We start from the raw sequence: 121,896 nt of genomic DNA, 5'->3' as shown, positions 1-121,896 counted from the left end.
CCAATGAATTTTGATTTTAGACTTTTTAGTTTTAAAATGTCCATTTTTAGGAGTTTTTTCCTCCTAAAATTCCCTGTACCCTTCTTTTCCTTAGGATATATATATATATATATAGCTACACTTGACCAGAGTCCCCAACTGGCCAGCTTAGCCTTTCTCTCCAGAGCCAGGAGAGGCTCCTGGGTGAGAGGAAAAAATAAAAAAACTAGACAGTCGCTTCATGGTTATGTATGGTTATCTATAAGTAGCAGGCATGCATAGATATAGAATTAAAGAAACATGAACTTCTCAGTTGCCCAGTTGACAAATTTTTTTTCAAAGTTGTTTGGTTTCTTAAAAAAAGACAAAATGCTAGATGTGATTTCTAGTTAACAGAAAGAAGAGTGGCAGTTTCTCTCTGCCTCCTGGGACCCTTGTTGATTACTGTTCATCAGTCATCCATAGCTCCTGACAGCAGTGCCATTCACAGTTTAATAACCGAATTTCCAGGACTACTAAAAACAATCTATACCTAGAAGTTTTGGCCAACTGCCAGAAGTCCTCTGAAGTATGTATTCCTTCCTCCAGGCTTTCATTGGAAATGATTACCAGATTTCATTTACTGTAGTGAATTCTGAAGGCAAAACAAATAGATTGTAATGAATACTGATTTCAAAGGGCAGAGATTATATGTATCACCCACATATATCCATTCAATAAAAAAATCTTAAGAATGTTTCACAGTTAACTTTGTTTTCATTGCAGATTACTAGAAAATATTTAATTTTATCATAGGTAAGTTCTTAGGTAAGCAAAACAATGAGAATTGGGTTCCTATTTTTCTTTTGTATTTCTTCCTGCTCTGCTTCAGGATGAATAGTTAGAGGGGTGGGTGTTTCTTCGTAAGTGTGGGAAAATAAAATTAAATGTTCCCTATCCGTCCCCTCTGCCCTATCCCTTATGAGTGATACAAATTGTCTATTTGGACTTGGCTAAGTGAAGGAATTCTAGCCTACAGATTTCATTTGTGTTAAGAATTTGATGCCTCAGCTACTTCTTTTAATTGTTCTGCCTTTTCAAACTTTCAGACTCAGAAAGTTGGGTTATAGGCTTATATCCTATATGCAGGACATTGGATTCTTCTCTGGAAAGCTTACTACCTTAAGAGATCTAAAGATATTTGGTTAGGGGGTCCCCAGTAAAACAGCACATAGCCTAATGATGATCCTGCTTTCTTTGAGGGGACTTGGGTAGGGGGGAAGCTCTCACTGTTGCATTTGTACCCACCAGTTTTAATTTATGGAGGTGACTAATTGATGACAGAATGTAATGCTAGAGAGTTTATTACACATTTCCCAAGAGAAGGGGGCACACCATGCCACACAGGGCCACAGGGAAAACACCAGATTTTGGTAAGGAGGCAGACAGAAGCAGGAGCTGGGGTAAGGCACAGGCCAGAATCTTTATTGGGGTGTCTGTGGGAAAAGCAAGGTAGGGCAGGGGAAACAATTTAAAGACTGGCTGGTGTGAATGATTCTGGTGAGCTCTGAGACACAGGAGCTGTCCCTAGCTGTCTGTACCTAGCCCTGAGTTGACATAGGACAGGGGAAATATTGGCTTGGTGTATGAAAGTTAGATAAGGAAATAGTTGGGGTTAATGGACTCCAGATTGGTTGGTTTGCATATGAAAAAATGTACTTCCAAGTAAGTTGTTTCACTATTTTTAAGAATTAGCTAGTAATGGAAGAGGTGGTTTCTCTTAAGATCTATAAGGCCACAAATTCCAGAGCTTCAAGAATACAGAAAAAAAATATGTATCTAATATAATTGGCCCTGTGATGAATGGATGCTAAAAAGACAAATACAGAATCTAAGAAAAGTGAGAATACTCACCTTTCAGTATGTGGATTCCAGGTAATAGTTTCAGCAAGGCACCTCACTTCTGAGTCTAGAGTCTCATACAATATCTGAAGTGATCAGAGGGGAAGGAGCAGCTGTCTGGCTATGCAAGCTAGGGGGAGGGTATGTGGAAGGGGGCATGTCTAATTACTACTCATCTACACTCTCAATCAAACCTCCTATTTTATTTTCTTTTTAAGATTTTATTTATTCATGAGAGACAGAGGGAGAGAGAGAGAGAGAGAGAGAGAGAGAGAGAGAAGCAGAGGGAGAAGCAGGCTCCCAAGGAGCAGGGAGCCCGATACGGGACTCGATTCCAGGACCCTGGGATCATGACCTGAGCCGAAGGCAGACGCTTAACCATCTGAGCCACCCAGGCACCCAAACCTCCTATTTTAGTAACCTCTGAAGCACTGCACCCCCCTTCAGAGGAACTGATGCCCCAAGAATTCGAAGTGTCTTAACTTCCCTGCCTTAGAAGATGATGCCACTTCTCTTCTTTCAATCCTTACAACACTCATTGCTTTCATTACTCATTGATACCTAGGCACATGCTATGATTATCTTTTTGTGACCATGTGATATTGCCAACCTCTGTAATTTCTTTGAGATCAGAGGCCAGTTTCCATTTCTTTATATTGCCTTACTTAATCTAAGAGCCATGCACATGTTAGTTAACATCTGCTTATTTTTAAGTTAAGAATTTATTATATAAGGGGCGCCTGGGTGGCTCAGTTGTTAAGCGTCTGCCTTCGGTCATGATCCCGGGGTCCTGGGATTGAGCCCCGCATCGGGCTCCCTGCTCAGCAGGAAGCCTGCTTCTCCCTCTCCCACTCCCCCTGCTTGTGCTCCTTCTCTCGCTGTCTGTTAAATAAATAAAAAAATCTTTAAAAAAAAAGAATTTATTATATAAGTGAAATATTTATCATGGAAAACTTAAAAGAAAAAAGCATAGGAGGGAAAAATGTCACCCACAGTCACTCTTTTTAGAAGTAACCATTACAATTTTGTATTGCCAAGGTCTTTCATCTTGAATTTACTAAGTCAAATTTTTTTCCTCATTGGTGGGGGCTATACATGAGTAGGCCTCAGTCATGAGTCTTTGCTTAGATTTGTACACCTTTTATAGCACTCTGTCCTCTTCATAGAACCCTCTCCATTTATTAAAAAAAAAAAAAGCAGATGATGCCACTATCAGCTGCTTCTAATTAACCTCCCCTGGCTGTTTCAGTAAATGACTCAGCACCTGGACTTCTTAAAGCGGTCAGGTTATTTTGAATCACAACCACATAAAGTCACTTAACACTACTCTGGAAGTTCAACATCAACATTTCTTCCTGTTGCCTTGTTTCTAGAGTCCAAAATGATCATGTTAGAACCTTTGCTATTATCCTTTAAAAAATGTGCCAGAAGGTATGAGCTAGTCAGTCTAGAAAAGTGGTTCACAATAGTTTCCAGGAGAGAAGCCCTTTTTAATAGAAAAAAATTTTGAGGAACCCCAGATGATTGTGGCTGGATATTTAGTATTCATTCAGTGAATATATACACACTGTTGAGGATTTAAAATAGGAATATTAAATGGAAATGGGTGAACTATATTGGAAAATCCAATTTAAAATCCCAGATTTTCATTCAAAATAGCGTTTCACTTGCTTTTATTTTCCAGGCTAGGTTCTATTAGTTTTCCTATTAATACACCCTACCTTAGAAAGTCTTGTCTCATATATCACATAGGCAGGAATTGTTATTCTGGCTTTCATTTGCACTCCAGGGCCAAACCTGGGAGTCACATAATAAATATCAAGATGACAAGCACACCGGGGTGCCTGGGTGGCTCAGTTGGTTAAGCAACTGCCTTCGGCTCGGGTCATGATCCTGGAGTCCCGGGATTGAGTCCCGCATCAGGCTCCCTGCTCAGCAGGGAGTCTGCTTCTCCCTCTGACTCTCTTCCCTCTCATGCTCTCTATCTCTCATTCTCTCTCTCTCAAATAAATAAAAAAAATCTTTAAAAAAAAAAAGATGACAAGCACACCTTGATGTACCTGGGACCTTTTTAACCCTCTCAAGATTTCTGAATGAAATCTTCAAAAGCCACTCTTGCTGAATTGGAGAAGGGTTCATTGGCAGACGCATTCTTCCCACTACCTGTAAATGGTGTTTTGGGGGAGGAAGAGGCTGTTGGCAAAACACATGAAATCAACGTCTGCTAGAATTGTGTGGGCAAGTTTGATTTTTGGGGCTGTTTATATTATCTCAAAAACCCAGGAGATTATGGTTTCAAAGGTAAAAGAAGATTCTGATAGTGGTAATAATGAATATAATATTGAGAAACCCTTGCAATAATTCCATACTCTTCCATTTGCCATCAACATGTTGGGAAGCAACGACCCAGGGTTTTGTAAAGATTATATACACTTATGAACATATCTTAAGTTATTGTGGCAGGTGGGTGGAATGATGGGGAAAAGACGTCAAAAACACTGACAAAATCTAGAATTACTCCATGGACTTGGGGTCTAATGTATTTGTGGGTGAGTCCAGGGTGGGGTGAGACCTCTAAGCAGCTATATATATGACCATGTCCGTACTTGCTCAAAATAAAGTGCCAGGGAAGTCTTACTAGAGTTCTGTACATTTCAAGTGAGGGATACTCCCACAGATTTCTCCTAGGTACAGGCAACTGGGAGAGAAATGCCCTATCAGCTGTTCACAATAGCTTGAGGCACTAGTGTGCAACTATTGTGAGAATCAGCTCTACATAACATTTGGCAAAGTATTTTAAATTCCAGAGTCTAAACCTTAATGAAAAAAACCCACATTTTTTGGTGGTCTGAAAACCAAATGAGCTATTATACAATAATTACTATAAAATATACCCAAGTTATTTTATCTGTAATGAACACCTAGATTTCATTAATACAAGTGGAGGAAAGAACTAGCAATTAACCAAAGAAACATTAATTAAGAAAAGATCGTAGAAAGAAGTTCTTTAAAAAATAACTTCTATTGGTCTGGTTTAAACTAATGTCCACTAACAAAGTTATTTCTTACAGTTATAGTCTAAGTGAAAATGAACCAAAATGAACTAATTTGTTTAGACAGCCTCCACCTTCTTTATCACTGTGGCATAATTTATGACTAGTTGCTTCTGGCTTAGAGGTTAGTTGTCTGGGGCTTATTTCCTTTATACCCTGTCTCAAAAATAGAGATTTCCTAAAACAGCATTAGAAAGCTCTTGAGATGGTTGCAGAGATTAACCATAATTTTGGCCAGAGTCTAATCTTGTCTGGATTTGGCTCAGTAATAGGACAACAGCTGTGTTTATGAGAAAGATCAAAGTTTTGTGTTTAACCATTAGAAGCAAAGATACCAGCAGCATTTATTGTCTTTTACTATAAAGAAAGGAAACAGGCACTCAACTCAATCTAGCACTAAAAATGCAGTTGGCAGAAATGCTTATTTCATACATCTTTAAATCTTTTGAGTTACTCAGTGTTTGCAAAGGCTGAGAAACCTGGTGTCCTCTCCTTTTACTTACCATTGTTCTTAGGGATTTTATGAGCTTACATTAAGTGTTACAAGTCCCAAGGTAAGAGTATTCTGTTGAAAATTAGTTGAGAAGGCAAACAGCAATATAACAAACACATAAATTAAACAGAAATAAGCCGATCCAGAGAAATTTCCAGGCAAATATAACTTGATCCTACATACAGGCAACAATTGTTTTTACTAAGGTAGTTCAAAGAACAGCTGAAAAAGTCAGAAAGGAGATTCAGTGCTTTTGATTTCCCATGAAGTCTGTATCCATGCATGCAAAAGAAACTAGTTATGTTGAATCTGAGTAATGGATATGTCATCAAATGTGTATTTGTTTTTCCTTTTGTGAAATGAGATCTTCAAAGCTGATATCCTAATTATTTTGTTGTTACTGTGCTTAGTTAACAATGGTTGCTATAATTAAAGTCATGTTAACAACAACAAAAGACAACTTCTACCTATGTTTTAAAAGGCATATTTCTTTAAATGTATAATTAGAAATGAATGTTAGCTGTTTTGAAATTCTTTCCCAATGCCTGTTAAAATAAATGTTTTTGAATCAGCAAGGTGTTAGATTAAAGAAACAGAGTGTTCTCTCCTGTCCCTGTTACTGAGCACACCGACAGCTTGATAAAGATCTATTGGAACAGAATGTTGCTTCTGAGGACTTGACTATGCTCTCATGAGGAATATGTGGAAATGGACCATCATAATGGTGATTTTTACTTTGCACATTTTATTTGGGCTCAAAACTAAGGCTATTACTGGTATCATATAAAGTTGGGTTGAGTTTAAATTTTCGAGCTACAGAAAAACATGGGGAATAATCTGGAGCAAATACGTGTCCTCTCCTCAGAAATCAGTCTTGGGCACAATACTGTCTCATAACTTCCCAGTCAGCATTTCTGGGATAATGTCAGATTTTGGACAATTACAAAAAACCAGACACAAATGTGCAAACCAGATTTCAATTTCTTCTTCACCGACATGAGATTTAAAACAGCAACAGGAACATTTCTAGGTCAGTGTCAATATGTAGTCACAAATTACCAAAGAAACAAATTGGAGTGCATGGGTGTGTGATTTTGTGTTTTGGCATGGGAGAGACATTGAAATATTCACAGTGTACAAGCCAAATCATAAAAATAAAATGGGACTTATGATCCCATCATTTTGAAAGAGTAGGATTTAGTTCTGACATCTTGCAGATTTGTGATATCCTGACTTTTGCTTCAACAATCCTAAATAATATGAGTTTTAGAACATAACTTTTTCTTCCTTTCCACAATGTTTGTATGTGAAGCAATCCTCAGAGAAACTTATTTTCAACAGAAGAAAAACCCTCTTAGCCATACACAAACATGGAAAAACTAAAACTAACTAGGATACATATACATACACAAAAGCATAACTCATGTTATTTATCAGGAATTAGAAGTCATGACCAATAAAAACTCCCCATTAAAGATTGCTTCCTGTGTTAGTCTAATTTAAACAGTTTACTAAGAACAAAGTTTTCTAAGGAAAAAGAGTATCATTAAAGTAATTGAACATAGTAAAGTTTAACAAATGCTTACTCAGGATAGCCTGAATACCGCTCCTGAAGCTAAGAGGTAAAGATATCCCTCTCATTTCTTGAGACTTTAGTGTCACTATAGTCACCATATTAATTCACAAATGAAACAACCATTTTCTCTCTTTAAGGACAACACTTCCTGCCTCTTGTTGGCATAAATCCACCAATTTAGTACTTACATGACCACCATGGGTTATCTTCTCCCAGGACAGCTTCCCTTAACAGACAGTAGTCCTACTGGGTAATTTCTTCAGATAACTTATATTTGGATAAGGCCTCATTCCAGAGAACCCATTTCCTAAACACCCAAATACCCAAGGCCAAAATACCTTTTTAATCTCCATCCTTAATCATAACCCACTCAATTCCTAAGTCAACTTTCCTAAGCATAAGACAATTTTCAAATGCACTGGCTCAATCTGTCATCTCAATATGTATCCCTTACTTTTTTTTTTTTTAAAGATTTTATTTATTTATTTGACAGAGAGAGATAGCGACAGCAGGAACACAAGCAGGGGGAGTGGGAGAGGGAGAAGCAGGCTTCCCGCTGAGCAGGGAGCCCGATGCGGGGCTCGATCCCAGGACCCTGGGATCATGACCTGAGCCGAAGGCAGACGATTAACGACTGAGCCACCCAGGCGCCCTATCCCTTACTTTTGGGACACATCCTGAAATGATAAATTTTTACAAATTCTTTTGTCTATCCTGATGCTTTTAGGGTTCTCTGTCCCATCACAGAAATTGTTAAAAGGAAGTAAGTCCAAATTCCCTGCCCTTTGCCTCTTTAAGTTCCAATCTGCTTATGAAAGGGTAGAGGCAACTATTTCTACTATTTGGTAATAATATTTTATTGTGTCAAATAGTTGACTTGGAAATTGCTTATGCTATGCAATTTTTTCATCTGCACTATAAGCATGTAACAATTTATACCAAACATCTACATGATTATAAAATTTCATTGCATTAAAAAAAAATTACCTGCAACATTTGTCTCTTAAAGCTAATTTTCTTGATTCCATTAGATATGTATTATAAGACAACTTATGAATAAAACACGATTAAAAAATACTCATTGGCATTCTTAATTAAAAATAACACTTAAATTCCTCAAAAATAAGAACTGTACATCTCTGAAATAAATTAATAATACCTACAAATCCCTGAACTGTGAGGCAGACCCATGTTAGGTATTTTTATTCACCTTAAGTTAATACTCACAATAAATCCATGAGACAGTGATTCCTATTTCCATTCTATAAGAGGAAATGCAGTTGCAGAGGGCATTAATTCACAGGGACATGGAGTTTGTAGGAATTAATTTTCCTCTATGCTTTATGGATAAACAGAACCATAATCTTATACTTTTCTGATTACATCACAATGTGTCACAAAAACATGATATGGCTGCCTTGCATAATGATAATTTCAGTGATCTTGAGAGTCAGGTGAATACAGTTCTACTGCCACTAGGGGCCATCACAAGAACATTTCAGTTTCTTGGTAAAAATGGTGAGGATTCATAAAAGGCAGAGGCTGTCAAGATTAAATTATGATTCCTTTTTTCAAGGTAAGCTTTATCCCATACACCAGAAAGAACTTCTAAGAATGTTGAGATGTCTAGTCAAAAGAAATTGGCAGGGGCGCCTGGGTGGCTCAGTGGGTTAAGTGTCTGCCTTCAGCTCGGGTTATGATCCCAGGGTCCTGGGATCAAGCCCCACGTCGGACTCTCTGCTCAGAGGGAGACTGCTTCTCCCTCTGCCTGCGGCTCTGCCTACTTGTACGCGCTCTCTCTCGTCAAATAAATAAAATCTTAAAAAAAAAAAGATTTAAAAAACAAAACAAATTGGCATACAGTAAACAGGGTTGAGTAAATCAGTCACATTTTTAAGAAACTGAAAATCATTTTTTTTAAAGATTTTATTTATTTATTTATTTGAGAGAGAGAGAGAGAGAGAGGGAGAGGGAGCACAAGCAGAGGGAGTGGCAGGCAGAGGGAGAAGCAGGCTCCCTGCTGAGCATGGAGTCCAATGCGGGACTCAATCCCAGGACCCTGGGATCATGACCTGAGCCGAAGGCAGATGATTAACTGAGCCACCCAGGCATCCCTGAAAATCATTCTTTATATTAAACTGAATAATTTTTTATAATTACTGAGGAAGTTGTAAGACCCTTACACATACAGAATGCTAACAAAAATGGATACACCCACACATATACATTGAACCACTTCCAGAGTAACACTGAAAGAAAATACATTTTCTTCCTTTTGTAAATGTTTGTGTCTCTGAGAATTAGGAAAACAGCATATATGTGAAGTATAGAGGACAGGATATACTTTGGATAATCCTGTGATAAAATCACAAATATATATGTTTCTCTAGTCATCTCTTTTCTAGAGCTGCTGAGTCAGTTATAGCCTTAAAAGATGATTTAAAAAAATATATGTATGTGTTATGCATGTACATATACACACATATAGAACAGAGCAAGAAAATGATTTTTCAAACCATTAACATTTTATTTAACAGAAGCAACAATTGGGACATTTCTAAAGCTTACCATATATTTGATATAAAAATAAGGAATTCTCCAAAATATGTATTAAAAATACAAAGTTTATGGATCTAAAGTACACAGAAAATTTGTTTTACATTTCAGTTACCCAAAACAATAGCTTGTGGTCTCCTCCAATTGCACACAGTGGCAGAGTTCTATGCCAGGAAAGGCCAGATCCGACGGCTACAGAACCAATGAGGACAGGCTACAAAATACGTGAAGAATTAAAGAAACTTAATAAATCACCAAAGTTAATAAGTAAAAACTACCCTTCAAAAATAAGAAATGCATTGATAAATTGTCTTTGGCTAACATAGAGGGAATAGAATGAAAAATATGCTCCCTCATAGCTGGAATACACATTATTTGTCTGCAGCTGGCTAGAATGAAGGATACATATAATCTATGAGTAACTGGTTTAGCTTAGACTCACACATTTTTGTAGCCTAAACCAAGCAAGCGAGTAAAATAATTATGTTTAAATGAAGAAGGAAATAAAAAAGAAGTAAAATGCTTCTTACATGAATACTGGCAAAAAGGTCTGTTACCACTGGTGATTTAAACACCAAAAAATGCTTTCTCTTTCCAATTTAAGCAGATAAGACATTCACAAATGTCTTTAGTTACACATTACAGATTTGGGGGCTATGGGCAGAAGAGTAGAAAACACAAATTTAAAAACAACTCCAAATTACCTGAGGGTGTCCTAAATGATGAATTTGAAACTGGCTTGCAATTTTGCCAGGATAACCAGTGGTTGCAAACAAGTTCTCATTAATTGTGGACCACCTAAGAAAAGACAAAAATACCCATAGTATCCTAGAGATAACTATGAACTTTTCTAAAACAATTTATTTCTTTTTGCACAAAACCAATAATTTTATAAGTCTAACTTTGTTAATACAGCTTTACAACTGGACTGGAAATTTCAGGGAAGTTAGCTATAAATATTTTCTCATTTTGTGAATATTTATTAAATGCTCGCAATGTGCCACTTTGTTAAGTTCCAAAGTTACACAAAGTTAGCAGTTCCTTTCTTATAACCGAAGGGCTGACAGTGTGGTGGGGGATATAAACATGGCATCAGACAAATATAAAATATTTCAGTGTAATACATTAAAAAAATCAATGTTCTTATTGACATTTGTTAGAAAATTAGTGATAAATTCATGCATTTAAACACCTAGAATAGATATTTGAATATTTAAGTTTCAAGATATCCTAGACTTGAAATACCTTAAGTTAATGAAACAAAAAGTGTTAATATAGCTCCAGCGACATGCCTAGCACTATAATAAGTCAGTGGGGAAGATAAAAAAAGAAAGGATTCATTGATTAAAAAAAAAAGGCTAAAGTCTGGTTAATATTTTTATATGGGCAGACATTATTAGTTGCTGTCCAACAGCCTTTCTGCCCTTTTTCCATGCTAACTGAACCCAACTACCTTCTGACAGTGTGACTGACCAGAAGGGATGGTAGACAATGACAGCAATCCCTAATAAAAGAGGAGTGCTCCTTCTCCTCCTTACTTTGGACAAGCTCGTATGAGGCTATGACACCTGGAACTCTGGTAGTCATCTTGTGACTGTGAAGCTACAGGACCGAAGCCCTGGCACTGTGGACAGCAGAGGGAAAGGACTGAACTCCTGCTGGCACTGGTGAGCTACTGAGCCAATCCTGAGACTGCCTCCTTCAGAAGCCATCACGTCTCTATGATGTGCGCTCACATTTCTAAAATCAGAGTGCATCTTACAATCTATGGCATCTTACATTTTGTTGAATATATTATTTTCTTTTAAGATTTTATTTATTTGACAGAGAGAGACACAGTGAGAGAGAGAACACAAGCAGGGGGATATGGGAGAGGGAGAAGCAGGCTTCCTGCTGAGCAGGGAGCCCGATGCGGGGCTCGATCCCAGGACCCTGGGATCATGACCTGAGTAGAAGGCAGACGCTTAATGACTGAGCCACCCAGGCGCCCCTGAATATATTTTTTTCTAAGGTGTACAAAAAATGATGGTGTCCCCAAGTCCTGTAAGTTTATTGGGGGTATTTTAGATTTGACGAAATACAGCATATAAGAAATGTACTACTTGTTTTAGTTTTGGTTAGTAAGTTTTCATGTTACTTGAAGCTAAAAGCACCCTAATGACTACATTATACAATGGAATATTACGCAAAAGTCAGTAAGAACAACGTAGACATGTATATTAAGTAGAAAAAAAGTCAGATACATAATACAGTGTGTTCTCATCTAAAGCACAACAATGAAGTTTATATGCATAAACATGGGCCCACCTACATTTTACATCTATCAGAACAAAATATAAGGAAGCATATATTCCAAATTGTTGGAGAGGTATTAGCGGAATGGCAAGATGTTTTGTACTTTATAAAATTTTTCAAAGAAAATGAATCACTCCCTCACCCAGACAAAAAGACAAAAGCAAAGACTTAGTTAGGAAAGCAAAATAACCATTTATCAAACAATCAGTAAACAAACGCCAAAACACCCCCAACACTTCAGTGCAAAGGAGAGGACTGGGAAAGTATTCGAGATGGTGGCACAGCATGTGATGAAATAACCAAATTCAAAAAATTAAATAGAACTCCAACAAAAATGGTACATTACCTGAATAAACAGGCTTGATCCATGTGGACAGGCCTCTTATCTTGAGGATAACTAAAAGGTAACATTTTGTATTTTATGAATTTATGTGCTGGTCTCAAGTAGAGGAACTTAAATTAAGGTTTAAATGGTATTTTTTCTTTAAAGGACATGATGCCCAATGTACTTAAACTGTGACAAAATTCCAAATAAGCACTGGATTAACACAGATGAAATATGACAGAGACACAGACATGATTTAGAACTGTTATAGAACACCATCATTTAACAGAGTCAATGTTTTTCTCTTTTTTTTTTAATGTAAATAAACATTGCTCAGATCAAAGATCTTTTCCTTTGCATTGTTCTTCCCGGGTTACTCTCAAAGTAAATCTGCAAAGCATGGGCATCTATCTCTGTTATGTAAAAACCCATAGCTCTGGTCCTTTTGCAAGAGAGACTTGTTTCTGCTCTATAGTGAGGCTCAGGTATATAAGAGTGGCTCTGTGGATCATTTAGCAATAGTGACTGACTTTTTGGGTATGCAACAGATAGTTGCTAAGGAAATACCTGGATCGAGTAATATCCCAAATTAACCAATCATTTCCTGCAACAGCTCCAACTTTGAAGGTATTTTTTAAGCACCAGTGGGCTGACATTAATGGCATCTGTTCTGATTCCAGAGATAAAATAGCCTGTTGAGTCAAAAGATCATAAAACCGGATTGTTCCATTCTTCTCTGCAACCATCAGCTGTAAGACAGAAAAAAAAAATTCACCTAATTCACTAGCCAAATCTGAGGCAGTAATTCAATATTATATATAACATGTAAACATTTGCATATATTACAAATGGGACATCAAATGCAAATGAAATAGGCGAAGCCAATGTAAAAATCTCTGTCAAATATTAAAAAACTTACAGAAAACTGGTGAAAGAAAGACTCAGAAAAGTTGAATACAATTTTAAATGATGATGTATGGTTACTAGGACATAGTAAGTCCAAAGAATCATTCTGGGAAAAGTTACAGCTTTAAGTTATGTGTCTAGAAAGGATAGCTAAGTGTGTATTTCTCAACAGAGCTATATGATGTGTTACACATCCGCATGTGTTGTGAGATTGTTTCCAGAATGGAAGGCAGCATGGTGTAAGGAGCACAGACTGGCCTGGGGAGCAAGGCTGCTTCCTCCACTTAAAAGCTAAATGACTGGTCAAATTACAAGTCCTTGACTGGCAGCTTTCTCCTTTCTAAAATGTATATATAAGGATAAGAATAGCTATAGCATTGTTGTGTTGATTAAATGAGTATTATAGGGGGGCACCTGGCTGGCTCAGTTGGTAGAGCATGTGACTCTTGATCTCGGGGTTGTGAGTTTGAGCCCATATGTTGGGTGTAGAGACCACTTAAAAAAAATAAAATCTTAAAAAGATAATACATGTAAAGCACCCAGTACTATGCTTGTCACAAAGCAGCCACTCACTCAATATGTAGTAGTTACTCTTACTTCAATATTTCCTTTATTCTAAAATACTACTGATTTAAGATGTTGAATAATGAGCTTGCTTGCTTCCTTCCTTCCCTGATCCCTCTCTTCTTCCTTCCCTTATATCTAAGAAATATCAATGCAAAAATAATAAGATAAATTTCAATTTTATAAAATATTAACATGTGAAAAAATTTATTTCTTAGACTCAAAGAAGCAAGGCATTAGGATATCCATTTGTGAGAGTTAAGGTAAAGAGATTGCTATGAATAGATAAGTAGTTGTTGCCCAAATAAAATGGTTTAAAAACTCTCTACATTTTCTGTAAAGTTCTTACTTTCTAATTCTGGTTATATGAAAATATCCTGTGTGAAGTACCAGTGGCAGCCTGGAAAGAATGAGAGACTTAGTGTCAATAATCCTGGGTTCTACTAATCTGTTGAGTGACCTGGAGTTTGCTTTTTTCCTATTTGTGAAATGTGGGATAATTACATCAGACTCAAAATGTTACCATATGGCTATAATGTGATATTGTACATAACAGTATTTTCCTAAACCCATAAAACACCATTAAAGTATTGTTACTACTTCTAATAAGACAGATCATGTCTGGCTTAGGACTACTGGCAGTCATTCTATTATTCATTATCTAAGAGACCTTTACTGAGCATCTACCTCCACATTCCCGCACTGCCCACACACAGAGTTGAGTCTTATTATTCATAGTAGTTAGAGTCTATTAAATTGCTGCGAACAAGGAATTAGTGAATATTGAACACTGATCCTAGAAGAAATAAAGGGTTGGGTTCTTGTGAGTCTCTGGGCATAACATTTTTTGTCAACTGACCAATGCATAATCTGGTCTTATGTATTTTTAAAGATACCATGTTTCATATATATTGATTCATTTAGAACTCACAGCAGGGGCGCCCGGGTGGAGCAGTTGGTTAAGCACCTGACTCTTGGTTTTGGCTCAGTCTGATCTCAGGTTCTTGAGATTGAGCCCTGCATCAGGCTCTGCACTCAGTGCGGACTCTGCTTAAGTTCCTCTTTTTCTCCCTCTGCCCCTCCCTGCCCCCTCTAAAATAAAATAAATAAATCTTAAAACAAAACAAAACAAACCTCACAGCCAACAGCACTATAGCTCATGCTTGAATAAAGCTTATCTAATACCATATTATTTTCTCCATAAAGCACATCACAGCCTTCTGGCACCTAGGAACCCTAGACTGCACTTTAGCACTTGGCTTTATGCTTGGGGGCAATTTTACATGGTGAAATCACCAACAAAAAGCACAAAAATGTGGCACTAAATAGACCACAAATAGGACACTTGCTTAGAGTACGAGAGCTAAAACAAGAAGGCAGAGCACTGGCCTCATTCAGCCTTAGCTGGAAATGTGCACGTTAGCCGACTCGAATTTCTTGTTGCTCTGTGCATGTCTGCAACTGTGAAATGCCATGAGTACTGATTTTGGGGTTATAAATAAATTTCAGTGAGTAGACAAACTTGCAGATACAGAATCTGCGAATAATGAAGATCAATTATATACATATGTTTATGCAAAATACTATGCTAATTTCCACAGAAGTCAAAAGTAAAAGATGATCCTTGATATCAAGAAATTTCCCATCTAGAGAAGAGAATTATGAAAAAAAAAACAACTGACCCTAGAATATGAGTAGAATATTGGTAGTCTTTCCAATTTTGGAATTCTTTTTTTTTTTTTAAAGATTTTATTTATTTATTTGAGAGAGAGAATGAGAGAGAGAGAGAGCACATGAGAAGGGGGAGGGTCAGAGGGAGAAGCAGACTCCCTGCTGAGAAAGGAGCCTGATGAGAGACTCGATCCTGAGACTCTAGGATCATGTCCTGAGCCGAAGGCAGTTGCTTAACCAACTGAGCCACCCAGGTGCCCCAATTTTGGGATTCTTAATAGAAAAGGTAGAATTTAAAACTTTTCTCTAACAGGCAGAATGTTAAAATAATACTAATTCTACTAACAATAACATCAGGTCAGTGACATGTTATACAACAAAAACAAATGCAACACTGAGCTTTACATGCCCTGCCTTACTGAATCCTCATAACCACTGTATGAAAATATTACTATCATTAATCCCATTTTTCAGAAGAAGAGACTGAGGTGCAGAGTGACAAAAGTAATTTGTTGAAGTCTCACTGCTAGCCTGCAGCAGAGCCTGCATCTGAACTCAGGTCTTGAACCTAGGTCTGTCTGACTACAGACCACATGTATTTCTACTACAAGCTAGACTGTGAAGACCGGTGAATGGTTTGGTGTGCTAATATATAGTTGAGGAGAGGAGACCAAGGAAGCGTCACTAGGAACTAATAAAAATATTTGAGATTTTAAGCCTGACTCAAAAAATCTTAAGGATTTCAGGTATAAATTATGGATTGGGGACAGGCAAAGTCCATCTGGGTCCTAGGTCCTAAATTAGGAGGGGCAATAAGTGGGTTTAGAATGCAGCCATTGTTAAACAGACTGCTTGGGTGGTTCTTAGCTCTGCTGTATGACCTCGAGCAAATGACCTCTCTGTGCATTAAGTCCTCATCAGTAAAAATGGAACTAATAACAGTACCTATTTCATAGTATGGTATGAATTAATACATGTAAATCACTTAGAATGGTCATAGCACAAAACATTCACTATTATAGGTTGAAGTCAGATTGAAAACTGTTCTATTATTTATCTTTTTAAAACTGTGCTCAATTGTGATGATAGATGTTTTTTTATTTTTTTGGTTGAAAGCAGATAGAGTAAAAAAGTTAAATGAGTTTGGGAATTGCTGGAGCTAAAAAGTTTACAGGGGAATTTTTCCTTTAGGACTTCCCAGAACCATAAACAGAATATGCATTGAATAAGAGGGGATTTATCTTTTGTAGCACAGAACACTAGTACTTGAACCAGAGTAAGGTCAAATCTGTGACTGTGTGGCCTTGGGCAAATTACTTATTAACCTTTTGGTGCTTCAGTTTTCTTATCTATAAAATGGATAGAAAAATGTCACCAACCTCAGAGTGTTTTGTGAGAATTACATGAGAGAATGCATGTAAAATACTCAGCCCAGTCCCCGGTGCTCAGAAAGCATTCAACAAGTGTCGGTTGTTAGAGCTCATTTGATTTAGCAGCAATCTACTCTCTTAGAGTCAGAGACTCAGATGTCCTCAGTCCCAATTCTCTGATTCTGTGACATCCTAAACTCTTGGTTCTGTTATGACTACCTGGTAAAATCCTAGCTCCAATTGTGGTTAATTGGATTTAAGATCTTAATTGCTTGAGATCACTTCTGTGTCGCCTTTCTGTATTTTAGATTTTTGCGTTTAGGGGTGACATGATGAAACGGGTGTTTTAAGATTAGTTTAACTAAAGTAGGCAAGAAAAATCAGAGTGGAGAGTCAAAACCTTTGAAATAGCTAAGCCTTGACAGGAGTTACTCGTGGGAAAAGAAAGGTGAAGAATGCACCTTAATGACAGAGGAATGTGTTCTAGTAATGTGTTCCTAGGGAAGGAAAAATTAAAAACCTGGTAAAGTTTGCATATATAGAAGGAAGACATCAAAAGTAATTTCAGATTTTAAGTGTATGTGATCTACAGCAGGGACTTCCAAACATTCTGAAGTCATGGAAACAATAAAAAAAGGAGGTGGGGTGGGATGGAGTTTTAAAGATATACAGAAGTAAAACAGAAATTAACTTAAAGCATATAAAGGAAAGGGACCTGAATCACAAGCATTAAGATACAAGTTTTGGGATAGAAGTTGTAAGAAAAGTTCTCATTTCTCATCTAGGTCACAGATTTTAAAAAGTAGCCTATTTGGGGCATCTGGGTGGCTCCAGTTGGTTAAGCGTCCAACTCTTGATTTCAGCTCAGGTCATGATCTCAGGGTTGGGAAACTGAGCCCCGTGTCAGACTCCTTGCTGGGCATGGAGCCTGCTTAAGCTTCTCTCTCTCCAGGGCACCTGGGTGGCTCAGTCAGTTAAGCGTCTGCCTTCGGCTCAGGTCATGATCCTGGAGTCCCAGGATCAAGCCCCAGATTGGTCTCCCTGCTCACTGGGGGAGTCTGCTTCTCCCTCTGCCCCTTACTCTGCTTGTTTTCTCTCTCAAAAAAAAAAAAAAAAAAAAATTCTCTCTCCCTCTCCCACTGCCCCACCTTCATTTGTTCTCTCTAGAAAAAAAAAAGGTAGCCTATTGTATTTATACATGGTGATATTAACATTTAGGTAGAATCCCTGTTATACTTCACGTAGACTCACTGCTACAGGGGAGAAATCTTCCAAAGAATAAAATATAGGACCTGGCTTCAAAAACAATACTTATACATGGAACAATCCCTACATATTTAATATGAATAAATTGGAAAATTTTACTCATGCATATATACAGAGTGTACAGTTCTACTAATGAAAGATCCAACATGCCTGAAACAAGGTTTCATGGTATCCCAAGGCTCAGAGAACATACTTACATAGTCTGGGACATCTCAGCTCAGGATTACCTCCTCTGTGAAGGCTATCAGCAGATCTGATTAATCCTTTTTGCGGGACTCCAGCCCAGGACCCCAGGATCATGACCCCAGCCTAATGCAGACGCCTAACAACTGAGCCACCCCAGCGCCCTGATTAATCCTTTTTTATGTCATGGATCTACTTACTAGATTTTTTTATTCCAACACTTAAAATCTGTGTTGCTGTATTTACATGTTTTTCTTCCTTATAAGCCAGTAATTGTGTAACTTAAGGGCAGGGGCTTTATTCATTCTTTTATCCTCTCTTACACCTAAAGGGCACAGTGTAGGCGAGAACTACCTCTGCCAACAATTCACAAATACATGGTGAAAGAAAAGTTGGCAGAGAAGGAAAAAGGGAAGATACACGCAGAGATGCTCAAGAGGACTAGAATGATGCATCTTCAAAGATCAAGTGAGCAGGGTTTCAAGACAGAAGTGACAGAAATGGTTTCCTTATCTGTAAAATGAGGGTCGTCATAGCTGCTATCTCATAAGGTTGCCATGAGGATTAAGTGAGCTAACATGAAATGCTGACAATGGGCCAAGTATATTTAGTACTATGTGTTTGCTATAATTAATCAAGCTTATCTTTTTGTGCAAGTATGAGGACAGAAAAGAGTCAATGGAGAAACATGATGATGTTAGACAGCCATAAAAGCAAGATGACTAGGGAACTGGCATGAGATCTACACAGCTAAAGAATTAACTTTAACAAGATGAACACAGTAACTTCTTAGCTTCTGGGGAAAGATAAAATAGAGTGATGCTCAAGAGCAGATAGTGGCAAATGAGAGAACTCTTGTTGAATGAGTCCTATCTTCTCAATGAAATAAGAATTAAGGTCAATTGATAATAACTTGCAGTGTATTTTTAGAATTTTAGAAAGCTCTACTCTGAATAGGAGTTGAATACCACTGCAGCTAGCTCAAATTTGCCTTATGCCACAGATACTTTCTGTTTACATATTATGGCTTCAAGCATGGATTTTAATCTTTTTTTTTTTTTTTTAAATGAATACTGCTACTAGATAGTCTGGGCATCTGTTTTTAGATTGCAATCTACCAAAGGGCAGGAAAAATGTACTCTGAAAAATGTCATTTATGGTTGATGAAAATAAAAGCTTAATTACAGAGTTTTTAAGTTACAGAATTCTAGACTAGTCCAAATGCATTTATGACAATTAGAGTCGCTGAGGTGGAAAAAGTAATTGATTTTTCTCCTCTATATATGCATGTATTACACATGTATATGTCTTTTCAGCTTAATAAAAGAAAGCTAAGTTATAAATAACAACCTTAAAAGTTTCTTCAGGATGCCAGCACACACTCATTCCAGGGGAATGAAGAACAAAATGAGCTGTCTGAATTCCTTCCAAGTTCCAAATCCTAATAAAAGAATAGGAATACAATGTTAAATATTTTTGCTATATCACTACTAAGAAAATGACACTTCCATGAATTTATTCAAAGCTATTAACTAGAGATTATAATATATAGACATTTATACCTAAAGTATATGTTTAAAAAAAACCTAACAATTATTTTGAAAATGTGAAAGTAGTATGAAGAATTTAAGTTTTACCATACTCAGTCATGGAAAAACAGTCACATACATTTTCTAATTTAACAATGCAACACTGTAACACAGTAACCAAATTAAATTATTCATATAATCTTTATTTTGTGGGCAGAATCTTGAAGTTTCCAGTTCACTAAATAGGTTGCATTCCTACTTCAGTAGTCATTTCAATAACAATTTCTGCCAGGGGTGCTTAACACACACACACACACACACACACACACACCCCTACACACACACACACACACACACACACCCCTACACACACACACACACACACCCCTACACACACACACACACCCCTACACACACACACACACCCCTACACACACACACACACACACACACACACACACACACACACACACACACACACACACCCCTAATACTCTCATTTTTCAAAATAACACATAAAGAAGCTAGTATGAGGTGATGTGATCTGAATTTAGGGAGATAATTTCCATACTTGTTTATTCCTTCTGCTTTTGGCTTTCCATGCCAGGGGCTACTTCTTATCCTATACCTTCTCTGATCTGGTTCACTTCCCCAATTCTCCTTATCAAAGGTGGCCTTGATTGAAAGCTACCAGATTAAACCAGATTAAATGTTGGTTGAAGGAAAAGATACCTGGTTCCTCCTATTCTTCCTCTCCTTAATACTACAAATCCATAGTAACAAGGACCAAGCTACTCATTGACATGGCTTTCTATCTCAATTTCTTTCCCAACCTCCTAGTAGAGATCAAGACTTAGAAATCTCAATAATGGCACTCTACTGTGAGCAGTGCTGCTCCCCCACCCAGACTGCTAGTTGTCCAGTTCATCCTGCACACTCAGCCAGTTGTATTTCACTGGTCCAGAGTATGGCAGAGTTAGCATGGCAGGGGACAGATGTGGTGAGTGGTTGGCAAAGTTCCCACAGAATTCTGGTCTTTAAAAATTTAAATTAAGAATTAAGAGTTAAGACAGCTCATTAGAATGCTTAGACCTTTTCTCCTAGGGTTTATAGTTCATATCTCAGTAGGGACTATAAAACAATTTCAACAAACTTAAGGAATATATGTTTAAAGTGTAGGGAAAGATTTACTTCAAAAACAGTAGACATAGGTATTGAACAATGCTGCTATTCTGTGCCAAAGCACATTATTTCAAATATTTTCTCTCCCATGTAGAAATTATAAGGTCTCCAATCATGAAATATCAGTTACATATAAACTAACAGAAGTGTTTTTCAAAATGATTATCTACTTGATTAAATAATTTAGAAGCATACTCTTTTCTCTTGCCAAATCAACACTTTTCATCTATATTTACTATACAAGGGAAACAATTATAATTTCATTGAAGAGGGGAATCACAATTGTGCAATTGTGTTTCACTCCCTACAATGAATAAAATTATTAATTATGGCAACTGAATATTTCTTTCTTCTCTATTCCTCTTGCATAATAAAGTGTTGGGCTAGCATATATTTTACCACTATTGAAATAGTAGGAATGTCTTGCAAATTCAGTGAGTCTCATGAGAGAATGGTTTAAAGGCTCCATTCTTTTGAACTTATTCTAATATGTATTTGATTTTTGTTTGCTATTATATAAATTGAATAAATACATATCAGAATATTTTCATGACTTTTTTTCTTTCAAATGAAGAAAACCAAAGAGCTAGAAATTATGAAAAAGGATATTCTATAAAAACAGGTCAATTAATGAAGTGTATTTTAATTTGGTCCAATGAACCAAATTTTAGTCTAATTTTTAAACAGTATTTTATCCTGACAGAACCTGATGCTTAAAAAACAAAACAAAACTGACTTAAAAGTGAGGAGGGTGATCCAGACTACTTTACAGGACTAGGATAAAGTGATTTATGGTTTATATTTATATGCTTATTAAATAATTCTCAGTGGTCACATAATCTAAGTACTAAGTATGCAAAATACAACAAATTGGGCTGAAATGAGTTATCATAACTAAATAAGCTACAGATGGTACACTTTAAGTTGTTAAGTCTTATTTCCCTTTTTGATAGATTCCATAATTAAGTTCTTCTCAAATCCCTTTGTAGAGCTCAACTCATTTTTCTGTCATTACTTCATGGCTCATCTAGTTAATATTAGTTCCATCAGATAAAATCACATTCTTTTATTGTTTGGATAAATTTTTTGCAGTTCACCATACATCATAAAAACACACAAATTTTAAGCATACAGCTCAGAGAGAATAGCACCCAAATTAAGAAACAATATTTCCAGAACTCCAAAAGTCATCCTGGGCTTCCTTTTGATCATACTTCTTTGCTTTCTCACAAAAAGCACCTACTATCCTGACTTCTAATACCATAGTGTACTTTTGCCTGATTTGAACATCATAAAATGGAATCACATAGTATGTATTTTCTTGGTCTGGCACCTTCCGCTTATCATTAGATTTTGTGAGAATTACTAACATTGTTGCATGTTGTTGTACTTTGTCATTCACATTGCTATAGATAGTATTCCATTAATTAGGTACACTGTAATGTATTTACTTATACTGTTCACACTTAGGCTGTTTCCAGTTATAGTCATTAATAATGCTGTTATAAATCTTCTTGTATGTTTTTTAGTGAATACAGACACAAACCCACTCCCCCCCCACACACAAACACACCCACCCACTCCCCCTGCAGAGTATATACCTGAGCATGGAATTCATGGATTATAGCTTACAAATATGTTGAACTCTAGCAGGTATTGTCAAATAGTTTTCCAGACTGGTCGTACCTTATTTTTCTTTTTTCCTCTCATATTTCTTTTAATTACCAACAGAATAAAACCTACACTTTCTCTGACAAATTTACGACAAAAACAATTATTTGACTGGCAAAATGTGCAACTTTTCAGTTGGTCTTACTTGTAAGGCAGACTTTTCAAATCCTCCCCTTTTTCTTGCATATGTTATTTTCATGTATCTATGTATGGACTAATTTGCACAAATTTTAAAATGTTGTGAATACAATGTGTAGTCAAAGCTCTTAACTGACTTCCTTCTGACAGATTCTTCCTTTTTCCCTCTGTAGAACTGACAGGAATAAGAAGGCTATTTTCTAATAGGCTCACACGTACATTTGTGTGACTTACCAAGAAGGAAATTTTTTTTTTTTTTTGCTTAGTTAACCCCTGTAAGGGTGTAAAACCCATGCCTATTTATTAGTATAATTACACAAGTATTATGTAAGCTGACAGAATATGAATGTGAAAGAGCTATTTCAATGAAACTAAGTTGATGGCAACTAACTAAAGGTAAATTTCTAACTTAAAATTGCTCTTAAATTAGGAAGGTGTGTCAGTTACAGAAGATTAAGCAATCAAAGTAAGTCATCTAGATATATTTGAATTAAGAATACTCAGCAAATGTTTTCACTACAGACACTATTATAGGTGCAGTTCATGCAAAAAAAGGTCCAGTGCTAGTCAACAGACTCATAAATTATAGAAAAATAAAGGTCTTGATCTAAAATTAAAAAATCGGCAATTAGCACATTGGTAAATTTTCATCCATATGTTGCATATTAAAATAAGGTGGGTAGACAGTCTCTTAAAATGATTTCAAGTCACATTTTTATTTTTTTTTATATTTTATTTATTTATTTGAGAGAGAGTGAGAGAGAGAGCATGAGAGGAGAGAGGGTCAGAGGGAGAAGCAGACTCCCCGCTGAGCAGGGAGCCCGATGTGGGACTGGATCTTGGGACTCCAGGATCATGACCTGAGCCAAAGGCAGTCGCTTAACCAACTGAGCCACCCAGGTGCCCGTTAAGTCACATTTTTAGACTAGTTTAATTAATTAATTAAATTTTAATTCCAATGTAGTTAATATACAGTGTTATATTAGTTTCAGGTATACAATATAGTGATTCAATAGTTCATATATTACTCAGTGCTCATCAAGATAAGTGTACTTTTAATCTCCTTTACCTATTTCATCCATCCCCCACCCACCTCCCCTCTGGTAACTATCAGTTTGTTCTCTGTAGTTAAGGATCTGATTCTTGGTTTGTCTGTCACTTTTTACCTGCTTGGTTTATTTGTTTTGCTTCTTAAATTCCATATATGAGTGAAATCATATGGTATTCATCTTTCTCTCTTATTTTGCTTAGAACTATATTCTCTAGCTCCATGTACAAAATATATATTATACATATACACATGCACACACACAACATCTTCTTTATCCATTCATTTATTGATGGACACTTGGCCTGCTTCCATAGTTTGGCTACTGTAAAAAATGCTGCAATAAACATAGGGGTGCATATATCTTTTCAAATTAGTGCTTTTATATTCTTTGGGTAAATACCCAGTAGTGTGATTCCTAGATTGTAGGACAGTTCTATTTCTAATTTTTTGAGGAACCTCCATACTGTCTTCCACAGTGGCTGCAGCAGTTTGCATTCCTACCCACAGTACATGAGGGTTCCTTTTCCCCCACATCCTTGCCAACACTTCTTGTTTCTTGAGTTTTTGATTTTAGCTATTCTGACAGGTGTAAGGTGTTATCTCATTGTGGTCCTGATTTACATTTCCTTGATGATAAGTAATGCTGAGTATCTTTTCCTGTGTCCGTTGGCCACCTGAATGTCTTCTTTGGAGAAATGTCTCTTCATGTCTACTGCCCATTTTTAATTGGATTGTTTTTTTTGGTGCTGAGTTGTATAAATTCTTTATATATTTTGGATACTAACCCTTTATCAGATGTGTCATTTGCAAATATCTTCTCCCATTTGGTAGGTTGTCTTTTAGTTTTGTTGGTTGAGTTTACTGACTTTTTGATTATTTAATGAACTATAGGTTTAGACCATGTCAGATAAGAGAGTTTCTACTGTAACAGGAAAAAAATAATAATAAATTTGAAAATTCATATTAATATTTTCAAATTTATTGCTAATTAATTTGTTTATAATGAATAAAACTAAAGTTAATTACAACCACAGAAGCATACTTTTCAGGGAAGTGGTATGTCATAAAAAAAGAAAAGCTGTAAGGATTCATAGCCTTTTTTTTTTTAAAGATTTTATTTATTTATTCATGAGAGAGAGAGAGAGAGAGAGAGAGAGAGAGAGAGAGAGAGAGAGAGAGAGGCAGAGGGAGAAGCAGGCTCCCCACTGAGCAGAGAGCCCAATGTGGGGCTCGATCCCAGGATCCTGGGATCATGACCTGAGCTGAAGGCAGAAGCTTAACCATCGGAGCCACCCAGGCGCCCGATTCATAGCCTTCTTAATACACATAATCAAGCATATGGAAAGATAATAGACTATAAAAGTATAACATCAAATTAAATTATGTGTTTTTTTTAAAGATTTTATTTATTTATTTGACAGAGAGAGACACAGCGAGAGAAGGAACACAAGCAGGGGGAGTGGGAAAGGGAGAAGCAGGCTACCCCTGGAGTGGGGAGCCTGATGCAAGGATCATGACCTGAGCCGAAGACAGATGCTTAATGACTGAGCCACCCAGGTGCCCCCAAATTAAATTATCTTGACCAAAAATCAGGAGCTATATGAAATACACTGTATACCTATTTAAATGCTTGCAAGGGAAATTTCAAAGAAAAAGATTTAAGGTAAAATTAATTTACTGACATATTAAGTCAATACTATAGATTAAATCAAAGAGCACTGGAGTACAGATAGCATCCCTCTTCAAGTAAAATAAAATAAATGACAGTTTTGACCCAATTTGACTATAATTATAACAAACACCTCCAGCCCTCCCAACTCTGTGGTCCTAAGTTGAACTCTTAGATTTTAGCTGTAAAATGTACAGATGGAGAGCTGTCCAGATCTAAGATTATGAATTATACTTTACTTTTGGTAGTTAATTGTTAAAATTATTGCCTCATTTCAGGCTGAGTGCTTTTCAGAACATTAAGTATCCCTACCATATGGTATTTAAATGTAATTGTCCTATTCAATCAATAAAAAGGTCCCATAAATTGGGTGTTGGCATATTGGAGATATCCTAGATATTCTCAAAGGTCTTTTAAACTGACAATAGAGGGAGATGTTCCCTCTAAGGATTTGAAAGGAAATTTCCTGGGTAATACTCTGCTCTTTTTATTTGTTCTCCATTTTTTATTGGCATCTCACTGTCTGTTAAGGAGTTCACTGTAGAAGGAAATTTCTGCTACCGAATGTTTCTGACAACACAGACAAAAGAAGGAATGGATGACACTAAATGACACATCTGTATCCATTTGGCCTTCTCTAACCAGTAAAGCAAAAAATACTAACTGTAATCTTTCTAAAAAATACAAACTGTAATCATGTGACTGGATCACATGAATCACTACTGATTAATTAAATATGAAAGCAAGAAAAAAAAGGAGGGGGAGGTACTTTACAATGTTACTGGGTGCAAGAAAGGGTCTTCCAATATTCTTAGACAACAAACACTTTCTTCATTGAGTTTTGTGATAATAAAATAAAGATCTTCCCTTCCCATTTCCAAATAATTGATCACTAAGTTACTCGTTACGTCTGGATAATTTAAAAAAAAAAAAAGGGAAAACAGTATATTTCCTTAGTAAGTGAATGCAGAATTAGGAAGAAGTGAAACAAATTACAAAGTAATTTAGTGCTAAAATGTCTGGTTTTAGGTACAAAAGAAGTTCAGAGGTGGGAAACCACATTATTGAAGACACAAATCTAGGGATTGGATGGGCAAATCTTGACAGTGGGTATGACAGGTTCGTGTGGTGAATCAATAAACTTTGTCAGCTGGGCAAAAGCCTTTTACAAAATGGCATGATAGTATAAAATAAGAATTTTGTATAGGGTACTTTCAGTATGTGTCAGTATTTCAAATATATTGAGAAATAACATTAGCCTAATTTTGCTTTGTCTTTTTAAATGCTAGAGACTACTAAGCAAGTAGTATTAATGTACTACCATTAATGATAAAAGAAATGGATTACCAGAAATTTTATTGACTTGAGTGTAAGAATTATAAGGAGGAAAATGAGAGATAATTGCATTTGCTTATTATTTGGTCCTTCAATAACAAAAAATAATGAGTCAAAAATAGAGTCAATAATCAAAGGCTGTGTGTGTTTTAGAGGGGAGACAAAGGAGGCCTGTTTCAAACATAACACTAATAAACCAACTATACCACACATAAAATAATCTACTATTGTAAATCTTCACAAAACCTTAGAAGAGTTAAAAAAATCTTACAAGCTCACATGTTGTTGCTTCATTTTGTTTTCTTGAAATTATAAACAAATTCAGCAGAGACTACAAGTTTATCATCACAGAGGTGAGAAACTAGCTGAGGCTGCCCCAGGGGATAATTAACATCTTCACTTACATAGACAGATAGATTTTTGAAGGAAAGGAGTTGTGAGAAATTTTGTCATATTTAAAAATAAACCTTAAAATTAAACTCTCAACTGCAAAGAAATACCATATGGTAGTTTTCAAACAGATCATATATAATGATTTCATCTTCAAGGAATTCAGAGTAAAAGGACCTTCCCTTTAACTAACATAAACACCAGTAACACTATCCAGGAAATATTAGCATTTCATTATTTCCAAGAAAAATTTTGATATATTTTATAACCTAAAATTTGACTATTATGTTGTAAATGAGGGAAAGTAGTCCTTATTAGTGACATAAATGGGCTTTCAAAATAAACCTGAAAAATGTTTATGGATCTGATTCTCATTTATACAATTCACTTACTGCAACCACACGAGGGCCACATAAAACAAGCTTAAATTACTGCAATCACTGATACGGTAATACACTTTATGAAATACTGGTTTTGTATTTCATCTACAAGGGGACATGAGAACAAATAATTGAATATTACAGAGAGTAGTGTGACTAGCACACGATCATATAAAAGTTTAGAAAAATCTTGTATCACTTTAAAACTTTTACTCTATTATAATCTTGCATTAACATACTATTTCACTGCATTGAATTAAAAAAGGTCTGCAAATGTGATCAACGGATTTTAGTATAAGTTTTGGATAGTTCTCATAAAGACACTGAATCCTTACGTTCCATTCATTGGAGGTAAACTACAACCAAACCCAACACAAACTTTATTTATCCCATTCTTAAAGCTGTTATAACTGTGCAATAATTGATCTTGATTCAAAATGTCACAAAAATTACATGGAATTTTAGAAGATGAGCAGAGAATTTTATTTCTGCAATTATTTAACCATAACATTATAATAAAGAATATAAACTCTCCTGATTTCACTTTGTACCTGGAATTATTTAGGCACAGTTTATTGGCTCCTGAATTGGGATTAACCTCCCAAGAAACGCTTGGTTCTCAGTCCCCTTCTCTGTTTCCTGAAAGGACTATTTTTAAAATAAATCACATATTTTGTGATCCCCGTTGGGGTGGGGGTGGTATTGGAGCACTCCATCTTAGCTATGGATTTTGAAGACTATCAAATGTACATGAACAATGGTCATATGGAAAGAACTTGGCTAGCATGGGGTACAGAGAAGACATTTGATAAACATTCTTTTTCCTCTTGTACAATTTTTCAAAAAACAGTACAACTGGCTTAGTGAATGTCTTAGGTAATTTAGTATTCCCTTATCCAATGATTTGGTTATATTCCTAAAAAAAAAAACATTTTTTTATATGCTACCCCTCTCCCATTCTTTTTAAAAATGATGACAGCTAGAACATGACAGCTACTAATATCCCATGTTTTATAGACAAAATGAATAGCACATTACATGTTTCTATTATTTTAGTCTTAAACTAAGAATTCCTTGGTTTCTAGAAGCCAATTTTCCTTCACCATAAATTTTATCTAATATTTAAAAAAGACTATTGAGGGGAGTGGAGGAGGAAAGGGATTTACTTCTGACATCCTTTGTAGTTACAGTGAGTACTGGGTCTTCTATTTCTTTTATATCTCCCAAAGTACTAAATGTTGGCTATACTAAACGTGTTTAATAAATACTTGATCTGACTTGTTCTTACAGAACGGTACTGTTTTTAATATACAAGAACATCTGTTATTTGGCACTGACTGGGAATGAGATGTTCTGTATTAGTGAGTTTTTAAAATAATAAGCTTAACCCATCAAATACTTAAATACCACTTTTACCTTCTTTTGGAGGTATGGGATAATTAGTTTTTCTAAATGAATATGCCCTTATTTACTTCTCAAATATTCTAATAATTTTAACCTTCTTTTGATAATGCTGGGTCATAATTATGAACACCGGTATGGGCATTTCCCTGTGCATGCATATACATACATGTATATACATACATGTATATGCATATGTATTTGAATATGGTGGACACGATGAGGGACCACAAAAGAAATGGTATCAAACATAAGGCTGAATGGCTAGCAATGCCATGATTTACCTGAGGATTTTTCTTAAACACATCTCCTGTCAGATGCTTTGTTTGGTGGTGGCAAGATGCTGTGACAGGTACAAACTGGTATTCATTCCTTCACCCACTCACTGAGTACCTGCCACAAGGGCATCCTTCTAGATGCTATGATGACTCTAAGGCAGTAAAACAAGGCTGACACTGTAAAATACTTTATTAGTGCAAAGGCCAGAGCAGTCTCCTCTAGAATAATTTTTCTTATCCTCTACAAAAGTCTGTTTCTCTTTACTCTTCTTCCTCATCTATAAACTGGGCTAATGAAGTATGAAGAAGGAACATGACATCTTCATTTCAAGAACTGGTACTAGAATGTTTTAGCAAAGGTATCTCAAAAATTATAAATTCTTCACAAGCAAAAGATAACACTTCTGTAGAAATGACTCTATAACTACATTTCTATCCATTTTATTAAGCCCTACATGTTTGCTTTTGATCAGAACACACAGGTAATCTGAATATCTGCCTTTTCAATAATATAAAAAGACTAAAACTTAGAGTGTTAAAGTAGAAACAGCATAATGAGTAAGCTAGAATGCCTGGAATTCCCCCCTATATAAGAGGAATAACAAAAAAAACCTACCACGTAAGGTTTTTGAGGATTAAATGGATTGATTCATTAAATGAGAATGAAATTTAGAAATACCTCAAAAGGTGGGGGTGTTTCAAGATAGAAGATATACTTTTTGCAGTCTTTCTTAGTATTCTATCACATGGTACAACAGTGAATTATTCTCGTATTATCCATATAAAAACTGACTGATTTGCAAGAATGTTATCCTTCCTTAGTTTTTCAACTTGACATTCTATAGTTTGTCTTGTGTTATTTCTACTTTGAAACATTATTTCCCTCTTTAATTTTTTTCTATTACTACTGACATGAGTTTTATTCTGACAACCATAGCTTTACTCAGGGCTATGACACTGCAGAACTCTGGATGGCACTATTTACATTGTACCTTATGCAAACCATATCCCTGTAACTGCACTGGCAGCCTTGCCTCTGCCTTCCATTTTCCTGTCATCTTATATTTCTCATATTCAACTTTATTCATTGTAAAGAGGGACAAAGACTATCTCACTATGTCTTCTTATGTAGTATACATAAGTATACTGAGTATACACACACTGCAATGTTATTCTATAACAATTTGTTTTCTTTTTATAGAAATGTATAGTACAATTAAGGTACTAAAATTATTTTTGATGGTTTTATACTTTGATAGCTTATATTTTCATGAGTTTAAGACTGTATAGCTGGCATTATAAAATATTTTAAAAGGGGGATATTAGGCCTGATAAAGAACTGCTAACTTAAACGAGAACTTGATTTTCTTACAAACTTGCATAGATCACAGAATACTAAAACTACATGGAAACTTAGATAAAATTTATCATCTTCTATAACATTTCAGATTGTGAGTAACACCCTGGTTCATAGTTTGAATTAATGAAACTATATTACAGAATATAGAGAAGTAAGAAAGATCTAAAATACTTTTAGATATGAATACCATCTTCTCAGGATAAACTTGAAAATTGTCACTCAGGCAGGTGAATGCAGGTAGTAGGGCCAGACTGCCTGATATGCCTGTTCCTCTACTTAACAGCAACTCTATCCCTTTCTACAAATTACTTAGCCTCTCAGTATCCCTATCATGTAAAATGAGCATAAAACAGTACTTACCTCAGAGTTGTAAAAATTAATTAAATTTACATAGGTAAGGTAATTAGAGTGGTGGTTAACATACAGTAAAGCACTCAATAAAATGTTTAGTAATACTTTGCTTATTAATATTGTAATTCATTTGGGCACCTGGGTGGCTCAGTCGGTTAAGTGTCTGCCTTTGGCTCAGGTCATGATCCCAGGGTCCTGGGATCAAGCCCTGCATCAGGCTCCCTGCTCAGCGGGGAGTCTGCTTCTCTCCCTCCTTCCTGCTTGTGCTCTCTCTATCTCTTTTCCACTCAAATAAATATTAAAAAAATATTGTAATTCATTTATACAAAATAAAATACCTTTGTCAGTCTTGGAGAAGCCTGAAATGGTTCTGAAATGATTATTCACAGGTTTAAAACTATGTCAGTGATTCCCCCTGCCCTTCTTCTCCTCTTTCCCCTACCGTCCCAATACTCCAAAGAAAGGAAAAAAAAAAAAAAAAGTCAGTGATGACTGAGTACCTAGCACAGTGCCTGGCACACAGGAGATGTTTGATTATTTGCTGACTGAATGCACTAGTCTATAGATTAATTTATTCTCAATACATCTATTTGTTCTTTATAACGAGATAAACAAGTGACAATTTTTTAATCCATAGATTAACATACTAGTATAAGAACTATCTTCATCCTGATTTAGAATTTAGCAATTTCAATAAAATACGTAACTCTTATGAACCTGTTCAGGGGATAGATTGTTTTGAAAAGATGTCCCTAAGGCCATAAATCTAGCTAATTATAATACTGTGTCTCTCTCAGAAATGACAAAGTCAAACAGTAGAAAATATGTATAGATCAAAATATATTTATTTTAAAAATTATTTTGGGCGCCTGGGTGGCTCAGATGGTTAAGCGACTGCCTTCGGCTCAGGTCATGATCCTGGAGTCCCGGGATCGAGGCCCGCATCGGGCTCCCTGCTCGGCAGGGAGTCTGCTTCTCCCTCTGACCCTCCCCCCTCTTGTGCTCTCTCTCATTCTCTCTCTCAAATAAATAAAATCTTAAAAAAAAATTATTTTAAGTTGGCATTGAGTCAGAGAAAAATATTTCTTCTGCTCTTTCTAGTACAAAATTTTAAGAATCCATATTGTAATCCTGCTCCTATTATATAGTCTTTTTTGTTATGTATGTAATAATGTAATATTCCTTTGTACAGACTATAATATTTTACATAACAAAGCTTAGTATTTAAAAAATTTTATTGACATTTTATTCACTTATTTTACTCACCATTTTAACCATTTTACAGGGCACAATTCAGGGCCACTTAGTACATTCACAATGCTATGGAACCATCACGACTCTCTAGTTCTAGAACATTCTGATTATCTCAAAAGGGAACACTATACCCATTGAGCAGTCACTCCTATTCCCTCCCACCCCCACTGTTGCTGGCCACTAATGTTTGCTTTTGAACATTACTAATGTATTTCCTGTCTCTATGGATTTGCTTATTCTGGAGATTTTATATAAATAGAATCAGAGAATATTTTATGTCTACCTTCTTTTGCTTAGCCTAATGTTTTTTAAGTTTCATCCATGTTGTAGCATGTATCTGTACTTCATTCCTTTTTATAGCTGAATAGTATTTCAAAATATGGATATACCACATTTTGTTAATCTAGCCATCTGTTGATGGACATGTGGGTTGTTTCTACCTTTTGGCTACTGTGAAGAGTGCTGCTAGGAATATTCCTTTGTAAGTTTTTCTTTGTGCACCTGTTTTTGGTTTTTTTTTTTTTTAAGATTTTATTTATTTGACAGAGAGAGAGACCGCAAGAGAGGGAACACAAGCAGGGGGAGTGGGAGACGGAGAAGCAGGCTTCCCACTGAGCAGGGAGCCTGATGCGGGGCTCAATCCCAGCACCCTGGGATCATGACCTGAGCCGAAGGCAGACACTTAACGACTGGGCCACCCAGGTACCCCAGAACACCTGTTTTTAATTCTTTTGAATATACACCTTGGAGTAGAATTGCTGGGTCACATGTTTAACTGTTTGAGGAAATTGCCAAAATGTTTCCAGTGTCTATACCATTTTACATTCCTACCAGCAGAACATGAGGGTTCCAATTTCTTCACACTTTTCCCAGCACTTGTTACTTTCTATTTTTGTTTGTTTTTATCTATCCTTGTGAGTGTGAAGCAATATTTCATTATGCTTTTGATTTGCATCTCCTTAATGACTAATGACATTCAGCATCTTTTCATGTGCTCGTTGGTTGTATCTTTTTTTGGAGAACTGCCTATTCAAGTCCTTTGTCCATTTTGTCTTTATTTTATTGAAGCAAAATTAGCATATAGTGTTATATTAATTTTAGGTGTACAATATAATGACCCAACAATTCTATCTGGGTTGTCTTTTGTCTTTTTAATGTTTATTTTAAGAGTTCTTCATATATTTTGGATGAGACCCTTATCAGTTATGATTTGCAAATATCTTCTCCCATTCTGTGAGTTCCTTTTACTCTTTGACAGTGTCCTCTGATGCCCAAAGCTTTAAATTTTGATGAAGTCCAATTTATATCTATTTTGTTGTTATTATATTCACCTTTGGTATCATATCTAAGAAACCATTGCCAGATCCAAGGTCATAAAGATTTGCCCCTATGTTATCTTCTAAGAGCTTTCTAGTTTTAAATAGATATTGAGGATTTTTTTCATTGATATTTGTAAGGGACATTGGTTTGCAGTTCTCTTGTGATGCCTTTGGTATCAAGATAATGCTGGCATCATAGAATGACTTAGAAAACGTTTCCTCTTCTATTATCTAGAAGTATTTGAGAGATTGGTATTTATTCTTCTTTAAATGTTTGGTAGAATTCACAAGTGAAGCATTTTGTCCTGGGCTTTCTTTGTTGGGAAGTTTTTGGTTACTGACTCAATCTCTTTGTTATAGGTCTATTCAGATTTTCTTGCTTTTTCTTGAGTTTTGGGACTTTTGTGTTTCTGGGAATTTACCATTTCATCTAGGTGAATTTGTTGGTGTGTAACTGTTTATAATATGCTCTTAAAATCTTTTTTATTTCTGTAAGGTTGGTAGTAATGTCCCACTTTTTCTGATTTTACTAAACTGGAGCATTCTGTCTAGTCAAAGGTTTGCCAATTTTGTTATATGAACCAACTTTTGGTGTCATCGATTCTCTATAATTTTCTATTTCTATTTTGTTTATCTCTGCTGTAATCTTTATTTTCCTTCTTCTGCTACCTTTGGGTTTCCTTTGTTCTTTTTCTAGCTCCTTTAAGGTGTAAACTGAGGTTACTGATTTAAGTTATTCTTTTTTTCCCCCTTCTTTTTTAATGTAGGTGTTTACAGACATAATTTCCCTCTGAGCATTGTTTTGCTGCATCCTATAAATTTTGTTGTGTATTCATTTTTACTCATCTCAGAGTATTTTCTAATTTCCCTTATGATTTCTTCTTCTTTGACTGTTTATAGGTTATTTAATTTCCACATATTTGTAGATTTTTCAATTTTTCTTCTGTTACTGACTTCTATTTTATTCCACTGTGGTCAAAGAAGACACTCCGCATGATTTTAATCTGTTAAAATTTATTTAGATTTGTTTTTAGGCTTGACATACGGTTTATTCTGGAGAATGTTTCATGTGCACTTGAAAAGAATGTATATTCTGCTGATGCTGAAAGTGTTTGGAGTGTTTCGTATATGTCCGTTAGGTCTAGTTGTTTGTTGTTGTTCAAATCCGCTAGTTTCTTGTTGACCTTCAGTCTAGTTATTCTACTGATCATGTATTTTTTAAGCATGGTATCACCTGCATATAAAACTACTCCCAAGATGAAATAGCTTTTGCCTATAAATGGACAAGGATTTTATTTGTCCAAGTGAACAAGTGAAACATGCAGACCCAAACTAATTGGTAGGCATTTCTTTAGTATAGTGATAGGAATGATTCCTAGGATATAAATAGCTATTTCCATTGCTCAAACTGTAGTTGCCATTTGGGTGGTATCTTTATTAGTAACTTGGCAATTCTATACTTTGAATTAATGAAGACAGTTGTACTGAAATGTTTTTTCTTGTAGTCTTCTCAGAATTCCTTCTTTCCTTTGTTACTATGAAAGTGTATGATACCCACTATTCCTCCTTAAACTTCTTGATTTATGCTATTTCTTTTAAAAGTCTTATCTATATTGCTTTTGGCCCAAGAGGTTTGACTTTAATGGCCAATCAGAACAGTCCTTTAACTCTGATTGGCAAACTAAGCTGATGAATTCTAAATTTAGCTCCCAGCTATTGCTAAAATGATGTTATCAACCCTTATATCTCAGTGGCTTACAAAAATAAGCATAAATTTCTTGCTCATGAGTCTGTGGGAAGCTTTTTTTCATAATGCCAGATGGGTCCATATTTTTTCCATGTGTTTCTCATTGTGGGACCAGTAGCTATCTACACATGCCCATCTTAGAGAAGACAGAGGACAGTAGGTTAAGACAAACCAGGTAAATCATTTAAATATCTGCTTGCATCACAACTGCTAACATTGTGTTGGTCTAAACAAGTCACATAGCTAAGCCCAATGTGTGAGGAAAATTTCCTCCTTCCATGGGAAGGGGAAGGGAGAGTAAGTATTTGCTGAACAATAACATCATCAACTACATAGCAAAATAAGGCAATTAGGGACAACACAGTACGTTTTTTAAAAAAGTTGTATTTATTTAAAGGACTTACTTTGAAGCTAAGCCTTTCTCCTTTTTAGAGTAATAAAGTTCTTACTTTCATAAAATGATGGTAATAATAGAAGGCAGTAGACCTTTTAAAATTCTTATTACTTGACAAAATAAAAAGTTGGCAACCCTTTGTCAATCCTAAAATTTTAGGACAATTTTACTAGTCTACAAAAACTCAAAATTCTACTACAAGAAAAAAGTAATCAGACCACTGAATGTAATCCCAGGTCTCTGGCTACTGTTCACTATTCACAGGCTATTCTTTGGCTTGCAAAGACACTCATTTTCCCTCTTCTCAGGTTTCATTATTCCAAATGCTTGTGATTAGGAAAGTCCTTGAGTTAGAGAACTAAAATGTCATTATTTATATCTAGTGATCTAATCTAACTTTTACCTTAAAAACAGTCCCATTCACTCTTCAGGTCTCTATACAAACTTGGTTTTGTAACACTCGAGGCCCTAAAATCTTAATGGCATGTAAATCTTTCATGTCCTTGACATGAAAATTTTAAGAGGCAGTACATAAAGAATAATGGCCTATGACTCTATAACTTTAGAAATATGAGCTATTATGATTAAAATTTAAAAAGCAGCCAGTGGCTTTACTTCCAGTGTGAAAGGACACATATTTAATGGTTTTATATGTATACAAGTATTTATGAATACTAATGATTTTGTCATACTCTTATCAAACATTAAAATTATGTAAAATAGCAGAGCCGTGGTTTTTTTTTTCTCTCACAGTACTGTTAAAGCAAATGAAGCAATTGGCACGCCTATAGAATTCCCTCATTTCACTCCTGACTCCTCAGCTTATTTCCACTTCCTACTCTTGCTCTTCATCTTGTTCTTCACTTGTGATATTCTCCAGCTTTAGGCACTATTAAAAAATGTCATAGCTATCTCATCCATTCTAGGGGTGGGGTTGAAGAACAGGATATTGAAGTGCATTACATCTACAGAAAACCTTATATAGAGACTTCCAAATTTGTCAAAACAGGAAATTTCCTGTGAGTCTTACTTTAGCAAATGAGATTTGCAATTGATTTTTAAACATTAACTTATCAGACAGGATCTGTGAAATAACTTGACAATACGGCAACTGCCTTTTATTATCTTATTATCTATTATTATCTTATTGATCTTACCCAATATTGGAGAATTTGACACAATATATATTTAAATTTCATAAATGTACAACTTTACAATAAGAGGCAGAGAGGGAAATTTCCATTAACTGGGATGAGAACTCAAGTCACCAGTTTTGAAACTCACGTTTGTGCTACGCTTACAATTTAAATAAAGTATGTATCTTTTACAACATTTTATGGAGTATATACAGAAGTTAAATTTTCTGTGATTTTTACATAATGTAATTCTCATTAAAATAGGATGAAAATTGAAAAATGTGGTTTTAACATAAGCAACATACCTGCAGGTATGATCATCACTCACACTTGCAATTTCTTGGCCTTCTTTGGGATCAAACACCAAACCATTAATGAAATCTGAATGGCCCTCTAAAACCTGACATAAGGGGAAAAGGTAGTAAGAATACAGGAAAATTATCTATAATATTTCCACCTAATATTTTTACTTCACTGCCTTAAAAGCTTTCACTGCATGCTTCCCTTTTCTATAAATATTTCTTAAGCAATCTGCTATTTTTAAAGCACGATTTATACACAGCACGATTTATACACCCACTTTTCTGGAAGGTTTATCTTGGAAAGAAGCTGATCATTCAACACATTGCTATTAGCTTGATCTTTCTTTTCTAGCATGCATTTCTTATAAAAACACACACATACTTTTTCACTGTACCTGTCCTCATCTCACCTCCTCTTATTACATAAAGCTTAAATAAAAATTAAAGCTTGAAGAACTTTCTAGGGGCACTGCACTGAAACAGAGCCCCCTCAACTTTTTAACTCATACCTACTGCTCTGCACACTCACTGCCTAATACAGTATAGATTTCACCTTATGAGGTCTTTATTCACTTCCTCAATGTGACTGCCAGCACTGAAGACAAGTTAGTATTAGAAGCCCATAATCACAACAACCCAGAAATCCATTTTTGTTTTGTGGTGAGAACATTTAAGATCTACTCTCTTAGCAACTTTCAAATATATAACCCATACTAACCCTAACCCTAATGCACATTATGCTGCACATTAGGTTCCCAGAACTTATTTATCTTATAACTGGAAGTTTGGTACCCTTTGACCAACATCTCCCCATTTCCCCCAGCAACTACCATTTTACTCTCTGTTTCTATGAGTTTGGCTTTTTAAAATTCCACCTGTAAGTGAGATCATACAGTATTTGTCTTTCTCCTATTTTACAAGGTTATTTATTATACTAATAGAAAACATATATATAGGATTTACTATGTACAAAACATTGTTCTACCTATTTTATAGGAATTACCTCAGTCAATGCCCATAACCCTATGAGAAAGATGCTATGATTATCCCCATACAAGGAACTGAGCACAAAGAAATTGGGAACTTGACCGGTCACACCGTTAACGTGATAGACTTGGGCAGTCTGGCTCCTGTGTCTGTGCTCAAGTGCTTTATAACCCCACCCTACCTTATATGCTGTGCTGATCGTGGGTTCTCTTGAAGTTTGACTCTCAACTCTAGGTGTGTTCATGTCTATTATACTCCTACTATACCCAAATGTGAATTTCTAAATCTCCCTCATTTGCTGTGCCTAATATTTAAATAAATGATATCAGATTTATAATATGTAGTCCTTTATATACTTATTTTTTAGATATTTATTTATTTGGAAGAGAGAATGAGAGAGAGAGAGAGAGAGAGAGCATGAGAGGGGGGAGGGTCCGAGGGAGGAGCAGACTCCCTGCTGAGCAGGGAGTCAGATGCGGGACTCGATCTTGGGACTCCAGGATCAATACCTGGGCCAAAGGCAGTCGCTTAACCAACTGAGTCACGCAGGCGCCCCGAATTATATATTTTAATTAAATGTCATTTTAAATTGAGATAAATTCAATTAAAAAGGCAAAAATAATGTTTTAAAATAAAGAGTTATGAATTATATTTGTCAACATACCTTGTATTCATTTTTATCTTGAAGGTCTGAAGTAAACAATCTTATTTTCATATCGGCAGCTGAAGTACAAAATCTGGAAGTAAAAAAACAAAAACCAACACAAATCAATCACCAGAGCTACAAGCAGAAAGAAGGATGAATCTCACATACATAATGTTAAGTGAACAAAGCAGGACAAAAAAAGGATATTATTATTCCACTTATATGAAAATTCGTAAGTAGAAAAAATAAACTATATTGTTTTAGGGATGCATACATAGCTGATAAAACTATTTAAAAGGCAAGAAAATGACTGTCATAATAATCATGAGATTAATAAGGGGAAGGGAGGTTGATTAGAGAGGGGCACAGGGGGGACCCTGGGTGCTGGGAATGTTCACTTTCTTGACCTGGGTGATATCACATGGGTGTTTGTTCTACAATAGTCATGTTAAACTGTGCATGTACTTTTTTTTGCACTTTTTGGCATGTATGCTCTATTTCATAACATACAAATAAAAGGTAAGAAAACCTAAAAAGCAAAGCTTATCTACCTAATTCTTCTCCTTTGAATTTGTCCCATTACTATTTTGGTTATTCATATTTTCCATTCAGAGGAAACTTTAGAACAGACTTGCTATAACGTTACTAATGTGAGGTCTCCTAATGTAGATCTCCTCATACTTATGTCATAAGAAATCATTTAAAAATCTCTCTCCAAAATATCATTTCTAAAACAGAAAAAGGCTACTTTAGAAGGTTTTTAAAAGAAATATTTCAAGCAAAAAGCTTTATAAAGTATTAGTAGAAGAGTAAGGCCAAGTTCAGTAAAAACATCAGAGAACAAAGGACTTACGGAGTCAAAGATTATTTACTAAAAAAAAAAAATGACAGAATCTTATTAAAAGAAAAAAACACACAGACACACACAACTTTATGGCAAATCTTGTTTTGTTCCACTTTTCTCCAAACTTTGCTGCTTGAGTTTATACATGGTAAGTGTATTTACATCATCCCTTAATTAAACCATAAAGCCTCAGAGAACATAAGTAAGGTGAAAAGTTACTTTCCAGCAAGTGTGAAGAAAAGCAAGTGGGGATGAAGAGAGAGAGAGTAGAACTGAGGCAACTAAATGTTAAAGATAAAACACTACGAATGGATTCTTTCTAGCTGTAAGTTAAAAGTTAACGATGATAAGACAGAAACCAAGTTATACTTCAGTCATCTTGATAGATCAATCTTTAGTCATGAAAAAAATAGTATTTACTTTGTAATATATATATATAAAAGTAAAGTAAAATAAGAAATACAAATATAGTTTAGTCACAATGGTGTAAAATTATTTATGATAAAAATAGGATATTGAATGTAGAGACGGCCTTTAAAAATGTTTTTGTATATTCCAAATTTGATATAGTAAATATATATTGTTTTGTAATAAAATATATAATTTATTTAAAAACAAAACTGTGTGGTCAGCTTGTTCTAAAAATACTGTCTTTAAAATTGATGGCTGGTTAATATTCTGAATTTATCATATATATTTGCAGAATTCCAAAAAAAATTTGAGACTGCTTATCAAAAAGCAACAACAAAAAAGATGAAACAATACAGCATATCCATTAAAAGGACAGGAAAACAGGCACCAAGCAGAACCATGGAAGACTATACAGCTTTCAACATCTGCTAGAGAATGCAGAGACTGACTGACTCGTTTAGCTCCAGATTCTGTGAACACCTTTTTTTTTAATATAAAAGGAAATGAACAGCAAACTGGCTGTTGACAATGATATACGTATGTTAACAAGTGCTGTTGTGTGGATTATGTAAAATTCAGTTAGCTAAAACCAGTACAGCTTCTAGAAGAAAACAGAACATCTTCAATCTTGTTGTAGGCAAATATTCTTTAGATAGGAAATAGAATGCATATGAAAAACTGCTCAAAATCATGAGTCATCAGGGAAATGTCACTGTGGTCCCAACCATAATGGCTAAAATAAAGACTGACAATAAACGAAGAGTTGGTAGAGCAAGTTGAACATCTCTAGATTATTGGTGGGGATATAAAACGGTAGAACCATTATGGAAACTGGTACTTTCTCAAAATGTTAAAAAACATTCAACCACCCTCTGATTCAGCAGTTCTACTCCTAAGAGAAATGAAACCATGTATCTACTAAGAGCAGGGGTGCCCGTAGCAACTTTAGTCATAATAGCTAAAAACTGGAAACTGCCCTGGTGTCTATTTAGAGGAGAATGGATAAACAAATAGTGGTATTTTATACCTTGTAATGGAATACTTTTCAAAAATAAAAAGAATCACCAGTAGTTATAACATGAATAAATCTCAAAAACAAATGAGGCACAAAAAATACATTCTGCATGATTCCACTTATATGAAGTTCTTGAATAGGCAAAACTAATTTCTGAAAATTAGATTAATGGTTGCTTTAGCAGAAGATGGGGTAGAAGGATTGACTGGGAAGGAGCACAAAGAAACTTCTGAAGTGACAGAAATGCTATGTATTACCAGCATATGGGTTATACATGTGTATGCATGTCAACACTGATTAAATGGTACCCTCAGAAGTTGAGAATTTCACTATATGTGAATTATCCCTTAATTAAAAAAAATTAGGTTAGCTCAGTAAGGTTACTATATTGTTTACTAAAAGAAAGCATATCTTTTAGATTTGGTATCTGTGGAAGTGAGGTTAGTGTTTTGAACAAACATTAAACAACCTGACACATATTGCCTTTGTGAAGAAGCCCTCACCAGGTATTGTCAAGATTTTTCTCAAAAAGGAACTGTTCTTTTCAAATGCTTTCATAAAAACTGAAGCCCAAGGATTAGAATTATAGTTTTATGTACTGTTAAACATGAAAATGTGATATTGGTCTGTGTGTGCAGCAGTAAGGTTCATTAATGACTCAATCAAATTTACTTACTTCAACAGAGTTGTATTTTCAGTAAGTGGAGTGGTGAACTCAGTGAAGAATCTGTGTAGACTTCAAATGATTCGGGTAGAACTCAAGTAAAGAGCTCTGTAGTCAGGCCCCAACATATACTCAAGGCATCACTACCATGTTGCGTATTTCAATCACAAATTCAGATAATAAGTCTAAATTATGAAATAATGGCTGATATTAAAATATCTAATACTGAAATTGGGGAAAATGGAAGTGGAGGGAAAAAAAGTCCTTATGATCAAAGGCTTCAGATCACTTAAAACAAAGAACATTAATAGGGCACTTAATATTTTTAAACTTACTTGATTACTGGAGGCAATGAATCAAGTCTAGTTTCTGGGCTCCAAGCTATACCATCGACCCTGACTCCATGCTGAAACGTTCGTAGTGTTTTATATTGAAATCCTTCAATATCTGCTTCTTCCTCCTAAGCATACAGAGTAAATGTTTTAAGAAGTTATGAGAACAAACACTATAATATTCTGATTTTACCATAATGAAGACTTTATCAGGAGGTCATATATACTCTTTTGAGAAGATCAAAAACAGATTAGATATTGAGATTTAACTGGTTCACTGAACAATGACAACAAAAATAGCTAAAACTGTCTAAGCCTCATGGAAAACTCTCTAGGGCAACTAAAAACAAGCAGTAAACATATTTTCACATAGTATTATATATGGCACTATACATGTGTAAGATGTTACAAATTGTTCATCTGTTACAGACTATGAATAATGAATATGTTAATACAATCTGGTTAATTTAGTCTTTTGGATATAGGATTCTGGTTTAGATATTTAAAGCCAGTTTATTTACCTGCTTTGGTACTACTAAAATGATTTCAGTTTATCTTCATGGGAAGATGAGGAAAAAAATGAATTTTGAAGAGTCATTTAGGTCTGGAAATAGGGATAATCACCTGAAAAACTTTCCCATTATAAAAATAATATAATGCAGCTATCTTAAGTACTTCTGTCCACATCCAAAAACTAACAGCTTCAGTTTGCAGGGCAAAAAGACAAAGTTTAGTGCCTGCACAAGGAAGGATGACTGGAGACTTCTGCATAGATCCAGGTCTTCTAAAGGGGAAGTAGAAAAAAAAAAAAACCCAAACCAAAAGTGCCATGCAAAATATCTACCTTGGGTGAAGGCTAAGAGAGAAAAGCCACTTACGAGAAATCTCTACCATTAGCTGGCCGTAACATGAGTCTGCAGATTGAATTCACATTATGTGCTCCAGAAAATGACAATTGATTTCAAAATGGTCATATGTTGGTAGTGGCCCAGAGCACCTGACAAAGGCAAATTCTCTGGATGAACTACCCCTACCCAGGTCTCAAAAAGTTCCCACAGATTTGGTTCAATCAAATATGATCTTACACACATGCACTCAAAGGTGAAAACAAAGAACCACAAACACAACAAGTATGAGTAAGCAACAAGAGATTACCAAAAATGATTAGGCAGATTTTAAAAAGAACCAAACAAAACTTTTAGATTAAAATATCACAATGGAAAAAAAAAAAATCAATGCTTAGAGCAGCTAGGATACAGATTTGAAATTACTCAGAATGGAGCAAAGAGAAGACCCCCCCCAAAAAAAGCTAAAAGGGATTCAGTGAGAAGTTCCACCATGTATTTTATTTGGGTTGTAGAGGAGAGAATAGAGGGAATGAGAGAAAAGGCAGTATTTGAAGAGATAATGGCAAAGGACCCTCCATACTTGATGACAGACACCAATATATATATTTAGAGAGAACAATACATCCTAGACAGCTTAAATAAAAAGAAATCTGCAGGCAGATATAGTGCAACTTCAGAATACACACACAAACTCTGATACATATTTGTGTGTATGTGTATATACATATTGAGGGAGAGAGGGAGGGAGGGAGGGAGAAGAAAGCAGGGCGAGGGTGGGGATTTCAGCAACAACGGCCAGAAAAAAAAGAGGTTTCTTATACAAGAGATTTCCTATAAAAGAATTAGAACAACCATAGACTTCTTGGCACTAGACTTCTCAAAACAAATGCATAAAGATAGTGGAATAAGATCTTCAAAACAATGATAGAAAAAACTTTAGGACTATAAACACAAAACTGTTTTTCAAGAATGAAGCTGTATTAAAGATATTTTCAGAAAACCAAAACCAAAACTGAAGCATCAATAAACTCTCACTAGATCGTTTAATCTAAAGCAGAGGGTGGCAAACTACGACTGGGCCAAATTTGGCCTATGGCTTGGTTTTGTACAGCCCATGAACTGAGAATCATATATATATATATATATATATATATATATATATATATAAGATTTATTTGAGAGAGCGAGCGAGCACAAGCAGGGGGAACAGGATAGGTAGAAGCAGGCTCCCCACTGAGCAGGGAGCCCTATGTGGGGCTGGACCCCCAGGACCCTGGGATCATGACCTGAGCCGAAGGCAGGTGCTTAACCGACTCAGCCACCCAGGTGCCCCATCATTTTTATATTTTTAAGGAGTTGTAAAAAACAAAGAATAATTTGCAACAGGTACCATAAGTGGCTGGAAAAACCTAAAATATTTAGGCCATTTGGTCCTTTATATGAAAAATTTAGTAGTGAACTTTTTCTTGTAGTAAAGGATGTGCTTTCAGGTGAAGAAAAATGACCCCAGAAGGAAGGCCTGAGATATAAGAACAGTGAGTAAAAAAAATCAAAGGCAAACACATGGGTTAATCTAAACAAGTATTAGCCCTATAAAACACAATTTGTGGGTTAAAATGAAAACAATTGAGAACTAAAATATGACATTAATATAAGTCTGAAGGGGGTGATAGTAGTTCAAGAGCCAAAAATCCTTATTTTGTTCATGAAGAAGTTAAAGATATTAATTTTGACTTTGTCTAATTAAGTATGCATGTTGAAGTGTCTTTGGTAACAATTAAAAGAGAAACAGCATGCACAACCTCCAAATTATCAGGGAGGAAAACAATGAAAGGAGGTAACAAAACACAAACAGAAGACATAAGAATATGCATACTGGCAATGTTTTCAAGAGTAAAAAACTAAAAATAACCCAAATAGCCAATGGAAGAATAGACAGATTAATTATGGTATATTTGCATAATATACCATTCAACAACGAAAACAAATGAATTCTCACATGCAGGAATCTAACAAATAAAATGTTAACACTAACACACTGTAGAAGAACATAATACAGAATTTCAATGATACAAAGTTTGAGACATGAAAAATATACTCATTTGCAACACCTACATATATGGTAACTCTATAAAGAAAAACAAAGAATCACCAACACAAAATTTCACACATGGTTACCACTTGGGGGTGAGTAGGAAAGGCAGTAAGGGAAGAACACCCAGAGGGATTCAAAGGAATTGCTAATGTTCCATTTCTTAAGCTGGGTAGTAGGCATCCAGGAATCTATTTTATTGCTCTTTATACCTTATATAGATAACATATATTTTAAAATACATTTTATAAGCTTAAAATATTGTAATTTAAAAATTGTTTTGTTATTTAAATCAATACCCTAACTGGGTCTCGAGACTACAGCAAAATTTTTCATGACAAATTTTCCCAAGGAATCCTCTGTATTAAGTGACTATAATTATCTTTTACAAGTTTATAGAATTATAAAATATCACCAGGGAAAAAAAATCCAGAGCAGGTGAAACTTATTTAATGGAATACATATGTCTACATAGATAGGAATATCATCTGAAGGCCTGTTCTAAGAATTCCATTCATCCTGAATTTAAATGCAGTTTTATTTGTACCTTAATTGAATCCTATTGAATGTGTTGATTTTTCAAGGATAAAATTTTAGTCTTTGGGATCCTAGCAAAGCCATTTCACAAATACATTGCACATGGGTTTTCTCTACATAGTTCAGATGCCCCTTGAAAAACAAATTTCAAACTTAGAGTTAACAGCAAAAGGTTTTTCCATAAATGAAAACAGGAAATAGAAATGTACTTATCAAGGAAAGAAAAACACTGTCAAATTTTATTACTTCATGATCTGTTTGTATAACTGTATAGCTAACAGCCAGATATGCCAAGGCAGCAACCACTAAGCAATTTTAAAATAAGGTTAAGAGCCTACTCATAGCTGACTTCATAGTTTGGGTTACATCTATTTTTCCACAATGGACAAATCAATCTTCTAAAAATGAAGTTTTTACCATCAAAACAACCATTACTTTGCTACTGTAACAACAGTGTTGACAATTAGGTCCTGTAATTTGTTACCCGAAGTATATATCGAGTTATTGGGTGGCCATGGAGATCAAGAAATCCCAGGGACTGTATAGCTTGAGCTTTATGTATTCCCAGTGAAACCTTTTTTCCTGGCAGCAATGTCTGCCACTGAGCCAACTAAAAGGCCAGGGTGTGTGTGTGTGTGGTATAGGCAGAGACAAATGCTATTTTGGGTTTAGTTTGGGGTGTAGGCAGTATTGTATAGGCAGGAAATTAAGATACTTTGGAAAACCTGCTACAACATAAATCGTTATAGAAGGCTCTGGCTTATTTGAGGTTGGGGCAAAGCCAGGTTGATGCAAGGGCTCTTCTAAGGGTTTGAAATTGGCAGGCCCTCTCATCACACCCAGTTAAGGCCAAATACAGAATTTTAGTCAGATGAGACTAAAGTTTACCTAGTCCGCTTCTTTCACCTCACACTTGAATTTATATAACATCTGGAGAAAGTTTGCATAACTCTTCTCTGAATACTCTCAGTGACAGGAAACTAGCAACTACTTGGGGGAGCTTAATCAACTCGCGGGGGGGGGGGGGGGGGGGGGGGGATAGATAGTTGTAATTTGAAGAGCTCTCTTTAACATTAAACCCAAACCTGTTTTCATGTAAATTCTACTCATTGCTCCAAATTCTGCTCCCTGGAACCATATAGATGAAGTCTACTTCAGTGACGGCAAGTATTTGGCCACAGCTGATCTTAGGTGAACACACTCAAAGAAGATTCAGCGTCAGTGTTAAAGCACTACAAGCCACAAATTCACTCAGACAGACTTGACAAATAACACAAAATACATTTACCATTCTGAGTCTAATCCCTCTTTCACATGACAGTTTTAAACATTTTAATACCGTTCTGAAATGTCTTCAAATACATTATCGCATTTGCATCATAACATACACTGCTGAGAAATGAAGATTAAAGGATACAGAGCTATGCTGTCCAATATGGTAGCCACTAGCCACATGGGATGATTAAGCACTTGAAATACAGCTAGTTCCAACTGTGTATACTTTATAAAGTGCAAAATCCATACCAGATTTCAGACTTAGTATAAAAAATATATAAAAATCTCATTCATTTTTTGTTGGTTACACATGAAACATTTTGGATACACTGGGTAAAATAATACATTAAAATTAATTTCATCTGGTTTTTACTTCTCATAATGTGGTTACTGTAACACTTAAATTTATATTTGGGCTCACACTGTATTTCTATCAGACAGCATTGAATTAACTCCTTTTGGCAGTTTAATCATTACACTGATTCATGGTGAACATCCAGGTGACTAAAAACTGTAAGTCACAATTGTCTCTTCTAGCTTCAGTAGTGTATCATTTTAAGACTTTATTAAATTTTAGCTTGTTCAACTTGGCACATTAATCCAATCTATTAAATACTTGAATTCTAAGCACAGTGTCTGGCATACAACAGGTGCTCAATGAATACTTGTTACGTGAAGTTTATCATCCAAAGCATTAGGTATCCTTCTCAGCTTCATGTTCTATATAAATTTAATGTGCTTGCTTAAATCAAATGTTCTCGAAATTCAAGTCCCCAATTCATTATTGGTGATCCTTTGAATAGACTTAGAAACTTTCATGTTCCCTCTACCCTTTGCACATAGGACTTCTTATAGCAGTTTTCTTACTGCATTGTTTTACACTTAAACATCTTGAGGTCAGGGTCTTTGCTTTTTTAACATAGGTATTACCAGTTCCCAGCACCTGATTTGCACTTAATACTTGACAAATACATGATACCAATTAATAGTACTATCATTCAGTTCAAATTTCCATCATATTCACAAGAACACCATAGAATTATTCTGAAAAATGCTTTTGGTGAAATTTAAATCTTCTGTATTGACAGTGTTTTCCTGAGTCTTAGAATGAGGATTGCCTTTCCAACAGGAATGTGGAAAACTTTCAATTCAATTTACCTTTACTTTGTTTTTTCTCAGACAAGAGAGAAGCATGAAATTGGATGCTATGGAACTTGAAGATTCTAACATGAGAGAAGAGAAACAATGTTTAATAGTGTTTAATTAGATAACAAAATCATTTTAAAGGGAAGTGATAATTTATTATGAATCCCCAAGGGCAAATTAATTTATCATGAATCCCATTATGACTTGATTCTCCTCCAGAACTGTTTGAACTATGGTTTCAACCTATCTGAAGAGCAGCATCAAAGGAAAAGAACAGGGGTTTAGAAACAGGGTCTACAGCTTGTTTTTTCCTTTACTAGTCTCACACATCCCTGAACTTCCTTGAAGTACAACACAAACTCTATGAGGATGGGGAGAGTTGCTTAATTTTATTGCCAGTACTTGGCACAGAAACGTGCCAAGTTAATAAAATCCAATTCTTTATGTAGTTTGGCTGTAAGACCTAGACTGCCAATGTGACAGGTCTGAGGATCAACAAGGACAATGTACATGACATGACAGAGCAATACAAATGTTTTTTGCTAGTTCTTTCTTCTGTCTTTTTCTCTCTGCCACTCATCACCTCTGGCTTTCTTTTTTCCTGATTTTTTTCTCCCTTCTTGACTTTCTCATTTCTTAGCTGAACATAAATTAGAGATAAAACATATTTTTTCAGTATTTTTTAACACAATTCTGTGTTCAGTTACTAATTTTAAAAGTAATGAAGTAGAGTTAGTGTCAGCTGTAGGGAGTTGCTTTATTCTTTTGTGGGTTAGTAGCCTGCACCAGAAAAATAGTTTTCCCTCATTCTTTTTTAAGAGTGTGTTATATTATTTCTCCTAATCATGTGGACTTTTTATGATCCTAACCAAGTAGTCCAGCTAACATCAGGCTATGGGTCACTTAGCCTGAAAGCTAGCAATTCTTACTCCAACCCTAACAGACAACGTGGGGCAATGTAAGAGCTCTTGTATTCTACTCAGACACCAAAAAACCAAAGCCTTTCATACTTTCTCCTTAGGATAAATATGCATGCAGTCTAATTTTGTTTAACTTTATTTAATGCACTGTAAAATGCTAAACTGCATTTATGTCAAAACACCAAAATAAAATACTGAACTGCCTGAGTAAAAGAGGAAATAATAATGTTTATAATAGTATCACATTAGTGGTAAAGTTACTTTAAATCTTTGAAAACTGATCACTGCCAAATTACCTGATTAATCTTGAGAAATATTGTTTTATGAATAATATTCTGGTAAACAAAGGATTAGCCAAGATCTCTGCATTGTTTACACTCTTTCACATGTGGAACTAGCTTTCCTGTGAGAAAACATGGTGTGTCCTCACCACAAAGCAATCTTGCTTTGGTGATTATATATGGGCCAGTGCTGGGGGGAAACACTGACTAAATTAATGACAGTTAAAACATATATATATATATATATAAAACATGCCAGATGCCTTCCAGGAACTTCACATGATGTACTAATTACATTCTCATAAGACCCTATTAAGTATTATTTTCCTCATTTTTATAGAAGAGAGGTTAAGTACCTGTTCGAGGTCATATAGCTATTAACAGGTAAAGCCAGGCAGGAGTAAAAACCTTGGCATTTTGGGCTCCAGAGTTCACTGTCTTAATGACTATGCTAAATTGCCTGTTCAATTAATAGGGTCCCATACTTTGTATACTCTGGATGTATGCTTTAGATGTATAAAAAGTATGAGAGCATACTAATACAAAACCTGAATATCATGACAGCTGTAAAAATCTCCTGAGGATTATTTTTTAGGCTTGTTTCCTATATCACAGTGGAATGTAGAAAAACTGGATTAAGTAATTACTTAGGTCTCATTTGTTTTCTCTGTACATACCAAATGTTCAGTTAGTCACAACCTTCAATTACCAGAATATTCCATTTCTAATCACGAGGCAAAAGAGAAGCCTCATAGTCTTTTTTTTTCACTACCTATTTAATGTTTGCACAAATCTCAGGCATATATTACTGGAAATATCTTCCTCTGTAGTTCACATCATTTTTTTTCTTACATTCAAACTCAATATGCTTTCCAGGTTTAGCCAGTTTACCAAGGTTTGTCTTTTTAACCAGTGAAATAGCTTCACTGTCATTCACTGAGTTTTGTACACTAACCTGAAATGTACACATGCCAACCACCACATAATTACCGCCACCATAGGCAATTAGGTTTCCTGAATCCCCACTGTCAAAGGGATTAAATTCTACCACATGCACATAATCTTCACAATCCACAGTGTAGGCAGCATTTCTTGTGGCATCTTGCTTCATCTTGTATGTCAATACTTGAGCAGTTGTAAAAATAAAATAGCCTTCTACCGGACAAGGTCACGGAACTGTGGATTACAGCACATACATAGTTAGACAGAAACCATCAAAGTGTCAGCCACTTTCAGCAAATGAATGAAAATAAGGACATGGTATTTCATATGCCAGAGACAGCTAAAAAAAAATCAAGTACTTCTTTAAATACTTTATGAATAATACCTGTAGAATAAATCATAATATCCTGTTTAGATTAACTAAAAGATAGTACTTGAAGATGTAATCACTTTAGTAGTAAATATACTCATAAAAAATTAATGATAGTTAACATTTACAGAGCACTGACACCTAATACTTGCAAACCTAAGCGGAGGCAAATGGCTCTCATTTTACAGAAGAGGAAATCGAGGCTTTAATAGGTTAGTTAGCTGCCAAGCTAACAGCATTTGAAATACTTTACTATGTGTTGGACACCAGTGCTAGAGAAGAAAAACAGCCCTCCGCCTTGAAGATCACAATATCCGGTAATAGTTATGATTCAGTGTGAAAAGCACAATAACATAAGCAGATCCAAAATATAAGATCTGGAGAAAGGAGCGCCAAAATGCGTGATATAAAAATGATATTCATAAAACCAGGCACAAAACTTCAACCAACCTGTTATGGCCTGGTGTGCACTCTGGAAGTAGCATTCCCAGATGAGACTTAGGGATCTAAAGAGGTCTTCCCCCCCCACCCCCCCTTAATTGTATGCAGTTGTCCTGAGAATAGCTGGGCTCAGTTAACTAACACATCAAGACCTGATAAGTATTTACGGAGAATCAGTTGAATCCCACCTGAGGGAGCCTATAAACTAGTAGCCATACGAGTGGGAATCCAGGACTGGACATCTGTTAAGGGTGACCAGCAGGTGGATGCCCTTAGAGGCACAGTGGTGTGGGAAGTGGAAAAGATGCAAGGTCAGGAAACTCGGTCCCCTTATTGCTTGTTAAACTGCCCAGTCTCACTACACTTTCAGGGTTTCACTGCACACGGCGGGCTGGACTTGCCCTCTAAAACTGGAAGGGCAGAACAGGGAGGAAACAACTGAAGTGCCCGCAAAGCGCCGCAACGCCTCTCCCAGAGAGGCAAGTCCCGCGAGACCCCGCTACCACCTCCCGAAGCCCGAGGTCAGAGGGAAAAGAGGTGGGGTACGGCGCAGTAAAGAAGGAACTCGCAAGAATAGGAAGGGATCCCTGGGCGGCCAGCAGCAAAGCGGCGCGAACCCTTAGGTTCCCGCGCGATACGCACCGGGGGCGTCGGGAAGTGGCGAGAAGGAAGCCGGTCTCCGCGGGCGCCGACCGCGGCGCGCGCCGACTCTGCTTCCGGGTCAGAGGGCGGAAGAGGCGATTGGCTCCCGAGCCTTCCCGCGAGATTTAAAATATAACTCACGACGGACTTTTACAGCTTCTAGACTGCAGCCCGGTAGGACGATTCTTCAGTCCAGTCTGCACCTACTAGGTCTATCCCGAGTGAGGTGAGTCTCATCTCTTGCTTGCCCGCCTGTTACACTTTAATTTGTGATTCAGGCCGGGGCTGGTGAGAGATTTTCGGTGACAACTACGTGACTGTCTAGTGGTTTTGCTCTGGAGTCTGGTTGGGTTTGGGGGTGTTGAAGAATTCACAATATCTAGTGATGAATAGAGCTAGAAGGTCCTGAGGAATCATCTGCGCACTGGAAACCTGGGGCCCGTAGAGACCTACTTAGGTTCATTGCGTTGGCAGGAGATCAGGGTTCTAATTCCAAGACGCGCAGACTCCAGTTCCACTACTTTCGCCCTCTCCCTGTTATATTCTCCCGAAGAATGTTTAGAATCTGCACTCTGACGATGATAGCACCAACGACTGCCTTTTTTAAAAAATTGAGCACCTATTAAGTGAATGACACTAGGTGGATTTTTACTTATGTCTGATAGTTTTATGAGGTAAGATATCTTTTATATTTAAGGAAATTTATGTTCATCAGAGATTTTAAATACTGAAGGGCATACATCTTATAAATTGGGTGCCAGGATGTGGGCCCTGAATATCTGGCTCAAAAATTCTTTTACCATCTCACACTCTCCAGTGATAATTTCCTGTCTCAATTTTTGCTCCAGTGCAGTTTGGAATCCAGTTTTTTTTTTTTTTTTAACAAGTATTTATTATCATTGCCACCTTCTACTCTTTTTGTATAGGGCAGCCTGACATTGGGAGTGCTTGCATATTCATTATCTCATTGATTTCTCATAACTGGCTAGAAGATATTCCTGTTTTCTATATGATGATACTTTCACCTAGGCAGTCAGTTGTAATGCTTATTGCCTAGGCTTATACAGCCAGTTGGCTGCTGAAAGAGCTGAGACTAGACCAGAGTTGGCAAACTAGGACACTACTTCGTTTTGTGTAGCCAGTTCCTGAGCTAAGAATAGATTTTACATGTTTGAATACTTGAAACAAAAACAAAAGGATAATATTTTGTGACCTGTGAAAATTATATAAAAGTTAATTTCAGTTTCCATAAAGTTTTGTTGAAGCACAGCTATGCTCATATGTTTATGTGTTGTCTGTGGCTATTTTCACACAGCAAGGTCAAGTTGAATAGTTGTGACAGAGACTGTATGCTTTGCACTCCTTAAATATTTACTATTTGGCCCTTTCCAACAAGTGTGCTGACACTTGGATGAGACTGTTGGCTTTATTTTTTTAAGATTTCATTTATTTATATGAGAGAGAGAGAGAACGAGCAGTGGGGAGGGGCAGAGGGAGAGAGAGAGAGAAGCAGACTTCCCGCTGAGGAGGAAGCCCGATGATGTGGGGCTTGATCCCAGGACCCTGAGATTATGACCTGAGCCACCCAGGCGCCCTGAGACTGTTGGCTTTTATATGTGTCAGACACTGTGCTAAAAGCTAAACTTGTATTTATGTCATTTACTTTTCACAAAACCCTGTGAGATAGGAACTATTATTATTTTTGTTTTCAGTACAAGGAAGCTGATGCAGGGGAGGTGACATAACTTGTTATAGATCTCACAGCTAGTAAGTGGTGCAGCCAGGATTCAGAACAGTCTAATTCTTGACTAGTTTTCATTCTTAGCAATCTGAACTCATATTACTTTTAATTTTTTAAAAGATTTTATTTATTTATTATTTAGAGAGAAAGAGAGAGAGGGTGGGTGCACATGTGAGCATGGAAGAGGGGCAGAGGGGAAGGGAGAGAGAGAATCTAAAGTCAGACTATGTGATTTGGAGCTCTGGGTGGGGCTGGATCTTAGGACCCTGAGATCATGACCTGAGCTGAAATCAAGAGTGGGTCACTTAACTGAGCCACCCATGCACTCCAGAACTCTTAATACTTGTAAAGAGTACCCTAAATAATTTAGTACTAAAGATTTTTTTCAGGCAAACTGATCATATCACTGAAGCATTACTTCTTCACTTTTTTTTTTCTTTTAAGAAATGAGGGTGATATTTTGAAGAGAAATATAACTTTTAGCTATTTACTAGATTGTAAAGATGCTGAACAAAATCAGCAAAGAGACAAGCTATATGGGGAGAAGGTGCATGGGGTAAAGTCCTGGGGAGATCAGGCATAAACTTCCAAAAGTTCTCTCTTAGTGGAGTCACACAAGACATGCCTAAATCCTCCAACAACAAATTGTGACAAGTTATATGAAATGTTGTCTGTCAGGGAAGCTCTTTAGAGACTCAGTGTCCAGGGTACTGATGTAGGCATCCTCAGTCTATATTACAAAATTCCAGACTCAGAAGAAAAGCATGTGTTCAGCATAAACTATATTATTTGTATAAACAGGTTAGCTACAGTGAGCCACTCTTACTGGAAAATCTCCTGAATTCTAAGTTTCCAGGTGCAGCCAAGGGTCAACCATGTAAGCAGTCCTTTCAAAAGATAGACATCAGGCCTGCTGCTTTAACTCTTCTTGTGAGCCTTTTGAGCTCTAGGCTTGAAACCCCCATGATGTCATTCTTCCATATCAGTTGGTCAAATCAAGTTACCAGACTAACCCATATTTAAAGGGTGGAAAAATAAACCACTTCTTTTGAGACAATATAGGGATGGGAGGAAATTGGCACCCCCCCCTTTTTTTTGGCAGTCTACCACACATATTACCATCTATCTCAAAACAAATATTTTGAAAATACAGCTTTAATTAGCTATGTCTGTGTCTATAGATATAAGTTTATAGAATTTGCATATCTGTTTTGTATGCATTTTCAGATTGAAGGTTGGATTTTGTTATTTCAAAAGATTTGGCTTAAGAAAAATAAAGGAGAGGAATATATGATTGGGCAGAAATTGCATTGTTCTGTTTTCCTAAATTTAATTAAAAGGAATCTTAGTAAATATGAAATGACCTCTCGTTCACTACTTATTTTTCTCTAACTCTGCTCCCTTACACATGTTAAATATTAGTTTCCAATTAAAATAAGGTTTTTAACATTGCATTTTGTCCTACTTTCAGAGGATGGCTGAGCTTAATCAGAAGTCTATCTTGGATATGATTAAAGAGTTCAGGAGGAATTGGCACACTCTTTGTAACTCTGAGAGAACTACTGTATGTGGTGCAGACTCCATGCTCCTGGCATTGCAGCTTTCCATGGCAGAGAACAACAAACAGGTTAGTAGACTATATTTAGGTTTACTTTTTTTTAAGTGAGTTTTGGTAGCTGCTTACTTTAATTATATTTATTTTTTTGCAATATATGCCCTCCTATGATAATATCAATACACCATTTTCAAAAATGCCTCTGCATGTCTATGTCAGAATATTACAATTGGATTTGAAATGATTTGCTTCAAAATTAAGGTCTTCATATGGATAATATAATGTAGGACATACACATTCCATGTTTAATTTGAAGTCTTAAGATAAACATGCAACTGTTATTAAGGTTAAAAATATTTTTATTTATGATTTCTTTAAAAAGTTCTAGAAGGCACACATAAATAATGTTTATTTTAATATAATCAAAGTATTTTATGACTAATTTCAAACTCTGGTATAGATTGATTATTCCTAAGCCAGGCTATGAATCAGAATCTCTTGGGAGGGTTTTTTTTAAACAATACTGGCTTCTGTGCTTCGGTCTTGGAAATTCTGATTCTCCTAATCTGCACTGAGACTCTGGAAATTGTCTTTTTAAAATCTTTTCTTAATCTGATCCTTATGTAGTTGGCTTGGACCAAACTAGTTTTTGGAATGAGCTATACATAAAGGGCTTGAGGTGTTTAGATGAGAGAAGGATGAATATAGGCTGGAGTGGTAAGAAAATGACTTAAACATATTGTATTTCAGGTAGTATACTTAAAGGAGGGGAACTCTTTGGATGGGAATGTTTTAAAGAAGGGATGAGGGAAGGGAAAAATCAGTTAAGAAGCATCCAAGGGGATCAAAGTCTTGATGGTTTGAAGATAGTAAAGGAGATTGTCTTGACCAGAGAAGATATTTGAAGTGTGGAATAGTTTCAGTGGGTCTATTGGGCTAGATAGTGAAATGACATTCTGATGAATTATTTTAATCCTATATGTCAATAGTTCCCAGATTTTTATTTTATTTTTTAATAGTTCCCAGATTTTTAGATTTCATACACCAATAAAATTTCCAAAAAAAATATTAGACATTGACAGATTTGAACATTTCTCATGTTGGCAAACAAGGCCATTGAGAAAAAATAGTTACTAGAACCATCATTTTGAAAAAGGAGGAGAATTTTAATGCCTAAAAATTAGGAATTGTAAACTCTTAAAATAAGAGTTAGTTTTTACTACACATGGCAGTTGGCAGTGTTGTGTGTTTAAAACAGTATATATTAAAATAAAGTTTGAACATAGATTCTAATAAAATTCTATCTTGCATAGTCATTCTTTTAACAAATATTTGAATTTTTACTATGTACTGGACATTATTCTAAACATTCTGAGGGAAATCTCTGCTTTTATGGCATTAATCTAGTGAGAAGAGACAGATAATACTCTAATAAATAAGATATTTGGTATTTTAGGTCATAAGTACTACAGAGAAAAATAAAAAAGAGATGTAGTTAAGGATTGTATAGGGTTTGGGGTGAAAGAGTTCTTGGCAATGGGAATTTTTGTGGGAAGGGATTACGAGGCAAAGGGAACAGCCAATGCAAGGGCCCTGAGGTGGGAATATGCCTGGGCATGTTCAAGGAACAGCAAAGAGGCCTATCCAGCTGTTTATATACATGTTAAATGTTTATTTCTTCCCTTTCTCTCCCTTCTGGAGATGTATTCCTTTTCTATTTTTTTTTTTTTAAGCTCCTTTGTGCCAGGCATTGTGATAAGTGTTGGGGTTAAAATGGTGAGCAAAACCAGACATGGCTCCTGCCTAGCTTATTGCCTAGTGAGTGAGGTAGACATTTAGTAGAGAAAAATACAAATAAATGCAAAATTATAGCTGTGAGAAGAGGTATATGATGCCATGAGACCAAGGAGTTGACTTGGTTGGAGAGATCAAGTTGAACTGTAAAGGAAGGAGAAGAGTTAACTAGGCAGAGTGGGGGGCAAGATGCTAAGGATGAAGGACCAGCATATGCAGCGGCCCTGGGCAGGACACTGCAGAGAGATTTGAGAAAATGCCAAAGAACCAGTGTAGCTGAGGGTGGTGGTTGTGGTTACATGCCCCATTTGTCTGTTTGTTGTTTTTAATCAAAGTCATTGTTAAAAATCAATTTTATATAGGTATGTTGAAGAAAAAAAATGGAAGTCACACTTTTTGGCCCTTGTGTTTAAAAAAAAAAGTTACACATCTAGAAAAGTCAGAAGAATAGTATACTGAATTCCTTTATGCCCTTCACTTAATTCACCAATTAATATTTTGCCACCTTTTCATCATTCTTTTAATATTTTTGTATGTGTATATAATATAGATACATAAACATACACAGGTATATATCATACACATGCATACATATTATTCATATTACTCTGTAGGAACCATTCTATGGTAAGTAGTGGACATCCTGAGTCTTTATCCTTAGACACTCTTGGTATTGTACATTCTGTGGGTTTTGACAAATATATAAGACATGTATGCATCTTTATAGTATTTATAGAATTGTTTCACTGACGAAAATCCTCTCTGCTCCACTTATTTATCCTTCTCTCTCACCAACCCCTGGCAACTGCTGATCTTTTAACTGTCAGCATTGTTTTGCCTTTTTTGGAATATCATGTAGTTGGAATCGGGAAGTATATAGCCTTTTCAGATTGACGTCTATCACTTTCTTTCAGATGCATTTATAGTTCCTCCAGGTCTTTTCATGGCTTGATAGCTCATTTCTTTTCAGTTTTCAGCAGTGAATAATATTCCTCTGTATGAATGTAAGTATTGTAAATATTTATGTAAATTTAAATATGAATGTAAATAAATATTCATTTTCCTTTTACTTTTCTTCCAAACAATGTTCAATAAGATATTCAATATTTAATAGCTTTTTAGTTTAATAATTATTGGATAGTGTTATCTTTTTTAAAATTTTTATTGTTATGTTAATCACCATACATTACATCATTAGTTCTTGATGTAGTGTTCCATGACTCATTGTTTGTGCATAACACCCAGTGCTCCATGCAGAACGTGCCCTCTTTAATACCCATCACCAGGCTAACCCATCCCCCCACCCTCTCCCCTCTAGAACCCTCAGTTTGTTTCTCAGAGTCCATAGTCTCTCATGGTTCGTCTCCCCCTCTGATTCCCCCCTTCATTCTTTCCCTCCTGCTATCTTCTTCTTTTTTTTTTCTTAACATATATTGCATTATTTGTTTCAGAGGTACAGATTTTATTTTTACATAATCTCTACACCCAACTTGTACTTACAACCCCGAGATTAAGAGTTGCATGCTCTATTGACTAAGCCAGCCACGCGCCCCTGTTATCATCTATCCTCTTTATTTCCAAGAGCTCTTTTTTGTTCTGTCTTTTTGAAATATCATACTATTCTTGCCTCAAGCATATATTTTTCCTTTGAGACTATTAATGATATTTTTTTTGAGGTTTTATTGCATAATCTGTGTTCAAGTTTCTTGTTTTATTAGTCTTACTTAGGAAGAATTTTTATTCTTCCTATCAGAGACTTTCTTCATGATGATCCTTGACCATGCACTTATATTTAAGTGGATCACTAAAATGCTTACTGGAGACTCTGCATGGAGTGTTAGGGGTTGTCAGTCTGATCTGACTGGGCTGTTTGGCTGGGAAACATCTGATGCCTATCCCTTTTAGAACAGTTTTTTCAGAAAAGAGTCTTTACACAAATGGTGTAAAGTTGAGTTGTCAATGTGTTGGGTGCTTGAAAGAAGTATGAGTATTTAGAATATAAGTGGTCATGTGATTCCTGTTGTTTTCATTTGGGTACTCTTGTTTTCACCTGCACTCTTCAGTTCAGAGACTCTATTTTACCCTCTCCAGGGAACAAACCCCCAATTTTTTGCCAAAGTGGTTGACTGTTCTCCCCTTTCTTAGCAGAAATTAATTATTAGGCAAAAGTTTAAATGAATATACACTAACAATAAGACAGAAGAGAGAAATTAAGGAGTTGATCCCATTTACAATTGCACCAAAAGCCATAAGATACCTAGGAATAAACCTAACCAAAGAGGCAAAGGATCTGTACTCAGAAAACTATGGAATAGTTATGAAAGAAATTGAGGAAGACACAAAGAAATGGAAAAACGTTCCATACTCATGGATTGGAAGAACAAATATTGTTAAAATGTCTGTGCTACCTAGAGCAATCTATACATCCAGTACAATCCCTAACAAAATACCATCGACATTTTTCACAGAGCTGGACAAATAATCCTAAAATTTGTATGGGACGAGAAAAGACCCATAATAGCCAAAGGAATGTTAAAAAGAAATCCAAAGCCGGTAGCATCACAATTCCAGACTTCAAACTCTATTACAAAGCTGTAGTCATCAAGAAAGTATGGTAGTGGCACAAAAACGGACACGTAGATCAGTGGAACGGAATAGAGAGTCCAGAAATGGACCCTCAACTCTATGGTCAACTAATCTTTGACAAAGCAGGAAAAAATATCCAATGGAAAAAGTCTCTTCAATAAATGGTGTTGGGAAAATTGGATAGCTACATGCAGAATGAAACTGGACCATTTTCTTACACTATACACAAAGATAAACTCAAAATGGATGAAAGACCTAAACGTGAGACAGGAATCCATCAAAATCTTAGAGGAGGACACAGGCAGCAACCTCTGTCACCTCATTCGCAGTAACTTCTTGCTAGACATATCTCCAAAGGCAAGGGAAACAAAGGCAAAAATGAACTATTGGGACTTCATCAAGATAAAAGACTTTTGCACAGCAAAGGAAACAGTCCACAAAACCAAAAGACAACCGACAGAATGGGAGAAGATATTTGCAAATGACATATCAGATAAAGGGCTAGTATCCAAAATCTATAAAGAACTTATCAAACTCAACACCCAAAGAACAAATAACCCAATCAAGAAATGGGCAGAAGACATGAACAGACATTTCTGCAAAGAAGACATCCAAATGGCCAACAGACACATGAAAAAGTACTCAACATTGCTCGGCATCAGGGAAATCCAGATCAAAACCTCAGGGAGATACCACCTCACACCAGTCAGAATGGCTAAAATTAACAAGTCAGGAAATGACAGATGTTGGCGAGGATGCGGAGAAAGGGGAACCCTCCTACACTGTTGGTGGGAATGCAAGCTGGTGCAGCCACTGTGGAAAACATTATGGAGGTTCCTCAAGTAGTTAAAGCTACCCTGTGACCCAGCAATTGCACTACTAGGTATTTATGCCAAAGATACAAATGTATCTTTGTAGTAATCTGAAGGGGGCACCTGCACCCCAGTGTTTATAGCACCAATGTCCACAATAGCCAAATTATGGAAAGAGCCCAGATGTTCATTGACGGATGAATGGATAAAGAAGATGTGGCATATATATATATACATTGGAATACTACTCAGCCATTGAAAAGTTGAAATCTTGCCATTTGCAGCAACGGGAACTAGAGGGTATTATGCTAGGGAAATAAGTCAATCAGAGAAAGACAATTATATGATCTCACTCATGTGCGATTTAAGAAACAAAACAGAGGATCATAGGGGAAGGGAGGGAAAAATAAAACAAGATGAAATCAGAGAGGGAGACAAACCATAGGAAACTCTTAATCATAGGAAACAAACTGAGGGTTGTTGGAGGGGAGGAGGGCAAGGGGATCGGGTAACTGGGTGATGGACAGTAAGGATGGCACATAATGTAATGAGCACTGGGTATTACATAAGACTGATGAATCACTGAATTGTACCTCTGAAACTAATAATACACTATATGCTAATTAATTGAATTTAAATGAAAAAAAAAGGAAATGAAAAATAAAGTCTAAATGAAGATTACCCAGAGGTAAGCATAGTACCGAGGCTACTCCACAAATCTCCATCATCACCTTTTTGCTGGGCAGATTTTTTTTCTAGTGGACTTAGTAAGAGTGTTGTGTTTAGAGGCTTTGACTTCTTTGGCAGGGTGGGTAGGGGGGGGGTCTCTGATCCAACTTCCTACCTCTTATGCTTAGCCTTGTCTCCTAAACTTTGTGCTCAGGGTTCATAAAAACCAGTTTCTTTAGTGCCAGGAATGGTAGTTACCAGGGAAATACTGGTCCCACCATTTGCTTACCCCTTTATATTGGCATTTGCTCATTGTTTTTGACCTTTTGTAATTTCCCTTTCTTATGAACAATTCAGTCATGCTTAAAAAAAGTTTTCCTATTTTCTCTTATAGTTTTAGGTATTTTATACCAGGAGGGGTTTCTCTGCATATCTAGCCGGGCAGATTGCCTTGTTAATGTATCTGTTTTAAAATTATAACAGATGGTATACATTCTTTCTGCATCTTGTTTTTGTTATCCAACATTGTTTTCAAGACCTCTTTAGGTACTGATAGAAAAGTTGATCTAATTTATTCATTTTAACAATCATCCTTTGTATGACTGGTATATTTTACTCATTGATAGACTTTTTTTTTGGTATTATAATCAATTCTTCATTGAAATGAGATGTCTGTGCACAGAACAAGAGTTTCTCTAGACCCCATACACAGGTGGTCATATGATAGATACATCTTTAATTTGACTTGTTGCTACCAAATTACTCTTCAACTTGGTTATTAGAATTTACATTTATATCAACAATAGGACAGTACCATTTTCTTATCTTTCTCCATATTAGATGTTGTTGTCTAAGAACAAGAAAAGAGAGAAGAGGGTATTTCATTTGAATTTTTCTATTAACTAGAGCAATTAAACATCTTTAAAAATGCTTATTTGACTATTTAGGTATCCTCTTTTTATTGTCTGCTCATACATATCTTTTGCTTATTTTACTGTTGAGTTATTTTTATCTCTTACTCTTTAAAAGAGTTCTACATGTACTTTGGATACTCGCTTTGTAACACACTTTGTTGATAACTTCTGATGTGCTCCATTTTACCTACCTTCAACTGGTTATATTTCCTTTTACATTGTTTCACCAGTATTTATATGCCAGACTTCTCTACTGAGTCTAACTTGGTATGATCAGCTACTTACTGGACATTTTACCTTGATGTCCCAGTATGGTCTCCACATCAGTTTTTAAAAGTAGACCATATTGTTTCCTCCCTCAACTTACCTTCTTCTTCATATTCTGAGTCTTAATCTTATATACCATTGTTCACTTAGTCTGTGAAGCTAGACACCCAAAGGTCATTGTAAAGTCTCTTTCTTTTGCTTTCCATTGCAATCCACATTCAAGTCTTTCCAATTTTACTGCCTGAGCATTTAAAAAAAAAAAAATCTCTCCTTCTTTAGTAACATGAAGAAATGGTGCCAAGGTAATTAATAGAATCTGAGGATATTGTGGAAATGGAATAGACTAGCTAAAGGTTAAACTTTGGTGACCATTCACTGGAAAATGAAAAGAGAGAAATTGAAGCAATTATTAAGAATCATTATTGTACAGTAATTGAGGGCTGTTGGAATTAAGCAGACCATGTTCTAATCACCTTCTACTGTTTGTTTATGAATAATTTTTGAAACATAAATATATCAGAAAGGTAAGTGAAATGTACCCTGAAGAAAATTTAGTTTTCATTGTAAAAATTTTGATATGTTGAAATACTCAGTTCAAGTCGTTTTTTCTTCTGGGCTTGTCTGTGTAGCACTCACTCAGGATCTCTTTCTACTTTTTAATTTTCCACTTGCTAATTCACTTAATTCACTGTGAAAGTTCAGACTCTGGGTGGGAAAGAAGAGGAGGGGTGAATTGCAACTGAGCTTATCACAGTTTGTGTATGTGTGTGCACATGTGCAGTGGAGATGGTGGACTGCAGTTCTGATTGACTCCAACTCTCCATGTGGAGTTAGCTCAGGCATCCCCAGCTGTGCTCAGACTTCCATGTCACTCAGCAATATGAAACAACATACACATATGCCTGCAAGTGCATTCATAAGTAGTAGACGGTAATAAAAAGTTGGGGTTGATTGTATATATGCTTCACCTATATTTTTCACTTTGTGAGCTTTATTTAGGTTTTTAATTCTCTGAAGTTTGAGAACACGAGTCTCTAAAGTATGATCCTCCCAACTGAATTTGACTACAATAAAACTTGTGAATACCTAGTAGAGTTGTTAGTCTATCTACTGGCATGTTTGTTTTCTTCACTGCTTTAATGGGGATAAAGAAAAGGTAATTAAAATAATCTTTGAGTTTTAGGTTTTGGCATGTTTTCTGAGGGGAAGTTTTTTTTAGCTTAAATTGGATGACCTCTAGGAGTTTTATACTGCTAAAGATTTAACTTATAGATTCCTTGAGGACTACATGGCAAATATATATGACTTTTATTATTAAGTTGCAAATAGTGTTTTAGCTTTTCCTTTCCTTGGAATTGACTTCATAGTTTGACTCTGTCTGGCAATTACATTATAAATGCTATTTTTCATGAACTTAAATAGCCTTAAGAACATTACAAATGTTCCATGGGGTGAAACAAAGATATTAATTTTATAACTTCATGGAAAGCCACAGTCTGTGGTTGACTGTCAGATTTGAAAATGACCTAACATTGACATAACAAATAAGAAGAAACAGTTTTTACAATTGTATTACATTTATATAATACTCCTCCTAACAAACAATTATTTTAGTTTGAATAAGAAAAGAGAAAGAATGACATTTTTTGATCACCTGCCATTCATCAGGTGTTATTTAATCTGTATAATCTCATTTTATAATCAGGGAAAAGTATTCACAGGATTTTCATTATTTTACCCATGGTCACCTAGCTGATTAATGCCCTTAAGTAGACTTGCTATCTTTTCTGTTTTTTGATAACAACAAAAGTTCCAGTTAGTTAAAAATGTAAAGTTTAAGTTTTTGAATAATTATTAAAATAACTTCAGCAAAATATACAAAGTACAATGCTCTGAAAAAGTGTAACTTCATTTTTTTTCTCATTTTTTCTTATGAAATATAATCCTTCTTATGTCCATCAGAGAACTAAAGCATTGACCATCTTGAACTTCCTTCAGATATTAGCCAGCTGGCATGTTTTCCTAGCAAAACATTTTCTGATTTGACCACAAGCTCTCTGAATCAGTTGTTACTGGTTTGAATAATAGAATATGCTGTCACGGTGGGCACCTGATCATGAAAACTGATATCTGGAGTACATTTTTATTTGGATTTAAAATGTTTTTACAATCCCAGTATAAACACTGTTAATCTAGTCAAAACCTTTTCTCACAAGATCAAGAGCTTGCATGGTTTTACTTTAACTAGTTACAGTCAACAGAATGAGACTGAATTGTACATTTACATTAGGCAAAATTTTAATTTATTATTCATATGAAGGATGTCATATCAAAACAGTTTTAGGAATTTTTGAGATAAAACAAGTTAGTTTCAAACTCTAAATAGCTGGATTTATTTAACTTAGTTACCATTTGGAAATTTTATTGTATAATTTTTGTGGGATTGGGAAGTAAAGTACACAATTTTTGATGCAATGCTGAGAAATTACAATCTGTCTTACATTTGGGTTATGGATTCAAGATTTGAGAGTTACTTTTTTTTTGGTTTTTCATTGAATTAGTTTCATGAAATATAATTAATTTTTATAATTTTGATATAGCAGGTCCCTCCAAAGACAGTAAGGATAATTTTCTTAGTTGTCTCCATAAGGATGAGTAAAAGTTAATTATTTTTAAGGCAGTTTAAACATAATTGCCTTAAATTTGGATAGTAACTAGAAATATGCCTGATTTTTATAAAAGAAATATAGATTTAAAAGAGTCAGGTAGAAAATAGTATATTATTTGGCTCTTTTTTTTTAAGATTTTGTTTATTTATTTGAGATCGTGAAATAGCACAAGCAGGGGGAGCAGCAGAGAGAGAGGGAGAAGCAGGCTCCTTGCCGAACAGGGAGCCAGACATGGGGCTCCATCCCAGGACCCTAGGATCTGAGTCGAAAGCAGACACTTAACTGACTGAGCCACCCAGGCGCCCCTATTTGTCTCTATTTGATTCTTTTTATTATTCTTCATTGGCTAAAGATGATGTTACAATTTTAGTTCCAGTGAATTACGGTTTTATTTAAATATCCACCCATCTTTCAGTGCAAATGATGGAAAAATCTTGATGTTACCAGAAACTACTAACATATTAAGGGATCTTAACTGTGGAAGAGAGCAACATAATACATTTCACAAAATTACATATGGATACTTAAAAATATTTGTTATTCCTGCTGTATTGGAAAGGAGTAGTTAGAATTTTTTACTGAATTAGGGCTGGCATTTTTTGGAGGACACCATTTTTTTTTTTAAAGATTTTATTTATTTATTTGACAGAGACAGACACAGCAAAAGAGGGAACACAAGCAGGGCGAGTGGGAGAGGAAGAAGCAGGCTTCCTGGCCAAGCAGGGAGCCCGATGCAGGGCTCGATCCCAGGACCCTGGGATCATGACCTGAGCCAAAGGCAGATGCTTAATGACTAAGCCACCCAGGCGCCCCATGGAGGGCACCATTATTAATATCTGGGATATTAAGTGGGAGCAGAATGCAATCAATTAAAAAAAAATCCTTCAGCATGTCTACTAATACATCATGTTGATATTGAAGAAGAGAAAAAAACAATTTTACCTCAATAGGAACATCCAACAACTTATAGGAAGAAGCTGTGGGTTTTTAGCACTTGTTTATAGTTTAATGTGTCCATGAGCAGGGAAGAATCAAAATTCTTCTCTAACCCAAGGTTTTAGCAGTGATATTTTGCTTTTCCTGGAACAATAATGAAACAAAATGTGATTTTTAAAAATTTAGTGTTTATGATCATGTTTTAAGACTAACAGTTGGAATAGTGTGGTATGTGGTAATTCAGTATGGCATTGAAAGTTTTGAATAAGAGATTAAAAATACATTAGCTAGAGGAGCTAAAAGGAACTAAGTATTAACAGAATCAAATGTTTCCCCGATCAGTAGTACTTAAGAACAGATCACTGCCCACCCATTCCCTGAACTTGGGTAGAAGAAATTTAGTGAAGAATGACTATATATTTGCTAATTTTGTCATGCACAAACTTGCCAGTTATTTATATTTTATAAAACCATCAAAATCTTTTTCTTTTCTATCTGGTTTTAAAATTATTCCATAACTCAGCTTGGATGATCTCTTCAAATCCACAAGAATTCAATGTAGACTTTTCTGTAACAAAATTCAATTTGTACTTCCCATCTCAATTACTAGTTAATGAATATTCTGGTACCCAACTTTATCTTTTGATTTTTGGCATTGTCTCTTTCAGCACAGTGGAGAATTTACAGTTTCCCTCAGCGATGTCTTATTGACCTGGAAATACTTCCTACATGAGAAGTTGAACTTATCAGTTGAAAATATGGAAGTGATTGACCATTATGAGGACATTAGGAGGATTTACGATGATTTCTTAAAGAATAGTAATATGTTAGATCTGATTGATGTTTATAAAAAATGTGTTTTGATTTCTAGTTGTGAAAATAATGCCAACATATCCCCTGTAAGTATTTTTTAAAATAATTATATCTTAAATGAAAATTGGCTAGATTTATTTTTATTTTAAACTATGGTATCAGCATTTATAGTAACTTGATAATGCTTTTGCTTTTAAGATCATGTTAGAAATGGAAATTTATCTACCTGAAAGTTAGTTATTACTGGAAAGAAATATTTCAGTGGTAAATTTTACTGGAATTCTGTTATTTGGTTGAAATACAAGAACAGCTTCTTACTAGATCAAAAAGTTTTAACAAAGAGATCAGTCCCAAATGCGTGATTTCTTTTTGAATTTGTGCCAAGGATTGCTTTTCTATATTACTTTCTTGGTTTAATGTGCATCTGTTCATTTGGCATATGTTGTATAAATGATTGTTATGACTCTCTCTATGGATTAATATTGTTTTACTGAGATAGGGTATCATTTTGTGACGATAGTACGATGCAATAAACATGAGGTAATATACTGTTCCTTTTTTTTTACATACACATATTCATTGCTTTATTTTTTTATTGAATGTAAATTTTAAAACTAATGAGATGCCATCCTTTGCAGTTTGGTTTTATCTACATTAGAATTAATAAACTGTTTTAGAATATATTTGGATGTATCTAGTTGTTTTAAAGTGTTGAAATATATTTATCTTAACATTTACTGAGTATCAATAAAGTAGCAATTAAATAGTGGTAATAACAATAATTGTAGATATAATTAGAAGAAAATGTTTATTATATTGTCTAAGATATTAAAATATTTTATAAATATTTCTATCTGATACTTGGAAATCATGTTTTGGCTGCTTGTAATAGAAACCTCCAGAGTAACAGTGGTTTAAGAAAATGGAAGTTTAGTTCACTCCTTATGAAAGGAGTCTTAATGTAAGCATCTGGGACTGATGTGACAGCTCTGTGGTTATCAGATACCTAGGATTTTTCTGTCATTCTGCTCTCCCGTCGTAGTTCTTGACCTCTGCCCTCAAGATCATTTGTGGTTCAAGGTAGCTGTTGAAGCTCCAGATTCCATAGCTTTCCTTGCATCAGGAAGTAGTAAGGGAGCACAACACTCCTTTCCTTTTAAAGAGACATGGCTCTTTTGCTTCCATGTCCTTGCCCAAAGCTTAGTCACATGGCCACACCAAGATGTTAGGGAAGATGGAGAATATAGTCTTTTTTATTTTTTCTGGGTAACATGCCAGAATAAAAACAAAATCTCTGTTACTGAGGAAGAAGGGGAGAGTGGATATTGGCAGGCAGTTTGCTGTCTTGGCCTCACTGGGCTATAATGGAACCCTTTCCCCTGTTGTAACTTTTTTTAAAAATTTTATTTATTTATTTGAGAGAGAGAGAGCACGAGTGTGGGGGGAGGGGCAAAGAGAGAGGGAGAAGCAGGCTCCCCGCTGAGCATATAGCCCAACACAGGGCTCAATGCGGGCTCCACTTGGGGCTCAGTCCCAGAACCCTGGGATCATGATCTGAGCCAAAGGCAGATGCTTAACCGACTGAGCTACCGAGGTGCCCCCTTGTTGTAACTTTCTGAGACACACATGCATACCCACACTATGGTAAAGATACTTGTGAGGCAAGATAGTTTTTTTTCATTCCTCCCTACCTATATTTTATTTGCTTGTAGAGATGATTTTTGACTTCTTTTCATATAGTTAATTTAGAGAGGCTAATCAAACCTAAGTATTAGATTGTAGGAACAACAAAGAGAATCTTCTGATAAACCAATGAGAGTATAATCTGCCTGAGGTTTTTGGGCACATTGTTTTCATCTTATCCTTTGTTCCTGTCTAAGTCTTCTAATAAGCCTCTTCATTTAAGTGCATCAACTACAGTATGAGATATATAGATCTACATTGGAGGGAGTTCTGTGTCTCCAAATATCAATAATGTTCTTCTGCAGAACATCAGGAGTAGAGTGGAAGCTGCTGAGATGATAGCATGTGAAGTTGAAATTTTTCTGCACTTAAAATGGAAGATTTGATCTTTGATACTTGTTTGCTCTAGGGAAATTTCCAATGAAGAAAAAGTGAGCAGGATAACAGATCCCTAGATTGATTTCCTCAAAAATGCATTAAAATAACCCTAATTTATGCTAAAAGTGTCTTTAAAAATTATTTATTTGAGGGGGGGAGGGGTGGGAGAGAATCTTCAAGCAGACTCCCCACTGAGTACTGAGTCCTATGAGGGGTTTGATCCCACAACCCATGAGATCATAACCTGAGCTGAAACCAAGAGTGGGATGCTTAACCAACTAAGCCAACCAGGTGCCCTAAAAGTGTCTTTAAAGATACATATGCTTATGTATCTTTGTTTCTTATTTATTGTAGCCTAAATAAGGCAGAAGTTACGAGGAATTAAGATAAAGGTAAGACAGGGATGTTCTGGGAACATGGTAACTTGAACAAGTTATTTCATACATTATAATTGTATTTCATACAATTATAAATGTATAAATACATATAAATATTTCATACATTATAATTCCTCTCCTGGGGAACATGGATGCAGGGCCTGCGGACATCTGGGAGCATATAAGACCTTGAATTCTAAATGGAGTCCAAATAGAGACGATTGGTACAGAGTTTGCTTTTTCATGAATTTAACAATTATCTGAAGGACATTGGAGACCTGGGCTGAGGAGAAGAAATTGTAGATTCCAAGAAGAGCTTAGCAGCCCTCAGAAATCTGGGGACTTTCTGGGGAAGGTCAACAAATACCCTCTGTGAGTGTGCCAGGATTCTCTGACTCAGGAAGCTAAGAAGTAGCTGAATGGATGGGCATACTGTAGGTGATCCTTGAGAGACCACAAGAAGACTCTCCCTTGGCTTAAGCAGGTGACTGGCATCCTGTTTATTTTTCCACTGATGCTTCATAAAGAGTAGAGACTATTTCAACTTCTATTACTTGTAAAATTGTCATCACTTAGGGTACCTCAACAGTCTCAAGGCTGAGCCTTCAAAGAGCCAATGAAGAAAAGCAACAGGCACTTAAGGAGTCCCAGCAGCCACAGAAAGATGAGTTAACTAAGATCACATGTGACCAACAGAATAGAGCTCTTAGTGGTGAATGACAACTTGAATCCGTAAAAATAGTAAGTACTCAAGGAAATTCAAGGACTCACCTAAATGTAAGACTTTCTAGATTTAAAGAAAAGAAGAAAAAAGAGAAGTCTTCCCAATGCAACAGATGAATTCAGACACAAATTAGAGTTCTGAAAGTCAAATACAATAAATATTTAAAAAACAGGGGCACCTGGGTGGCTCAGTCGGTTCAGCATCTGTCTTCGGCTCAGGTCAAAATCTTAGGGTTCTGGGATCGAGCCCCATCTCGGGCTCCCTACTCAGTGGAAAGCCTGCTTCTCCCTCTCCCCCCTGCTTGTGATCTCTCTCGCTCTCTTTCTCTCAAATAAAATCTTTTAAAAAAAACAATCTTTTAAAAATAAAGTACAGAGAGAAAAATATGAAGATGAAGAAATCATGAAGGAAAAGTTAAGAAACTTGGAGGTTGGATCTAGAGGATTTAACATAACAAATGATAGGAATTCCAGAGGAGAAAAAGGAACAGACACAGAAGAGGCCATGATTAAATAAAATATTCTAACCACATTTGTGATAATAAAATTTCCCTGAGTCTGTTAGTTAAGAGTGTTTATGAAGTTCCAGGCTGTGTTGAAGACAAAAGACACATACCTAGGCATATCCTGGTAAAATTTCTGAACTCTTAAGGATAAAGATAAATATTATAAGTTTCCTGGTGGAAAGAACAAGTTATTTAAAAGGAACAACAATGAAATAACATGTCCTGAAAGAGGAGGACAGTGACCTAAGAATCTCATCCTCAACAAGATATCACTTACCAGCTAAATTAAAGGAAGGATTTGTGAGGATATGCAAAAATTTGAAGAATGTCATCTTCATACTTCAAGTGAAGAATTTGCCTTTCAAAGACCGTAATAATTAAACAGATGAACTAGAGAGCAGATGGCTATCCAGGGGAAGATGGTAGTGAGCAATGAAACTTGGACTGTATGTGTGCCTAGTTAAAATTATAAGGGTGGACTGGGAATATGTGTGCTAAAATGGAAGGCTTATACTAAGGGAGATTCTGATAGTTTAAAATTAAAATGGCTAAATATTGGAGTTTGTTGGCATTATCACTTTTAAATAATAATAGAGAAATGGGTCTGATGCGAGTACAGGAAAGTGAAGGTAACCGTTAATTGAATGGAAAAATGTAGTTAAAAAGAGGATAAAAATAGAATGAATAACAACTTACCAAATCAGGAAAGATAGAAGTCAGTAAAATTCATAGTGTATCACAGAAAATCCATTGTGATTTTTGTGCTTACTTCAGAAAGCTTTATGCTATATCATCTAGAATCCTTGTTAAATTTTTAGTTCTAGGAACCCCTTTGCACTCTTAAAAATTATTTAGGACTACAAGGAGATTTTGTTTATATGAGTTATATCGGTTGATACTTATATTGAAGATTAAAATTGAGATATGTTTAAAGTATCAGTTATTAAAATATTGATAGCAAACCTATTATATGTTAATGTGAATAGTATTTTATGAATAAATTTTCCAAGAATAAAAAAATTGTGAGAATAGTGACACTGTTTTACATTTTTAGAAATATCCTTGATGTCACGTGTGATAGAAAATAGCTGGATTCTCATGTCTGCTTCTTTTTGATATGTTGTTTTGATTGAAGTATATCAAGAAAATTTAGATTCACAAAGGTACATCATTGGAAAAGGGAGAAACTCCTGGGTCCCCTGAATGGACCTTTGGGACTCAGGAGTCCTTGGACCATACTCACTGAACTGATCTAGAATATTGTACTTTACATGTCATTAAACATGAAAATAGTTTTAAACCAGAGGGTAATATTATTAAAAAAGATAACACTGTGTTTATGAAAGAATAAATCTTTGCTTTTAACATCTCTTCTGAAAACATAAGAACCACAAGTGTGAGGACTACCTCTATTCAAAATTAAATAGTGAATTATTTTTTTAAAAAAGAGACACATCGAGTCTCTCTTAACTAATGCTTAACAGACTCTTAACTATGGAGGACAAACTGATGGTTACCAAAGGGGGAGGTAGGTGGGGGAATGAGTGAAATAGGTGATGGGGATTGAGTGCACTTCTTGTGATGAGCACAGGGTGATGTATAGAAGTGTTGAATCACTATATTGTATACCTGAAACTAATATAATACTATATGTTAACTATACTGGAATTAAATTAAAAAAACAGTGATTGTCAAACACAAATTCTCCCAAAATGATTTTTCTATTTAAAGATAATGACCCTGAATTATTTCATAACATTAATTTTTTAAATATTGAAAATTTGCACTGTAATGTAGTCGGTGGTCATTAAATGTTTCTGGCTAGTATTTAGAAAATAGGTATCTAAGTTGTCCTTTGTAATAAAGGAGTAAAAGTCAAAAGTTGTTAAGAAAGAAGGAAATTCTTTTTTTTAGTGAACTTGAATTTTGATATTCAAGTTATGAACAACAAAATCCTAGTCTTTCTAGTTTTTTTTTCTTTCTTACTGTTAGCTCTGAGTTCCAGCTCATCATATTAGTAGAATAGTGGCAAACTCTGTTGCTTTTTAAGAAGTATATATTGGTGTTGGCTAATTGAATTTCAATTAAAAAATAGGAAAATAAAAATAAAAATGTATATATTGGTGAGTTGTTTTGGTTATAATTTTGCAATGGCTGAGAGGATAAGTGGTTTGCATTCTCATTAGGCTTTGTTAATTCAGTTTGTACCTTCCCTCCAGGTTGACTCATTAGGAATGGGGTGTGTGAATACCTATATAACCTTAGATCCCTTAGAACAAATAATATGTTTGAAATATTATGCTGTTAGGACACTAAGTTTACTTATATATAATTCCAAGATGAAGCATTTATTGTGTGCCTTAGGTAAGCCTTTTCTTTGCCATTCATTTTTTTCTATAAAAACAAAAGCCTCGGATTAAATTTCCAAGGTTATCTTTTAACTCTAAACTTGTAAACTCTTTGAGTACAGCCATTGGAAACAAGTATTTTGTTAGAAAGTTTAATTCCATGTACACTTACTGCCAACAAAGATCAGGTAATAATACTGTATACGGGAATATCAGTGACACTATATACAGTTTGGTGTGAAATGTTTTTTATAGTTGTCATAGCACCTAATTATTAGTAACCTATGTTTTCTACAGAGTCAACTACGGGATTTTCTGTCTGGGAGAGAGTGTGTAGTAGCTGGTGAAACTGATCTTTATGTACCGACATCACCAATGAGTAAACACAACCAGGATAATGAAAAGGTACTGATACATTGTGAGTAAATTAAAGCAAGATATGATTCTCTTCAAATCACCATTAATTTATACATTACAGTTATTATTTTTTTTAATTTTTAGAAGTTTTAAATTTGTTTAAATAAAGCTATATTTGCAAAGAGTAATACATTAGAGACTGCTGAGAGCCTAATAGTTTCTTCCTGGTTTTGGGCCAAGGTAACAGGCACTGTGCAAAAATAGGTATCACTCTTAAGTCTCTGAAAAGTAGTTGGAAGGTCTAGGTTGCCAGAGTTCTTTGAATCTTTGTATTTGGTGAATTTGCTTACGGTTTTAAATGAATGATTCTTGGGAGGATATGTACAATTGAAAATTCTCTTCTGTCCCCTTTGCAGTAGATAACTGATGCATCACAAATTGTGTTAATAGAGTTTGTTGTGCAAACAAACCACAGAAAACAAACCACAGGTTTGGTCTAATATAATTTACCTTCGGTTAAATGCTATGCTATTAGGTACCTAATTAAATATAGTAACCCCTTACTAACCATGGGGGTAGTGTTTATGGAAGTTTCTATGGTGAATAAAATCGCTATTGACAAGATAAAAATTTAGGAGTATTAGAAACTGCAGTAAAATTACATTCAACATATCTAAATCCATCTTCTTCATTCAGTTTGATGAATCACCTTCTTCATTTTTAAGGAAACATTGCTAAGGCAGATTCTCCCATAAGTCTCATGCCATACAGATTGCACTTTAAGAAATATATTTGTCTAATGCAGTATATGTTAAGGAAAAAAAAAAGAAGAAGATAGCAGGAGGGGAAGAATGAAGGGGAGTAAGTTGGAGGGGGAGACGAACCATTAGAGACGATGGACTCTGAAAAACAAACAGGGTTCTAGAGGGGAGGGGGGTGGAGGGATGGGTTAGCCTGGTGATAGGTATTAAAGAGGGCACATTCTGCGTGGAGCACTGGGTGTTATGCACAAACAATGAATCATGGAACACTACATCAAAAACTGATGTAATGTATGGTGATTAACATAACAATAAAAATTTATTAAAAAATATATTTGTCACTGCCCTCAATTAAATACCTGTGCATCTACTTCCTAGACTTACTAACGTGCTTGAACATCTGCATCTAATATTTTTTCTCCTGTATTTGAAAGTTAAGTTTCTGACATCATGACATTTAATCCATACAGTTCTTCAGCATATCATTTCCTGAAAATAGAGGCATGACCATAATATCATTATCATATATAAGAAAACTTAACTATTCCCTAATATCACTTACTGTCTTCCCTATTCAGATTTCTCCAGTTGTCCCACAAATGGTTTTATATCTCTTAGAAGAACTCCCCTCAGTCTTTTTCTCTTATTTATCTGTTTAATTTCTCCTGGTATTATTTATCTTGTTCCTCTATTTCCAGTAAACTGGAAGTTTTATGCAAACCTTGCTTAGATTAAAGTTTAACGTTTCATAACAAAAACTTCATAACTGATGGTGAGTATCACATTAGGAGACACAAACTTCAAGTTGTCCCAAATTGCCAGATCTTTCTAGGATAAAGATGTAGTTTTCCCTTTGCTATGAGCAGAAATCTGTGGGGTGACACCATGTAAATATCCTGTTTCCCAGCAACCTTTCACCCAGTGGTTTTACACATACATTCATGATCCTTGTCTGAATCAATTATTTCTTTAGTGTTTACAGAATGGTGAGTTTCTAACTCTGTCATGTCTTTATATTAATTAGCTGCCATTTCTCAGTAAAGCAGAGCTTGGTAAGATAAAGCTATTTAGGGAAATAGTTCCCTAAGAATGGCAGAGTCACGACTTAATTCTTTCCCTTTCATTACTAGTTTAGGAGTCAGGATGATAGTTATTTATAAGATAGGATGCAAATTAGATTTTTTTCTATTTATCTTTCTCCTTTTTTATGCGTGTATTTATTGCTATGGACTCATGAATTTTTATTTTTTCAGTTTTAAAATTAATTACCATCATTAATCTTTGATGCTAAAATGGAGGGATTCCCTTCAACCTGGCTTCTTTGTCTTTTTTACATGCCCTACTAGACTTCTGAGCACTTCTCTTTTTTCTGGCATAATAAAATATTCCAAGTCCATTTTTGAATGTTTTCTGCCCAGATATGATTCCTTTCAGTGATTTGTAACTATTTTTCTCTTGCTTGAAGTTAATTTTTCACTTGCATTGTTTTTCCCTCCTGTCTCAAATATTGATAAAATGTTTACCAAATGCCCGGTCTTTCTCATTGGTACTTAAGGGGTACATTCATATATCAAGACAGTAGATCACTTACAAATCTCTTCTCTCTGATTTATCTTACAGGCTCTATAGGGAAGAAACAATAATTGTTATTGTTTCTTTTAATTAAGAGAAATGAACTAATTTGTATGTGTAAAATACCTAGGTGTTTATAATTTTGGCTTACAGATATAAAATGTTATCTTAAACGGATATCCATGAAAAAAGAGTATAGCATATAGAAACTAATGGGTCTTCATTGCAAGCATATAGTTTTCTCATTTAAAAAAAGTCATAGTTTCATTGTGTTAATCCTCTACTTTTTTATCTCTTGCCTCCTTTTTCTAAGAGTATTCTACCTATTAGCCGATAGATTAGATTTTATGAGGACTATTAAAGTAGCAGCCATCCTCTCAACTATTTTTCTGTTACTTGCAGACTTCTAATTTTTCTTTTTGCAAAGTCTTTTTGGAAGGCAATATATTTCTATTAAAATTCCAGAGTGACTTTTTGAGCTGAAGTCTTGCAGAGATATATATTTGATCACAAAATGTACCTTACTAATGCCACACCAAAGTCATCAAGTAGATGAATTAGATAAATGGCATGAATTTGAGAAACAATATTTTTGTTTCCTTATTTTATCTTTCCTAAGGTACTAAACTGCTTTAGAAATTCTGAAGTAAAGAAGGGAAAAATAGAATAAAAGCCCTAAAAGAAAATCATCAGTTAAGGGGTTGCCTGGGTGGTGCAGTTCTTGAGCGTCTTCCTTCGGCTTAGGTCATGATCCCGGGGTCCTGGGATCGAGCCCCGGGTCATGCTCCCTGCTCCGCGGGAAGCCTGCTTCTCCCTCTCCACTCCCCCTGCTTGTGTTCCCTCTCTTGCTGTGTCTTTCTTTGTCAAATGACTAAATAAAATCTTTAAAAAAAAATCGTCAGTTAAATAAAAAATTCTACTGGTATATTAGTTCTAGGCCAACTCTTTTTTTTTTTTTTTGGTCATTATATGTAAGAATTTATGTGTTTGGCAAAGAAAGTAAAAAAAGAAAACCTATATAAATTATTAATCTCAATCTAGAAAAACTGACTTTCTTCAAATTGAGATTGAATATCTGCATTTCAGTAATAATTAAGGGATAGGAAAAGGAACTTGGAGTTGCCAGAAAGCTTAAATAAAATTGTTCAACTTCTAAACAAACATTGCAAATACTTTGTGGCATGGATTGAATCAGTGTATTAAATAAATAAACAGAACATTATCTTTATTTTTGGTATCTTGGTAAAAACTTCAATCTTGTGGATTTTTTCAATTTAGGTCCTTGCTTCTGGACATCATAACTGTATTTATGTGGAATGCTTTTCCAGAGAGCCTCTTTAAAACACACTTGCAAATACAGGAGCAGGGAAACCATAACTGCCATGTTATATGACCATAATGATAGAGATAGATTTCCAATTGCAGCCATGAGTTAAAAGAAACACTCTAACTGTGAGGACTCCAAGATGTTTTTCCCTGATGTTTGTCTAGCATCACAGATCAGAAGGGCGGAATTTGCTAGCCTTAGAGAGCAAGTTGTAGATGTGGGGGTTTAAGCCCTGGTTTGTACCCAGTAAGGATCAGATATATACATTTGGTAAATTCTCATTATTTTTGGACAGCAGAAGCACAGTGAAACAGGGATTGAATGAAATTAAATGTTGAAAGAGTAAAAAAGTTTCTGATTGCAATGTGAATGTCATTTTTTTCCCTCTCCTTTGATTTTTCACAAAATGTGTTACTTTTTTGAAATGTGAAGGGATAAGATAAAGAGATTCATGTTTTAGACTATTGTATTGTGAAGTTAAAATGGAAACTTTTGTATTATAGATTCACATGAAGTGTTATGATTTATAAAGTAAAGATAAAAGGACACTTGAAGTCTAAGCAGAAAACTATATTATGTCTTAAGTTATAAAATTTTAGGGTGGATCTTAGAGATGATTTTAATTTAGTTGTACCTTAAAGTAATTTTCTTTTTAAGGCAATGTAATACAAATATGTGAGGGCTTATTTGATCCCAAGTAAGTTTTTATCAGTTGTTTTCATTTTGAAATTTCTAAAAGGGCCAAATACATGTATTAAGTTTTTTTCATTTATCATTGAACAAAAACTAATTGAGAACCTGTTAACAAAAATGGATTGATTACCTACTATAATGCCAGTCATTCTTTTAGGCCCTAAGGATACATCATTTAGGAACCATTAAGACCTATGCAGGGTATTATAATTGACTGATATGCATAGGTAGAACAGGGTGCTAAGAAAGGGAGTACATGAATTGCTGTTCTGTACTGGGAAATCAGGGAGCCTCGCTGCAAAGGTAACATCTGTCTCATATTTTAGTACTTAAGAAAAAATTTTTAGAGGGCTAATATTTAAGCTTTTTTTCTTAAATCAATTTTGCTTAAATGTCAAGTCCATATTTAAGGTAACCTTTTCCTGTCCAATAAAGTTTTTTTAAATTGATCCTGACTGCCTCCCATGTTTCAAGAATTGTTTTTCATAAGAAATTTAAATAATCCAAAAGCATGTTACCTTTAAAAGTGCTTTTAATATGTCTATGAACTTGAGACTTCCTTAATTGTCTCAGGGACTTCCTAATAATTTGTAATTTTTTTTTGCTACCTTTTAAAGCTCTCTTTTGTGCTTTCTAATTTAAAATGTGATTAAACAGAATATGAAAGCATTTTAATTTTAATTAGGAAAATATTTTCTTAGAGTTTATAGATGATAAATTATGGGGTCTGTAGCTAAGTTGTCAGTCACTGAAGGACTTAATGAATTTCATGTTTGGAGAGTGAATTGAGTTTAGAATTTGTGGAGTCCATTTTTCTTTTTTTTCTCTTTAAAATTTTTAAAATTTATTTTTTTATTATTATATTCATTTAGCCAGCATATAGTACATCATTAGTTTTTGATGTAGTGTTCATTTTTCTAAGGGACTAGGCAAGGAGAGGATTTCAGGTAAATAGCATGGGAGTGACATTTAAGAATTAGATACAAACAAGATTCCAGAGCAAGAAGATGGGGTGGAAGTAGTTGAGAAGGTGAGAATTCCATAAAAATAATTTAATTTTGATGAAATCCAATTTGTCACTTTTTTCCTATTATAGATTGTGATTTTGGTGTCACATGTAATAACTCTGCCTAATTCCAAGTCATAAAGATTTTTTCTTATGTTTTCTTCTTGAAGTTTTACAGTTTTATATATTGTACATTTAGACTTATGATCCACTTTGAGTTAATTTTTATAAAAAGTGTGAGGTTGGGGCACCTGGGTGGCTCAGTCAGTTAAGTGACTGACTTTAGCTTGGGTTACAATCTCAGGGTTCTGGGATTGAGCCCCACATTGGGCTCTCCGCTCAGCAGGGAGTCTGCATGTCCCTCTGTCCCTCCCCCGACTCGTGCTCACTCTCTCTCTCTCGCTCTCTCTCTCTCTCAAATAAGTAAGTAAAATCTTTCAAAAAAGAAAAAAGTGTGAGGTTTCGGTGAGTTTCATTTGTTTCCCATATGGCTGACCAATTGCTCTCATACCAACTATTGAAAAGACTGTCCTTTCTCCATTGTTTCTTTTGCACCTATGTCAAAAATCAAATGGCCGTATTTGTGGACTCTGTTCTGTTTCATTGATATGAGTGTCCCTTCATAAATGCTATATTATTTTGTTGTACAGTAATATTTAAGATAATTTTCCAGCATATTTAATATGTTGTTCCAGGATCTTCTGGCTTATTTTTTGATGATCTATTATTAATTTTATCATTTTTCCTTAGTATGTAATATTTTGTTTTGTTGTGGTCACTCTCAAGATTTTTTCTCATCTTTGGCTGTCAGAGTTTAATTATAATACAGGAATAATATTCTTTGTGTTTTTCCTATTTGAGTAGTTTCTTAGATCTATAAATTAATGTTTTCCACCAAATTTGGGATGTTTTTGGCCATAATTTCATGAAATACTTTTTTCTGCTTCTTTCACTCTTCTGCAGGGTTTCTAAGTACATGTCCCACAGAGCTCTTTGGTTTTATTTTTCTTTCTTTTTTTCTTCTTTTGTTTTTCTGGTTTGGTAGTTTCTATTTATATATGTGCAAGGTCACTTATACTTTCTTCCACTTTCTCCAAGTTGTTGTTGAGCCCACCTAGCAAATTTTGTTTTGGTCATTGTACTTTCATTTCTAGAATTTACTTTCTTTGTAGTGTCCACTTTTCTGTTGTCATTTTCCCTATTAATTCATTGATAACACTTTTTTAATTCATTGAACATTTTTTTGTTTGAGTTCTTTGAATATATTTATAGCAGCGACCTGAGTGTTTTGTCTGCTAAATCTAACATCTAGGTCCACTTGGTGTTAATTTTTATTGACTGCTTTTTATCCTGAGAAGGGGGGGGTCACACATTTTTTTTCTTTTTTTTTTTTGAACTGTCTAGTAATTTTTAGATGAAAACTGGACATTAAAGATAATATTTTATAGTGATTCTGGGTTTTGTCATGTTCTTCTGAAGACAATTGAATTTTCTAGTAGGCAGTTTTCTTGCCTGGATTTCAACTTCATATTTTGTCTCCTTGGTATACAGCTTTTTGGATATCTATTCTTATGGTTTCCCTTTGCTGTTTTTTTTTAGGTTGGCTTTTGTAGATCTTTCTTCTGCCTGCCAAATGTGGCAGTAAGCCAAGGATTTGGGAAAGTATGGAGCTCATTCTTTCTGTGGATTCTTTTTTCCTAGGGATTTTCCTGTATTTTCCAGTTGTTCTGACAAGTTTTGGCTCTATACACTTAAGACTTCAAGCCTGTCCAGCTTCAGCTTTCTGTGACTTAAGCTACACACATTTATGAAATGCACTCATTTTAGCAAACCTTCCAACTCATAGCTCTGGTTCCTCATAGCTCAATCTTTCTTGAATATATTTTTTTCGATTTCTGCCTGCTTTTTTATGGGCCTCGCTGGAGTCTCCCCCATGCTTGGGTAGTTTCACTGTCAGCTATGGATTATGGCTCTTTATGTTCTCAGTTATTTCCAAGATTTCCCCCTTTAAATTTCTAGCCGCTTTCCCGGCCCTGGATTCTGAGGGCACCATTATAGTCACTTCTATCTGCTACAGCCATAGTCATAAAAGTTGGGTCAGTAAACCACAAACTTAATTCATACTTTTTTGTTTTAAAGTAGGCTCCATGCCCAGCATGGAGCCCAAAGTGGGGCTTGAACTCATGACCCTGAGATCACGAACTGCGCTGCAATCAAAAGTTGGATGCTCAATTGACTGAACCACCCATGCGCCTCTAATTCATTCCCTTCTTGCTGCAGTTCTGCTAAAATTAAATATTCCTCCAGCTCCTGTCTACCTTCTGGATACTTTCGAGTGTCTTTAAATAGTATTTAAAACTTCTTACTATTTTATGTTTGTTGTCTGAGGTTCACATGATCACTCACTTCTCCACTATTACACGAAATTTAGGACCTTGAATAACCACAAACTTGCTATTCTTAACCCTTCTTGTTGCAGTTCTTTTAAAATTAAATTCTTCTCTAGCTTGGGTCTGCTTTTTTTTTAAGATTTTATTTTATTTATTTGAGAGGGAGAATGAGAGAGAGGGCACAGGAGGATGTAGGGTCAGAGGGAGAAGCAGACTCCCCACTGAGCAGGGAGCCCGATACGGGACTCAGACCCAGGACTCTGGGATCATGACCTGAGCCAAAGGCAGTCACTTAACCCAACTGAGCCACTCAAGCGCCCCTTGGATCTGCTTTGTGTATGCTTTCCAGTGTAGTTACATTTTTGAAATTTTACTAATATTTTATAGGTACCTGTGGGAGTTCACACTATCACTTCCCCAGTACTAGAAGCTGTAAGACCTTAAATAGCTGTAAGTAGGTAATTTTAAGAAGGAGATCATTAATGCCCTGGTTTATAAAATGCCCTTGACTATAAAAGACAAGTACAGTATATATGAAAGAACAGATGCCCATATTAAATTCTCACAAATATTATTTATCTTGTGTTTGAACAGTCTATAACTCTGTTTTAGTCCAGTTAATGTCAACATCAACTACTTGTTATTATTTTCTTAACATTTGCTTGAATCTCTTCATTGTAATACTTACTTGGTTATTTGGTATTGTCACAGTCAGTATCTAATAATTACCCCGAAATTTAACTATTTAACTTTAGCCCTTATCTCCAGCCCTGCATAGGTCTAGGACCAAATAGTGCCAGTTGGCCCATTCCCTAAGCTTTAGGGGGCTGCATTACTCCTTGTTATTTAGTGACAAATGTGTGCAAGGGAATGAGATCCAGCCTTATTAGGAATGCAGACTTTGGACTTTATCTTTTATATCATTTTCTAAGAGGTATTTTTCAACAATTATGATAGTTGGTATTTGCTCATAGATACTTACTAGTGGCACATTTGTTTCATGAGCAGGGATATGTTAATTGTCCAACTCAATCTTTTGTTGTATGGCAGTTCTCTCTTTTCCCATATATTTGAGTGAGATATTGTTATTGAATGGTCATAAGTATTTTTACTGCGTATGAAGAAAGGATTATCGACTTAGAACAACTTCAATAAAGAAAATAATATTTTATTGTACAGGTGCAGTTACTAGCAAGAAAAATTATCTACTCATATTTAAGCCTGCTAGTGAATTCAAAGAATGATCTGGCTCTGGCTCATGTTCTCAATATTCCTGATAGAGGACTTGGAAGAGAAGCCTTCACTGATTTGAAACATGCTGCTCAAGAGAAAAAGATGTCTATCTTTTTGGTATGAACATGTTACATTTTCAATATGTTTTAAAGACTTATGAACAGTGGATAAATGTACCTTAATATAGAATTCTTGTAATTATGATAAAACAACATGAATACATGTTATTCCTTTGTATTTGAAAATCTATGGTATTTTTATTTATTACCATATTCTTCAAATTTGACAAGGGAAAATTTCTCTAAAGCAGTGTTTTCCTACATGTGTTCTATAGAGTGCTGTCTCTGTTCAATTCTCCTTGAATAAATATTTACAAAGGCAAAAGACCTTGTTAAATGCTTCTTGAATAAATGTTTCCAAGGGCAAACAGTTTGGAAATAGTGTCTACCTTTATTGGATATAGGTAATGAATATTTGTATATCAGAAGCTCTGAGAAGTCCTACCATTTAAGAAATTTAAGAAATCTGCTTAAATTAACCTTGTTACTTAATCTGCTGTTTCCTAAGTTATTTAACCTTGGAAGTTTCTTCTAAATTACTGAAATTTCATAGAATTTGTTTTAGGATACACTTTAGAATATTTCATCTTTGATGGAGATGCTCTTAAGTGTAGCCATCCTATATGTATTTTTATCACTGTAAGGCAAGGCCTTTTGAACTACACATGATCAAATAATCCTAAAATGTGAAAGCTAGATAGGGCTTTGTGCTTATTTAGTCTAAATGTTGAGCTTATAAATAAAGACGATAAAGCTTGGAAGAGTTGAATTAATTGCCCACCCTTGAATAAATCAACACAGTGACACTGAAAAACCCCTTTGTTTCATATTAAAAATTCCAGTTCAATTGATATGAGAATATATTCATACACTAATATTTTATAGTCAGTGATGTACTCTTATGAATATATTCTTATGCCCTTAGTTTGTCACCTGACTTGGCTCCTCAGTTTCCACTTGCATTGCCATTACCCTTGTTGGCATGAATTTTGCATGGCATCTTCTTTCTTTAATTATTTGCTTCTGAATCAAAGTGACATGAATCATAAAAAGTGCTTACTTTACCTGTATACCCAGAAATAATATAAATATACCCAGCTTCATAAAGTTTTATTTTTAACTTACTAAATCATTAAACATAACTAAATCATTTATTTTAATTCATAGGTGGCCACATCATTTATTAGAACACTAGAGCTTGGAGGGAAGGGATATGCACCCTCACCATCTGATCCTTTAAGGACACATATAAAAGGACTGTCTAATTTTATTAACTTCGTTGACAAATTAGATGAGATTCTTGGAGAAATACCAAATTCAAGGTAATGACTTTTCATAAATTACAAATGTGTGTTATTAACCTGTCTTTAAAACTTTACAGAATCAAATGTAGATGTGAATATATGAGCTGTTGAAATGACTAAGCATCAATAGTAGGGAAAAGAAACAAAATATCTAGATGAATAAATTATAATCTCATGACCTTTTCCCCTAAATTTCTGCCTATCTTTGATTCTAAAATTTTTGCCAAAGTCAAATGGCATGTTCACATGAAATTTGACTAGAGAAGAGGGCTATTTGTCTTTATCTGGAAGAAATAGTTTTGGAGGACTGGGCATGACTGAATAGGTAATTTCTTTAAAATTTGTATTTAGCACTAAAGGAAATCTATATCAAGAATGAGGAAATTGACAAAGATATGATAAAATCTATATTCTACTTCCTGCTATTTTTTTTCCTTTTTCTTGGGTGTAAATCATTGGTTCATCTGGAATTTGTTTTTATATGATATTAGAAGTAAGAGATTCTTTCTTATCTGACAGACTTCCATTTATAGTATATACATATTGGATGATTAGTAATTTTGTGATTAATTTTGGTGCAGAAGTGGGCTGTACATATTAGCAATCAAGGTAGATCACTCAATTTGGGCATACCAAACAGCTGGTATTTACTGAACACTTTTTATGGGTCAGGCTCTTTATGGGGATTATCATTTGATTTTTACAACAACCTTACATTATAGGTACCATATAAATACACAATTTAGAGCGTAAGAAACTGAAGTTCTGGGACTAAGTGATTTACCTCAGTCACATTGTTATTTAAGTAGCAGAGCTGGGATCTGAACTCAGTTATGACCCTGGAACCCATTCTCTTAATCACTATATCTTATTTCATGAAACCTCTTTTCGTTTTAAGATTCCAAGAAGAATTTGTTTCTCAGGATTTTATTCTGAATTGCATCCTTCTGTCTGTATGGATATCCATTACAAGAAAGTAAATTTGGAAGAGGGTTGAATATGTCTTATAGCCAATATCAGTGACACCTTCTGAACTTTCAAATAATGTATTGGTTGGCTATTTCTTCTGAGATAGCAGATAATTTTTAAAAATTTTTATTTTTTTATTATTTTTATTATTTTATTATTTTATTTTATTAATTTTTATTATTTATAAATTTTTGTTTATTTTTATTATCCCACTGTATAGTACATCATTAGTTTTTGATGTAGTGTTCAATGATTCATTAGTTACATATAACACCCAGGGCACATCACAACACACGCCCTCCTTAATAGCAAAGCAAATATAGGTATATTCTGTTGAAGTCAAATAGTAAAAAAGTCCTCCACAGATGGTCTTTACATTTTTTTGTGTGTTTGTTTTTATATTTACCTCATTTAAATGAAATTTTAATGCAGATATTTGTTGATTTTTTCCATTTGAGACATTATTAACTTCCTACCCTGGAAAATGGTGATTTGCTACTCATTCACCAACCTCCCAGCCTCCCTTGTCTGTCTTCCCCATCTTGTTACACACACAGAACTTCTCTTTCATCCTTCTAATATGGTTATACCACAATTTCAGGTTAAGTTATATTTTAGAATTTATATTATTATGACTCTGTAAATACTGCCTACACCTAAGTTATGTGATATGCTGTGATTGTACTTCCTTTCTTATACAAATTTTTGTTTTTTTTCCTAGATTTAATAATTATCTACTTTTTTCTTTTACTTCTTATATATTTATCATTGATTCTTTTTTGAGCTTTCCAGTAAAACCATACATATTCTTATTATTAGATAATCTGTCAGTTCTGGTTTTTGCTCTTGAAGACATTCCTTCTGGAGAGTCCTCTATCTTCTTCATTGAGTATGTACTTTTGCTTGTTAAGCCTGTTTCACAGTGGTAATGGTGAAGCTTCATTACTTTGTGAATTTTCTTTGCCTCTGCCTTGTTTTTTGGATCTTGTGACTTTATTTTTAATTGGTAAACCCCTTATTTTACTCACATGGCTTTCTGAGAAAAATAGGCAAATATCTTTATCATATTTTCACATTTGGTTGTATATGATCTTATATCATGTTTCATTTATTTAAAATTATTTAAGATTATTTTTATCTGCTTCCTGGATGGTCTTTGTTTTATCTAAGTTGAAAGTTTTTGTTTGTTTTGCCCTCTTATGTTAGAGGTATTTCTAAAATGTGTGGTGATTCTGAACAGTCCTTTTATCTTATTTAAGAATGAGACCGTAGAAAGCTGATTAGTAGCTCTATACAGTGGATTTCTTTATAGCATGGTAGCCATTTGGCTCTTTTGTTGGGGAGTCTCCAAATGTCAGTAATGATAGGTCTTTTCTTTGGGACTTACCCCAAAATTTCCAGAGTGGCATCCTTTAGTCCCTTTCAGAAAGCTGTAAATCTAGCTAGTAATATTCTGGAATTTGAGGTAAGGTAGGGGTTGATGCTGAGTCTCCCAGTTCCAGTATGTAGACTTTTACTTAATCAGTCTGTTTTCAGTCCCTGTTACCTCGAGGTCCAGAGACCATCTGGCTTAGTTTCTTCAGAGTAATCCTGCTTTCCATGCTGAGGGGAGAGAAGTGAACTGGCCTGACTGCTCAGAATAGGAGAGGAGATTTAAGTGTCTAAGTGTTTCTGATGTAGACTGTCAACCAGCTTTCTCGTTGGCAACCCTGTCTTTATTGTAGCCTTCAGTATTGAATTCGATTTCTGAGAATTTCTGGGGTTGCTTCTTACTGGTGTCTCTTTTAGCAGTTACTTATGTTTTAGCTTTCTCTGTTCTGGGTAGTCAGCTACCACATGTCCATCTGCTTTTCATTTTCCCATGCTTTCATTATATGTCTCTGCTGTGATCTGTTATTGTCTCCTCTAACATTCTCTTTCTTTGTGGATTTTAAAACACTTGCCTTTTTGTCATTTTTAGTGCAGTTTTAGGAGGGAGCAGATAAAAATGCATATATTCAATTCAATGTAGTTTGTTATAATTACGGAGGAATTTCTGGTTGGGATAAATTATCTACAGGATAGAAGTACATTTTAGAGGCATCTAGGAAGAGATAATAGACTTAGATTCCTGTAAACCTGCTTCTCCTCCTGAAGTGCCCAGCTTGATGAAGCCTCTCTTCCTCCAGCTACCTAACTAGAAATCTGGAGCATATCCTAAACTCCTTTTTCTCCTTTCTCTGTCCCTTCAGTTACCAAGATCCATGAATTCTTCTTAACATTTTTGATATTCTTTGTTCTCATCTCTATTCCTATAGCTACAATCTTTTTTCCATTTTTTAATGGGAAGTCTGTTTTCAGACTTTTATCCTTTCTTGCTTGGACTTCACTTCTCTCTGAGTCGTCCTTTCTGCCTCCAATCTTGAGTTGCCCCATCCTGTTTTCCTTACTGCTGCCAGTGGTCTTTCTAAAACAGCAGATGTTACTCTCGTGATTAAAATCCTTCAGTGATTTCATATTAGGTACAGGATAAGACTCCCAGAAGCCTCAGTATGATATAGAAATCCTATGTGCTCTAAGTCCTGCCTGTATCTTGCTCTGGCCTCTGTCTCTCAACCTTAACACTTAGAGATAAAAATGTGTTTAACTCTTATAACTGACTATAATAGGGTGGAAGTGGTAGGGAATCACAATAATCTTTGAATCAAAAGGAAGATGGGGAATAGATAGGGAAGAAATGAAAGAAATGATTCTCACATTTCCTCCCCACTGCCAACTTTCATCAAGCCATCCTAGCTGTAATTTTGTTGTATTTCTACATTTTGCCAGTAGGTGCCACCATAAAATGCATACTATACTTTCCTGAAAAATATCTTAAATTAGGGGTTTCAGGTTACATAAATTAGTTAGTTCTCTGTTGTTCAAATGTTTAAAATTATGTATTTCAAGTTTATGAAAACAACTTTTTAATGTACACTTGAATTATATTTATTGGACTAAATATTATACATTTATAGAATGTTAAATCTAGTTGAAATTATCCAGTCCAAAATCTTACTGTTACATCTTTCTCATTTAAAAATATTCTAGGGGCGCCTGAGTGGCTCAGTAGGTTAAGCGTCTGCATTTGGCTCAGGTCATGATCCCTGTGTCCTGGGATCGAGTCCTGCATCAGGCTCCCTGCTCAGCAGGGAGTTTGCTTCTCCCTCTTCCTCCATGTGTGCTCTCTCTCTCTCCCTCTCAAATAAATAAATAAATCTTTAAAAAAATATTCTAGAAGCATTTTTGATATATCTTATGGAGTACTTTTAATTATACTTAATTTTTTAAAGATATGTTTTAGCAAATAGTTATCTAATTCTTGAAGATGGTAGGGGAAAGCCAATCCATATAGTAAAGATATTCAATAATTACACTAAAGTATTACCAATCATTTGTATTATTGCTTATTGCTCTTTTTCAGTCACTACGCTTTAATACAAGCTTGGGCATTTTTTTTTTAAATTTATTTATTTATTTATTTGGCAGAGAGAGAGAGAAAAAAAGAGAGAGAGAGCACAAGCAGGGGGAGATGCAGAGGGAGAGGGAAAAGCAGACTCCCCACTGAGTGGGAGCCTGATTGGGGACTCAATCCCAGGATGCCGGGATCATGACCTGAACTGAAGGCAGACGCTTAACCAACTGAGCCACCCAGGTTCCCCCAGGCTTGGGGATTTAATTATGTTTTCATCACTAGCTCTATTTTTCTCTTTCTGCCCCAGAGATCTAATGTGATACATTTGGTAGTCAGGAGCTGCAGTTTACCTCGTTTTTCGCCTAAAAATGTTTCTATAAATGTTTATCCAGGGTACTCATAATGTATCTTCTGGGATGCCTTCCTGAATAACTCTTTTTCCCTTACCCACCCACTCAAACTCCCTCTATACCTTCAGTATCTCACTTTCTCACACGATCAGTTGTGACCTCTTAAAAATATTTTATTCATTGTATGCCAGGGTCTAGCACAAATGTTCTAGTGTCATTTGAGTTAAAACTTCAGAGATTCCAGGTTCTAGAAGCAAGAGTCTAGATTATGCCACCATGTTGCTGAGCAGATATTTGAAGAGCTAGTATTTGCCTCTAGTAGAGAATGTATAGCAATAGACTAGTTGTAGCGCTGGTGCGTGAGGTATTTTGCCAAGGGTCAAAACGTTGAGCTTGGCAATTATCTGAAACACAAATCTTTTAAATTTCTTCCTAATATAATTCAGTCAGGGAATCATATCATCTTTAATATTTAGTGTAATTGTTCTTACAGAAGGAATGAGAAAAGGAGGCAAAGGTAACTTTTACCTAATATCATTGAAAGCATTTTTTTTTTGTTCTTGTAATTGACATTATAACACTCTTTCATATTTTATTATCCTTTTGAATCTTTTCCAAAATTCTTCCATTAGATTACTTTGCAGAAAAAGCTCATAGTGTTGTGTTTTCATTCTGGCTTCATTTCATCCAATCACTTTCTGTGCTTTTGATTGAAAATCAAGGGAAAAAAACATTGAAAAAGAAAGTGCCTATATATATATATAAAAGAATTCTTAGAGTTTACTCAGACTTCTGATTACACATATATGGCAGATTAGGTCCCCTGGCTGACCCTTCCACTGAGAATAGTTAATAATGCTGGATAGCATATTTTTAAAATACTTCTTGAATGCACTGATAAGTAGGCATATGTAGTGAAAATACAGGCCAAAAACTAGGGAAGGCAAGAAAGCCAGAGAGGGAAGTCAAGAAGGGAAATGAGTTTTTATTTTGAGAGTATTTGGTGATTTGGAAGGTCTGTTCTTAGAGCCACTAAGTCTGAGTGCAAGGACAAAGCCCAAGGACTGTCCAAGGTGAAGAGTCCATTGGAACATTCCCACTCTACAGGGCTGCCCACTCTGTGTAAAATGGACTAAGAATAAGGGCTTTAACCTGATAAAGGGTTTCTGTACTTAATGGTAAAGTGTTTTAGCATTCTACTTAAGATAAAACAAGATAAGAGTTCCTACTCTTATCATTTCTTTTCAGCACAATTTCAGATGTTCTATTCAGTGTAGTAAGGCAAGAAAAAGAAATAGGAGATATAACAATTGAAAAGGAAAAAATAAAATTCTGTTTGATGATATATGATTATATGTGTAGAAAACTCCAGGAATGTAAAGGCAAATTTTTAATATTAATAATAGTGTTTATTATAATAGTGTTGCTGGACACAAGGTCAATAAACAACAAGCAATTGTATTTCTATACCATCACCAAATAGAAATTTAAAAAAAGCTTCAAGAATATAAAATACATAAAATAAATCTAATAAAAGTCATAGTAGTTCCTTCCCCGTCAGAAGGTTCAGACTCAAGGTGAAATTCTCTGCTTGCCCTCACCCACGTGGGGCTTTGTGTCCTGATAAAGTGCTATCAGAGATTTTTGTCTTCAGGAAAACCCATACATTCTGCTTGCCTCCCACTTAACAGCTCCCAGCTTTCCACTCCAGCTCTTGTTTTTTCCTTTTTTGGGGAGAGATTAGAGATTTCCCCCTATTGCTGCCAAACTTGGTGAGATATTCCCCCAGAGTATTTATTTAGTCTGCCATAGTGTAAGTGGAAAACCCCTAAGTACTTTTGTATTGCAAATAATAATATAGTAATAGTACAATATATATCTTTTGTCTTACTATTAAAAACTTTAGATGGTTGCCTGTGATAGTGGTCATTTATTCAACAAACGTAGCAATCCTTCCTTCTGTGTGCCAAGTATAAACTGGTAGTATAAAGATTAGTAAATATATTGTTCCTTTCTCAAGGAGCTTGCTTGCTTGCTTGCTTGCTTGCTTGCTTGCTTGCTTTCTTTCTTTCCTTTTTTTTGTTTTGGTGCAAAAAGGTGATTTTATTATAGAATGGGGACAGGACCCATGGGCAGAAAGAACTGCCCTGGGATTGTGAGGAGTGACTGATTATATATTTTTTAATTAGTGGTGGTTAGGGACAGTGCAAATCTCTAAGGAATTTGGAAGCAAGCCTTTTAGGACTTTGAGGGGCTAGCTGCTGTTAAGATAAGGTTACTTTTAGTCTTTGATAAAACATAAAGGCACTAAGGTGGCCATGAGTTCCTTGAGGAAGGTCACACTCTGCATGTGTCAGGTATCAGTGGGCTGCAAGCTGTAAGGAGATTTAATTTAAGCTACATTTCTCTTGACTCTGTTTCCCTCGTCATTTCCCCCCCTTGAACAACTTTGACCCTTAAATCTTTAAGGTTGTTGAAGGCAGAAGGTCTCATCTTCTGTAGCTTCTTCCTGCTGAATAGGGGCATAGAGATGTCCCTACCTATGGGTCAAGGTTGGTCAGTTGAGAATTTAGTAAGAGTTAGGAAAGGCTAAAGCAGCTGTATTTAGAGTTGATAACATATGGGAGTCTCCTTAAGTTTCTTTCCCTTTCTCTCTCTCTCTTTCTTTCTTTCTTTCTTTCTTTCTTTCTTTCTTTCTTTCTTTCTTTCTTTCTTTCTTTCTTCTTTCTTTTAATGAAATGTTTCTCAAGCTTGTGTAGTTGTCAGAATCACCTGTGGTATTTTTAAAACAGAGCAGTTGTTCAGTACCCTTCTCTGCAGTTTGTGATTCAACAGGGTGGGATCTGGAGTTGATATTTTAAACAAATGCTGAATATGATTCTGATGATCAGGTAAATTTGGGAGACACTGGTCTAATCATACATTAAGTGTTTCTGCAATTCTTCTAACTTTCCTTCTCTATTTGGAACAACTATTTGAATGTGAACAATCATATTTCCAGTGTTTGTTAGGAAACCTGGCTTCTTCTCCTAAACATAAAACCTGGTAATAAGGCAATGTGGATAAAAACTCTAATTCATAATTTCCTTTATGCCACTATAAAAGTCACAGAAAAGTTAAATAGCATACTCAAGGTAGAAGGTGGGGCAGGCGAGGGATGGGGAACTGTTATTTTGTGCTCAGGCAGTCTGACCTTACAGCCAGGCCATATCACCTTCTCATTCAGCACTGCACAGCCTTTCCAGGGATACCTCTAGGGATGGAGATCTTCTGACTTTAAAAAAGAGCTCTCTTCTTTTGTTGGATACCTCTAATTTCTTCCTTGCAATAGATCAAAATCCTTCTTCCTATATATTTCTCACATTTTTTTAGGTCAGCCTTCTAGAGCAGGAACTGCAACCTAAATTCATTCAGGTTCAGGCTTAGTGTAAAGAAGTAATTGATCTCAGGTTTTTTAAAACACTTGTCTGTTGGACATAGTTGGTCCAGTCTTTGGTTTGCTTTAGATCAATATTAACTAGCTTAATTTCCCCTTCCACATAATAACAGTTCTCATATCAGAATGCAGTGTCATGTTTCAGGTCAGTCCTCACCACCTCCTTCCTAGCCCAGAACACTTCGTGTTCTTGGACAAGCTATTTAACCTTTTTGAGACTCAATTTTCTCATCTGTGATTTAAGGATAATAATACTTATGGAAATGATTTTAAGATTAAAGTAATGTAGGATTCTAGGTATTCAATGAGAGGTAGCATTTCTGTTACCTTGTATCTAAAGGTACATATTTTAAGTATATTATGTGTGTATAACTGCCCCTGAAACTTACTATGTATCATCTATAACTAAAATATTTCCCTTCAGCTTTCAAATCAGGGAAGAAGTAACTTTGTTGAAATGACTTGCTTTAAGAAAAACTTTTTAATTTTGTTGCTCATGGTTCTCATTATTTTCTTAAATATGTTAATTTGATTTATAAGATCAAAGTCATATTTTTTGAAAAGTGTTGATTAACTTTGAGAAGTTTATTTTCAAGCTTATAAGCATATTGTCATTTCTAATACTATTATAAAGGTGATCTTATTTCTATTTTCAGCACTGCAGGGAGTCGGATACTCTCAGTGATAAAGATGCAGCTGATTAAAGGCCAGAACAGCAGGGATCCTTTTTGTAAAGCAGTAGAGGAAGTCACTCAGGATTTGGATTTGAGGATTAAAAATATTATCAATTCTCAACAAGGAGATGTAGCTGTTAGTACCACTGACATCAGTCCTGCACGGGTAATGAGCTTTTTATTTTCCATTATACTTCTATAGAAAACATTATCGCTTCTACTTGTTATAGAAATGTTTTACTATTGCTACTTAAGTCAGAAGAATGTTTTTCCTGTGTTATGAGATACTGAAAATTTAAGTGTCTCAATAGGATTATATAGGATTATGTTTGACTTGAAATAAATCATAACATCTTTGGGCCAAATTGCATTTGTTAAAGTAGCATGTTGGATAATCTGCAGTATCCCTTGTAGCACTTGAAATTTATAATTCTTGATGGTTATTAAAGTGTCTTAAAATATTTTTCAATATTTTTCCTATGAAACCATTATTTTTTGCCACTTACTCAAATATAAAATAAGAGCAAGGTTTCTCTGGTTCTGGCCCCAGTACTAGGTATTCTGTAGAACAGCCACAGAAATGGTTTCTATTCAGTTTATTTTTCTTTAATAGAATTTTTTCATCTTTATTATCTGTTGTTTTCTACCTCTATTACCAGCCTACTGCAAACATTAGGAATTTCTCCTATACTTAGAAATCTTTTAACTATATATTCCTAGAATGTTTACCTCTTCCTTTTTTTTTTGTTCAAACATTGTACAATACAATAACTATAGTATTATAGCAGAAATTGGCTACCATCTTTCCAGCTCTAAAAAAGAATTTGGCGGTATATATTATAATCCATTTGTTGCAGGTTAATTCAAGCAACAAAAGCCCCTTTTCCTTAGGTGTGATTGTGATAATCAGTGTATGAAGAAAGACTTTTGCTTATGTTTTATTATTCATCTATTATTATTATACATCTATTTTATTTATCATTATACATCTATTATTCATCTATTTTCACAGCTTTGGGAATGATTTTTAGTTATTTTTCTGTAACAATGCATGTTTTCAGATTAATTGGAAGGTGGGACATAGGGGAGATTCTGGGTTGTTGCCCCATGTGTTTCATGTGTGTTAATGCTTCCTGTGACTAGCTGGCTCAAATGACAACCAGGTTATTACTATAAGTCTAAATCAGAAACTGTCACACCTCAGGTAATTAGGAGCCCCAGTCTCTGCCATTTCCTGTCACAAGAAATAAAGATACAGACAACCTGGTTCTTAATTTTACGTTTTCAACCAAATCAGAAATCTTTGAAAAATACTATCCAATAATTCTCAGTAAGTTAATAATAAACAATATGGACTTTTTCTCTGGTACTGATAAAAGGTATATGTTAAGCACATATATTGTGATAAGCCATTACTATTGTGATAAGCGCATATAATATGGTAGCAATCATTATTGTGATAAGTAGTTTGTTAAAATTCTAGTGTAGCTCTACAGTACAGTTTGGTCAGCCCAGTAGAGAAAGGAGGCTAAGACCATGTTGGTGAAAGCTGAGGAAAGTGGCACAGCTACAACAGACGTTTTAGAAACTTCGATATTTAGGTGCAGTGTCTAACATACTGTATGGGTTGGGCACTACCATTCTATCATTACCCTTATTTTACCAGTGATTTAACTGAAGCACAGTGAGGTTAAGGAACTTTCCCAGAATTATACAGTACATACTACTGGTAAGTTGGTATCAAACTCAGCTAGAGATATCTTCAAAGTTTGTGCTTACATGTGTCTGCATATAATATTATATTATCATCTATTTTCCCTTACTCTGTCTAGTCACTAAGTTTTTCTAGCTCTCCTCCTTTAACCTGCTTTTTCTTTATCTGCACTGTTACTATTTTAGTTCACTGCGACTACCTTCTTCATTTCCAAGCTGGACTATTACAGTCTCTTAATTTGTGGTCCTGTCTCCAGACTTAATAACATTCTTACCCTGGAATATATTTTATGCATTGCCATCATTTTTTAATAATCTAAATAGGATCATTTATGTTCTTGATTAATAAAGCAAAAGACTTTAACTCCATAATAGACTGATTTATAATTTCTTGGCCAGATTTATAGAGCTTTCCCAGGTTCATCTCACATAACTCCCTCTCTGTTACCCTGTTCTTCAGCCATATCATGTTAACCTGGTCCTTAAAATGCCATGTTCCCTCCCACCCCATGTGTCTCCTCCTCCATGAAGCCATCCTTGATTTTAGAGTAAATTGATCACTACCTTTGTGTGCTCCTCTTGTACCATGTATACATTCTGTTAGAAATAACACTTAGTACTTTGTAATGCAGTTAGTTGTTGGTTATTTACTTATTTTATCAAGGGGACTGTGGGTTCCTTGAGGCAGTGGTTTTTACCTTTGTAACCTTAGCTTCAAACACTGTGCTTAGGACTTGGTATGTACTTATCAATGGATTACTGAATGAATGAATGTCAACTCATTTTTAATTATTGCATTTGAATAGATATTTTTTTAAGACTTTATTTACTAGAGAGAGAGAGAGAGAGAGCATGAGCTGGGGGAGAGGCAAGTGGAGAGGGAGAGGCAGACTCCCCACCAAGCAGGGAGCCTGATGTGGGGCTCAATCCTAGGACCCTGGGTTCATGACCCAAGCCTAAGGCAGACGCCTAACCAACCAAGCTACCCAGGTGCCCTGCATTTGAGTAGATCTTTACAACCATCTACGGGGTTGGTATTCACATCAACAGAACCCCATCTCTCTTTGGTATATAAGAAAGAAAAAATACACAGGGAGGCTAAGTAAGTCATGAGGCCAGCTAGGGTCACATAGTTAAATAGTTACTAAATTTTCTGACTTAAAGCTAGATGTTATTTGAGCAGAACCAATATCTTTCTGTGATGATACTATTTTCTGTATTTTTTTGTGCTTTGGGAAGGTGATAAGACTGATTTAGTATGACTTGAGGGAGAAATATTTCATGCCTTAAAGCCATTTCGCATGGTTGAGTTTTTATAACTTAAACAACAGGAAGAGGAGAACAGCAGCACAAGAAATGGAAAAGAATGGCTGATTGCCCCAACTTTGGTGATTGTTACATTTACTTAATAGTATTTTTTGTTCTAGCCAAAATCTTATGCCATAAACCATGGCACTGCATACTGTGGCAGAGATACTGTGAAAACTTTACTAGTTCTTTTGGATGAAGAAGCAGCCAGTATGCCTACCAAAAACAAAGCAGAGCTTTTATATGACGATGAAAACACAATTCATCATAATGGAACTTCTATTCTTACACTTTTTAGGTAAGTAATGTGGAAGTGATATGTATGTGAATGTTAACTCTAGTCTATAAAGGGAATTTTTAAAAAAAAAAAAAACCACCTCATTGATTAAAAAGAAATACATTATGGTAAGAAACTTGGAGACTACAGAAAGTGTGAAGAGAGAAAACAAAAGTTAAAGGGAGATTGAACATTTGAATGTGGGAAAGTTTTTATAAAAACAGTATTTTGTGAGAATATGACCGGTATTTTTGTTTTTATTTTTTTGTGCTTGTGTTTTGCTTTGGAAATATTTTATTTCCTTTGCTGTGTAAGTCAAAAACTTTGGTGACTGCTTTCATTTATATTATCTCAGCCCTCATGACATCTTTCAGTAATAGCCCCACTTGATAAGTAAAAAATTAGACACTTGAGAGACAGATTAAGTAATTTGCCTAAGAGAGTACAGTTAGCAAGCAGCAAAAGTGTCATGCTCCAAAGCTTAAGGTCTGTCCTCCAAGTATGGTGCTGCTCTTCATGAGAACAGGAGAGAGCATATACACCAGACTTACATTGGAATTGACATCTGTTGATTCTTCCTTTTATGAAGAAAAATACTTACCAAAGTAGTTTTAGTATTCTGTGCAAGATATTGATACGCTCCAGTTTTAACAACAACTAGGTCAAACATTGAGTAGGTTTGGTGATATTTTGCATTAATAAACATTCATTTATAGAAACATGTAAAGTTTTAGAACAGCAATTTTAAATTTTATTTAGTACATTGTGGATAAACTTTATAAAGTCATCCTACTTGTTGCTCTCTTCTATTTTTCTTTTCTCTTTAAAGAGAAACTTTGCAATGGTCTGTCATACATGTTGTCCTCCAAGTTATTTAAATCTCTTTCACCAGCTTTCATTGATTATGCTTTAATATTTGGGCATGATATAATTCACCCATGTTCTACTTCAAAAGTGTTCAATATTTTCCTAACAACGAAAACTTATTTTATCAATGATTTACGAAAAATGTGGAAAGAAATGAATCTTTGTGTTCTTCTTTTACCTTCTGTTTAAACAAAGTTTGCTTTTTAGGTAAAACATAAATGATTAAATTTCTCTCAGAGTCAATTCTACCATTTTTTAAAGAGAAAGTTATTTTGTTTATAGAATTTTATTAAAACAAAATCAATCCCTACATCCATTTTAAAGAAGTATTTTTTTTCAACCATGTGGCCAAAAATATTTCAATTGTTTACAGTTACCTTAGCATTTGCATTTGTCATTGTGGACACAAGTGCCAATTCATGGTAAATTTTTTTCGTGGTCTGCATTGAATGATAAAATTAAGGGACAATGTAGTATATGAATATAAGTCAATGTAAGGTTATAAACTAGTGGTTCTTAGAATAGACTCTCCTTTATTCTTATATAACAGTCTTTTGAGTTAAAGAGGTATGACTCTGGCCTCTGCTAAGCCAGAAAGGAATTTATTGAGGAATCCAGGTTTGTCTGGCTCCAAAGCTCCAGTGTTTCTTTCTCCATTGTACCTTCTTTGACCGTCCTATTTCTAAACTGTATTTTTCTCTTGAATTCCCCTGCTGCAGCACTTGTCCTTTTTTATTTTAAATTTTAGTTGTGTGGATATCTTACTTCCTTAGGCTTCATGATGCCTGAATTCAGGGCAGTGAATGAATCTACTTTCTATCCTTCATAATATCTTATACAGTGCCTCACATTTTTTAGAAACTCAAATATGTAGTGACTGAATTAATTAACTTAGCAAATTATTAATATTTAGAACTCTCAATAGTAATACTGACACTTTTATGCAGTATTATAAACAACTAGATTTAGTTGTCTTTTTATTTTATTACTGCTTTTGGGTAAGGGAGGGGGAAAAAACAAGTTAACAAGCTACTCTTGTTTATACATTTTTGCTTTTTTTGGACTTAGATCTCCCACACAAGTGAATAATTCATCAGTGAAACCCCTAAGAGAACGCATCCGTAAGTCAATGCAAGAGAAAAAAATTAAGGTATAGTTTACTGTCATAAAAATGATAAAAATGGTTTTATTTGTAGAAGAAATATAGAAACCTGAACTGGATATTATAAATATACATTGTATATGGAACAATAGGAATAAAATGGAAAATGAGTTATGACACTGACATATAGAAACTTTACTTTTATACAATCTTGGCTAATTAGTCTTTGGCTTATTCCATTTGCTGAACCTAAAATAAAGAAAGGAATAAGCACTTGCTATTGTAAGTGTTCAATAAATATCTATTCAGTGAATGAAGGGGAAAATAAGCCATGATTTTCACATTTACATTTCTCAATTTTAAACTGAATCTTGAGAGACTATATAAATTCCATTTTGTTCCTGTCTGAAGACATATGGCAGAATATCATTGATTGTAGATTAAGACAAAAAGAACATTTCACATTGTTGATTGACTAGAGCTATTCTTATATTTTATATCTTTATTTGATTTGAACTGATTTTCCTGTCCTCATTTCAAACATTTGTGCCTGTAAGGAGCCAATAATATGTTTTTTAAGTGTTTAAAATTTTCTTGGCCTTATTTTTCAAAAAGAAACTTGGTCTTAACTCATTCGGCATACGTTTATTGAGCATCTACTATGTGCTAGATATAGATACTCTTCTATGGTTGGAAATTCATTCATTTGTTCAACAAAATTTTCATGTAAAATTTACAATTACCTTAAATTATCAAACAGTTGTTCATCTTGATACAACTTTGAGAACTCTATTTTGTATGCTCTTTATATTCCCATTTGGAAAGTTAGCCCCAATTAGCAGAACTCTTAGTTATCATCTGTTTCATATCCAAAACCCATTTAGTTTATATTAATAAAATCTTGTCTTTCTTTTGGTTATTTTTAGTTGTCAGTACTTAATACCTGTGGAATATATCAAAGTGTTTTATACAATTTTTCTATGAGTAAAATTTGTTAATCCTTTGTTATATTACATAAGTACTTATAGTCAAGGCATAAGATCTTTTTTAAAAAAAATCCATTCTTTGGACTTTATTATAAACAGAAATGTAATGTGTAAATCCTTTAATTTTTTTTCCCCTGCTATGGATACTGACAAACTTTAATATTTTCATTTAAAGATCATTGGGATAATACCCCTCTAGTTCCACCAATGTCATTGCAAATGGCAAGATTTCATTTTTTTCTTGATGGCTGAGTAATATTCCATTGTATATATATATACACCACATCTTTATCCATTCATCTCTTGTTGGACATCTGGGCTCTTTTCATATTTTGAACTAGAGGGTCTTATGCTAAGGGAAATAAATCAATGAGAGAAAGACAATTATCATATATTTCACTCATGTATGGAATTTAAGAAACAAAACAGAGGAGCATAGAGGAAGAGAGGGAAAAATAAAACAAGATGTAATTAGAGAGGGAGACAAACCATAAGAGCTCTTAACCATAGGAAAATAAACTGAGGGTTGCTGTAGGGGAGGGGGATGGGAGAATGGGGTAACGGGGGGTGATGGGCATTAAAGAGGGCACATGATGTAATGAGCACTGGGTGTTATATGCAACTGATGGATCACTGACTCTACCTCTGAAACTAATAATACACTACATGTTAATTAATTGAATTTAAATTAAAAAGGATCATTGGGGTATTTTGTTAGAATTAAGTAAATCAAAATGAAAAAGTATTTGAAGAATAAGAAGGTTGTTTTTTTTTTTTTTTTAGAAACTGCTAAGAGTCAGCTAATTACTGTAAAATGTATAGACATATTTAGAAAGTTTTGGGAAGTAGAGGAGAGATTATCTAATACAGTCTCATTTACAGATGTGGAGACCAAAATCCTGAGAAAACACCTTATCCAAGATCTCATAACTACAATGAAATGTTTTATGCCAGTGTGCAAAGCCATGGTTAAATACTAATGAGATTATAATTACATTGCTTCCATTACCTAATAGTGGAGCTGGCTTAGTCTACTTGGCTCTGACACTAAAATGGCAATAGAGGAAGGAATCGGTGTTTATGATTGTATTTTACTGTATAGTGGTCTTTATAAAAGCAAAGTGTGAAAATAATTGGTTTAGCCAGGTAACAGCTGAGCCATAGTCAGCTAAAGTATTTTGTTGGAATAACAAAAAATATTACTAATATTTACTACTAAGTAACTATGGAAAAGTAGTTTAACAGCTTTTTGTCTTATTATCTGGTTACTTTTGATCTTTTTGCATATAGTTCTTTTTTTAGTCATGGAAAGATTATATGATCTACAGTTGAAATAGTGTCTTGGAAAGAGGACTTCAAAAATAGTAAATACTAGGGAGCCACCTGGGTGGCTCAGTCGTTAAGCGTCTGCCTTCAGTTCAGGTCATGATCTCAGGGTCCTGGGATCGAGCCCCACATCAGGCTCCCTGCTCCACGGGAAGCCTGCTTCTCCCCTCTCCCACTCCCCCTGCTTGTGTTTCCCTCTCTCGCTGTGTCTCTATCTGTCAAAAAAATAAATAAAATCTTAAAAAAAAGAAAATATTAGGGAACTTAGAATTTTGATGTTGTAAATGGTAATTGTGAAGTATCATGTCATTATTATATGGGGCAAATTAACTTTTCTTAGATTTTAGTTTCTCATTTATAAATAAAAACAGACACCCCTCTGATCACAAAATCTTGTGAAACCATATTCATTTTAAGTCCTCGAGTTTTATCTCCTACTATTATTATTAGGAAACTTGTCCATGACAGTCAAATAAAACTCCCCTGTGATAGAAATCAGAAGGTTCTTCCTGAACCTTCATGGTTTTGATAGGAACCTTTAGAGAAAGTTTACATCCCATTCCCCACGCCCCCCATTCCAAGCAGTTTATACAAGTATCCTCATACCTCTTTCTTTTTTAAAATTTTTTTAAATTAACAAATAACGTATCATTTGTTTCAGGGGTACAGGTCTGTGATTCATCAGTCTTACACAATTCACAGCCTCACCATAGCACATACCCTCCCAGTGTCCATCATCCAGCCACCCCATCCCTCCCACACCCCACCACTCAGGCAACCCTCAGTTTATTTCCTAAGATTAAGAGTCTCTTATGGTTTTGTTTCCCTCTCTGGTTCGTCTTGTTTCATTTTTCTCTCCCTTCCCCTATGATTCTCTGTCTTGTTTCTCAAATTCCTCATATCAGTGAGGTCATATGATACATGTCTTTCTCTGATTGACTTATTTCGCTTAGCATAATACTCTCTAACTCCATCACATCTTAGCAAATGTCAAGATTTCATTTTTTGATGGCTGTGTAATATTCCATTGTGTGTGTGTGTGTGTGTGTGTGTGTGTGTGTGTGTGTGTATATATATATATACCCCACATCTTCTTTATCCATTCATCTGTTGATGGACATCTAAGCTGTTTGCATAGTTTGGCTATTGTCTCATACCTCTTAAAAGATTTTCAAGAAGATACTCCTTATATCCCTGTAAATTAGTTAGTTTTATTCCTTACACTTTGGTTTAGCAGTATTTTGCACATCGGGCACAACTGAAAAGTCACATGTACAGGCCTTTTCTTTATTCTGAGTGTAATGTTTTTGCCCATATACATACAATTATACACAGAATAATCAGGATTAACTGATTAAGTAGCTTAAGTGAACTGATCAGGAAAATACTGGATCTTTAAAACATGGTGTAGCTGGGACAGTGAAAATTAGGGCTCAGGTAGTGTGAAAAATAGACTGGCTATATCTCTGGTACCTTTGTAAGCAGTCAGGCAGTCCAATGCTTATGGTATTAGAAAATTCTTAATTAGATATCCAAGTTTAACATTTAGAGTCTTAGAAAACTCTGAGTATATCCAAATTAAAATGGTAGATTGAGCTTAACTCATAGAATTTCTCTCCCCCTTAAAATGTCTATAAAGTAGTAACAAACTAGCAAAAACATTCACCAAGAACAAGCAATGAAGAATAATGCAATTAGATACAATAACTTCAAAAATGATGGCCAAGGAAAGAAACTGAAGATTTCGGAGGGAAGAGGCACAGCATGACTTAGTGACTTAATATAGCCCCAGTCCCTGGATACTCTACTAGTGAGTTGACAAATCCTGAGAATTATAACTAATACTTCCCAAACTGAGGAGCCACCTAAGTGTGTGTATTCTTTTTTTTTCCCCCTTGTCAGAGAAATAGTAGAAGTGGCAATTAGATAGTAATGTGGCTTAAATGTGAAAAATGAACCCTGGAACTTATACACTTACACAAATGAAGCCTCCAGTATCACATAATGAAATGGGGAAGTTATCCAAATGATTCCCTTCCATTTGAATGAGATATGGTGGCTAAGTAGTGGAGTAACCTTCTTATAGTACATATAATGTATAATAAACTCTTAGGAGAGAGTGTAGAACCCAGAAATATTTTCAAACTCTTTCCTTGGCTGAACGCTACTTCTGCCTCCACCACTCCTCAGGCTACTGAAAAATGAGGGTCTAACAGAAAGTATGCAGCCTTCAAAATGTAACTGAGGAGAAAATAAAATGCTCTCAGATAAGGAGGGAACAGAATCAAGAAATCACTCACAGACTTGGAGGCTTCTGTGTTGAACTAGGATATAGTAGGTCATGGCAGAATACCATTTCTGCTACAATAACAAAATAAAAAGCAGATAAATAGGTGAGAATATATTTTAAAGACATAGAAAAGCTATGTAAGCAAAGCAGTTTAAGTAAACTAAAAATCTGGGGCGGATAAAGTCCTTCTGAGGTGAGCAGCTTATTATCAGCTGCTTTCTTCCCTGGATTATTATTACCAGTTTTAGGTATGAGCCAAGGATTGCTGCTGGCCCCACGTAAAAGACCTCTACTGAGGGAAAGAGGAAACCAACAAATATTGTGGGTATCTTGAGGCACTGGCAACAATTTGGAAACTTTAGGAGCCCTGAATTCACGGTTATTTTTACCTATTGCACATATGCTGGATTTTGAAACTGAGTGGGAGGCTAAGAAGCTTCAATTTGGTAAACTAAAATCACCTATGCTCTTGAGATTGCTAGAATACAAGGCTCTGCTTGAGGAGTGGGATCTGCCCTCAACACATGGCTGTCTCCTTTCACATATTTGTCATATTCGGAAATGAAGTAAGATGGGAGGCCAAAGAGCATAGGTCCGAGACGATAGAAATCCACAAAGTTCTTGACTGAAAGCATGGGAGGGTCATTCCCAAGGAAGAGATAAGAACCAGAAGTCAAAATGTAATTGATGACATTGCAACCTAGCTCTTAGTCAGCTCAGTCCCTGGACTGCATTGAAGTTATTAGCCCTTTGCTATGTCTGCTTAATAGAAACAAAGGAAACCCTTCTAGATAGAAGAAGGTTCTTTCATCTGGAGCCTCTACAGTTTCTTTATACAGTACCCAGCATGAAATAAAAAATATACTGGACATGAAAAGAGATAGGAAGATTTGTCTTTTAATTAAGAGAGAAAACTAAACAATAGTGGTAGACTACAAAAATCCAGATATTTGAATTAGCTGATGAGGAATTAAAAAATTTTTCAACATGTAAAAGTAATTATAGGAAAAGACAGGCAAAATAGATGAAAAATTGGGGAATTCCAGCAGAGAAATAAAATCTGTAAAACTGTATTGATATTCCAGAACTGTAAAAAACATCTAAAATTAAGAACTTATTACATGAGCTTAATAGAAACTGGACAGAGCATTAGGTGGCAAACCTGGACTTGAAGATGGGTCATTAGAAAATTAGAAAAAGTCTAACATGTGCCTAATTAGAGTCCCAGAATGAGAGGAGAAAATAGGGAAGAAATGGTATCTCTAGAGGATATAATGATTGTAATTTTTTTCCAAAGCTTAATTGGTTCTTTTACATCAGGTGGTAGAAGACATGGGGAACAGATGTGAGGTCTTTTTACTAATATAAAGTTGCATATGGGTTCCAATATTACAGACCCAGCAAACAAAAAAATGTCCCAGAGTCCTTTGAGAATCCATTTGGCAGCACATAAAAGTGCCACAGGATGGGGCGCCTGGGGTGATTCAGTTGGTTAGGCATCTGCCTTCGACTCAGGTCATGATCTCGGGGTCCTGGGATTGAGCCTCACATCAGGCTCCCTGCTCAGCGGTGAGTCTGCTTCTCCATCTCCCTCTGCACACCCCCCTACCCCCCGGCTCGTGTGCCCACTCTTGCTTTATCTCAAATAAATAAATAAAATCTTAAAAAAATGCCATAGGGTATAGATGATAAAGCTTTGTTTCTAGAAGAGTGCTCTCCAGTAGAACTTTCTATGGAAATGTTCTGTAACTGTGCTAACACACGTGGCTATCAAGCACTTGAAATGTGGCCATTGCAACTGAGGCAGTGAATTTTTTTTTAAATATATTTTTTTAAATTTTTATTTATTTTTTTTTTCGAGAGAGAATGAGAGGGATGAGGGTCAGAGGGAGAAGCAGACTCCCCGCTAAGCAGGGAGCCCGATGTGCGACTTGATCCAGGGACTCCACGATCATGACCTGAGCCGAAGGCAGTCGCTTAACCAACTGAGCCACCCAGGTGCCCCTGAGGCAGTGGATTTTTAATTTTATTTAATTTTAATTGATGAATGACATGTGGCTAGCATATTAAAACAGTTGCAGTTCTGGTAGATTAGAGATACCTACAAAAGGAATAATGGGAGACCAATGAGTAGAGGAAATGGTGCTCTGACTGTGCGAGATGAGAGTAAGATTTAAATAGGCAGAGAGAATGGAAGAGGGACTTCCAAGCTGAGCAAATAACCTGATGAAAGTATTAGATTATATCACTCGTATAGACTATATATTGGGTAGTTGTACAAAATAAATGAATAAATAGTGTGGGTCAAGTTTAAGAAAAATATGGCTTTTGTGGTTTTAAGGAACAGTTATTTTTTATAGGGCTTTTTGTAAGGATATATGCATGAGAACCTGAGAAAGGTGGATTATTTAAGAACTTTAAAGGGCCGGTGGATATAATGGGGCTTAAGGATTCAGCTGCATGATTCTCAGTACCCAAATGTGATTTAGGTTTTCTCTGTGTGTATGCATCTCTCTTGTTCTTTACCAAATGGTTTCACCACTCTGTTGAACAGAGTAGAGTTTACTTTGTACATGTTTTTCTGTCTCAAAGCTTTTGTTCTCGGGGTGATTTAGCTATTCTTTGCCAGTCTACTTCTCTCATTTCTGTATTTATCAGATGGTTTCCTTTCTCTCTATTAAAGAGTAGAATCCATTCTGGAAATCTTTTTTCTTCCTCCAAGCCTTTGCTTCCTCATGTCTGTGTTCCCTCATGCCTTCCTCTTGCATATATCTGTTATAGTCTTAAAATTTTACGTAATTGATTCATTCAGCAAATATGTATCAAGTGCCTCCTGGGCTCTGTCCTAGGCACTGGAGATACATCAGTGAACAAAACAGACAAAAACGCCTGCCCTCTTGGACAAGTCTTCCCCAGGTATTTGTGGGGCTGGGGTACAAGAATTTAAACAGAAGTCCTTGGCCCATCCCTACACCCCCTTTCAACCCTTGTTCTGTTCCACACCCTTAGAGGTGTGCACACTCTATTCCCCATAACCCTCGCCATAAATAGTCAGCCCTTGAGCCTACAGGAAGAGGCCAGCGCAAGTTCAGTAAGGAGGGGAGGGCCACAGGAAGGCTAGAGCGGGTCACCACCAGTTGCCAGACTAAGGGTTTTGTTCGTGGAGCTTACATTTTAGTTGGGAGAGGCAATAATGAACAAATGAACAAGTGAATTATGTGGAACATTAGAAGGTGCTGTGGAGTGAAATAAAGCTGGGGAAGGGAGTTAGGAGAGTGTGTTCCTGTGTGTGTGTTTTGGTTTTAGATAGCATGCTCAGTAGAGGTCTCTTTGAGAAGGTGACATTTAGCAAAGACTTTAAGAGAGTGAGCACATTTTTTCATTATGATGGAGATGGGATGTTTTTATTAGACTGAACTAAAGTTGAATTCATTGGGCTGAGATAAGGAAGTTGGTATTTATTGAGTACCTACTAAGTGTCAAGTGTTATATTAGACATATTATATCCTTCATCCCAGTTAATCCTTGTTCAATTCTAGAAGGCATCATTTTCTAGATCTTATAGTTAATAAGTAAAAGAGCAAGGATTTGTATTCAGGTATAAGACTTCAAAGACTTTATGCTGTTTCCAAAGAGTAAATAAAGGCATAGTAACTATAGTGAAGAGTCATAAAAAAAGTAATGCTACTATTTAGGTTGAAAAAATTATCTTTCTGCTATTTAACAAAATAAATGAAATTTCACTGATGAAGAAATGAATTATTTGATATATTTACAATCCATATTCCATGAAGGGTAGCAAATCTGTTCTTTTGAAAAGATAATAATGTGGGGAGCCTGGGTGGCTCAGTCAGTTAAGCGTCTGCCTTCGGCTCAGTCATGATCCCAGGGTCCTATATATTGGGTAGTTGTACAAAATAAGTGAATAAATAGTGTGGGTCAAGTTTAAGGAAAATATGGCTTTTGTGGTTTTAAGCCCCACATCGGGCTCTCTGCTCAGCAGGGAGTCTGCTTCTACCTCTCCCTCTCCCTCTGTGCTCTCTCTCTCTCTCTCTCAAATAAATAAATAAAATCTTTAAAAAAAAGAAAATAATGTAAGAATGAAAAGATAAATTTAGAATATTTATTTTCAGTTCCATATTTAAGAAGTATGTTGAGAATAATCTCCTTTTTCAAACTTGTTGATATATTGATCAGCCTAACGAGGCTTAACACTTTCATTATCTTATTAATGTAGCTAACTCCAGGAATGACTGTGACTTTACACTATTTTGACTCATTTGTTTTAATTTAACTGGAGTCAGGCTTTCCTGTGTGAAGTACTATTTTCCTCAAACTGGGAACCTACTAATAATTCTAATTTAAAAAGAGCTTGTGGCAAAAGGACTTTTCCAATTCTTGGCAAGTTTGAAGTCCATTGCAATTTTACTGTGGATAGAAATCTTTCCAAAGGGGAGAAATCACTCTACAAAGGAAAAGGTTCAATCCTTTTCTCTCATGTGACTTGAACATAAAATGATTTTAACAGCCATGTATGAATCTGGACATTATTCTTAGTTGTTTAGTACTTCAAAAGCACTTTCAAGAGGGAATTGTTTTGCTTGTTTGTGATTCCAAATCAAATACACAGAGAGATTTGGAAGATTTGCAACAGGAAGTAATCTCAGTTCTATGTAGCCACTAATCCTGTGCAGAAAAATTCAACTTTTATGAACAAAGGAAAAGCAATCTCTTTTAAGTTATAAATAAAAGCCAGCGCAGCTTGTATTGTTTTAATAACTAAAATGAAGATGCTGATTATAAGTTCAGTTTTTGAGTTGCATTCCTAGAATAATTTTAGAGGGGCCGGGTCCTGAGGAATCTATTATAACAGATTTCTTACTCCAGAAAAACTGTCTTCATAGATATTATTACATTAATTAATTGCATGGTATCTACATGGATCTCTAGAACTTATATAGTCCTTTCAAATTTTTAACTTTATTTAATTCTGACAGTTTTGTGAGATAAATATTATTCCCATTTATGTGTGGATAAGTGAGAGAGGTTCAGAGGTTTACCCGAAATCATCTAGTTTATAAGTGATAAGGCCAGTATTAGAAGGCAGGTTTTTTAACTGCAAATCTGCTGCCTTTTCCATCATATCATTGTCTTTTTGTGCTAATCTTTTTAGCCAGGTATCACATTGTTGACTGAAGTCAGGTTCTTGATCAGTGAAAATCTCTAGGTCTTTTTCATATGTTGCTTTTAAGTCAGGTTTTCCTCACCCTCATCTGTAATTGATATTTTGAACTTAAATACAGGACTTTGTTTATCCTCACTCATTTTTATCTTACTGTTTTCTACTTATGGTTCTAGCTTTCTGACATCTTTTCAATCTTGAGTCTGTTATCCAATTTATTATTTCTTCCAGCTGTGTGTCAACAGCAGATTTTGTAAGTGGAATGTCTTTGTAATTATAGGAACCATCTTAGTAATCTCTTTAGTATTCTATGTGCATATAGTTGGAATTAATAAGTCATAAATGATAAAAGATTTGTGTACAGGGCAGGGAAAAGAAAACTCATATATAATCTTTTACAAAAAGAAAAAAAATACCTTCAATGTAACTATTCAGTTATTTCTTTTTTTTCTGAATAAATTTTGGAATTTAGTTAATACTGGTGTACAATTTTTATGAACAACATCAGTAACAACAAAAAGTCTCTTGCAACAATATAGGTGGTTATTGATAAAAACTATGAACAGGGTGTTAAATTAGGGAAGAAAGGAGTGTAACAGACATAACAAAAGGCAAATGAGCAAGCTTAAATTTGATAGGAACAAATTCAAGGTACATAGGTACAAAATATAAGAATTAAAAATTATAACCAAGAATCCTGGAGAAATTTCAATTTTTTAAATAGAATTAGCATAAATCTGAAAAATTTGAATGACTGTAAAAATATTTGTGGCAGTAAAGTTGAGGGCTGAGTTAATTATACATTTGTCAAACACACAGAATGTACAACACTGAGAGTGAAACTTAATGAAATTATGAACTTTGGGATAATAATGTACCATGCATTTGAGCACGTGAAAAATATCAATGATAACTAACCCTCCTTCAATTTCCTTGTTCTTCAAGTCAGGTAAAATTAAAATATTTAAGGTTTTAGTATGCCATGCAAACAGGGGCAGCTAGTCAATTACATGCATATTTACAAATAACAAGAGTTTTACTACAAGGGATGGAAATTTTAAGCTCCTTCCTCCACAAGTGACTCAATTCTGACTACTCTTGTAGTGCTACATTCCCAGTAAAGAGAGGGTTATTAATTTGATTGATCAAAAATCAGTGATTGGGCCACAGTGAGTAGTGGACATTCCTTATTTTGTGTTAATAGGAGTGACACAGAAAATGGCTATTTAGAAAGTTCTGAATCACACTTATAATGAAACTTTGTGTGTTTAATTGCACTGTTTTGTTTCTTATTTTAAAGAGTATGTGACCCTAAAGTATGTGGGTCTTTAGGTCAATTTCTTTTACAATACCACCCACGTCTTTTTGTATCACATAACTTTCATCTTTAATCATTTTCAGAGCTCTCAGAAAAACAATTTGAGATAAATGTAATAAATTATAAGATAGAAATTTTCAATGTCAAGGTATGCTATTATTTTAGTATTATAGTAATATACTTTTTTTTGCTTTTTTTAAATTTTATGTTATGTTAATCACCATACATTACATCATTAGTTTTTGATGTAGTGTTCCATGATTCATTGTTTGCGTATAACACCCAGGGCTCCATTCAGTATGTGCCCTCTTTAATACCCATCACCAGGTTAACCCATCCTGCCACCCCCCACCCCTGTAGAACCCTCAGTTTGTTTCTCAAGTCCATAGTCTCTCATGGTTCATCTCCTGCTCCGATTTCCCCCCCTTCATTTTTCCCTTCTTACTATCTTCTTTTTTTAACATATAATGTATTATTTGTTTCAGAAGTACAGGTCTGTGATTCAGCAGTCTTACACAATTCACAGCACTCACCATAGCACATACCCTCCCCAATGTCTATCACCCAGCCACCCCATGCCTCCCATCCCCCCACCACTCCAGCAACCCTCAGTTTGTTTCCTGAGATTAAGAATTCCTCATATCAGTGAGATCATATGATATATGTCTTTCTCTGACTGACTTATTTTGCTCAGCATAATACTCCAGTTCCATCCACATCGTTGCAAATGGCAAGATTTCATTCCTTTTGATGGCTGCATAATATTCCATTGAATATATGTATACCATATCTTCTTAATCCATTCATCTGTCGATGGACATCTTGGCTCTTTCCACAGTTTGGCTATTGTGGACATTGCTGCTATAAACATCGGGGTGCACGTACCCCTTTGGATCCCTACATTTGTATCTTTGAGGTAAATACCCAGTAGTGCAATTGCTGGGGGATAGGGTAGCTCTATTTTCAACTTTTTGAGGAACCTCCATACTGTTTTCCAGAGTGACTACACCAGCTTGCATTCCCACCAACAGTGTAGGAGGGTTCCCCTTTCTCCGCATCCCCGCCAACATGTCGTTTCCTGATTTGTTAATTTTAGCCATTCTGACTGGTGTGAGGTAGTATCTCATTGAAGTTTTGATTTGGATTTCCCTGATGCTGAGTGATGTTGAGCACTTTTTCATGTGTCTGTTGGCCATTTGGATGTCTTCTTTGGAAAAATGTCTGTTCATGTCTTCTGCCCATTTCTTAATTGGATTGTTTGTTCTTTGGGTGTTGAGTTTGATAAGTCCTTCATAGATTTTGGATACTAGCCCTTTATCTGATATGTCATTTGCAAATATCTTCTCCCATTCTGTCGGGTGTCTTTTGGTTTTGTTGACTGTTTCCTTTGCTGTGCAAAATCTTTTTATCTTGATGAAGTCCCAATAGTTCATTTTTGCCCTTGCTTCCCTTGCCTTTGGCAATGTTTCTAGGAAGAAGTTGCTGTGGCTGAGGTCGAAGAGGCCTGTGTTCTCCTCTAGGATTTTGACAGACTCCTGTCTCACATTTATGTCTTTCAACCATTTGGAGTCTATTTTTGTGTGTGGTGTAAGGAAATGGTCCAGTTTCATTCTTCTGCATGTGGCTGTCCAATTTTCCCAACACCATTTGTTGAAGAGACTGTCTTTTTTCCATTGGACATTCTTTCCTGCTTTGTCAAAGATTAGTTGACCATAGAGTTCAGGGTCCATTTCTGGGCTCTCTCTTCTGTTCCATTGATCTATGTGTCTGTTTTTGTGCCAGTACCATACTGTCTTGATGATGACAGCTTTGTAATAGAGCTTGAAGTCTGGAATTTTGATGCCACCAGCTTTGCTTTTCTTTTTCAACATTCCTCTGGCTATTTGGGGTCTTTTCTGGTTCCATACAAATTTTAGGATTATTTGTTCCATTTCTTTGAAAAAAGTTGATGGTATTCTGATAGGAATTGCATTAAATGTGTAGATTGCTCTAGGTAGCATTGACATCTTCACAATATTTGCTCTTCCAATCCATGAGCATGGAACGGTTTTTCCATTTCTTTGTGTCTTCCTCAGTTTCTTTCATGAGTATTTTATAGTTTTCTGAGTACAGATTCTTTGCCTCTTTGGTTAGATTTATTCCTAGGTATCTTATGGTTTTGGGTGCAATTGTAAATGGGATGGACTCCTTAATTTCTCTTTCTTCTGTCTTGTTGGTGTACAGAAATGCCACTGATTTCTGTGCATTGATTTTCTATCCTGCCACTTTCCTGAATCCCTGTATGAGTTCTAGCAGTTTTGGGGTGGAGTCTTTTGGGTTTTCCACATAAAGTATCATATCATCTGCAAAGAGTGAGAGTTTGACTTCTTCTTTGCCTATTTGGATGCCTTTTGTTTCTTTTTGTCATCTGATTGCTGTGGCTAGGACTTCTAATACTATGTTGAATAGCAGTGGTGATAGTGGACATCCTTGCCATGTTCCTGACCTTAGGGGGAAAGCTCTCAGTTTTTCCCCATTGAGAATGATATTCGCTGTGGGTTTTTCATAGATGGCTTTTATGATACTGAGGTATGTACCCTCTATCCCTATACTCTGAAGAGCTTTGATCAAGAAAGGATGCTGTACTTTGTCAAACGCTTTTTCTGTATCTATTGAGAGGACCATATGGTTCTTGTTCTTTCTTTTGGACGTTAAGTATCCTAAGATTACCGTTGAACTGTTGTGGTTCTTATGTTTTGAAATTTTTATAAATAATATATTTTATGGTGAATAAAGTGGTTAACTATTTCCTTTCACATCTGAATCCATTCTCAGTATTTTAAGAAACCATTGCCTTGCAATTCTGGTTTTCTGAAATTACCCTACTGTCACTGAGGCTCACAAATTTCTCTATAGGAGGCCTGAAGAGAGGAAATCTATGTAAGGAGGGCTATGACACTTATTTTGTGACTGTATTTACATAACAAGGAAAGGTTTTTACTTAGATGTTTGTCAATAATTACTAAAAATAACACAGCTTTCTAAGGATATGTTTATTTTTGCTAACCATGAGATTGAGAAAACATCAATTTTCTGTCCTAAATAATATAATTATTGTATTTTTATTTAGAAATGTTTTATGGGGTTGCTGATGAAGGTTTTGTGGTGGGATGCTAAAGTCCTCCAAACCACTCCCAGGTGCATTCACTCTGTCTACCAGGAAAGTGATCCCAGCCAGCCACTTAGCATTCACTTGCCTTCATGGTCTTACCATACTCTTTATAACTCATTATGGGCAATAAGTTTATAACTCTCTCTAAGCAGTAACTCTGGTGAAATGAAAGAAATGTTGTGTAATGTCACAGATAATAATAATGATAATAATAATAAAGTTAACGTCAACAGTGCTGGTTTTGCAGATAGCAATAAAAGGTCTTTGATAATGTTATTACAGTAATGACGTGATATAGTATAAACTTTATAAAGTTCGTTTTATTAACAAAATTTATTTTAATAGCTTTATCATTTGTTTTAATTCTGTTTTTATGGAATAAATAGAGTCCAGAAAGGTCTAGTTAAAACCTTTGGTTATACTTCAGGGCATCTCATGATGGAAACTGTATAATAGTAGTTGTATTCATAGAGATTCAGGAAGATATTGTGTTGTAGTCCATCATCCATAATCAAGAGCTTATTCTCTTGTACTTTTTAAAATAGTTTTTGATCGAATCATGGAACACTACATCAAAAACTAATGATGTAATGTATGGTTACTAACATAACATAAGAGAATAAAACAAAAATAAATAAATAAAAATAATAAAACCAAACATAAAAAAAATAGTTTTTGATCTTTAACATTTTCACATTTTTTTCAATTTTGTGAATTTTTGTGTTTAAAATAGAAGATATCAAACTCCAATTGTCTAAATTTCCAAGCAAATTAAACATAATTTTTAGTGATCTGGGAACTAGAGCCAGAATGATATAGAACTTGATATATAAAGAATATAAAACTTGTCATCCTGGAAACATTTACTTTTTTTTTTAAGATTTATTTATTTATTCATTTGCAAGAGAGAGAGAGAAAGAGAACAGGTGAGACTGAAAGCGTGGGGGAGGGGCAGAGGTAAAGGGAAAGGGAGAGAAGCAGACTCCCTGCTGACCTTGGAGCCTGACCTGGAGTTCAGTCTCAAGACCCTGAGATCATGCCTTGAGCTGAAATCAAGAGTTGGGCAGTTAACCAATTGAGCCACCCAGGCGCCCCCTGGAAACACTAGCTTTTATGAAGCAACTGGATTAACCTAATTTCTTTTAAACTGTAGTCTGTGGATGTCACTGCCATTATCTTTGCTAACACCTAAGTTGGTTAATGCAATGATCCCTCTGAATGTATAATATAATATTTAAATACTGAATATGAAATATAAAATTGTTTCAGATTTTATGAACAACATATTATGAATCAGTATTTTGTAAGTAATTTCAGCATAATATAGTTATGCTTTGAAGTGTTAAATTTTTGAATTGTTGAGGTCTTCTTTATTTATTCATTTATCTGAAATTTAAACATCTACTTCTGAAAAGGATTTGACATCTCAATTTGAAGATATCTCTCCATGATAACTGAAAGTCATTACACATCAGCTCTAATTTATTGAAATTTGCATTATCCATATAGATTACTTTGTTCTGAAATTAATTTCTATCCCTAAAATGGCCACTGGTTTTATGTTTGCAGAATACATTTCCAAAACTACTTTTTTGACATCCTTTTTTGTGGTTAAGAATTAAATTTAGCTTTCTGATTTTCTCCTACTTACGATCTTTGAAGATAAACGCAAGAGTTTATTTTGAATATTTGACCATTAAATCACTTGGTCAAATCTTCCTAGAATGGTATATTTGAATTGTCTTTATTATTCTCCTAAATATGCAAGTAGTAACATATTCTGCAGTCTAAAATTGATTTTTCTAAACTGTTAAAAAGTACAAAAAGTGTGCGTAAAGCTGGTATTACTGAAAAGAACAAACATGCCAGTGTAGCAATGGATGAGTTTGTAAACTATGAAACATCAAGGGTTAACAGTTTCCAATGAATAATGGAATTTTTAAAGGAAATTTTGTATCTTGATTACCATAGAGTATATTTCTATCTGGATGAAAATATAAATCAAAATAAATCAAATAAAATAAATTGTGTACTTTCTTCTTTCTTCCTGTTACTAGATGAAACAAACCTTAATTAGGTCCCAGTTTGCTTGTACTTATAAAGATGACTGCACAATAAGCAAGGATAAGTGGAATGATGTTAATTCAGCATCCAAGCCTTTGTATGTACTTCACGTGGAAAATGACCTTTCTGGTAATTGAGCTTGAGTAATTAAATAACTATTTAATTCTAGTATATTAATTGTTTTTTTAAAGATTTTATTTATTTATTAGAGAGAAAGAGTGTGCACGCACATGAGAGAGAGCATGAGCAACAGGAGGGGCAGAGGGAAAAGCCAGCTCCCCCCTGAGCAGGGAGCCAATGTGTTGGCTTGATCCTAGGACACCGGGATCATGACCTGAGCAGAAGGCAGATGTTTAACCGACTGAGCCACCCAGGCTCCCCAAATTGGCTTTAACTTAAGTAAAACGACATTTTGTTTTACAAAGTATGAAATGTGAAATGTAAAGGTTTATATTTTTAAGACCTGGGTTTATTTAAAAAGTTAAATCTAGGTACACATCTAAGGAGGAATAGGACACAGTTTGATTTAACTAAATGTATTTAAGGAGTAACTTGTAGCATTTAAGGATTAAGTGTCATGCATTCAAAGAAAGTAAATATTTGTTGTTTGCAGGGATAAAAAAATGATATGGTAAAATGAAAAGTAATGTGCTAGTAATGTAGTTGTATTTGTTAATCATGTGACTTACAGCATTATGTGATTGCAAATAAAAGTTTTGAATATTCTTTAGCAATTTTTAAAGTTTATTGTAAAATTTTCACATGTAATTCTAAATATTATGTAATTTCTTTCTTCTTTTCATCTTGCATAACAGAAGGTGTAAATTCATCTGTTGGAAGGCCAACAATTGGAACAAGTTCTGGAAATGTTCCTCTGGACAGAAGTAAAAGTGAAAAAGTAACAAGAAAATCAAGTAGTCAGACAGGAAATAAAAGCTCAAAAAGGAAACAGGTGGATTTAGATGATAAAAATGATCTCTGCGATAATGGAAATGAACCAGCTCAACATAAAAATGTTAAGATACCTGAGACATCAAACAATTTCCAGAATAAATTGTGTGGCAAAGTAGCCAGAGTAGCAAAAAACAAGTGTACAGCCAAGGACAAATTGATTACTGGCCAGACAAAGTTAACTCAATTTTTTAGACTGTGAATTTGTTTTTTATGTGCTTTAGATTTCTGTATATATTAAACTATTCACCAAAGCCATCTACTTAATTTTTAAGAGAGCAAGATGTAAGTTATGATTCTTTATTATATTGGTCTGAAGTGTATATAAGGTTAGTATATTAAGCATTTACAAAATACTAGTAAGTCGTAATTATGCAGAATATTCACAAAGTTTAATGCACAGATAAAGCATATCATTTAGGCTACAGATATATGTTAATAGCTGCTTTCTTTTAAGACAGACATTTAAAATAATACGTCATAGTAATGTTAAGGGCTTTTTCCCCAAAAGACAATTAAATGATTTTGTTTTCTTCAGAAAAGATGATGTGGTCCAACAGGTTTCAGACTTGCCAACAAGGTCGATAGACTCTTCCAGCATGCACCTGAGCACTGGAGGAAAAAAAGTTTAAATTGTTTAAAGCACTATTATTATGACACAAAATTTATTAGAAATAGGAGAATGGATCTAATATAGCTAATTCTGAATAAATCAAAATTACAGCAACTCTTGAATGCCTTTTAATCCCACATCTTTGGCAGGGGTGACTTAACTGAACCATGGTCTTATTTGATTTTCTTAAGATTGGTTCCAAATCCAGTTAAACTCAGAGTTCTATTTTTATGGTATTAAGATACAAGAATTGAATTTTAAAAAAGCTACTCACTGTCAAAATCTCTCCTTCCTATAGGAAATTTAGCTGAGTTTTCTTCATCCCCAATTTCTCTCTTTTCTTGTGTTGATTCAGTATTCTGAATTCCATTCTCGGCTGGAAAAGCTACAGATCCTTTTAGAGCAAGATAAGGTTTTATAGCCAGATTCAGTGGCAGACCATGATTTAAGAAATTGTGTTTGGAGCCTGTGTTCTGTAAAGAAAAGGTTGATTTGTGTTTTAGCTGTCTTACTGGTAATAGAACTACAATATATTTGTATAATATTCTCATTGATCAATTTAAAGATGCTCTGCACTGTTTTGACTCTAAAAATACATTAGATACAAATTTTTGGGGAAAAAACTTTTGGATAAGAAGTGTTGTCCAGAGTGGAAGAACAGCGTGGTATGTATGAAATTTCATCAGTTGTCCTAAAGAATAGTGTGACTGTTTATATATACTTCTGTTTATAAAAGTATCAATTTTACTTTCAAAAGTATCATAAAAATCATTCAGATTTCCATTGAAGAATGGATAAGTCACATTGCCACTCACCTTTGAATTTTTGTTTTCCTCATCACTCATGAAACTGCTCTCATCATTTTTATATTGTTCCAGAGAAGGAGCAACAACTGATTTTTGTGGAGTATCTTCCTTCTGAAAGTCTTTCCCCAGCCGGAATGTATTAAATACCATGTCATCTTCTAAATTTCTTATGGACTTGGATGCTGAAAGTAAAATGCCTTGAGAAAACAGAGAAAAAGTTAGTATTAATAGGTAGGAAGAGAGACTCATTTTTGCCATTCTTAGTTTGATGTTTGCATAGAGTCAAGCAAGGATCTGTAAAATGAAGAAAAATTTCTCAGTCAACCTACTTCGTAGGTGATTCCTACCTTTATATATTTTCTAACTTGAATAGAAAGCACTTCAAAGATGTAGACTTTCATCATTGGAGAAATGACTCATCAGAGGCTAACCACTTGTATAGCTGCTAATACCTACATTGTTTTGGTTTTAGTGGCATATTGTTTATTTTGAGTGCGAATTTTCTCGGAATCTGATTAAGATCCTTGGTAGAATGCTTTCTGTTGAGTAGATTATAGTCTCTTGAAAATGGATTGTTATTAGGGAAGACCATAGGACACCAGGCTCTCCATATTCTTATTGTTTTCTTTTGTATATTTTCTGATTAAGTATGATATTAAAACTAAAGTTATTTTATTTAAAGTTGATAAGGATAAAAGTGTTATTTACTTTTAATCCTGATTAAATCAAAATAATCTTCAAAAAGGATTTTCTTTCATAAATGCTCAGTTTAGTCTTTGGTGATTAAAGTATATATGCCTGTCAGTGTGAACAAAAAGTCATCCATAATATATCAAAAATTGACCTGTCAGGTGTGTTTTATCTCTGCATTTGCAAAAGGATATTATTGACATTTATTAATGAATTTAACAATTAATGAATAAAGTCCATGAAGAGAATATTTATGTGTTCCATAAATATCAATTTTGGATGAATATGTTGTATGATTCTTAATTAAACATTTCACAATAATTTCTCATTTTGACCCCACCAAGTAAGATAATACATTCTTGTAATTGTCTTCTGGTACATATGTGCAAAAATTTTTCTAGAGTATATTCCCAGGTATGGAATTTCTGAGTCATGGAATATACATGTTCAGCTTTACATATGCTAAAATGTTTACAGAATAGTAGTAGCCAATTCAAGCTCCCACCAGTGAGGTTTGACAGTTCCCATTGCTCCATGTCCTAACCAATACTTGGATATCTTATTGTCCTTTTGTATTTTTCTGATTCCCAAAGAAGTTGAGTGTCTTTTCATATGTTTATGAGCCATTTATCATTCCTCTTATATAAAATGTCTTTTAAAAAAAAATCTTTGTCCATTTTCTTTTTGTCTTTTTCATATTGATTTATGGGAGTTCTTTATATATCTTGGATATTATTCTTTGTTAGTTATATGTGTTTTAAATATTTTTTCCCACTTTGTGACTCGTCTTCTCAACCCCTTTATGGTGTCTTTTGGTGAATCAAACTGCTAAATTTTGTTGTTTAAATTTCTTTTTTTTTCTCTTCATGATTAGTATTTTTGGCAGGTTATCATTTAGAAATTTTTTCCCAACCATTTGATGTTTACATTTAAATTCTTAATTCATCTGAAATTTTGTGTATGATGTAGAATAGAGATACAATTTTACTTTTTCCAAATATCCTCACACATTTTCTGAATAATTCGTCCTGACTCCACTAATCTGCACTGACTTCTCTGCAGTATATCAACTTTCTGTGTACATGTGGGTCTCTTTTTGAACTCTTATTTCACTGCCAAATCTTCAGTCTTAATTGTTATAATTTTAAAATAATTTTTGATACCTGGTAGGTCAGGTTTTCCAGCCCCCTGTTCACCCATCAGTTTTTCTTCTACAGCAGTTCCTTGACTATTCTTGTCCATTTTTTTCATATAAATCTTAATATCAGCTTTTCAAGTTCTGTGAACAACTTTGGTGGGGTTTTGAAGGCAATAGTATTGATTCTATAGATTAATTTTGGAGGGCAATTGACACTTTTAAGATAATTCATTTTCTTATGCATGAACATGGTACTTTTCCATATTTATTTAGATTTTTTAACCTTTTAATAACATTTACTATTTTCTTCATAAAGTTCTTACATATTTTTTTGTTGAAAGTTATAATTTTTTTTTAATCTTTTTTAATTTTTTATTGTTATGTTAATCACCATATATTACATCATTAGTTTTTGGTGCAGTGTTCCATGATTCATTGTTTGTTCATAACACCCAGTGCTCCATGCAGAACGTGCCCTCCTCAATACCCATCACCAGGCTAACCCATCCCCCTACCCCCCCTCCCCTCTAGAACCCTCAGTTTGTTTTTCAGAGTCCATCATCTCTCCTGGTTTGTCTCCCCCTCTGACATACTCCCCTTTTCTTCCTCTCCTATTATCGTCTTCTTTTTCTTTTTTCTTAAAATATGTTGCGTTATTTGTTTCAGAAGTACAGATCTGTGATTCAACAGTCTTGCACAATTCACAGCGCTCACCGTAGCACATACCCTCCCCAAAGTCTATCACCCAGCCACCCCATCCCTCCCACCCCCAACCACTCCAGTAACACTCAGTTTGTTTCCTGAGATTAAGAATTCCTCATATCAGTGAGGTCATGTGATACATGTCTTTCTCTGATTGACTTATTTCACTCAGCATAACACCCTCCAGTTCCATCCACGTTGTTGCAAATGGCAAGATCTCATTCCTTTTGATGGCTGCATAATATTCCATTGTGTATATATACCACATCTTCTTTATCCATTCATCTGTCGATGGGCATCTTGGCTCTTTCCACAGTTTGGCTATTGTGGACATTGCTGCTATAAACATTGGGGTACACGTACCCCTTCGGATCCTTACATTTGTATCTTTGTGGTAAATACCCAGTAGTGCAATTGCTGGATCAAACGGTAGCTCTAATTTCAACTGTTTGAGGAACCTCCATACTGTTTTCCAGAGGGGTTGCACCAGCTTGCATTCCCACCAACAGTGTAGGAGGGTTCCCCTTTCTCCACATCCCCGCCAACATCTGTCGTTCCCTGACTTGTTAATTTTAGCCATTCTGACGGGTGTGAGGTGGTATCTCATTGAGGTTTTGATTTGGATTTCCCTGATGCCGAGCGATGTTGAGCACTTTTTCATGTGCCTGTTGGCCATTTGGATGTCTTCTTTGGAGAAATGTCTGTTCATGTCTTCTGCCCATTTCTTGATTGGATTATTTGTTCTTTGGGTGTTGAGTTTGATAAGTTCTTTATAGATTTTGGATACTAGCCCTTTATCTGATATGTCATTTGCAAATATTTTCTCCCATTCTGTCGGTTGTCTTTTGGTTTTGTGGACTGTTTCTTTTGCTGTGCAAAAGCTTTTTATCTTGATGAAATCCCAATAGTTCATTTTTGCCCTGGCTTCCCGTGCCTTTGGCGATGTTTCTAGGAAGAAGTTGCTGCGGGTAAGGTCGAAAAGGTTGCTACCTGTGTTCTCCTTTAGGATTTTGATGGACTCCTGTCTCACGTTTAGGTCTTTCAACCATTTGGAGTCTATTTTTTGTGTGTGGTGTAAGGAAATGGTCCAGTTTCATTCTTCTGCATGTGGCTGTCCAATTTTCCCAACACCATTTGTTGAAGAGACTGTCTTTTTGCCATTGGACATTCTTTCCTGCTTTGTCAAAAATAAGTTGACCATAGAGTTGAGGGTCCATTTCTGGGCTCTCGATTCTGTTCCATTGATCTATGTGTCTGTTTTTGTGAAGTACCATACTGTCTTGATGATGACAGCTTTGTAATAGAGCTGGAAGTCCGGAATTGTGATGCCGCCAGCTTTGCTTTTCTTTTTCAGTATTCCTCTGGCTATTCTGGGTCTCTTCTGGTTCCATACAAATTTTAGGATTATTTGTTCCATTTCTTTGAAAAAACTGGATGGTATTTTGATGGGGATTGCATTGAATGTGTAGATTGCTCTAGGTAGCATTGACATCTTCACAGTGTTGATTCTCCCAATCCATGAGCATGGAACGTTTTTCCATTTCTTTGTGTCTTCTTCAATTTCTTTCATGAGTATTTTATAGTTTTCTGAGTACAGATCCTTTGCCTCTTTGGTTAGATTTATTCCTAGGTATCTAATGGTTTTGGGTGCAATTGTAAATGGGATCGACTCCTTGATTTGTCTCTCTTCTGTCTTGTTGTTGGTGTATAGGAATGCCACTGATTTCTGTGCATTGATTTTATATCCTGCTACTTTACTGAATTCCTGTATGAGTTCTAGCAGTTTTGGGGTGGAGTCTTTTGGGTTTTCCACATACAGTATCATATCATCTGCAAAGAGTGAGAGTTTGACTTCCTCTTTGCCGATTTGGATGCCTTTGATTTCTTTTTGTTGTCTGATTGCTGTGGCTAGGACTTCTAATACTATGTTGAATAGCAGTGGTGAGAGTGGACATCCCTGCCGCGTTCCTGACCTTAGGGGAAAAGCTCTCAGCCTTTCCCTATTGAGAATGATATTCGCTGTAGGTTTTTCATAGATGGCTTTTATGATATTGAGGTATGTACCCTCTATCCCTATACTCTGAAGAGTTTTGATCAAGAAAGGATGTTGTACTTTGTCAAATGCTTTTTCTGCATCTATTGAGAGGATCATATGATTCTTGTTCTTTCTTTTGTTAATGTATTGTATCACGTTGATTGATTTGCGGATGTTGAACCAGCCTTGCAGCCCAGGAATAAATCCCACTTGGTCATGGTGAATAATCCTTTTAATGTACTGTTGGATCCTATTGGCTAGTATTTTGGTGAGAATTTTTGCATCTATGTTCATCAAGGATATTGGTCTGTAATTCTCTTTTTTGATGGGGTCTTTGTCTGGTTTTGGGATCAAGGTAATGCTGGCCTCATAGAATGAGTTTGGAAGTTTCCCTTCCATTTCTATTTTTTGGGACAGTTTCAGGAGAATAGGTATTAATTCTTCTTGAAATGTCTGATAGAATTCCCCTGGGAAGCCATCTGGCCCTGGGCTTTTGTTTCTTGGGAGGTTTTTGATGACTGTTTCAATATCCTTAGTGGTTATAGGTCTGTTCAGGTTTTCTATTTCTTCCTGGTTCAATTTTGGTAGTTGATACATCTCTAGGAATGCACCCATTTCTTCCAGGTTATCTAATTTGCTGGCATAGAGTCGCTCATAATATGTTCTTATAATTGTTTGTATTTCTTTGGTGTTGGTTGTGATCTCTCCTTTTTCATTCATGATTTTGTTAATTTGGGTCATTTCTCTTTTCTTTTTGATCAGTCTGGCCAGGGGTTTATCAATCTTGTTAATTCTTTCAAAGAACCAGCTCCTAGTTTCGTTGATCTGTTCTACTGTTCTTTTGGTTTCTAGTTCATTGATTTCTGCTCTGATCTTTATGATTTCTCTTCTCCTGCTGGGTTTAGGCTTTATTTGCTGTTCTTTCTCCAGCTCCTTTAGGTGTAGGGTTAGGTTGTGTATTTGAGACCTTTCTTGTTTCTTGAGAAAGGCTTGTATTGCTATATACTTTCCTCTCAGGACTGCCTTTGCTGTATCCCAAAGATTTTGAACAGTTGTGTTTTCATTTTCATTGGTTTCCATGAATTTTTTTAATTCTTCTTTAATTTCTTGGTTGACCCATTCATTCTTTAGTAGGATGCTCTTTAGCCTCCATGTATTTGAGGTCTTTCCGACTTTACTCTTGTGGTTGAGTTCTAGTTTCAAAGCATTGTGGTCTGAAAATATGCAGGGAATGATCCCAATCTTTTGGTACCGATTGAGACCTGATTTGTGACCTAGGATGTGATCAATTCTGGAGAATGTTCCATGGGCACTAGAGAAGAATGTGTATTCCGTTGCTTTGGGATGGAATGTTCTGAATATGTCTGTGAAGTCCATTTGGTCCAGTGTGTCATTTAAAGTCTTTATTTCCTTGTTGATCTTTTGCTTAGATGATCTGTCCATTTCAGTGAGGGGGGTGTTAAAGTCCCCCACTATTATGGTATTGTTGTCAATGTGTTTCTTTGCTTTTGTTATTAATTGCCTTATATAATTGGCTGCTCCCATGTTCGGGGCATAGATATTTACAATTGTTAGATCTTCTTGTTGGACAGACCCTTTAAGTAGGATATAGTGTCCTTCCTCATCTCTTATTACAGTCTTTGT

At 35.2% G+C, this 121,896-nt stretch overlaps 3 protein-coding genes across 7 annotated transcripts; 1 reads left to right on the top strand and 2 right to left on the bottom strand.

Annotated features, from left to right (window-relative positions):
• Positions 1-9,485: 9,485 nt before the first annotated feature.
• NUP37 (nucleoporin 37) lies at positions 9,486-51,487 on the bottom strand. Of its 4 annotated transcripts, none has more exons than XM_027594991.2 (10): positions 51,399-51,487; positions 49,959-50,179; positions 41,908-42,032; positions 38,657-38,729; positions 37,009-37,103; positions 19,469-19,559; positions 12,726-12,907; positions 12,180-12,230; positions 10,243-10,336; positions 9,486-9,752 (listed from the first exon to the last, which is right to left on the bottom strand). In XM_027594991.2, the coding sequence occupies exons 2-10, from the start codon at positions 50,112-50,114 to the stop codon at positions 9,639-9,641; spliced, it is 981 nt and encodes a 326-aa protein (XP_027450792.1). In that variant the 5' UTR covers positions 50,115-50,179; positions 51,399-51,487; the 3' UTR covers positions 9,486-9,638. The 4 variants fall into 4 exon arrangements, with proteins under 4 accessions (XP_027450792.1, XP_027450793.1, XP_027450794.1 ...); XM_027594992.2 differs by lacking the exon at positions 51,399-51,487 and adding an exon at positions 50,766-51,343; XM_027594993.2 differs by lacking the exon at positions 51,399-51,487 and adding an exon at positions 47,815-47,879 and having other exon boundaries at positions 49,959-50,097.
• Positions 51,488-51,535: 48 nt separating this feature from the next.
• Positions 51,536-114,499, top strand: LOC113922033 (PARP1 binding protein). Of its 2 annotated transcripts, XM_027593746.2 has the most exons (11): positions 51,536-51,624; positions 54,611-54,766; positions 66,010-66,240; positions 72,467-72,574; positions 81,455-81,625; positions 82,735-82,889; positions 91,716-91,899; positions 94,874-95,052; positions 96,967-97,048; positions 113,311-113,446; positions 114,133-114,499. In XM_027593746.2, the coding sequence occupies exons 2-11, from the start codon at positions 54,614-54,616 to the stop codon at positions 114,468-114,470; spliced, it is 1,737 nt and encodes a 578-aa protein (XP_027449547.1). In that variant the 5' UTR covers positions 51,536-51,624; positions 54,611-54,613; the 3' UTR covers positions 114,471-114,499. The 2 variants fall into 2 exon arrangements, with proteins under 2 accessions (XP_027449547.1, XP_027449548.1); XM_027593747.2 differs by lacking the exon at positions 66,010-66,240.
• A 55-nt stretch (positions 114,500-114,554) lies between these two features.
• PMCH (pro-melanin concentrating hormone) lies at positions 114,555-116,992 on the bottom strand. Its single transcript, XM_027593748.2, is given in 4 exon segments — positions 114,555-114,866; positions 114,869-114,880; positions 115,156-115,354; positions 115,697-116,992. Coding segments are annotated over 4 exon segments (495 nt in total). The 5' UTR covers positions 115,946-116,992; the 3' UTR covers positions 114,555-114,831.
• Positions 116,993-121,896: the final 4,904 nt, after the last annotated feature.

The sequence above is a fragment of the Zalophus californianus genome, chromosome 9 (genome assembly GCF_009762305.2).
Source record: "Zalophus californianus isolate mZalCal1 chromosome 9, mZalCal1.pri.v2, whole genome shotgun sequence".
Classification (NCBI taxonomy): domain Eukaryota; kingdom Metazoa; phylum Chordata; class Mammalia; order Carnivora; family Otariidae; genus Zalophus; species Zalophus californianus.
Note: the sequence above shows the minus strand (reverse complement) of the source record. Positions and strands in the feature narration are given on the sequence as shown.

Coding starts and splice junctions, on each gene's coding strand:
- NUP37 (XM_027594991.2), bottom strand. CDS start 50,114: ATGAAGCAAGATGCCACAAGAAATGCTGCCTACACTGTGGATTGTGAA. Junction 38,730..41,907: donor TCATTGCCTCCAGTAATCAA/GTAAGTTTAAAA, acceptor TTTTACTTCCAG/ATTTTGTACTTCAGCTGCCG. Junction 37,104..38,656: donor AAGATAAAAATGAATACAAG/GTATGTTGACAA, acceptor CCCTTATGTCAG/GTTTTAGAGGGCCATTCAGA.
- LOC113922033 (XM_027593746.2), top strand. CDS start 54,614: ATGGCTGAGCTTAATCAGAAGTCTATCTTGGATATGATTAAAGAGTTC. Junction 82,890..91,715: donor GGAGAAATACCAAATTCAAG/GTAATGACTTTT, acceptor TTCTATTTTCAG/CACTGCAGGGAGTCGGATAC. Junction 113,447..114,132: donor CGTGGAAAATGACCTTTCTG/GTAATTGAGCTT, acceptor CTTGCATAACAG/AAGGTGTAAATTCATCTGTT.